Genomic DNA, 107157 nt, shown 5'->3' with positions numbered 1-107157 from the left:
TTCATAATGTAACAAAGACCACATCAAATCCCAGGTTAAATAAAATGTTTTTATCTTTAAGCATATGCAACTGATGTTCTCACATAATTTCTTCATTCATTCCACAATAGTAGCCTATTAATGCATCTCTGTAGCAGCAATCTTCTCTCTGTTGACCCACATTAGCACTTCTGTGGTAGAGAATAACGTTACGCAGCTTCCCTCTTTGTATAGTTTTTCATTAAGTCAGTTTGGGCATGCATGTGTCACATAGGTGAGCTATTCCACTCTTTTAAATCCAAAAGGGAACCACGGATGCATTCGGCTGAAAGTCGCAAGTTAAAAGGGTCACCTGTTAATCTGTAACACTAGTCTGCAACATTTGCCACTCAGGACTCGTGAAAACCTCCCCAGGGACATTACAGGGGTCGGTAATATTGAATAAATTTTGCAATATAGTGTTCAATGTCCTTTTTTTTTACTTACACTTTTCCTTTCAACCCAGAGCTTTATCGCCAGTAAGCTTGACACTATATGAATCTTCAGAGGCAGTAACTCAATTCAAAAAGTTCACTTAGATCAACTTTAAAAACAAAAGGAAGTCTTGCTGATTAACCTTAACTGGAGCTATTGGTGTTGACATAATCAGAACTACAGTGAAAGCCTTTGAACATTTTTGCTTCTAGGTTACTAAGAACATTTTATCCATTCTTTTTCTCTTTGCTGTTTCTACTAATTGCACACAATTTCTGTTCCCCAGATCATATTACATATAGAACAACATGGTGAAGTAAAGCAAAGTTGAGAAATATGTTAGTGTACAATCAGGGTTTAGTATTACTCGAATGTTTTCATTTTCAACATAAATGTTTAAAACTTAATACTGACTCTTAAATGATCTGGTGATGCAATAAACACATCAAAAAGGCTGGAAACTACGATCACTTGCTTTACACCTATTTTCATCAAATGGCAGAGAGTTCAAGAAGTGTTATAATCTTGTCTTTTCTTGAGAATTGTGTTTGTCAGAGTTCTTATGAACTTTTTCCACGTTAGGATTAATGCATGTCAACAATGTTACTAAATAGTGTTATTTTGTAGGTCTCCAACCCCACATGTCATGGGAACGTATTGCATCACTCTCATATTGCCTGAGGCTGGACAACACTCCCGCTGCCTGATGAAACAGAGCTGAAACTGGACCAGCGCTTTGTCGGCTCCAAGCCCTGCCTCCGACTGGTTATGGAACTGAAACCTAAACCCTGTGGTATTCTGAGCAATTACACACACATGCACACAGAGGTGAATTCATGTGCCTATTTTTTGTCTCTGGACTGGAAATATGGGCGGAGCTGGCTGAATTGGACAGCCCGTTGATGATACACTTAGCTTGAGTGTCATAGCAGACTCAGGTTATGAGATGAATGCTGTGACCCAAACCAAGCACCTTGGATCGGAGGCCAGTATATACACAACAGAACTCAGATGATATGAGTAAGAGGGCAAAAGCCAAGTCATTACTCAAAGCTTAAATTAAAGGCTCTGTGTAAACCAAATGAAATCTATCATTTTCCCGTCAACACAAAGTGGATACACAGGAGGCTGCTCTGTTAACATGCAATCTTAAGTGCCAGGGTGCCCTTTCCCTTCACTGACATACTGCTTCAAACTCTGTGTCTATATGGAGTTGTCAGTGCTGTCATGCTTATATGATAACAACTGGAAATCCTTGTAGATTTTTAACCCGTTATTTAGTTAGGGTACTTATTACTTACATTTGTGTATTGTTAGCCTGGATATCATTCTCATATAATTGTCTATTCATGACAACTTTGTGGGTTAAAAAGTGGTGTACTGGTTAGCACTTCGCCTCATAGCAAGAGGGTCGTGGGTTTAAATCTTGTGTGTGGAGTTTGCCTGTTCTCCCCATGTCAGTGTGGCTTCTCTCTGGGTCCTCCACAGTCCAAAGACATGCAGCTTAGGTTTAATTTGTGACTCTAAATTGCCTGTAGGTGTGAATGAGAGCTTGAATGTCTCTATGTATCAACCCTACAATAATAATAATAATGATAATAATAATGATAATGAATGATAACTTTGTACTCATCATGTCCATTATAGATGTTGGAAAACGTGGAAGCTTACTTTTGTTTGAGCCCATCGAAAAACATAACTAAATCCATTCTATTGAATGTTGAAAGTTGATGACAACTAATGGTGTGGAATACAATAAATCTGCTTTTCAATTTGAAAAATAGCCATTTCTTGCATTTTTTTAATACACTGCATTCACACAAGCTAAATCAAAAGTAAACCACAGTCTCACGCTCATGTAAATTAATCAGCATGTGTCCATGAATAAGATATTAGTCTGCTGGCAAGTCGACCAGGAAGTAGATCCGCTATGCTAAGTAGTTTCCTACAAAAGCTACTGTACATGGATTTTCTTGGAAGTACTCTCTGTGTTTACTTTCCGTTGGACTCACATTTCTGCTACATTTAAATTTTCATAAAGCTGTAAAGGGCTACTACCCATTGACCAAATTACATTGTCCTTGCTGTTCATATTTCCCAAAATCCACTGGTGGTTGTTATCAACAACAAGAATAGGAAAAACACACATGCTGACAAACTCTATAATTTCCCTTTGAAACTAATTTGTATTCTATTTCAGTGTGGTCATTAAGCTACCTGTGTTCATGCTGTTCATGCTTAAAGCTGCTTATTCACAGAGGAAGCATCCAGCCTTTGAAATCCTTTAAAGCTGCTGGAGAACAAAAGTGTTGTCAGTTTCACACTTTGATCAAATAATACACTAATCATCTAATTTCATGCATTGTTGAATATTTTCCCTTTGTTAGCAGTATACCCCCCTATCAATAGATGCGATATTCTCTTTTTCTAGCAGCTCAATAAGAAAATTAATTATTACTGCTCAGGTAGAATCTTGCTCTGTCCTGACAGCCATATCTGTGAAGAATTTCTTGTTGCTTCAATATTCAGGTGCTGCTTGTTTCACTTGAATTATGCATAAGCAATCTGAATAAGTTTAGGTAAGATTATTTTTTCTGAGGTAGCATATTGGTAAACTTCTTATAGTCTCATATTGTTTTAGTTTCTTCTAAGTTAGGGTAGGTCCTTTGACCAGACATTATCAGGTGACTAAAACAGTAATTGGTTACCAAGAGTGCAACAGGTCAGACCTTTAAATCAGCCTGAAAGATGGCAGTCTTTTCATCAACACTATATGTTCAAGGTCTCTTTCCATAAATTTCTTGTCTGAAAAAGATCCACAGTCACATTTGTTTGAGTTGGAACTGCCAGCAAATGAACAAGCTCTAATGAATGGGATGTAATGTAGTGCTGTTTGTAGTTTGTAGTGCTAAGCTTTTGGGCTTTTTGCTCTTGCAGCATCATCCTCTGTTCTTGCATAGTTCATAATATAGAGAGAAAGAAATCCTAGAAATGGTGGGAAAATCATTGGCACATATTGTTTGTATGTTCATGGCGTCGGCAACTCAATGCACAAATAGAGAAGCTAAGCAAAACATTTTTATTAAGCCTAATATACCAATAGACTGAAAATGTATGTATCACAACCATTTTGTGCTTTTGTGTTGTAAAAAGTTATTACACTTAAGGTCAAACCAAAGTCTGTAATTGTCTGAATGACTGACTTTAACAATAGTGATCTTTTACACTGAGACCTACATGTGCGCACTGTTGAGACAAATTCTTCAGAAATCCTTTTGTGGAGTTGCTAATTTAAATAGGCACTGGGGCACATGATGAGGACTACAATGTAAAATGTTGTCAGAGGAGTGAGAGTTTTTGCAGCATGCCTACCTGACATTAAAAGTAGCCTAAAAATTAACCCTTACTCAGATGTTCCAGAGAACTTTCATGGTCTTAAGCAGTAGAGGGCTTATGTAGCCCTGAAGGCATAATGACTTTAACGACTGGTGGATATAATGGTTTTAACATGGCTTCTGCAGAAGAGCTTGTGCCATGGGTCCTTCTCACTGTCTTATGTTCAAAAGCACTTTTTATAATGAAGCTACTAAAATAGGCAGACTTTCAAAGGTAGTTAACCAGGGCAAGATAATGTCTCTCTTTTTTTTATAAACTAGGCAGTGATCTCATCTTAATGACATAGTATATGATGTGACAGATAAAAAGATGAATACCAGCTGCAGAGATCAGTCAGTTGTGAAGTGAATCACAGTGAAGGATATGGGCTTATGGACATAAGGAATGGGAATCTTTGCATTCGGGTGTGAGCTGCTTTGTCTGCAGGCCCTTTGGTAAGGATCAGACTCTTCTCTGGAGAAGCCCAGGCTACTGGCCAGTTAAAATGAGGCCAGACCAGAGAGAGGTTTCTCTGCTCATGCTTGGATTACCCATAAACCCCTCATACCTGCAGCTTGCACGGAAGTCTCTGCTGCTTGTTCCCTCAGCAGAGGGCCAGGCTCCAGGGATGCTCCAACCTCAGCTTACCACAATCCTTTCTCCAAACACTCCAGAGAGATTTTTTTCCCCCTCCGATCCTCTTGTCTCTTACGAGTTCTGTTTTTTCCCCTGCTCTCTCTTCAAGGTCTTGCCAGGCTACTTTGCGTGACTAGAGGGAGTGGAAAAAAAGGTTTCAAAACCCATTGGCACGCGAGCCCCAAATCTATTTTTGGAGAGCGTTCTTTTTTTCTTTGAAAACAAAAAAGCCACAGGGAGAAATAGGCAATACTGGGGTGAAGGGGGTCTGTTTCTCATTTGGCCAGGCCTGCCTCCTGTCCTGCCCCGCCAGCGTCAGAACCACAGCACTATGGGGAAAGAGGGCGGCTTAGACTAGGGAGGAGAAGTGTTTTTCCTGCAAAACCGCGGCCAAAACTATGGACCCTCATCTTAGCCCTTGTCACTTAGCAACCAGCCCAACCTGCTTCCCATTACTAGGCCATCTGCTTGTGTTTCAGGCCTTACTTTGTTTTGATTTGTTTCGCCCCTTTTTAACTTTTGTCTTAAATTCGCCATGATTAACTTACTGCATTTAAATTCGTGCTTCATTGTTAATTCATTTTCATCAGGCATTGTTTGTGAGGCCTGCTGCAGAAGCATTCACTGTGATGCAGCCCATGGCTTAATTCCATTCTGCCTCGGTGATTTGTTGCAGTTATTTTGTACAGCGGTTTGTGGAAAGACAGACGATGGGATAGGAATTCAATAAATTATGTATGAGGCGTTTATTGTTTGACAAATGTGAATATATTCTTCAGTGTTTTTACAATATAGGGTTACAACAACGCTGAATTTTGTGCATTTAAATAGAGTCTGTGCTTTGATGTAACATTGAAATTACTGACCCTTTTCTTTGAAGCAATTGTTACAACTGCAAAACAAAGATGATGTTGGAAAGCAAAAAAATGATCCGCTACATTGTGAATGCCCTGTAAAATAAAATGCAACCCCTAATTTATTTGACAGCAACGCAATTAACATAATTTTAGCATAATTTTACAACTGCCATTCTCTTTGATTGTTGATGAGGAGGTTTGTTTATGCCAAGTTAAGATTTCCTTTGTTCTGTTAAAAGGAGGCTACAAAATGACATGGGATCTTGTCTGAAAAATACTGTAATAAATAAAAATGATGATGATGTAACTGTTTTTAAGATTTTTATGCAGGCCCATCAAGGCTGACAACTAATCTGAGTTTATAATGACAACAGTTGTAATTACGCCAATTTGGGCAAAAGATGCAGCAGTCTGTCAGTCTGATGGGCCAAAACATTATGGCATGAATGAAAATGGAGAGCTTTGCGGTTGTACAGTGTAATGACTCACAGCAGTGTGCTGCTGCGCTGATGACGAAGTGTTTCCCATCAATGATTCTGTGTTGGGAAATTTCTTGTAGAGACTTAGGAAAACCACTGAGCCCTCAACTGATTCTGTCAAAATGAAAGCCTCTTTTCCTATTTCAATATACTGCACATCAGCAGTGTACATGGCTAAATATATTGACATATTGTTTTAGACTATCCAAGCCTAGTATCGTGACTTGAAAACTCCCAAATACAAAATTGTAATTTGTGGTACATGTAGACATCTAAGATAAAAGCTGCATTCCATGAACACAATCTCCAAACCAAAGAAACCTAAGGATTATACCCCACTATTATTCCACACACACACACACACTATCAGGCCAATGTTACATTTTCAAAAGACTGTATCTACAGACCCTTAACTCCTAAAAACATACCACTTTTTATGCATGGTCATGCTTCAAACAGGAAAAAAGAAACGTATGTAAGCTAGCATTGATGCTCCGTAACATTTTCTCTGGCACCCCTTTCAGCTAAACAGGTACTCAAGGCCTGCAGTCTAATGAATGCTGCTTCTGCAGCCTTATTTGACAAACAGTCTCATCTCAACTGAATACATTCTCTGTACTTGGAGAAATCTAATTTAATTAAAAAATGAAGAATAGCTAAACCTCTGTTGAAGGTCACAATGACAGTCATGTTTTGGTAAGATTTTGAAAATAATATTTTTTAGGTTTGTGGACAGATGAAGCAGTAGCATCACTGCCTTCTCTCTATGTTCTTATCTATCTTATCTAGCCCAAACAAGTCAGACCAAAACCAAATATTCAGATTTAAAAATAAATAAAATCTTTAACCTCACCACAATGCATAAGGTTTGAAAAGAAAAAGTTATATTATCCCTTTTTTTTCTTTTAGCTTGAAAACATACCATGTTGATCTAACCTTGTTAGTGTGAGGATTATTTTCTTTAGTTCATTATCTCTATGGGAATCTGGCTCAGTGTTGGGCAAAGTCATTGGAGAGTCAGATTGATTGACTGAATGCAAATAGATTCCAGCTCCCCTGTTTCTTAGTAAATCATAGAAACATGGAGAAAAACACTGGTGAGTACACATCTAGTTTAAAAATAGCCGCAGGCTGTTTCAGAGAAAAACACTGAATATACTGAAAACTTAGAGGTTTCCGCATATAATGGTCAGCCAACCTGCATCTCTTGTAGGGTATACAGGTGCTGAGGGAGACAGATCAGAAAGCATTCAGGGGAAAGTGGCCTCACAATGGCACATAAACATACTTTCTAGACAGATTTGGTCTGATAAACCAGCACTGGAGTCCAACTGTTGTAACTGAGGAACCCAGCACTCAACACCTGCTTTAACAGACATATCTACCTTCCAGCACCATCCATCTCAAGGACATAAATCTGGGTTTATGAAAACATGCGCTGACAGCAAAAGTAAGAAGACCAAAAGAAGGCATGAGTCATGTTCATCTCTCTTCCTATTAAACTATCATATATTTAACTGCACTGTGTGTTTAACTTTGGAAAATATTAGAATGTCCTAATACCTTAAATTCAGCTTTATGTAGTGCTTACTAAAAACAGAACAAATATATCAAATTATGTTAAGGGTTTAGGGCACTTCATATTAAAACACCTTGAACTCATATAGATAGTTAATGCTCACTCAAAGACATTCAAGATCCTTACTAGCTTTAATTTGCATCAGACTTTTTTCATTAAAGTTTTAGACGAACACTCTGCACTCAGACATCCATTTTTAACCAGCTAAAACCAATATCATGTTCAGATTTTCTAGTTTCCAGTTGTAAATATCTGAAATGTTTGATGTGATCGTGACAGCTTGGACTGCTATTTCACAGACCAGTGCAATCTTTCCACAATCTTGAAAATCACTCAGGGTTGAAGCGAGCCTTTATACCCCCTTGTAGTATTTTGTGTTCTGAGATTAATAAATGATGAACTTCGGTTGTTGACAGATTCATCCATTTGTGACTGATGACCCTTTCAACAGACTGGAAAGTACTGATAATAAAAACTAATGTAATGGACTGGTGCCAGAAAATAGGCTTAGTAACTTTTTATAAGTTTATAAAAAGTTTTCATGCCTGGCTCTACTGGCAAACGTTATTTAAGGCTACATTTTCCGCCCGACCACCTGATTAAGAACATGAAGAAATATCTAATCCCTGATGCTAATTAACCTCCTGACATCACAATACCGTAAGGCCTGAAAGGGACTTCCAGGCAATTTGGATTTAAACCTGACGAGCAGACTGATAAACAGATTTCTGGTACTTTGTTTAAACCTATTGCCTTCTAGGGCATGACTTTTAATAATTGTGTTTCTGCTCCGTGTTGATGGCATGGAGCACAGTAAAGCACGGCTGTGTTTGTGTTTTCTTTGAGCCGGAGGGATACCAGCACGGTCCCATCAGACATGAGTATAGCTGCCAGCCTTGAGGATTGAACAGTGGACTGACATGCTTACCCTCATCAGTCACTGCACACTTTGTCTCATTTGCATATGATACTTGGCTGTGGGAAAAAGGTAGGGTATAATAATAAAGTTGCAGCCAAAAGGGCAACAATAATTTATGATGATCCCCGATGATGTTTATATCAAATACACACACTCTCTACCGCTTTGAGGATTTATTATGGTGCGCACGATGAATCGAGAACATATGGCAGTGCTTAGCTGCCAAGTGTTTTTTTTTCTACGGCTCTCTATCCTCACAGCTCAATGAGGAGTGGTGAGATTGCTAACATTGAATGGGGATGTTAGCACAAAGGTTCACAGTCATAGAGGAGTTAGTGATTAGTGTCCTTTCCTTAGCTAAAGCTCTTAAATTTCCCTTATTGTTATTATCATTTTTATTCAGTACGTACCAAAAATGTAGCTCAAATATTTTAGCTGAAAAAAATCCATTAACTTTTCACATTTAAAACTCTCTCATAAAAATGCACAATGACTCCTGGAACCTTTCTCAGCTGAGAAACAGACACAATTATTTAGCAGTGGTTACTTTATCCTCCTGGTCCTGGGAAACAGGAGCTTTGTTGGTTTTAATTCTAATCAAGAACTGAGCTAAAGCTGCGATGCCAGGTGAATGCAAGTAACTGCAATTAACAACCTTTTGTTATACAAAACAAACAGTAATGTAGACCCTGAGGACCTGCACTGAAAACCACTGCTCTATGAGCTCCCTCACCCAACTTCATTCCACTGAAACCTTCGTGTTTACAATAATACAAATAAAGGATCTACTGTACGCTATAGCCTGCTACCCGTGTTGCTGTATGCTCAATCACACATCATTGTTGCTCTTTTAGAATCTCTCCTGGCAATGTATAAACAAAGTGCTTATGAATTCAGCCCATTTTGCATTAGCTTTGAATGCTCCAGAGTGCTTGCTGAGAATTTAACACAGCTTTTATATGGCCTTTTCAGTTGCACGATTCACATTTTGTCCTTGATTCTGTTATGATTAACAAACCTTAACAGAACATTTCCAGAGCAGACATTTTGTTATGTCATAGCAAGAAAGACAGGTTTGATAACAAGAAAAATTACTGCTCATTTAGATGTGCCAGTTCCAGGCTCATATTGTGCATGCTGACTCACTGACTTTAGGACATTCGATGGAACTGATCCCTCGGTAACAAAAAATGTGTAACCTGTAGTGGAAAAGGTCTAATGCATCAAAAATGTCAAGAACTTAGTTTTAGTCGCGTGATCGGTGTCTGTATCAAATTAAAGGAGGCAATATGACCACTTGGTAAAAGTCCTTATGATACTGGAGAATGAAGATGTGTCTTTCATATTTTAAATGGAAACTGCTCCGAGTCTCCTCAACATTTTGCCACCGTATTGGGACATGTAAAGTTTTTATGACCACTACGCTGGTGATTTGTCAGTGGTTTCACAACGAGCTTTGAAAGCCGCAAGTCTTTTAAAATAAGTAGCTGAATAATTAAACAACAGACAGTGAAGGCGGGCGATTGGTTATGGTACAGTTTCTTTTGTACAATAAACAGAAAAAAAACCCTTTTGTTTAATTATAAAAATATTTTAAATTAAGTCATCAGCTTACAGTGCATTGATAAGAGTCAAGTCTCAAAGCATTTTAGGGCTTCGTCTGTCCATATGATCTTTTATTTCCTGCTACAACATTTTTTTTGTCTCATCCTACGCAAGCTGCACTTCCCTGTTCACACTGGTTGGGTCTGTTTACATGTGGATGTCACAGGCAGGCGTGAAAGAGCCTCTCCAGTTTCCATTATACAACCACGTACCACATGCTTTTTGTGCACCTCATTTGTCTGTGAGCCATTTGCCGAGTTTACAGGTCAAAGTATCATATGCTGAAGTGTTGTGCACTTAATAGAGACTCTGAAAACATAACCTATTGCTTTTATATGAAGAGTGAAATTCAAATGACAGCAACTGTGAGTGTGTGTGTATGTAAATGAATGAATGTTGACAAAAAATGCACTGCTGAAACAGCTGTAGTATGAACATAACACCTGTTTTCTGATAATAGTGGAGTGTTGTATTAAACACTTCAGGGCCTGCAGATGCAAAACTCAATTCAGCCTCAGCAGAGGTCTCATTAGCCAAATTATGTTCTCATGATGGGGACATCAGGACTCAGATGAAAAAAATAATAATAATAATTAAGCGATCATCAATATTTGCAATATTAGGGAATGTAATGGGAGCGGGGGGAGGGGGCAGTATGTGGTCAGAGTAGATAATGACTGCTGATCGGGAATGCACCTTTGTTTCTTATAGATTTTCTTTGCATTGCCTGTTTTTGTTATTGTGCCAAATTAAACCCTCTTTAAAAGCATTCTTATTCGTTACTTAATATTTCTTGGTTTAAGCTATTTTGATGGCAGATGCTATTGAATATTTTTGAAAAAATATTTGCACAAAGTCAGATATGAGAATCTTACATATACTGCAACAACATACAGCACAGAGCAGGTCATTTGTGTCAGTTTAAACTCCTTTACTTTATACTTTTAAACTCTCATAGATCTTCTTGGTAAGCACTTGTCTTTCCTATTCTGTAGTAGGAGCTATATACGTGTACAACATGGCAACAATACTACCCACAAAATATACACTGTTGTGTCTGGATTCTTGGGTGCCATTCTTCATCTCTGCCCTGGGTTCGTCCAGTCCAGTAGGAGGACTTCTGTCGTAAATCAGCACTCTACCCAACGACAGTGTGGTGAGAGTGGTGGGAGCCAAGTAGTTTGAACTTCACTTCTCCAGCCGGGCGTCTGGAACAAACCCAGCTACTGAGAGAGCTCTGAACAAGAGCGGCCTACTTCAAGTGGAAAGTATTTTAGCCTACAGTCCCATCTGCTTTCACTTTGATTCCCCATCTAAATAGATAGTGTCTACAGTGTGTGGACGATTATGTGTTTTACACTGCAATTCACTTCAAAAATATTGATGTTATGGAGATTTTCTCTCGTCATCATAAGCTGTTCACTATGCAGGGTCTGCTTGGATCTTTAAGTAACACACTCAGCATCTCATAAAAGTTATGGCTCATAATTACAAAACTTTTTACTGCTCATAGGAAACTGTTAAGTTTGAAACTTTAAACTCAGACAAGAATGTCATTGATATCCTCAGAAATTGCCTGCTTGTTCCTTTGAGTCCTCTACAGAAAAATAGACTCTAATGTTGCCAGAGAAATAACCCACATGAGGACTAAAGTTTTATCTCACACAAAAAGGGATATGAATAATATTAAACATTTTAATTTGTGTGTGTCTATGTGGTATTGCAGCTGGTATCATTAAAGCTCAGGGCATACACCTCTTCATCAGCTAATGTGCATTCAACAGGTTTTGCTATCATAGTTTCCTAAGAGCAGGGCACTAAATCTTTCTGCCTGTCTACTGCTACTTACTAAAAAACAACAACAAAGTAGTAGAAATAAAACAGATGCAAACCTAGCCCTGTGCAGCAAATATTTATTAGAAAATATTAAGCTTAAACACAAAACAGTCTGCTTGGAGAGTTACTCAGGTGTGAAAAATGGGTCCTCTGGTGCTCTTCAGTTTGGGGCTGTTGGCTGAAGCTAATTGCAAAGAAAGAATGGTAAGGCTTATATGTAACAGATGGGCATGGGTTAGTCCACTCCTTCTTGGCCCTGCTTAACAGAGCCCTGTCAAAATACAAGCAACAAAGGAGAAGAGCGCAGAATCAAAACATCAGTGCATCAGTACAACAAAACTGAAAAAACAAAAACAGGATGTTTCAGCCTTCAGCTGTGCAGCAACATGCAGTTATGTAATGGTGACCGTACACTGTTAAATTAGAATCAATGTCAACAGAACTTTTCTTATTCCCTTAAGATTATGAACAAAACTAGCCATAACAACTGCAGAATCTGCAAACATTATGGGCTACCAAGCTTCTTTCTGGTGCGACCAGGCACTTTACCATCTGAATTATCTCTACACCTTAGGCTGGCCCTGAACCTGTAACTGCAGGAATCATTTTATCACTAACCTTATAACTCACCTTTTCATTCTATTGTACTACCTGATACATCTGACTTTCAGTGGAAATATGTAATAAAGCAAATATTAAAAAGCTTCTGAACTTAAGGGAAACATGGACTGGCACACATTTTTCACCCTTCTAAAACTTTTACAGGTGACTGATAGGAACATATGGGATGGCTGCTACCTACGTATTTAGGTATGGGTCAGGTTTGATTATCATGTTGTCTATTTGGCAAGACTAGAAACAAGTCCAGTGTATTGGTACTGTTCCACCAAAGACACAGATGTTGCACGATACAGATCAAAGGCATATCTAGGCAAAATAATGTAATAAAATTATAAATAATGCAACAACACATTCTGTTAATTAAACATAAACCAAGAATTAAGATTTGATGATGGCAGACTTGAAAAGATCTCTTCTAAGCTAAGATCTTGACTGAGCTGTTAATTACTGTACAGGCTGGTGTGGAGGGGTCTTCCTGAACTTTGACCATGTAAGATACTGTAATCTGCATAGTCAGCTATTTCTTGCCATCAAAACATTAATGTTGAGATTTGTGATGATGCTGTAGCTTAAAAGAGAATTTGTATTGGGGGTCTTATTTAATACTCTATTATTTTAATTCTTATTCATAACTATGTTCTGCATGTGCTGGTTGGCTTTCTTTGCAGAACAAGCTTTGCTTATCAGCTGACAGGAGAGCTATGGCTGTATTATAGGACACTGCGTTGCAGTGTTCCCTCTCTTCTGCCACTACTTCTACTTTTTGTCTGTCCTATTATGTTTAGCTCTCAATTAGTCCATTCATATTTAGTGTGGAAGGCGATCTTGTATGTAATCCCTGTTGCTTTGAAAGAAGGCCCAGGTTGAAAACCAACATAATGTGAAAAGGTGAATCAATCTAGAGGCAACGTGAGTATATTATTCACCGATCAGGGATTTGTGGAGAGTTATAGCTGAACTTCCTCAAGTTGTTAAGGGCTTCATGATCCTCTCTTGGATTGGGTTGATGAGAAAGTGGTGTTCTGATTTGCAAGTCTGGTTTAAAACTTCAAAGAGTACCCTTTAGTATTCACAGAGTGGGAGGTGAATCCTGAGTCTTCCCTTAAAGCCCATGGAAAAAAAACTTAACAGGCCCTTCCCTTACCGAGGTTTTGACCGTTTCCAAGGGTTAGTAACGTCTTTCTGACACCAATTCCACCTACTGCCTTGTCAGAAACTTTTAATTGAAACTGAACAAACCACATACTTCCTAATGTTTCCAGAGAGCATCAAAACACACCCTAGAGACATTTTTTATTTAAAACTGACCAGAGTTATCCAACCCACATTGTCAGTCACAGTTATAAACAGTTGTTTGGAAAAACATTTCCAGAAATTTGGACATACTGCTGAATAGTGCTTCACTCAAGCTACCACAAGAAGAGAAGAGCTGACAGTGTTCTGCCCAAGTTAAACTCGTATCATATACTTTTAGAGTCACAATTCATCATTTTTTCATTGGAATGTTTTTAATCTATTACAGCATCACTACATACATGATGACACGGCAGCAGCACATGAACTCAATGCCTCTTCATCAATACTTACGTACATAATGAATTTATTTCATTTGTGCCATATTTTTTTCTCATTTCCAAAAGTGCTGTGTGGGTAGAATAAACAAACAACAAGCAAGCAAACTGGCCTGGCTGTCCTGCACACATGCAGTTCAGAATTTACAAAACAGAGCTCACATATTTCTTTTGCTAGTCATCTTGCTGCTTTTAGGAAACATGAATGTGCAGACAAAAAGGGTGTATTCATGGGTACCATAATGAACACAACAGACTTTTCTATCCATTATTTGTTAATGCACCAAGTTATTAGGCTACTGAATAAAATGTTCAAAATAGTAGCTCACTGCACTTATAGTACTAGTGCCCGTGACATTTTGAAATGCCTCCTCTGCAGTAGATCCTTTTTAAATGTATCAGGCTTCAGAATCCTAATTTCAAACAGATTTACATATCACTTTGAACACTGCAAGACCCCATTCAGTATGTACAGTACCTCATAAAGAGTGTAGAAGCCTGGCCAAAGATGGACTTTAGCTGTTCGTGCAGTGAGGATAGGTTCTGTATTTGAGCCATTAACCAACACAGGCACATCTGTGAAGCAGCTTGTACCTTAATGAGTGACAGAGGTAGAATTTGTTGTGTAGGGCTTTGGAAAGGGTACCAGGTTGAAGGGACTCAGGGGTCCGAGCTGATGGTGACAGGGGGTGAAAACGGATCATAATCAACATACGTTGCTCAGATCCACATCTGGTTTATCATATCTCTCCTGATGTGTTTTAGAAGGCAAGATGCCTACAGGTGCTGTTCAACTTATTGCATGCTAGAGGAATCGCCCCGTGTGATTAAGAAAAGAAAATAATGACACAGACCAGATATACTACTGTGCAGTGTTGTGTTCTCTGTGTGATATTTGCTGTATTTTTTCTTTTTCTTCTTTACTTCACCTTAGTTGATTTAAAACTCAGTCTGCAAAAATATGAGCATGGCAGTCAGTCATGAAAGACAAAAACCATATATATTTTTTTTAATCTTTTAACCTTCTGTGGAAATAAATATATTATAAACATTTGCTATAGCATATTATGCAGTCTCTATTTTTGAAGTGAGAAAGCCTTCAAATCCACATAAAATAGATTTGGTGGTGACATTTCAGATGATAAAACAAGCTTATCATAATGCTCTATAGGCACGTGCAGTAGGCATGCTTTCTGCTCAGGAAGCAGAGCAAGAAGATTCAGGAGGGTCTGAACACGTATCCTTGGCAGATGTCTCTGATGTAGTTGAAAAGCTCTAAACTAGATGAGAGCTGACCTGAAATACTAATGCTCTGGAATTTGTTGGATGGTGTAAATCTCTCGTCAGTTTGACACAGCTTTTAAAAACACACTTGAATTAGCAAACATGAATGGTGGTGCCCATGCTTTTAATACAAGTGGCTTGGTAAAATGTGATGAAGCTTTTACCAGGAGTCACACCTTCCTCAGAAAGCCTCTGCCAAGGTGTTGGAAGTGAGACTGCAGCCAATTGTCAAACCTATTCAAAAGAACAATTTCGATTTCTTCTTGGTTGCAGAATGGTGCGCATTTTATCCTCTGAGCTAACTGAGGTATCATGAAAGTCTAGTAATCCTGTCTACATGTGTTTTGTGAATTTGGAAAAAGCTTGCAACCAAGTTCCCCAAAGTATCCTATCTTGTGTGAAGAACTGCAGGAGTTTGAGGTATAAGGTTCTTGTACATTTAGAATCAGAGCTGTGATAGTCCCCTTTGCACTTTTACGACTTGCGCAATGTGAGTATCTGTTTTTAGATAGAAATGGGCTTTTTTTTTTTTAAATACTAGAAGTCACGTTAAATTTGGCAAATTTATTTTTTAACCTTATCCTTAACAGCTTATCCGAACTCATGTCGTGGGGGGCAGGAGCCGATTCCAGCTGACATTGGGCGAGAGGGCGTAATTGCCATTAATTCATTATTCAATTTTTGTGCCTTCAAAGCATCAACTTGATTTATTATTGGCATATAATTCATTTTTAAAAGGTATTGGCTGACGCACAGACATTTGTTACCAAGAATAATAACAACTTCAGATAGAAGAGCTGAAAAAGTTTGTCCCATTCAGGTGAGGGTTGTGCAACTGCTCTTGGTGGAGGGAGGTTGTTTTGAGTGAGTTATATATAGTGTATTTTGTTTTATTTAACATAAAGTCCAAATCCCCTCATATAGAGCTATCCTAATTCATTGTTTGAGAAAATGCCTATAAATGAATGACACTGCAAAACTGGAGCCCTGCTAAACAGAAAATTATATGTCAAAGAAAGTAAACAGGAGAAAGAAACTAAACAACTGCCCTTTCGTGCATATCCTGACCACAGCCACTGTGTGCCAACCAAAGGTAGCGTTCATAAAAAACAAAATTAACAACTGCTTTAACACTTCAGTGAAAATGCCAACAAGCCCTTGTGGGATTTACGATTCTTAAATTGGCCCCTCATTTTATTTGCGGCCTCTGACTGGTTGTCCCTCTGATTATGCAGGTGAAATTAAGTGGAAACATCAGAGCGATAGCAAAGCCTGTATTTTCTGGGGGGCATTGCTCTCACGCCATAGACCAAAAGTCGTGCTCACTGCCACAGAGGTAGTTTTTATAAAAAAGAAAATGTGTCTTGAAAATAAAAACAACCTATACTTATAAAATGTTTCAAATGTTTTTTAAATGTTTATGAATGTCACACTTACTAAATAATACCCTGAAGTCAGTTTTTGTTTTCATGTGTGGGGATATTACTTTCCTCTGTTGTCTGGGACTTAATTTAAATAAGAGAAATACTCTTGACAGCTCTGTGTTTGTTCCATTCCCCCCCTGCTATCCTCTTCATTTTAAGGCTTTAGGAATAAAGAGTCATATTGTCAGCAGTAAAAACACATTTGAAAACACATCTGCCAATCAAAATTTTGTTTTCTTGTCATTATAACTTTAGGCCTAATTTACCTCTTTAAACCATGCATTAGTTTACACAGCTCCATATCCAAAGTGTACATACTTTAATCAAATAAAGGGAAAGCACATAAATATGTATTGTTCTTTATTACATGTTGTCTTTTCAGACATTGTGCAATTGACATTCACAGCATCCAAAGATACATTATGATGATGAATTGCTGTTTCTCTGAAAAAACATTGATTGAACCACCAACTGGGAAAAGTGTTGACGGACTGTTTGAAAAAGCACATTAAAGACACTATAAAAATTACTTCCATATGCTCTATAATGTAAAAATTGAGAGTTGCTTGTAATTCCCATGGAGTAAGGATGCAAGCAGCACTGCTTTAACATGTTTTTCTGGATTCCTCTGCCTCACTCAAGTACTCTTGTTTGCTGCTGCAGAGCACAGGGGACTGTGTGAGGATGAATTTACCTCCCAACATCTGGAAGCGTGCTTAATGATCATTAAAAACAAGATGAACTATTCTCTAAAATGACAGGGGGAGGGGTGCACTGTGGTTTAGGTCTCACGCTCCCCTCACATGCATATGCTGGCTTTGTGACATGCAGTGCAGTCTCAGAGGAGACCCCGTCTGAGACCTTTAAAATTTAATTTGGTCTTGTTCTAAATTTATAGGCGACACTAAATTTACATTCTCCTGTGTGAGAATTTGGTGTCTTAAAATTTCTATCCAAGGGTGAGAGTAGAGAAAGCTTGACAACTGGTATAAACCCCAACTGCTGCTCTAGTTAAAACATAAAACTGTTGACTGTCATGAAGCTAACTTAATGTGATGTTATATTAACATGCTGAAACATGAGAATTTGTGATTAAAGTCTGCTTTAATAAGCCATAAGTACCTAACTTCAGCTTGCAATCGTATGCAATGCTGGTGACTAACTGCTGCACATCATTTCCTTTACCTCCACTCCAAAAAACAAAACAACTGGTTTTAAAATTCAAGCCTCTGCCACAGTAGACTGTTTGTGGCCCATGAATAATGTGGAGGTCAAAGGTACCGGAGCTAAAGGATGTTGAGTCAGAGACTCTCTTCAAATCTTAAGTCAAAACATACCCATTCAATTATTCACTCACCAAACTGGAACTAAAGTATCGGTCCAATCACTGAAATATTTAGCTTTGAGATTATGGTAACAGAAACAGCCTCATTACCTTTACATTTCTGCGACACATCCTGCCCTCTGTAAAACATGTCAATACGCTATAGGCTATATATTGACAGGCAAGAACTGAATATGTATTATGACCCAAAACACATTAATGTAGCCTTGTTTGTTTGCTTGGTAAGTGAAGGAACAGACCATTTTATTCTGCCAGACAAATTTAGAATCCCTGTTTTTTTGCCAGGTCACTAGGGATTTACTAGGTGGACTGGTCTCCTCAACAAAAGGTATTAAGACATACTTGTGAGAAGGAAATACAGAGATAAAAGGCATTGTTACATGTACTGTACCCAGTATAAAAAAATTAACAAATAAAAAAATGTATTGAGTCTATGATACACACAAGACTGTCAACAAAATGAATACATCAACAGGTCAGGGATTTAAACTTCAACATCAACAACCGACATGTGACAGTAACACAACTCTTTCAGGTGGCTGTACACGGAATTCAGAGCATATCGATTACCGGCACACAACTCTCAACATCGCAATGGGTGAGGCGGCAGCTAGTAGCTAACGCGCTAATGCCACTGTGACCAGTTCTAATAATGTATCTTGTAGGGGAACTTCTGTGACAGTGCTGTTGTTCAAGATACTGTTATCAGTGATAACTGCCATCCGAGAGCAATGCAGTCAATATCTATCCATTACTTGCATCACTTGGAGAGATAGATAGATAGATAGATAGATAGATAGATAGATAGATAGATAGATAGATAGTCCATAAGTTGCTGGAAGAGCCGGGTTAGAACCCTACTTAGCTGACTGCAGCAATCTTTGAGCACCCTGCCTCTGAGCCTGTCGGGGGCCAGAGGCCTTGTGTGGGTTGACTCTATGCAGGATGGAGGTCGACAGCTGCTCATCAATAGTGAGGGCTCCGTGAAGGCAGCCGGGGGTGAGGCAGGTCTCAGTGGTTGGTGTGATGCAGCTGTTGAACTGGGAGAAAAAGCTGTTTAGCTGTTCGGTGGTGGAGGTGGGGTCCAAGCAGTCAACCACTGCAGGTGTGGGCGATCTACCCATCATGATGTGCTAAGGAAAGCTTATGTGCCAGAGTATGTTTAAACGTGTCATCAAGTCAAAAATGCCTAACTAGTCTAAATGGCCTGACATGAAGGTGTGGCAAAAAAACTGCTGTCATGAAGTGTGGCGAGACATAATAGTGTAACTGAGTATAACAGCACATACTTTTGGACAGTGTCTCCTCTGTGATATTACGTTTTGTTATACCTGTTTGCCCATACAAAAAAGAATGAAAGTAGAGCTCAAGAAAAGTTTGGAGGTGATTGTTGGATGTCAGTTTCGAAAGTTGAAAGATTTTATAGACACTGTTTGACAATCTGAAAATCACTTTCCTATAACTTCTAGATTCCACTTTAGTGTGTCTACATAACTCTGAATATATTGTGAATTGGATGACTGATGTAAACATAGGCTTATATACTTAACAGTAAGTTATGTTTGTATATGATGAAGCACATAGCTCGTCCATGGTAATGCTCTATGGATTTTGGCAGGAGGATCAAAAGTAGAACACATATCATGCCAGTAAAATAACCTGTGACATGTTGATTAAGGGGAAATTATGAGTAACCCAGCTTCATCATCTCGTCTTTGATCTTGGGGCTGCAGTAGTGAAATTTAGTCAGAAGCCTGAAAATGAAGGAGGAGGAAGATGATGAAGAAGAAGCAAGATGGGGGAAATGTTTTCTCACCATGAGATTTGAGCTGTTTAGAAAATATGTCACTTACAGGAAATCAGCACATAAAGGAAAATTAACCATTGTACTGTAGGATGCAATTGTGGGTGAGTGTGAGGGCTGGATCTCTGTTCAGACCTGGAATAATTACAGAAAGACTTCTACATTTGGAGACCATGTGCACTTCCCTCGCATCCCTGATTGAAACAAATGAGGCAAATAATTGGAAGTGTGGTCAGTTTACTAGGGTGAGGTCTGTCTCGAGGCCTCTCACATCTCAAAACAAACGACTGTATTTATACAGTTTGATTTCAAGAGATATTGCAATCAATGTAACCGGCAGGACGCAACAGCCTCTAATGATTAATACTCACAACATTTGAGGGGCCAGCGTCTTACTTAATGGAGTTACTGATGGAGAGTTAGAGTTCGTCACACTGTTAAAATAATCGCCTAAGTCATTTTTTGTCAAAATTGTTTTTTTTTACCTAAATCATCTCCTCATGACGCTGGCCACCTTTGGTAAAATCGCCTACATCCTCAGTTGATCAGATTATGTGATTTTACCCCTTTAAGATAATCACTTTGACAATTTGCCACATTCATAGGCATCAGATAAGAACCAAGCAAAGAAGCGCTACAGGGAGATTGTTTTGTTATCAGTTTAGTTTATCAGTGTTTTATGTTGACACTAATATTGGTAGCACTTCACTGTAAGGTGTTACATAAGAGTGACATGAGCGTGTCATAAACATGACATGGGATGTGTCATGAACATTAATGACACTTTGAAGTAACATTAATGCTCATGATACTTGTCATGTCATGTTTCTGACAGGCTTGTGTGACTCTTATGTAGACACCTTCAAAATAAAGTGTTACCATATCTTGCATAAGTCACAAAGGCATGTTCAAAGATTTCTCTTAAGTTACATAATTTACACACAGTGTTATTACTATGCCGATAGCCATCCTTTGTTACATCCTTTTTGAGTGAAATGATCAATAAATGTTATATGTTACACTTTTGGTGAAGTTTTTTGTGTTTCCTGCAAATATTGAAAAAAATGACTTAGGAGATGATTTTAACAGGGTGACGAGTTTGTTTGACAAGTCAGGTTGTCTTTTTACTGGTCAGTGAGCTGTTAGTGACATCTTCAGGAGCAGAATAGTATTGCATTTTAGGGATAAAGCTACGTCAGCACCTATGTGTACGACGTGGAAGACGGAGCGGGGGGAGGAGGCTTGACCGATGATGCTACGTTAAAGGTATTATCCTTCAAAATAAGAGCATCCATTTACAGTATACGCTTCCAGCCTCTCGTATTTGAAACAGCGCACACTAAACAGTACATATTATACCATTCATTCGAAGTGGTTTGCTTTTAAAACCCAGCCACGTAAATTACCACTGAATATAAAACACACAAACATTTATTTTGAAGTGATACTACCAAAGCTGTTAGCTGGCTGGATGCAGGGATTTTCTGGCTGAATTACGTTGCAGGAAAAATAACCATGGATTTCGCATTTAATTATCATTAAAAACAACGGTACTTTCCCGTTGAAATTATTTTGCATTTCAAGTCTGCTGTCTATGCAAACAACGACTTGTTTCTGACTCGGACGACTGGACTTCAGGTTGCTACAGTGGTGAGGAAGCTCGCTGTCAAGTAGTAGCCCACTAGCCGGCCACATCAGCACCGCTGAGATTAGCCAGCCACGTTAGCATCAATGTAAGCAAGCTGTTTTTTTGTGCGTCGATGCGAACTAGAGCGCTGTTTGATTATCATTTTGTCAAACTGCAAACATGATGCCATCTTTATGTGTCAGTGTTGGTGCTGTCTTGCAGATATTCAATTATGGCAGACAGTATCATGAGCAAGGCTGCTACCATGGAGATCCCTATTAACAGCAATGGAGATACAGGGACTCTGCCAGAGGATGACAGCCTGGAGCAGGTCAGTTAGTCACATTATCACTTCACTAACAGTGGCTTTTTGTTAAATGTGTTTTGGCGTTTTGTGCTCAGTTTGTGGTTCTCTATCCTTTATCACATGATAGCACAGTCTAGGACTAAGGCTGGTAAGGCCAGCTGTTACCTAACCATGCATAGGCCTGCAGCTATGTACAGTAGCTGTAACGTTATACCACTATCACTAGCAATACCTGCAACTGGGACTGATGAGTTGAGGGCATGGAGAGGGTTTGAGTCTGCCATTAATTGAGATATAATGCTTAAGTCATATAAGCTGGTATGACAATCAGACAAAAAAACACAACTGTAGTGCAACTTTTTATGTCTCATTCTGTTACAGCCTAACAGGGTTGAGAAAGCTGCTGTATCAGTGGTCCTACACAAATAACATGACTGACTTTTTGTGCATGCTGACTTGGATCACTCAATTTCATTTAAAAAAATAGCATTGATTTGTACACATTTGAACAAAAATCCATGTTTCATATTTACATTTTGGAATGTATCAAATTGTACAGCTATATTTATTATAATAATAAATACAATAAACTAAGAACAGTTTTGGATTAAAGGGAATTTAAGTTGATAATGTAAAAATATAAGCACCAGATTTGACTTAAAATGTGATATGTACTGCCTTCTTAACCATATTCATCACCAATATTTTGTGACAAATCCATCAGGATTTGCAGCAGGTGATGGTGTCTGGACCTAACCTGAATGAAACCAGCATTGTCTCAGGAGGTTATGGAGGACCTGCAGGGGGCATCATTCCTACCAGTTCCATCAAAGGTACTGTTAAAAAACCTGATTGCCATCCTTTACATGTTTTGCTTTTTTGTTTGTTGTGCCGCAACGATATTATGAATTTATACCACTTGGCCCCCAACAGATGCTGCAAACGTCCAAGCCCCATGCCAAAGATCTGTCAGTGTTGTTGCAATCCTTAATCAACTGAAAGAGATCAATACTTAATACCCCTTTAAGAAACAATACAGAGAGCTTTTCCTCCTTGTATTTTGATGTGTCACTAGAGAGTTGCTGAACTCTAGGCTCCTGGTTCACGTTGCAAACATCCATATCCCATAGGGCCTGCAGTTCGTTTCAACCCTGAGTATCTGGACAGAAGACGAGCCCCTGCACCAGGACCAGGTGGCTGTGTATTCTGACAACCCTTTTTGTTTTCTAAGTTAACCTTTATATGTTGGTCTGTTTGGCCCTGAATAAGAGGTTGTGATATTGCTTGACTGAGGGAGTTGTATGCAACCTTGCTTGTACCTCTTCAACTCACAGCTTCAGCAACAAGAAGCCTTTGAAAGCCTTCAAAATTAGGGGTGCACTAACCAGATATTACAGGGCTAACACTTTAAATGTTGTATCGCTGTCTAATAAGAATGTCCTCTTTTTTATTTATTTATTTTTTTACTGTAAAATGCACTCTGGATGACTGCTTTGTCTCTGCTTGTTAGTTACCTCTCATCCCATCAAGTCCATTTTCATCTTTTTATCAATCCTTTTCTTCTGCATGAGAAACCAGCATGGTGGATTATTTCAAAACTCTTTAACCTCCACCACAGAGTCTAACACTTTTCTTTCAGTCTCCATATTTCACTCCATGCCTTCTTCTCATCCTCATTCTTTGTCATTACCATAATCATTTCAGACATTCGCATGAAATCCAGGGGTGCTGGCTTGCCTCACAGCCAATCCGCAGCCAGTCGACTTGCACAACATAGAGACGAGCAACCAGGTATTACCAGGATCATCACCATGTCCACACTCACCTCACTCATTGTCATGACCCATGCAATTTCTGTAAACCTGTGCCTTGGAAACTTTTGAAGGATGACATGCATTAGAGTATACATTGTTCTTTTTTTCCTTGTTAGGGTCGTCAAACAATAACTCTGGTAATTCCACTGAAGAAGTTTCTCGTGGTGTGGCAGTGGAGAAGTTGGACAGTGTAAAGAAATGGGGCATAAATACATACAAGGTATTGTGCAGTATATGTAGATACTTTGTTTCCAAAAATTAAGAATGGAAATGTTTGACCTATTCATCACTTTTTGTATTACCCTCATAAATACATATGTGGAAATTTTGGGTATTATTCGGTACCAAGCTTATGCATATTGTACCTTTTATCAGGTTTTTCAGTCACTATATTACTTGTATTACCCTATATTATTGCTGCCACATTTATAATTTACTTCACTGAAATGACAATTTTCAGCAGTTGTTCTTGTTTTCTGTCAAAAAAATCAACTGTGATCACTTGAACATGCATCCATCAGTCCAGCTGACTACATGTTTTTGTACTACAAAAACATTATTTTCTTCATACTGGGTTTAATGTAATTTCTTTCCATATCCACTATGCAGTGTACAAAACAGATGTTCTCTGAGAGGTTTGGCCGAGGTTCAAGAACAGTAGACCTGGAGCTGGAAGCTCAGATTGACGTGTTGAGAGACACCAAGAGCAAGTATGAAAACATCCTAAGACTTGCCACTGCACTCACAAGCCATTTTAAAAGCATGGTGGAGACACAACAGGCTCTAGGAGACACCTTCACTGACCTCAGCCAGAAGTCCCCAGAGCTGCAGGTACTGTACTTCAGCATTGCAAAAGCTCCCATGTGATGTGACATGGAACTGAAATTAGCTGCTGAAAATTCTCTGATTCTCTGCAGGATGAGTTTGGGTATAATGCAGAAACACAAAAGCTGTTGTGCAGGAATGGCGAGGCTCTTCTCAGTGCCATCAACTTCTTTGTCTCTAGTGTTGACACCCTGGTTAACAAAACAATGGAGGATACTCTCATGACCATAAAGCTGTATGAAAATGCAAGGTAACAAATCCTGACATTTGGTTGAGTAGTTGAGGAATATCATCTTAATACTTGTAGGGTGAACACCTGGAAAATGAGTCTCTTACAGCCTGAATTGTTTTTTGTGCAGACTTGAGTTTGATGCCTATCGTTCTGATCTGGAGGAGTTGAGTTTGGGCCCAAGGGATGCAGCTGCCATGGTCCGCATTGAGATGGCTCAGCATGATTACCAGATCCACAGAGACAAATATGAAAGGCTGCGTAGTGATGTCACCATCAAGCTCAAATTCCTGGAGGAAAACAAGGTTTGTGTGTTACAGTTTTAATTTTTTTTTAATCAAATGTCCACATATTTAATGTCTCCTGAAGTCTTTTTCTTGCTGATTTCCAGTGGTTTAAATTTTCACCTTGCTGCAGTGAAGTATACAGTAGGTGTACTCCAAGACCCTGTGACATCACTGTGGTTACAGGTGCAACAGTACACACTTTTGACAACACCCAAGTCTAGGCACAAGTGGTGCTGGGTGTGGTTAGAGGTGAAACAGGATTCTTTATACTCCTTAAAACCTTAACAATTGGCTAAAATCAGTCAATCGGTTGAATAGATGGAGCATGTTGTGATTCATTGTAATTTGTCACTGCTTTTACATTACATTGATTTGTTAAATGACAACTAGTTTACAGTGTTAGGTAAATCCAATGTTATATTTAATAATGTACTGCAGCAGTGGTTTAGGGATGATTCGCCACATTAAGGCAGAAAATGCACCTCCTCCTATGTATCCACTAAGTTTAACCAAGTTAAACTGAAGAAAACACGGAAACTTACGGTTGCAGAGACACAAACATATTGATGTTGTAGTTAATTACAGCAAAAAGATCAAGACTGCCTCAATTTTGTCAAATTAAACACAGACCTGCAATCCACGCTGTTTTATTTGGCAGCTTTGTCAGATTAATTACACATAAGAGAGATAAAAATCAGAATTTGTCACTTTTCATGCCTAAAATAGAATAAAGTCTGCTTTGGGAAACATCTTAGAGGAATGGAATGTGCAAGATGCTTTTAGGTTGACTCCCCAGATACTCATTTGAGCAGCTAGTTAATGGGCTGTACTTTGCTGTAAACACTTGAAACTGTTTGTAATGACAGATTTTCTCTTTTTTTCTTCTAGGTGAAGGTTATGCACAAGCAGCTGCTTCTCTTCCATAATGCTATCTCAGCTTACTTTGCTGGCAACCAGGAGCAGTTGGAACAAACTCTAATACAGTTCAATGTAAAGTTAAAGCCCCCAGGATCTGACAAGCCATCCTGGCTGGAGGAGCAGTAAAGAGCGCTCAGGGTTCGGCCCTTTGAGATGTACAGAGACACGCTGGTCAGTGAAGAACTTGACATTGTGATTAGATGGACAAGAATGAAATGCATTAAGGAGTATGTTGTAGGATCGATTGTGGCCAGTGATAAAGAAAAACAGGAGGTATCTCTTTTGTAATGTTTTTCAGTATCACGTATTACATAGATGGTACAACAGTTTTAGTTGTATTTACATTTTTTTGTTAAGTCACAAAATTTCCTTTTGTTACTTTCTTATTCTTTAGGTAGCACAATCATTTACATGAATATCACTTCTTATTTATGTACAGTATAGTCTACTATTGTGGAGATACCCTTTGGCAGTTTTGCACATACATTATTTTGTTGTTTTTTAATGTTGTCTAAAGCGTCATCTTGCATTTCAGAGTTTAACACATTGGAGGAATTTCACAAACCAGATTAGGATGTTAGCGGGATCATGTCAAAAATTTAATCTTCTGAGGTATTTATTTTTCTCGGGTATGCATGACTGAACCATGTTCCCCAAATTTAGTTTTATGGACTTAAATCAAAGACATCAGGATATAGCATACTTTTCAAAACTTTATGCTTCTAATATCACCTTGTGGTATGCCTACCTGAACAGTCAATTTAAAGTTTACATGCATAGAAGGGAAGATATAAATAGTGAATAAAGTGATTTTCTTTCACTTAATATACAATCCAGTATTAGTTTAATCTCCGAAATTTTTGTCCTTGTGATTCCAGCACAGTTACAAGTATCTGTCTTGTTTACTCCAGAGTTTACACATGGAAACAAGCCACAAAACAGATGTTATATTTAGTAACCCAGCATCAATATTGTATGCTTCGATGATCAATACAAACATCTGAACTATCATAAAGAAATCAAAATCAAAATGTACACAACTAGTTTTTGAGTGTTTGATTGACTGTGTTTTAATAGGAGGTACCAGTGTGCAACTAAAAGGCAGCCTTTGAGACTCATTCTTGAAGTCTCAAACTTTAAAACAAGAACAGTGAATGAAAAACATGCAATCTAGGTAACAATGCATAAGTCAGTATCTCTTTGAGGACAGAATGTATGTGTACATTTTTATTATTCTGCTATTTATTTACAGATCTGTTTTATGACATAACATTATATGTTATGTACATTTCTTTTAAATGTTAGTCAGCTTATTGTCTTTGTCATATTCTACATTTCCAGTAAAATCTGCTGGATGTTTTGTTTCACATAACTGTGCCATCGACACAGGTCTGTTAGTTCCGTATGGGAATATCTCACAGATTATGTACAGAAAGCTCACTATATATGTTATGTGTATGGCACCACTGATTATGTACATGATAATACAATCTGATATATCTAACCTGCTATCCATGACTTATTATTTAAATCCATAATCATCAAATGATCATTGGATTATTTGAAGATGCTGTATTGTAGTAAGGCACAAAATCAATACTGACTATTTTTTGTGTGTGACTTTTGCAACAATTTATTGTTTTTGCTGCTGTTGGAAACACTAACTTATTTTTTTCTTGAATTAGATGATACTGTAAGTCCTCTTGGTGATAGGAATAATCAGCAAAGCTCACCCATGATACTAAGGGTTAGTTAGAATTGCAACCTGGACTATGTAAGACCATGTAAATTACAGCTCTATTCACATTTAACAACCTTAAGTGATTTAAAAACCTCACATGTAATGGGTTTGAGAAATACACATTACACACTAGCCTACTATATCTATATATATCTATATATATATATCTATATATATATATATATATATATATATATATATATAAAACCATTTTTTTATTGTGTTTATCTTGATTCACCTAATTTATTTAGCTTCAGGCGTCAAATGTACATAATTAATATCCAATAATTAATATTAAATATGTAAATGACAATACAGTGAATGGGAATGCTGGATACATGTGAAACCACATGTATCCATATTCTCAGAATGAATGTTTGAGTAAATTTGTATTATTTTGTGTTACTACTTATATGTCTATTGATGTTGAGTTAGCCTACTTGGGTTTGAGGGATGTTGAATAAGGCTAGACTAGTTTGGCATGATGTCATTTTAACAACAGTGGTTTAAACAAGCCGGATGTGTTCTTTGTGTACAGTAGGTGTGTGCAGCTAGCAACATGGCAGGACAACATTAAAATTACAAACATGTTATTATGATCATTCCTTTTTCCAGCCTCCCAAACCCACTTCAGTCTGAAGCATAAGTGAGTTTTAAGCTTGTCTTGATATAGCACAAGGCTCAGAGTTGGCATACATTTGGTCTTACTATCTTAAGTCATGAATTTAATAATTATTTTCACTCCCCTTTTCTCTCAATAGATGTATGCAGCAAAAATGATTCTGAAAATTGTACTCACGCACTTCATGAATTCACTTGGCATTCATTTGCTGGGAAAAGGCAAACAAAGGTGTAAAAGTCTAAGTAGCCTTAATTATATTTATATTGTAATTTGTATGTGGAATGGTTAAATCTAGAAAATCTGTTTAGTGAAGAACAGCTCATTCATTTTAGTGGAGAACAGCTAGTTACAATATTTTTTTTACAGAAGAAATCTCTATTAGTGTACTGCAGATGGAGGGTCTACTTGAAACAGTTTATGGAGTTTCCCCTTTAGAATTTGAAAGACTTGTAGAGAATGAAATTATTTGCATACAAATGCATTTAGGGTATAGTAGGCTAGATATCATTCTGGGCTTATCATTTCTGGGACAGAGTTGAAGTGCTTGCTGCTAATTGAGTTCACTGCAAACAGTTAAAGGGCAGTCTGTCCACCAGCCCACCTTCAAACAAATGACATTGTGTAAGCTGGTCAAATGGCTTAATGTTTAATCACAGTATGTTGTTGTTTAATTTTTTACTAATGTATATACTTGCAAATGTATTTATTTTTGCTGACAAAAAATACAATCTAGCACACCATCTCTAAAGCTGGCTAGTAATGTGTTCTTACTTATTTACATAGAGTGCTAAAAGTCTGCCTACTACAACGTCTTAAAGAAATCCATTTCTGCCCCTATCAGTCGGGACGTTTATCACGCTGCAGGCGTCTATATATCCAGTGGACTACTCATATAGGTTCATGACAGCTGGACAGAAAACAGCGTGGCCACAAATTCCAGCCAACAAGCCAAAATGACTTCAGCATAAATCCCAGAGCTCCTCCTGCTCGGAAGGTGTGGGCTGCTATGGACATAAGTGAGTTCCCAGGGCGTGTCGCTCACACGCAGGTAGTTTCGACACTCTTCCCTCGCGCTATCCAGGTTGTTGTCACTCTTTTCCTCGTGACGTTTCAGCGATACAACGGAGGAATAAGACAAAAAGGGACCCGAATTAGGATAAAGTGGCAGCAGCTGAATAAGAAATAAAGGTAAGTTGTCTGTTGGCTTCCTGACCCTTAACTGCTAATGGGGTCATATAACTGTAACACCAGACCTTTACACGCGGTAATTAAGCTATTCTTTTTAAATAGATAGGAACTTTATTAATCCCCCAGGGAATTGCACAATTTGTAATAACATAGAGTAACATAATCGATTTTTTAAAGCTATAGTACCTCCCAAAGTGTGATTTATAATCTGCTAACACTTTGTGGGTATTGTGATAGTTTTGGAGTTACTTCTTCATCATGATTTTTAAGTGTATCATATTATGTTGTTTCTCTTTGCATTCCTTTAAAGCGCTACATTTATTAAAGGTAGGCCTACTGTAGAGAAAGTGAATGTTTTATCCATTGCTAAACATTATTGACAACAGTCATAGTGTAGTTGAGATTTTGTGTTAATCCGTCCCCACACCCTGTTTTGTTCCTTTTAGTCTGAATGCATCATCCTAACTGGCAACATTTTGGACAGTCCCTCCACCACAGCGGCTACATCCTATCAAAACATTCAGAACAACTGATATTTCACTGCAAATTCTTTACAGGGTTTAAACCATGACTGCATCCCAAACCTGCTGAGAACTCCTTGACTAAAGATGCAACCAGGAGGTCCTCCCGCTCCACCACCACCACCACCACCTCCTCCACCTCCACCTCCACCTCCTCCACCACCACCACCACCACCACCTCCACCACCACCAGCCCCTGGCCTCCCTCCACCACTTCATGGCTCTGGCTTTATTGCCAAAGGGGAGCGCCGGCGCTCTAGGATGCGCAATTTTAACTGGGAAACCCTTCCCAAACACAGTGTGATAGGAAAACACAACATCTGGACAGAAGATAAGACTGATGGGGAATATGAACTGGACACTGATCACATGGAGGAGCTGTTTAGCCACAAGCAGGGCCAACAACAACTCAAGGCCCTGAACCGCCAGAGTCTGAGGGGCCTGCCAACTGCTGCCTCAGGAGGGGTAATGGTGAGTTTTCCAGCCACGAGATATTGGTGTCACACTTTGCTGAATCAGAGTAACACTTTAACCCCAAGGGTCTGTTGGGATTTTTGTTGTGTAATGCTGAGATATGGAGACAACTTCTTTAGACCTGGACTGCTATTTCTTTTTCTAGGCATGCAGTTGAGATAAACAGGAAACAATGATTCAGCTACAACCTAAAACCAGTATTGCAGCAAACTCTACTGGATGTAGATCTCTTCTGTTGATCTCATTCCAGAAATGAAATTAATACAGTGATTGTTAGTGAGTAGGACTAGTATATTTTTCAAAACATCTCTTTTTCTTCTCTTCCCTTGTAAAAGTAGAAAAATAATCAGTTGTTTTATACCTTGCATTACTTGAATAGTAAGAATGTGATGTTTGTCTTGGGAACATTGTGTTTTTATTTAGAATCACTCAATACAAGGGTGGAGACTCACTATTCTTCATGTCTGTTTGTTAAAGGACGGTATAATTGTGTCCTCACACAGCACTATTCTGTATACTAGCCTACTTGTGCTCTGTATACGAGCTACTGTAATAAACTACTTATATTACCATTAGTTTTAAGGCAGGTCTTAAGCCAAAACGTAGCTATTTATAATCTTCACTGCCATTTCTTTTGTAGATCATCCGAGGTCGTTAGTCAAACAAGAGTGGGTTAAAATCTGTAACCAAACTTTACTGACCTATGTCCCATTTTCCAAGAGAGACACTGAAAAAATGTACTGAATGTCACTGAATCGAAATGGTATCTTTACCCTGATTGGTCAATACAATCTATTCATAGACTCCTTAACCTTTGGAGTATACTCTCTGTTTGGAAAGCTAAGGTATCTGTGATTAAAAGAGACACTACTCAAGCCAGTACCAAAACTATCTCAGCGTCTGACAAGCTGATTATATCCAGGTCCTTGTCTTTTTCCATTCCCAGGTTTCCATCCTCAACTCCAAGAGGAGCATGAACATTGGAATTTTCCTAAAGCAATTTAAGCGGTGAGTCAGTGGTAGTATAAGGTGTGATTGGTTTTGCTCAATAATCTTGGTATATCCCACTGTAAAACAACGCAGGATGAGTTAGACTGATTAGTCTGCGAGACAACTGCATCATACTCACAAACTCACAAAGCCAACATGTCCTGGCAGGTCTGATCTGCACTGTTCTACAGCTCCAACAGGTTACCTCCCTGCCAACCCTTAGACCAATTTTTCATAGGTATTGTAAATGTATTGCCTAAGGCTATTTAGTATACACAACAGATCCAACAGGAAATGGAAAAACAATTGTAAAACTCTTAATGGTGGCCTCAAACATTTGCAAGCTGACAACAATTTCAGCAATAAAATAAGCATCCACATATTTATCTAATAATTAAGTGCTTCTGCTCAATTTGATTTCCTCCAAACATTTTCATGTTTTTTCATACAGTTGCAAATATGTTATACATCATTCTAATGCCCTGTACAGCATGTGTTTTTCTCAGAATTGACATCAGGAGTGTTGCTATTTTGCAAAGCTATTTAAGCAGGTAGAGGCTTGTTGCTGTCAGCAGCACAACTTTTCCAGCGGTGCAGAATTGTGGTGTTATTGTAGAGGCACACCTCTCATGAGAAAAAGCAACACAAACAAAAACGAACAATATATTTGGTGACTAAAAATCTTAACCCTATCCGTTTCTCCATCTTACTCCACAGGCCTGTTAAAGACATGATTGAAGGAATTATATCAGGAAATAATGTCAGTTTTGGTCCTGGAAAACTGAGGGAGCTGTGCAAGCTGCTGCCAGATGAAGGGGAGGTACTTGTGACAGCTGCTTTTTTTTTTATGTCTAATGTGTTCTGTAAATCTTACACTCTTGTTGCTAGTTCAAAAAGCAGTCTGGTTTTAAGATTTGTGGGCTTTTCTTTGGCTATTTCAATAAATGCAGGAGAAGCAGCTAATCGGTTTTAAGGGCGACCAATCAGCTCTCCCAGAAGCAGATCTGTTCATGCTAATGCTGGTCAGGATTCCCAGGTGAGCTACCTGAATATTTCAATGTATTGAAATTGTTTTATAGCAGTAGTAGTTTACTAATGATGGAAACCTTGTGTCTGTTAGCTATAAAGAGCGTCTCAGCAGCTTGGTGCTTAAAGAGGAATTTTTCCCCCTCATGGATGAAATGAAAGAATTCATTGCCACGTTGACTGCAGCTGGAAGAGGTAACATTTATTTTTCCAGGATTTTAGATACATACAAAATAGATACAAAATAGAGTTTTGAACCAATTTAGAATGAGAATTCATCATGTGTGTCTATTTTTCTTAGAGCTGTTGGAGTCTGATAATCTCCATTCCGTCATTCGCCTGGTACTGAAGACCGGAAATTATATGAATGCTGTGAGTATATAATAATGATTACTGGAGTTTTGAATAATGTTCATTTGTGTTTGTACATCTCTGAGTCTCTATATTTTTTTGATAATAGGGTGGCTATGCAGGCAGTGCAATTGGCTTCCGAATGGCGTCTCTGTTGAAGTTAGCAGACACCAAAGCAAACAAACCCGGAATGAATCTCATGCATTATGTCGTGATTGCAAGTAGCCTTTATTACTTTGATCTGATTGCAATGTTAAGTCATTTTTTCTCTATATTATGATATCTTTATGGAATGGGATTTTTATACAAACTTTCATATTCATCACAGCAAGCTGAGAGGGCAGATGTGGACCTGCTCCATTTCACAGACCAACTGAAAAACATTGAAGCTGCAGCAAGGTGAACAATCTGGTGCACAGACACTGTATATTTACCTCTCTTTTTATTTGCTTAACAGCTCAATTTATTCTCTTCATTTGTTTGTTTTTATTCTTAGACTGAATAAAGGCGAAATTGAAGCAGAGTTCAATAAACAGAAAAAGAAAGTTCAAGATGCCAAGGCTGACACCTTAAAGCAAGAAGACCTAAAGGCACAGATGGAGGATTTTCTAGAGGTGAGGAAGCCTTTTCTTGAGGAATTCAGCCCATTTGTGTGAATTTTAATGGTGATTACATGTTCTAATGATTTAATTTTGGCTACATTTAGGAGGCTGAAGTCTGCTTGGGAGAAATAGAAACTGATCTTAAGGAATTGCAGTCAGTGAGTGACGCTGTGGCAGAGTACTTCTGTGAAAACCCAAACAAGTTCAAACTGGAGGAATGCTGCTCAATTTTCAACTCTTTTTGTGAGAAATTTAGGAGGGCCATGCAGGTAAGCCTGTGTACTTCTATGTTTCCTTTAGCCTAGCAAAATGAGAAAAATAAACTCCTGCTTGATCCAATAACTGTGTGATTGTCTGCAGGAAAACAAGGCTCGAGAGATTGCGGAGGTGCAGCGGAGACACAGAGACAGGTTGCAGAGTGCTGCCAAGCGCAGGTCCACAGCTACCTGCTCCAGCAGAGACAAGGAAATGGATGGAATTGAATTGCAGTCCATACTAAATAACTTCCTTACCAATCGTGTCTCTCGGAGGAGACAAGGAAGGCCCTTATCCACTCATGGGAACCCTACGAGTGGCAGCCCCAACAACGGGAGCCTGTCAGAAATTACTTCTCAGGCAAACCTCCCCAATGGAAATCAAAAAAGAAAAGGGTCTTTTAAAGCTAAGGACATGGTCAAAAAAGAGTGGAATTCAGCAGTTGAACTCACAGAAAACACTTCGCAAAAGAAAGACCAGTCTAATAGAGAGGACAACAAGGTAAAAAGTGTCTCTCCTCATGAAGAAGAGGTGAAAACTTCCATAAAAGAGGACTCCAAAGGTTTTGCACACCCAGCCAATAGGACCACCAGCATTTCCTCCTCAAGCAGATCCTTCTCAGCCACCACCGATGAAAGTGAGGAGGATCTACAGGATAATAACGAGGAGGAAGCCCAAAAGTTGCGTGAAGCATCTAAAAAAGTTATGCAGTTTCAGAGAAGCCGTGGCAGTGTCTCATCTGGGGACTATTCTCTGGACAGTCAAAAATCTCCTGGGCGACTCACCAAATTGCCTCGTCAACGCACCTTTGATGAGGACACAGAGAGGTATCCTGATGATCCAACCAACGAGGATTTAGTGAAATTTTTACTCAGTCCTCAGCCCTCCGCAAAACGTAACCTTGGCCGCCGCCATACTCTACCCACCAAAGTCCATAAAACTGAGGAAGAGGAAGCTAATCTGTACACTAAAGCTCCAATCAGAACTCCCAATTCTGCAGCAAGAGTGAAAGAGACACTGCCAGTAGAGGGTGCTGAACAAAATTCTTCAAAACTAGTTTTTGACTTTACTAATATCTCTCACTACTTTAAAAAATCTGATGCTCCAGACCATATTGCCCCATCAGCAGAAAAGAAAAGCAAGCCAAATGTTTCTGTGACACATGTTCCAGATGAAGGTCTTGGAGACCAAAATGAAGTGGGCAAATCAATGGAGACCGCAGGCGCCCACTCGAAAAATAATAGTGAAAATGTTGCCCCCAGGAGTAACTGGGTTAAGACTGAAAGCTCTGGACTATTTTTTAGCTTTTTAAAACGGCTTGGAGACATGAGCAAATCGCAGAACAGCAAGGAAACTGTTCATAAGGACATGGGCTCTGGTGTATAGACTTTGAAAGATAGACCATTTGAAGGTCAGAGACTTTACCATTAACTTTATTGTTGCATTTAATTAGTTCAGCAATTTGCCTTTGTAAATTGATAATGAGGTTGTTAAGCAATGGATAGATGGTTCTAGGAAAGTTGTTGGAGAAGATAAGGTTTGAGGAAAAACAGCCATTGTGTATGTTGTACCACCAGATGGCAGAATATAACAGTGATATGGTGAGCTGTTGCTCAGAAAATAAGGGTGTTGTTGATTTCAGGCTGTTCATTGCCTAGTAAACAAAAGAACGATAGGCACACACACTGTAAAATATTTTTTCTCTGTTGATAACATTCCCTTGTCAGTGTAGTATTATACTCATCAGTTGGAGCGATTGGGTATTACTTGCAGTGTGTGTGTTCTTTGTCTAGATCGAAGTGTGCAATCTTGCAGAATGTATTGAGAAAGTACAATAATGGTGAGTGTGAGGATAAGAGAGTGGAGTGAAATTAGACTGTATGTAAAATCTTGGTTTGATTGTTATTTTTGATACTTTGATAAATGACTACTTCTACTCCATATTTGAATACAACAGTTATTTTTCAATTTTACAAGAAATCATTTCTATTTTTGCATATTTGTTTTCCTCTTCTGTTGTTGTAACAGAATCACATAAAAAATGCAGAATGTTGAGGATGCTTTCAGGGTCTTACTCAATTCAGCCATTGTATTGAGTTTAAATGGGTCAGTGTTACAAAGGCAGCCTGTATCTAAGGCAGAACTGAACTATGGACTGTTGCTGGCAAAGTGAAGAGTGCTGATCTCAAATAAACTTGAGAAGAGATTACTGTGTTGAAGGGCCAACACCTGGTGGCTTATTATGATTGAAGGGAGCCAGTCTCCATGCGTTTATCCCTGTACACTGCTCGGGCAAAGCCAGCCAGTGACCCCAGCGCTCAACCAACTAAGAGCAGATACCAGGGGTCAGTGAGGCCACAGTTTGAGCCAGTACATCTAGGATTTCAAAATGTAACTCAACTACTGGTATCCCTAAGCAGCTGACCCCACAGTTACAATAATTAACTTTATAGGATATATGACTGAAGCTTAACAATGAGGTAATCATAATGTCCTAGTTAGTTTTGTTCTTATTTAAATACCAACTGGAGTAATCTGAATAATTTCTGTGGTTCTTTGCAGTTAAATGTTTATTAGACTAAGATGGATAGACATCACAATTACAGAGAACCAAACAGTGCTGTCGCTCAATCCTGAGTTCTTTGTAATTGTACCTCTCATCAATGAGAGTGGTAAATAAATATAAATGAATATCAATTTTAGTATATACTAGAATATCTTAAGGGGAGAAAAGTCAAGGTAACTGTATTCTACAAGTAGGATAATTTATAGCTTTAAATTACACATTTTTATTCACAAATGCAAAATAAACAACATATTTATAAATATCTACAACCTGTGTAATGTTTGATTACACAGAATGCTGAAACTTGAATGCTCCCAAGCAATTATCATTGGATTATGTGTATTTTTGCATCATTTGTTAGAAATGAAAAAGACTTGCTGTAACATGTGCTAATTATGATTCGATTATAATATTTTATCTGGTTATTTATTCCCAGGTAATTGCAGGAACTTGCAGTAATCAGTTGGTACACACAATACGGGATAGCCTATTACATTAAAAAATTACTTGTTAAATTTAAAATATTGTATTGATTTATTTATTTGCCATACTGTACAAATGCTCATTAAATAGTTATATATTTATACTCTCCATCTTTAATATGTTACAAACCATGTTATATGCTATTTTGACTGTCTCAGTCTTGGCACTGAGAGGTACCTGCAGTATATATTGTGTGACCTGCTCGCTGCTGCTGCTGCTGCTGCTGCTGCCAGACTGCAACAGCCATCTTGACTAAACTACGATGGAAGCAGTCTCCATGGCAACTCCACGTTGCAGAATAAAACCCAGAGATGACCGTGTTTGCCTCTCACCTCAAGCCCCATCCCCAACAAAACTCCCACCGCCTGCACCACCACAGCAGCCCTACACAGTACATCCAAATTATAATATATTGCCACCTTTTTTTTCATTCATCCCTTTTCTCTGTCATCCTGCTTTTTATTAGGTTTTACCTAGAGCATCTTTTTACCCATCCCCCACTCCCCTACAAATAAACCTTCAGATTGAAAGATTCATTGAGCTAAGCTCAAGCTAATTGCTTTGTTCTTCAAATACCTCTTTCTTGCTTCTACTTAAATAGAAAAATACAATTTCTCCCCTCTATACACAGCCTATATTATTACATATTCGAACAGACTCATCAAGTTCCCTGAATCAACCCCTATACCACCATCCCCTGACTCCACCCAAATAACTGTATCATCCAGAACAAACAGGACTCCCCGTCTCCACCTTCCCCCGCACCATCTCATTTCCCTGCTGTCATAGATTCTACATGGTACTTAGCAATTTCTCTTTTTACAGTTACAAATGGAAGAAACTGGTGCCTGATGCAAGATCTAGGAGAATCTAACATGAAACATGGTGTGAAACTGTTATATCACACTTTCATTATTGCCTGAATATGTTCATCAGAGTTATATTCATTCTGTCTTCTTACTCCAATAATTCTTTGCATTTTATCAATTCAAAGCTTAAGGTAATACACTGCATCCTTTGTCCTTTTAAGGGAACTGGGCGGAATCTACGGAAGCCAAACCCCTTTGCACCAGACAGACTGTATCCCTCAGTCAGTTCCTGAGATTTCAGCTCTTTTGCATATTCCCTACCCCCTCCATATGCTATTGGGTTCTTTAACTCCTCCCAGCAGCCATCTGACCAATGCTGCATGTAAGCCACCCCCCTAATCTCCTCCTTTCCCTTCTCCTCTTCCTTACTGTCCCCTTCTTCTCCCAGACAGACCCTGCCCTTTCCTTTCTGTCGCCCGGTCTGTGGATTTTGTTGTAGAGGATTGGGACACTGACAATGGGAAGCTTTCTCTACGGCCTGCAATGCTGACACTCCACTCCCTCCTGCTGGGTATTCATGTGAGTACAATCTGGCTATTCACTTCTTTTTATGATATCGTATTTCTGCTTTCTCATGTGCCATCATCTGGAGTCCTGAATAATACAATGACTGGGATGAGAGCGGATGAATAATTGATTGCTCCATCCCATCCAGCATCTGTGCATTGGCATATTACTGATATTGGCCTCTCTGTTGTGATATATTCTATGTTTTTATTCATCTGTCATTAAACACAAAGTTAAAGCATTTTATTCCAGCCTCGTTTTAGAGCAACTGTTGCTCTAAAACACTCTACTGCTCTGATTCTTTATTGCTTCCTCAACCAGCCCACACACTTCTCCATTTTAGCTCCTAGGCAGCCCTGGCTGCCGGCTGTAGCAGGTGGGCATCTCTGCTGCAGTCTGAGGGCTGGGCTCTGTAATCAGGCATACATGCCCTTTTGTTTAGAGGATTAGTGATGGCTTCTGATTTGAATATTTATGGGTTATATTGCTGGGAAGCTGTGTGAGCCACATGTGAATCAGCGTATTGGTATTGTTTGATTATGTCATTCTGTGAGTCCTTGTGAGGCATTGTACTGCAGCAACAACCAATGCATCATTTCACACCTCTGGCCTACACTGAGGGCAGATGGTTCAGTGGTTCCTTATTGATTGGTCTTTTGTTCTGGAATCTGGTTCATCTTGGTGTAAAGCTATACCTCCAAAGTCCTGTTCTTGTTTAGAGCAGCTGATGGAAATGTTTGGCTGGCTTTACTCTGTTGGCTGCCTGCACTGGGTCACAGGGAGGTTGCAGACGGTCCTGCATGCTGTGCCTGAGGGCAGATACTTAGAGGGTTTACATGTCTGTCTCAGGACTTCAGGTTCCATTCAGTTTATAAACATGGGCTTGAAGTCTCAGATTATGTCCAGTATTGTCAGCATCTTTTTTAAATCCGGAACAATGATGAAGTGCAAACTGAACATAATTCAGATTGTATTTTAGAAATGACCATATACAGCCTTATACAGTAGTAATGTACTTGTAACGGACCCTACATGTTGTCAAAATAAGTTAATCTGCAGGTTCCATCACACTCATGTAAATGAGGTCTATGATAGTAACTTTTATTTGTTTATGTTCTTAACCTGTGCACTGAAATCAAGTGGTGCAAAATATGATTAAATTCAATATTAACAATTTCAAAAATGTTGTCTGTTGGCAGTATATATGTTTAGGTCCTTATATCATCTCTGAACCTAAAGCATATTTCTCATAGAGAAGACTGAACTTTCCTTTAGGTATAAACATGCTTTACACATAAAAGTAAATTTGGTCATTTCCTAACTAATTCCGTTTTAAGTCACATCCTCAAGATTGACCATTACTTATTTTCTGCCAAGGAACTGCAACAGCATGCATATTGACTTCAGTGGATTGTATTTTGCTCATTATACTATATGTGCTGTAGGTCTACACTGAGGATTGATCAAAGCCAATCATTAGACTGTGTAATTTCCCCTGTTAAAATGGATTAAGATGGATTTTCCTGAATCCATTGTTTAGGCTTTGTTCTTAAAAGTCAGCACTTTTACTGGTGGTGTGGTGGTGGGGGTAATTTTATTGTTCATTTTAGGAAAAACAATTTCACCGTCATTGTACAAATATGTACAGTTATGAAAGTTTTTCATCTTTAAAACTTTAGCAAGGGAACGTTAACACCATCCTTATTTTTAGTAAACTAGTAGGTTGTTAAACATCATTGTGTATTTGGCAGTATATATATAATACAAAACACGAACTGAAAATTACTCACAATTTTAAAGGTTAACTTTTACCTGGTCAAACATGTTTAAGTAAACCCAACGCAACACAAATACCTGTTATTAAGATGTTCCAATTTCAACATGCATTTTTGTATATTCTTTGTCATTGGGATAAAGCTGCTAAGTGGAGACCATTCAGCACTTTCATCAAACTAAATATTTATGTTGCCCAACAAACTGTAATGCCAGAATCACATCCAGTTCATTATACAATCTGAAAATTCATAAGTCATGTTGTAAAGTTATTTTATCATGTTTACAAGTTGCAACACCACTAATTCTTCAAAATGACCACTGGTAAAAGAATCATGAAGCAAAATATTGCCTGTGTATTTGCACAGGACAACATGTCATCAGGACATCATGCGTCCATCTGAGTCACCTTATGAGACACCACAGTCACTGTGGTTCTTACTGCAGGTGGAAAGGGGTCGCAGGCAGGGGGCCGTGCCTGTGCACCGATCGACCTTTAATAAAATCTGCAGTGCATGTTGTGCCTGCATCCACACAGCCTACATGCCGCATTGTCTTCTGCCAGCCTTTGTGATAGTGGGCTCACTGGGAGAGACAAAAATGTCTCCTGACTCTTTCTGTGCCAGTGTTGATTAAAAATTCTGCTGACTACGGCGCTTGACATGATGTGGTCACTTTCTCTTGTCTTCTTTCATTAGTTGTCAGATCTTATGTCAGCAGACAAAGGCATATGAAAGACAACTACAGTGTTAGTCTTTTGATGTACAGTGCCTAATTGGGTCCATTTCTATATACTTAATGTTACAGATGTGCAGACTTGGTCAGCAAATTTTGGTCAGGGAATTAATTCTTTATCCAAATGTATTTTGATGCACTCAGACAGGCATGAAATATAAATACTGCACAAAGACTGAGCCCAACTGTGGATAATATCAACTCCATGAAAACAGTGTAACAGAAAAACAGCCATGGTTGAAATGGCTGTGTTTTATGTTGAGTCTGTTGTTCTCGAAGGCCTGATACATTCTGTCCACAGAAATTATTTTTTTCTTTCATTATGTGAAACCCAACGTCCACTGCTATGACCGGTCTGACAGAGACTGATGCATTGAGACAGATTCCTTCATCTGATGCAGTGAAGTGTAAGGGGAGCTTGTTAGTTTGAGGAGCAGAGGTTTCTGTGTAGTGTGAATAATGATTGATGAGTCATCATAGAGCTAGGCACCCTCACTGGCCCCACAACAGCCCCTTAACACTCCCCAAAAGACAGAAATGTGCTTTCAGAAATCTGATTCTCTGGATGTCTCTCTTTCTCAGATTAACATCAGCCTTGCTGTTCTAAACAGTACAAGGGTTCTTCGTATTGTTATTGCTTGTAGCCTACAAATGGGACAGCGCAATCGGTCAAACTTGACCTATGTCTGAATTCTTCTTTCTTTCTCTCTCAGACAAACACAGGTACAATCCACACACATCCTTATATTTAAAAGAAATCAGTACTGGTGAGTGTTTTCAAAATTAGATTCAGGATGGTTCTGGTAGGGCTGTGTAGGCAGGAACAATTACTGCATGATGACACATGCACAAGGACACAACAGATGTGGATGGAAACATAAACTACAGTCTATATTTAAACACAATCTTGACAGCAGATCATCGAGGGCCAACACTTCCTACTTCAGGTCACTGAGACTTTCGCCCATGTTTACCGGTCCAGCACACAGCTGAGTGCTGAAATAAACGCTCGGAAAACTCTTTAGTCTGAGTCTCTTAGCCTTAAGTCCTCCCAGCTGTGACACATACAGAAGATATCACTGCAGAGTGACATAATTACAGAGCAACTCTTCCAAATAATGGAATATGTAATCAAACACAGGTATAGAAAATAGTAAACTGATCATACTGAAACACAGCCTTAAAATGCTGGATGAAGTTTGAAGAAAAGGGCTCGTCTCTTACTCAAACAATGGAATAGGAAACTACTTTTTATGGCCCTTGAAGTGCAAACATCCTGGAATCCTGAGTAGTTTCATTTCTTAACATTCAGTGGAATCATAGTACAACTATTGCAGTAGACATGTAATGGACTAATGGACGTACTGTTGTACTTAGACACATTTACTGCTTTGCACATCAGTTTGATTTTGCAGATATTTGCAGTATCATGTTATGCACAGAGAGCAGAACATATCCTTTTATTGTATTAAGCTCAAATATAGAACCAAGTACATCATTTTATCTTATCAGATCTTTGTCACTGAGACTTCTGTCACCACATCAGTTCAATGGAATACATTTAATTCAATTTGGTGTGTTGAAACCATAGAAAAATTACTAAATATAGGTATTTTTTCCTACCCTTTTGGAGTGGCCTGACTTACCAGAGTGGGTACAGAATCTTATGTAATAGGTGTAATAAATAATTAAAAAACAGTGGGTTAGAGAAGTAGATCGTCTATTCAGTCTGACTTTTTGGGTGATTCTAAGTGGGATGTTTTCGCATCCACAAAAGATAACATCACTCATTCAACCCATTATTCACAAGGCAAAAACATGTCTTTCTTTTATTCATTACACTGAAAGTAGTTAAATGCACTGCACTAGTGGCCATGAGTCATTACTTTTTATATTATAGAGGACAGGAAAGCCTTAGAGTGATAACTTGCAGAAAGCATGATAGCTCTCTAATCCAAGTACACAACTCACAACTACATAAAACAAACAGCTCTTTATGGGAGGAGTAAGGAGCAGGGCATGGTCACCCGCTCTCATGTAGCAGACGAAATCCAAGCTGATTAAGCAGAGAGCAATGTTTTCTCTGAATGTCTGCCCATTGTTAAAATCCAATTAAACAACTGATATTAGATGTCCCTGTCTGCAGAAGTGTTTACAAAACAAACAACTCATCTAAAGTTTGGGAATACCTCCTTATAGTCTGGTCTACAAGCAAAGCCTACCACAGCTTCACTGGTGGTAATAGCATGTTGTGAGTCAGGCCAGGTTTTTTGTGAATGTATGTGAAGAGTTTGCTTTAATTCAGATTTGAATTGACTGGGTGTGATGGTGTCATCAGAGTCTGGGAGACACAGTAATCCAGATGGCAGACAGGACCTAACCCTGCACGAGGACATTAAGCCACTTAACTGTAATGCACGGTGAGAGTGGCAAGAGTTGCTTTGCAGTGAAACAGCTGAATTAAAAAACAACATTCATATTTCTGCAGACGTCATGATCCAGTGTGACAGATACAGTACAGAGAAACCACAGTTGGATACTGACCTGAGAAACTGACCTCATCTGTATGAAGTGCTGATCATGGAGTTCTCGTGACAGACCTTTGAAGAGGATCTAGTCACATGCTGCCTCAAACATTACAGTATACTACCGATTTAGGTCTCTTGCCTGTACTCTACTGTCACTATTACTGAATGTCTAATGTTTCAAAGCTATTTTGTTATATCTCACCTGATAGATTTCATTGTTATTTTTAGGTTTATCAGTCTTAGGAATATAACATATATGATGTAGCCTATATTTAGGCTCTTGTAAAGTTCTATATTTAAACAATCCTTTGAAAGCAAATATTTATTTGATGTTATTCTGTCTTTTCTTTTAAATATTGGGTGCATTATTTTGCTCATATTATTCAGCTTTTCTCTAAGCACAAGCAAAACTACCAAGACCTGCTGTCAGGGAGAGACTGTTTTTAAAGAAAGATCCTCTTTCTGTGGTGAGGCAAGTGGGAGGAACTGAGCTGAGGAGGGCTGCTGAGAGAACGGACAGGCAGGGAGGAGGGGAAGGGAAGGGAAAGCGGGGGGAGACTGTTGCAACCCTAAAGGCAGCGACTAGCCAGCCGAGAGGGGAGGAGCCTGAGGGCTTTGGCTCCTCAAGCTTCCTCCTGATGTCACCGTTCAGCTGCTGCAATTCAGAGTCTGTGTGAAGGGAAGACAGTCCAGGGAGAGGAGGGTTTTTGAGGGGAGACAAGAGGAGGGGGAAGCAGAGCGGGTCGGGGAAGGGCTGGCTCTGTGGACAGTGAAAGCGCTCGGCAGAGCTCCTAAGTCAGTAGGCCTTGTAGTCACTTGGCAAGGAGCAACAATGGGGCCTGCGTGCCTGTGAAAATCCCCATCTGCAAGACGTCTGTGGCTGAGATCAGGCCTGCTGATGCTATGAGTGCATTTATGTGGTTTTGAAAAAGAGAAGAGAAAAAAGAGAGGACAATAGAAAGAAGAAAAATAGATGAAGGGAGGGGAAGAGATGTGGGGCGGTGAGCTGTGAGCAGATCTGGAATGCCATTGTTAGAGCTCGCTGCTCTGTGTTGCAGAGTGGGACAGCTGCCTCTGAGGCCTGCTTGCTCATGTGAGACAGGCAACCCAGTTCCCTGTGAATTTTCCCCCCATCTCCCTACAGGCAGACAGACAGGTGGTGCCTGAACTCAGCAAGCTGGGAGTCAAGGGAAGGAACTAGGAGGAATTTGGGGAGTGGCGTTTTAAAGCTTCCTCTTTCCTCTCCTTACTCTCAAAGAAAAGGGGCCTAGCTATATTTGTCAAGGCTGAGCCAACAGGCCTAGTTGGGAGCTTTAGCTTTTGGTGCTAGGTGATGATAGTAGCCAGCCTGATAGTAAGTATCCCTTGTCAGACTGAGAGATCAGTTGTGTCGATGCAACCTCAAAAGAGAAATTACAAACCCTGCATTTGGAACAGTGGATGAAAGGTGAGGCGAGGCCGAAGAACTGTACAGTCATAGGGCTGTGACGCATGAAGGGATGATGGGTGAGTTGACTTTGCCTACTAAGGAAAGGTTTGTGTGTATTTACTTAGCATTAATTAGCTCCAGATCATGACTTTTATTTCTACTTATAACTGGTCATTTAGATATCCTTTGTCATTGTGGTGTGTATATATGAAATAAATAAGGAGTTCTTAACATATGATCAGTTCTAAGAATTAGTAACTGCTAACATTCTGATCCACAAGACTGTTTTAGGGACAACGAGAGGATCTGTTCTCATGTTTGAATTTGGGTTTGTTTCTTTTCAGTTAAGTCATGTTGTTTCAAGTTGTTATGTTCTCTGGCCCACATTGGTTATATTAGCACCTCAACTTCCTGCATATCATGTATCTGTTGTCCGTCTTGACCTCTCAACATATATGAACGTAAACTAAGCAGAGTTCACCTTTTCAAATAAGCATGTGGCAGTGTTTCTATGACACAGTGTGCTGCAAAAGAAGTTAGCTTTCAGTAGCATTTGTGTTACCTATCAGCCGTATCTCACTCAGCCAAGTGGAAGTTTTCTTGTTTTTTTTTGGAATTATTATCACAATACATTTATAAGTCTTGGCCACATCATAAGAACATAATCAGTCAGGATGCTGTTTACTGGTTTACAAAGAATAAAAAGAGAAAACCCATGTCTAGGCCTGGTAGTTTCTCAAACAGCCATCATAACAACAACCACAGTCTACAGATATATACATTCCAGTTTTCAGGGACTGACATTTACTATTGAATATATTTGTTTTTTTGCTTCAATTAATAAATTGCCTTTGCAATTTCATTGAATCTGTGATTCAACTTTTTAGAGCTCTTCGTGCCACAGACAACACAAAGGCTTTGTAAGACATCAGTCCTTAAATTTTCCTATAAGTGGCTCCTGCTTCCATCTATCTGTTATGAAATCTGCGTGAAGGATGGAGAGCGTTCATTCAACATACATAATGCAGACTCAAGGTTATCAGAGGATGTTGCATTACAGACGTGGTTAGTGACAACAAGAACGGCATCTGAAATGAAGTGAGAACTACAAAGAGCTTGGGGCTAATGGCATGTTCGCTACAGTGTTCTTCACAGTGTTCTTCACAGTGTTCTTCACAATGTTACCAGTGCCAGAAATCTTCCTAACATTACATGAAATACAGATCAATGCTGTTTGCAAGCAGTGTGCCTGTTTTTTTGGTGTTCATGTAATCCTTTATGTGCTTATGTACAATATGACAGATGTACAACATGTCATTGGCACACTGAGATAATCTGTGCTTGACCCAGTGATACAATTTCATGTTACAGCAACAACTATCTGAACAGAGAGGCAGCAGGCATCCACTTATCATCTGAAATTCAACAAAAGTTAAACAACAAAACAGAGGACATTGTGTATGGTAAATATTACCAGGAATTACACAATATGCATTTAAGCCTTTTTGTTACCAGCATATTTATATATACACATATACTACACTTCTAACATCACTGTAAACACAGACATATTGGCTCCTAGACTGCATAGTTGTCTCGACTGAGAGTTCTGCCTTGCGGCGTTAATAATCACATGTATTCATTTTTCTTCCACTGCATTAGCTTATTAGGGTTTTCATTTATAAAGTTAAACAACCTCTGGTTATGCAGGTGTTTGTGAAAAAAGAAGCTCATCCTACTGACAGTTTAATAAGGGAGAGGGTGCACAAAATCCCAGCAGATATGGACTTTGGATGAGGTTTTGTTACGTTTGCAGCATTATGACTCATCCCTTCCTTTGCTCATGCTGAGGGTGAGCGAATACACCCTCTTCACCCAGTGTGAACATTTCCTCAAGACTTTCTTGACCTTTCTCCTGTTTTTTTCCCCACTGTGTATACAGGTTAAGTGGTCCCTGTGCCCCCTTTGAATGTCCGTCACTATGGCTAAGCGTGAGACCGGGAGCACCAGCCCTGTGGTCAGGCAGATAGACAAGCAGTTCCTGGTCTGCAGCATTTGTTTGGACCATTATCACAACCCCAAGGTCCTTCCCTGCCTGCACACCTTCTGTGAGAAGTAAGCTCTGAACTGATCAATCAAACTTTATTTGTTTAGCAGCTTTCATACAATCCAGTTCTCAGTAGGTGCTTTACAGGTGCCTGACTAATATGATAAGAATAATATGTCAGTAGGAAGATAAACAGCAAAACAATGGAATCTAATAAGAGCCATAAAATATTTTTAAGCAATATTCAAAGGGATGTTGAAAGTGCTTTCAAAACTATGTGCAATGGCCCAAAATCACACCACTTATGACAGCCATTCTTCCGCATGATGTAAGGCACCAACCACTCTGAGGTTGGCTACAATAAAAAGACAGCAGCATTTTTTATGGCATAGCATTATTGGCAACAAGCACAGTGATTTCCACAGCTCTGTTTCTCCCACATGGGACCTATAGTGCAGTTATTTAAATAATTTGATGCTCTCTGTTGTGCCCAGCCAAAAACTGTAATGACAAGAATGTTATTGTCTTTTGAGCAAGTCTGAAAGAAAAGTATTACACCATGCTGACCATGGAATTGGTGCTTCATTGCAGCTTAAGTCCTCTAATTAACTTCTTAAACATCTTGTCCCTCTGTAGATGTCTACAGAACTACATCCCTCCCCAGTCTTTGACGCTGTCCTGTCCAGTATGCAGACAGACCTCTATCTTACCAGAGAAGGGTGTGGCAGCCCTGCAGAACAACTTCTTTATCACAAACCTAATGGAAGTGTTACAGCGAGACCCAGAGTGCAGCCGACCTGAGGCCGGTAATGTTCTTGAGTCAGCCAGTGCAGCTACAGCCTGTCAACCCCTCTCTTGCCCCAACCATGAGGGCAAGGTAAGCTTTACAATATTACCAAGGTTTTTTATGTTTTATAGTAGGTCAGACCTGTCAGAGATCAACCACCACGTTCATGACAATGCTGTGCTCTGTCAAAAGATGTCATTACTTATTCTTTACATATGTTAAAATTTGTCAGCACATTTACACACAGAAATATAGTGTTCAATTGTCTTTTGCTCCACTGCACCACCTGCAGGTGATGGAGTTTTACTGCGAGTCATGTGAAACAGCCATGTGTCTGGAGTGTACAGAAGGAGAACACAGGGAACATGTGACAGTTCCTCTGAGGGATGTGCTGGAACAGCATAAGTCCGCGCTAAAAAATCAGCTGGACGCTGTGCGCAACAGGTATGATTTTCTGGGCTTTTATCAAAAATGAAGTATGTGATTGCACTTGAAGATGATGAAAGTATTAGAAATATGGATAAGTCTAATTTCAGAGTTTTAATCTGTGTTCATCTTCTTAACTTTCTTCTGGCAGACTACCTCAGCTGACGGCTGCCATTGAGCTTGTCAATGAGATCTCCAAGCAGCTTACAGAGAGGAAAAATGGGGCGGTGACTGAAATCAGTAATACCTTTGACGAGCTAGAGAAGGCCTTACACCAGCGCAAGACTGCTCTCATTACTGAGGTGGAAAACATCTGTAGCTCTAAGCAGAAGGTCTGAGGTCGTTTTGATTATTTTTCTTTGTAATGTTCCACATTTTAGTACAAGCACCACTGACTGTCTGCCTCTGTCTCTTTGGATATTCTTAGGTGCTTCAAGCCCAGCTAACCTCATTGCTTCAGGGCAAAGAGAACATTCAAAGCAGCTGTAACTTCACAGAGCAGGCCCTGAGCCATGGCAGCGCCACTGAGGTCCTGTTGGTCCAGAAGCAGATGGGTGAGAGGGTCAGTGCCCTGGCACGACACACATTTCCTGAGCATCCCCATGAAAATGGACACCTGGAATGCCAGGTGGAGACGGATGGACTGAGGCGCTCCATTCAGAATCTGGGAGTCCTGATCACAACAGGGACTGTAGGCCATACTAGTGTTGCTACCGGTGAAGGCCTGAGACATGCACTGGTTGGCCAGCACACTACTGTTACAGTCACTACTAAAGACAAGGATGGAGAACTAGTGAAGACGGGTAATGCTGTTCTGAGGGCAGAGATTATCTCTGCAGATGGAGGGTGCACTGAAGCTGAGGTGGTGGACAATAAGAACGGCACCTATGAGGTTGGATATACCATCCGCTCCGAGGGAGAATTCTCCTTCTCTTTGCTGTTATATGAACAGCCTGTGAGGGGGAGTCCGTACCGTTTGCGTGCTGTTAAGCCGTCAGATGTCCTGCAGTCACCAGACGACGTGAAGAGAAGAGTAAAGTCTCCGAGTGGAGGAGGAGGTCATGTTCGGCAGAAGGCTGTGCGCAGACCCTCCAGCATGTACAGCACCACTAAGAAAAAGGAAAACCCAATAGAAGATGAGCTGATCTACAGAGTGGGTGGGTGAAGATCTGCTGTTAATTATGGTTACTGCTGACTGAGCTTTAAGATGTTTTTCTCTAGAGCACACACTGAGTCATAACTCTGGATAATGTGAGGAGCTGATGTGCCTGTTCAAACTGTTAAAAAACCAAGTACATTTTTTTTTACACATGCACTGTGCTGAAGAAGTCTGATGTGTTGTTACGACAGGAACAAGAGGGCGGGACAAAGGAGAATTCACTAACCTACAAGGCATCTCCACCTCCAGTAATGGACGGATTGTGGTGGCAGACAGCAACAACCAATGTATACAGGTCAGTGTCATCTTGAGTTGAAATTAAATGTAACTAATTATTTACTTGTGTAGGTTTTTAAGGTTTTTTTTCTTGTTTTAGGTATTCTCAAATGATGGCCAGTTCAAGATGAGGTTTGGGGTCAGAGGTCGTTCACCAGGGCAGCTGCAGCGGCCCACAGGGGTCACAGTGGACGTGAATGGTGACATAATTGTAGCTGATTACGACAACAGATGGATTAGCATCTTCTCCTCGGATGGCAAGTTCAAGGTGAATGGTGTCCACCTGGAAAATCAAATGTTTTCATGTCAGAAATTCAAACTGTTACAGTAAATGACTAAAGTGTCCTTCTGCCTGTCACAGAACAAAATTGGTGCTGGAAGATTGATGGGACCCAAAGGTGTGGCTGTGGATAAAAATGGACATATCATCACGGTTGACAATAAAGCCTGCTGTGTCTTCATCTTCCAATCAAATGGGAAGCTGGTGACAAAGTTTGGAGCTAGAGGAACATCAGACAGACACTTTGCAGGTACTGTTAAATACTTGAAGTAGAAATTGCCTATGATCATTTCATTAATCTTCATCTTTTACAGGAGGACAAGATGCGCACCAAATGATGCTTCATGTCTCAGTGCATGTGGTTGGGCCAGATTTACGGATTTTATTTATGATTTTATTCCTTACAGGATGCTCATTTGTACAATTCTCAATAATGAAGTGATCAGCATGTGTCTATGCATGCTTTATTTTAGAGTCAAGCATGTATGCTGCTTGTTTAACTATAGGCATCCAGGCACAGGTAGTGATTCTTTATTATTGCATTGATAATCTAATCAAGCACACTGATGCATGAAGAAGATGTGAGAATTGTTTTCCTGTCTTTGCTTCCCAGTCAGACGATGGGAGAACAAAAACGCCTGTTAATAGAATTTTCTCGCATTACTACACTAGTCATTGATATGGCTTCAGTTGTTGCACAGACTGCAATGTTTCAGTTGAAAAATCACCCGTACTTTCAATTTAATTTCTCACTTGGACCTTTTCTTTTCTTTTAGAAAAAGGCAGTGCAAACATTGCACTGGAACAAAAGCTTAGTAAATCTGGCCCTGTTTTCAGTAAGTAATTAATCCACCGTGAATGTGAACTACAAAAATAAAATGTATCTTCTTTTTACATGTTAATGCATCAGCTCTGTCATGTATCACGTCTTGTCCAACGTCAACTCAGTGTCTTTGTGTTCTGACCGTGTCTTGTAGTCCAAAAATAGTTGTGGAACTTCCTCTCATATGTTGTAAGGCAGTGGATGACTCATCTTTCCTCTCTTTCCCCCTCTCTTTCCCCTGCTGCTTCCAGGTCCTCACTTTGTGGCTGTAAATAACAAAAATGAAATTGTGGTGACAGACTTTCATAACCATTCAGTCAAGGTATGGTGTGTAGCAAGTATGTGTTTGCTTTTCTTTATTGTAGCAAACCTGCAATAAAAGTGGTGGCTGTATTTGAATCATTTTAACTTCTCAAGTACCTCTTCCCCCTGTTTTTTTGCTCTGCAGTACCTACCTTCAGTAATCTAAATTAAATGTTGGTGATACTTATATATGTTCATGGTTACCATTCTTCTTCCCATTCTTAGTCTTGTACAATGACGTGGCTAGTCTAGTCCGGGGTGGGGGTGGGGGGCAGCAAGCAATATAAAATCACTCAGTTTCATGAAAACAAATAGAATTGTAAGAAAATAAGTAATTTTAATAGATATAAGGTAACCAGCTTTTGCTTTTGAATGACCTGAATGATTTGTTCTTATTTTCCTTATATTTGTATTATGTGTGACAGCAGAGTGTCATTTTCCATTCTCTTTCCTGTTTAATCTCCCTTGCAGGTGTACAACGCAGATGGTGAGTTTCTCTTTAAATTTGGCTCCCATGGAGAGGGAAATGGCCAGTTCAATGCTCCAACAGGCGTAGCTGTCGATGCCAATGGAAATATCATTGTTGCTGATTGGGGTAACAGTCGGATCCAGGTTAGCGGTTAGCTTAAGAAAACTACATCTCATGGAATGCAGAGAGCAATTTTGTAAGTATATTACTTACCTTTTCCCTTGTTGTGTTACCAACCAGGTCTTTGACAGCTCAGGGTCCTTCCTGTCCTACATCAATACATCAGCAGACCCCCTTTATGGCCCTCAGGGCTTGGCCCTCACATCTGATGGTCATGTGGCAGTGGCGGACTCTGGGAACCACTGCTTCAAGGTCTACCGCTACCTGCAGTAGAGACCTGAGACAGCCATCTTCACCACTGCAAGCACTGACAACGACACAGCCAATGTATTCCACAGGGTGCAATGACCTTTCCAATACAGCCTTTTGATGTGCACATCAGCTGATCTCCTGGATATAATTAAGTGTCTGTTCCTGAGTTTATCCTCCTTAAGATGTGTATTGAAGGTTGCTTTTAAAGTTGGATAATGTAGCATCCTTGGGACAAGTAATGGACATGATGATATTGACTGGTTTTAGAGAATGTGCAAAAAACATTTTTGTGTGTTGTACACTGTTGACGATGGTATTATTAAACCACACTTTCTGTGAGACCGGACAGGGTAGGATATAGATTGAAGTATTTAATGAGCCATAACTTGTCCAAATGCATGAAGTTTATTTTATCTTAATGCCTAGGCAACCACACAGTGTACCCATCCGTTGCTTTCTCATGAACTAGTTAATGCTTACAGTGAAATGAACAGCACTACGCTTCTCCAGCAATGAAATGTAAAACTTCTCATTTACTTACATCTCACATAAAAATGTCACCACCATCTGTGCATTGATTTGCTGTATGTAATGTATATACATAAATGTATATTGTGTATATTAGATCACTCCGTATGTGCTATGATTTTGAAACACACAGCCTTTTGGCTATTCAAAGAGCAGCAGTCAATGATTCCAGGATTTTAAACGTGTGTATGGCAGCTGTTAAAGGTGTTCTTTTTAAATTTACTCAGCACATGCTTAAAAGAAGAGTGTCATATTTATTGCTAATGTAAGCAGCACAATTATCATTTTTGTTAATATCGGTTGTTTTAAAGGGAAAAAAACAAAAACAAAAAAAAGCTAATTTATTTTATTTTATACACTAGCTCGGCATTTACAGATTATTTTTCTAAATTGATGTGCTTTTTTTCCTTTAGAGCTTCACATTTTACCATCAAGGGAAATTTCACTTTAAAGCAGAATTCAGAATCCCCCCACAAATGGAAAATTTGAATTAATGTATGTGCACATGAGCAGCTCTTTTTCAAAGCTACAAATATATATTTGTCTTCATTTGGGATGTCATCAAAAATAGGATGTTTATTTGTTTCTCTGTTAAGAATTAATGGGTAAAGATATGAACTGATTGAGCTGTCATTTTGCCTTTAACAATTTAAAAAGCTTTATTCATTGAAGTGCTATCAGTTACAAAACAGAACATAACTCAGGAAATCCATCCAAATTAGATCACCATGTCAATTGAACAACATTTTAAATATATATGGGCCTATTTCATTCTTTTTGATAGTCAGCTTTCATGGGAGATGTTGGGAGCTTTGTGAAAAAACTGTTAATTTGTACAAATGTAGTCTGGATCCAGGACCACAAAAAATGATCGGAAAGGAATATGAATTCTGTTTTACAGTGTTTTTGGTTTGACTTTCACATAGGAAACATTTTTTTAATTATTAGACATTTGCCAGCAAACTCACGCTTTAGAATACACTCGCCTATGATACTGTTGTAACCTATCTAACAAAACACTGTTAGATCTGAGTTTCTGCCTGTACTACATCAAGCCATGACTCCAAAGGAAAAACCTTTACCAGTAGAGTTGTTGCTGCTGTTGCTCCCCCTAGTGTTCATTCTGTGTAATGTCATGAAACCCTGGTGCCACAGCAGAAGAGACAGTCGCAGGAATAAGGCAACTTCCTGGTCTGACTTAATTACACACAGCACTGTGCTAAACACCCATCACCAACATCCCACCCTCCCCAGTGTATTGATTTTCCAAGCTACAGGATATGACCTGATTTCACCAGTTAAGTCAACCAGGAAGCTGCTGTTTTCATGCACCTGATCTGTTGTTTGACTTGGTGCCAAACGGGGGCCCAGACATCATTAAAGAGTCAAAGGCTGATCTTTTTCAGATGTGTCTGAAGCATTTTAACCTTATACGCTGTATCACACCAATACAAACAATTTGTTTTCTCTATCAATATGCACTGGTAATAAAAGCACATGGTTTAATGAGTTGTTTATCTGACTACTCATTATGCTTGACTTGCACAAAGGGGCTCATGAAACGATGACTTAAGTAAATACAGTGGATCCACAAATTAGAGATATCATAATACTGACATAAATAATGTGAGATAATGGTTTTGGTTAATGGCAATGGTTTTGTGGCAGCTTATTGTCAAACAGAAGTCCTTTGTGTGTTGTATGTGTAAAATATAACTGATTGACTGATGCTCAAATGGATCAATATATATGTTTATAGATTTATGAATTTAAATGGTTGCATGAGATTTTGAGCATTTTCAGTCACAGTACAAAGAACAGGTATATTTCTTCATAGACATTCCCTGTGACTCTACCCAACAATAGCTTTAAGCTGAGACATATGTTAAATAAAAAAAAACCCACAATATTTATTGAAAAATTATTTATTTGCAGACCACGCTGTGCTTCTGGTCTATGTTACAAATACTTACAGCACATACAGTATGCATTTTTAACAGTAACCATTCCCAAAACATCCAAATGGTATATTTATAGGTAATACATATGTATATACATACATACATGTGCATAAAAAAGCTCATAATGCACTCAAAGCATTAAAGTTGAATGAAAGAACCACAGTACATTGATACAGTGTCAAACCTAGATAAGCAAGCAAATTGTGCACTGAAAAAAAAATCATACTTGGAGTAAACATTTCATGAAGGTATGATATCACAGGTTGCATAGAATTGTTCTCAATTTCAAAATAAAATGCAAATAAACTTGACATTTATACAGTAGTGACTATGAAGTTAGTGTCTGTCATACGTTATACAGTAGTATGAGGTAATCAGATTTTATGGCAATCCGGTGCCTGGATCTGGAAAACAACAACAACAACAACAACAACAACAACATCAACAACAACAACAACAAAAAAAACACTAATACATGGAAAGCTAGTATGATGTTCATCTTATGTGCACAATGTTCTAATGCAAACATGCCACATAATCTGTTTATGTGTCTTGTATATTGAATTTCCAATTACAAAAAAGTTACACAGTTTGAGAAAGATAAGTTCAAAGCAAATTAAAAGGGAGATATTATGATTTGTGTTGGCACTAAATAACAAGCATTGGAAAATAAATAAATAAATTTCAAACCAATGAATGAGGGAGCAGACAGCAGTTTTGACAGTGATGATGATTGATTTTTTTTAGGGTTAAACATTGCATTCCCTTTAAGTGAAATCTGGTAGGTAATTAGACAATATTTCAAGGTTAGAAAGGTTTAACAGCACAGTCAACACAGACCCTTCTTGTGAGAGGGATCTGGAGTCCTTGCTATCTCTACTAAGCTACAGTAGTGAACACTTCAAAATTTAGCATACCTGTTGTTCCAGGATTGAAAATAGTTCCTGTTTGAAATAGTAGACCTGGAAAAGCTACTATAGTACACTGTACATTGCAGACCAGCTGTCTTGGAAATTAATTCAATACTACAGACTAACAGTTTCACTTCTCTTATTTGATTGAGTGCCATGTGTCAATTATATTGTCTTAAAACCATACAGTGTTTTGACAACTAAATATTAGGGGGGGCGGGGGCAACAATTGGCTATTGATAAAATATTGTTTTTCATGGGATATACTGTAAAACATTAACTGGTGGAAATACAGTAGATTAGATGCATTTGTCCCAGTTCCATTCAAATCAGCATTTAGACTTTTTACAATTTCAAACAGTCTTAAAATACAAAAATAAATGCATGCAAAAACATGAGCACAAGAACACAATGTGATTTTCTTTTTTCACTTGAGTGGATGTCTTACTGATCACGCAGGACAAAATGTAATATATATCATAAAACGTCAAAATTCTGAATTCTTAGGCACTCAATGAATCTAAGGACAAATCATTCTCTATAAGACAGACATGTTTACCCAGTGTACGCAAACTATGGACAGTGTCTTGATGCAGCAAATCAACGATATAAAGCCTGTTGTTAACAACTACTACAGTATGCAAAATAACCAGCTTCTCTTGACCTACTCAGTAAAACACCAAATGCCAAAGATAAGAGGCATGTTCTGTAGCACCTTTGGAAACGTAACAACATCTTTTTTTTTGGATCAAGTGGCATCAAAAGCAAATCAATAAGTGAGTGCTGACAACTTGACTAGTGCCTTAAAACAGCTGCTAACAAAGTCCAAGTTAGTGTCCGGTCCACTCCCTGGCCGCGGAAGTGATTCAGTATTTCAAGTAGATTTCTGAATAGAATCAAAGCTCTTGTAGTTTGTGTTGCTCCGCACACAATCTTCATTTTTATCTAAATGTGAGGCACTTGCAAAACAAAAGTATTAACTAAAACTCTCAATCATCAGTCTGTTAGACCTCCGAGCTGTCACTGAGGGCTTGTGTCATCATGGGCTCTGCGCTGCTGGAGCTCTTGGGTACATCTTTCTTCTCTTGCTTGGACCGGACCAGTAACATCACCACGATGATGATGAGCACCGTGAGGAGCAAGCCAACTAAGATACCAATGATCAACACTAGTCTGTCATCACTGTTGTCTTTCTGGTTGAGCTCACGGGGGATGATCCCTTTGGTGAAGATCTCCCTCTCTGGGCTCGTCCTTTGCTGGCTGCTACGATCCAGCGCAATGTGGAGTATGTTGGTACCGCGGTTGTTACTCTGACCGATCTCCTCTATTATGTCTGGCACGTCATTGGCTGATCTTCTGGTGCGATGTTGACCATTTGGAAGCAGATTTGTGTGCTGGCTCATCACATGGTACTCCAAACTTCTCTTCCCGATGCCACGGTTAGCATTGACTCGAGAACGGACAGTGTAGATGGTGTGAATGTACCACTCTCTCCCTGCAGATACCTGGAGTGAGAAACAGTTATTGTTTTAAGAATTTATTTATGGCACATCTTTCAGCAGAACATCAGTTCCTTTTGTTGATCTGTAAGCGTTCGGTAATAAAAGAAAATCTACCATAAAATACTTTGAAACACTGTTTGAAATGCAGCAACTGTCACTGTAACTGCCCCTCGTGGACCCATGTTTGTTGTGGTGTTTATATCTAGTCAAACATATAATGCATGCACCTCAAACTTACAGTTCAGTTACTGTGTAATGGAGTTGAAGAAGAAAAGTTTTCAGCAATTGGAAAATACTCATCGGGCTTGTGGACATACCGATACTGACCTTTTCTCTTTAACAAGCCAAGAAACTCACCAACCAGAAAAAGCAATCTTGGCTGGATAATAGGGGAAGGGTCTGAGTCATAGATATGATCCTGTAATCAGAGGCCATATAAAGGCCTGCCCACATGGTGACAGAATTGTTCACTTGTAATAAGGTTTCCACACAGAATGTGTCAGGTCAGTGAGTCTTTTTTCCCTCAGCTTGTTAAGAAGAAAAAGAAAAATATCAGTGGTGAAAAAATATATATTTTAAGGTTACTTTCGGTGCCCTTTTATGCAGTACACATTATTTTTAGCTTGCTCTTTCCACTGGCTTTATACACAGTGGGATGGTGAAAATTCACAGCAGATCAAGTGGCCACACAAAAACTTAAATTCCAGCTCAAAATAACCTCTAGGGTACATTACAGATGGTTAATTATGAGAGGCTGTGTGCTGAATGTGTTTCTTGTACTTGACATTTCTACTGACCTGAAAGAGAGCTGAGGAATCAATTCTGAAACCATCTGACCCAGGTTGTCTCACTAGAGTTAAAGCATCGGGGTCATCTACCGCCAGTAGGGCATTGAAAGCTACATTGCCAAACGACCGGGCCTGGGTCTCAGGCTGGGCTTTGTCCTGGAGTGAGAAGATGATACAGTAAGGAATATTTCAATTTGAACGGACACAAAGCACATGTGACATGATGAGATAAACTTGTATTACTTACAATTATCTTGAATCTGTATAGTAACGATGGAGCATCAGCCAGACAGCCAAACTCAAAGTTGCTGGGGTTGTATTTAGGGACATATCCATCAGCTCCAGTACACAGGAAAACTTTCTCTATGTTACAAATAAAGGAGTCGCCCAAGTTCTGCACTGGATCCACCATCACTCGGCCATATATTGTATCCCCTGAAGGAAGAGAAAAACAGTTTAAATCACTGCAATCACTAATGGTTTAAATAAAAGCTTTGCTAAAAAAAAGATTTTTATAATGTTCACTGATGCAGTTTTCTCAAATGATTTTATTCCAACAACATTAAAATCCTAGCTAAAACTACTCTCTTATTCCTGTCAGCTTTCTACATTCACTTAGACAGCAGCTTCAAGGACTTTTCAAAGACTTTCAAGATCTTGTTGAGAAAAATAAAACTCTGGCTCCCGTAATTAGCTTGTTTTGGAAAAAAGACATGAAAGTGGTCAAAATGACACTTCATGCGGGCCGAATTTTCATTTAAATTTCATGCTCTTGGGTCAGGAAATAATGAAAAACATTTCTGCCAAATCGACACAAATATTCATCACACAAGGATTTCTTTTTGGTCTACAGACATCCATTGAGCCAAGCAATCAAACACATTCACAGTCATCCATGCAATTCAACAAACACTCAAGCCTTGTTTTTTTGTTTTGTTTTTGTTATCTTGTCTTTTTAATCCATAAACTTTTAAGTGCAGCTGACAATTTATCACTGCATGTTTCACTTGCATTACCCTGTGAGAAGGCGGTGTCACTCTCCTGTCCAAAGCCCATGGAGCCGTCTGAGAGCCAGAGCATCCGTTTAGAGAGTAAGATCATCTGAGTGTTCAGACTGAACTCAGCAGCCACAGGGTCACTAACCTAGAAACACAAAGGCGACAGACAAGCGCAGACAAACCATATTTAGAGATAAAGTCAAGAAATGTTTTCAATATTGAGAAATATTTTTTAAATTCCCAATCTTGCTTGCATTTGCAAATGGTTCCAATACTCTCAACATTCATATGAATTGGCAGTTTTTTTAAGCTGTAAAAAGTGCGGCTAAAAAAGAATTTGGTTTATTTTCTACATTTCATATAATTATTATAAAATAAGAAGTTTTAGGGTATCTCTTTGTCTTTGTTTCTGTCATTTATGGGCAAATCATTAAAAGAACTTGGGAAGCTTTGCTATTATCACTGTATATGGTGTTTTGATGCTGGAGTGGTTAGATGTTGGAGTCTGCATCAGGAGCTGGACACACAGCACTGCAGGTTCGTCTAAATCACAATCACAACCACAATTACTTCATTACTAAAGTAATTAAATTACTTCTTTCCCCCAGAGGGAAAATGGATTAACAAGGGGAAGCTGATTAAATATTTGTTCCTGTCAGCTTCAGTAAAAAGAGTTGCTGTTTTATGAGCACTTGATTAGATTGAGTGAACCAGGAGGGAGGTTCCTCTTAGATTTTTTAAGTGATGCCATAAAATAGAGAGGCATGGAAATAAATTACTGAATATGAGCAAAAAGATCAGGATAAATCAAGATGACAGATCTGTCACTAATTCAACATTTCTTCATTCATTACTTCCTGTAAGCCACACCTCCTGGCTTTATAGTCACATTTTTTAAACATACAGTAGTAGCCAGTCAGACAGTTGTGAGTGCAAGTAAAATATATATGACTTGATCAATACGTCGGTAAATTCAAAGTTTTCATTAGTGTATTTAAAAAACGAAATATTAATATTAATACAAATGCTAAAAAAGTAATACTATGAACCCTTGCAAGATAAACCGCTGGTGCACTATATCAATGTCACCCATGCTTTAACTTGTATGCTATGTCTCATATCGATCACACTGGTCAGGTGAGCTGTTTCTCCAGAGTGACAGGTGTAAGGGGGTGTTGCCTGGGAAAAGGGGAGAGAATTGTTTGGGGGTGTTAAGAGGAAATGGAGGAAATGATTTTTTGGAGAGAGGCAGAAAAGTAATGGGATTTTTGGGCAGCCTTCAGTCAAGCATGTGTAAAGCATTTACCCCTTTTATATGGCTGTAACTCACCCATATGAAGTGAACAAGGGAATCAGTATGATTTAAGGACCATGACTTTTAAGCAGAGGACTAGAAACCAAGCCAAGGCCATATCCGCCTTTTGCCAATACTACACCTGGTGAGTTCAATCCTTTGGGGGGTTAGAATATTTTGCTTTCCTTGATTTGTACTTTTGCATTTTGAATGGAGGATATTATGTTTTTTGGACGTTTTGGTTAGATTATGTGGTCTTGTTAAGGAGGACTTTTGGACTGGACAAACCTTGTGGACATAACACAATCTATTTGGTTCATAAATTATGCTGAAGCATACATTTAAGTGTCCTTTTAGTGAATTCAATTGTTGCTCTCAGGAGAGTTTTTAAAGGCAATTTCCTCCTTTAAATTGGTCTTGGTTTCATAGTAGCTCTCAAATTGTAGTTAGGATGAGGCTTAAAACTTAAGCTGGTGGTTATAAGATGGCAGTGCCTGACAATGGGCATAATCATACAACATTTTTGTATTCTTGTCTTCACTTTCTCTCACTTTATAATTTATAACTTAAATAGGATTTTCAAACTCAAAAGTGCTTCCAAGTAATGAGATATTCAATACATTAGCAAAAAAACTGCACATAGCACATATAACAGGTCACCACTTGTAAATTGTGTTTGTGCCGAAGAGAAAATTTGAATTATGAGAAAATTGGTGAATCTGCACATCTCCCTTATCCCTTGTACAAGCCACTTAGGAACAAATCTGTCGTATGAGTGGTTCTTGCATGAGGCTATGTATTTTTATGGTAATGCTATTTATGGAGATTATGATCCTGCATTTCTTCCTGAATCCTGGTTTTGCTGACAAATTTCCTCACAATGATCACATCCCCCCCCCCATCTAATTCTAGAGAACTTGTGGCCACCTGCTGAAAGCGGATGTCCATGTCGAAGGTAAGAGGCTCTCTGGGATTGCAGACAGGAGGGATGGTGTACTCCAAACTGGGAGGGGATGTGCAGGGGATCAGCTTGACTGTGTATGTGCCAGAGTAGTCACGTACCTGAAAGGGAAAATTATGTTTAGTAAGAATTAGGTGTAAAAACAATTAAACTGGAAAACAAAATGTCTACTCACAGCAAAATCAGAGACAAAAGTCCACTGCTGGATGGGCTGGTTGTAGGTTGGCTCATTCCTGACAAGACTGAGGTTAAAGGTCAAACCAGGGTGGTCCGGACACATGACCATGGAGGTGATTGGTGAAGCTGATTGGAAAAATACATCAATTAAAGTGTAGCATGATCAATTTAAATACTTTTTAAGAACAATTTAAGAAGACAGAACATAATAAAAAAATATTGTGCCATCACATATGCAAAATATTATGAAACGCTTTAACTCAGCATCAAACACAACACATCCAATTTAGATTGATAAACACTACTGTACATCCCTTCTATACGACATACTGTACCTGGATGTCCAAACACAAACAGGCCTCTGAATCGCGCCTCAGTGCGGAAGTTGACCACTAGTCTTCCCTGGCCATTTATACGCATACTGGTTGGGTACAGAGCACCTGCAAAGAAAATCACAGATTGCTTTACTGTCATTACTTAACTTTTTTATAATCCCACAATTAGAGAACATGACCCATTTCAAGTAATCCTCAAATTCATATTGCAAAATACTAGTCTTACCTTGTAGTTCAGCCTCTGGTGGGCTACTGATACCGTCCCTCCATAAGATGGCAGTGTCGTACACAAATGTAAGCCTCAGCTCAGATTGTAAGTCAAAGTGCTGCCAACCTCCTGCTCCCACAGGGGAGTGGAAGACATAGGACACATGGAGCGGTACTCTGAGGGTCACATAGGACTGGACCAGATTCAACACCTACAGTGAAAACCAACATGCAGAAAAAATTGAATCATTCTGGCTTAGTGATGGCTTATTTTTGCAAGCTTTATTCTGAATAGTGCTTCAGTCCACAGACTGGTCGGTTTTGGAAACATTTGTATTAGGGAACTTAAAGCACACTTTCCTGGGGAATCATGTCTGTAATGTTAACTTAAAGTAGGCGTCAGTGAGGTCACTTGATGTTCTGTGGCTGTAAGATTGAGTCTATTCTCTTAAGTGGACACTTATTCCAACCATTACAGATAAAGTATTGCAATTTTATCTTTTCAACTAAATAACAATATTTCAATTGCAAATCAATTGTGCCAAAATCATAATGCACTTCTGTAATCACTTAACATAAAACACACAAAAGCATTACATTTACATTTGTTGGATGCTTTAAATTGATCCAAACTTTTCCTCTCTAAAAGAGCTGTCCTAAAATGGTCAAAGGATTCCAAGTGGTGAAAGTCCTCAGAGGGAGAGCTCTCTGGTATCTGCACTTTCCTCTGACCTGTGAGAGGTACCTGCCTGCACTGGCTCTGTGTTCATGTGGAGACGTGCCTACGCCTCTGGGTGCTGAGTGCTCAGGCAAATGATTTGCAGAATAGCCTTCTGACATATCCTGCTGGGCCTTAATAGATTCCTATGGTCCTGTTAAGCTGGGCACTAAGCCCTACACTGTGACATGACACTGGCCCCCGGCCTGCACAGAGCTGTCTTCGCTCAGCCTGCCTACCCACTTAGAGGAGTACTCAGGGTCACAGGGCACCCACAAACAAAGGCACTTTCTTTTTCCATTGATCCCAACTTGCATATCCTGAAATTGAACCTGTGACGCCTCAGTCTATGCATCTACATACCTTCTTTTGCTCTGTTCAGTAACCATAGCAACAAAATCTAGCTACAGCTCTGTACAAGACCTAAATGTATATCTTCCCCTTGATGGAAAGACAACAGAGACAAGAACAGTTTTTTTTACTGTAAGATGTGTGTTCTTTAAGATTTTGAGACTGTCTAAGTTGTCTGGGGGTCAAAAACATTCAAATTTAGCTGTTTTCTTGTATACATTTTTATTTTATTTTCTCTGATCAATGTGGTCACTTATCGATAAAGCTAGAGGTGAAGTGCTCGCCGTTAAATGCACAGTATGTGCATTATTGATTTAACCTCAAGGCAAAGTTTATATTACCAGCAGCATCCTGCCTACTTGCCAAGACTTGTTCATTACTGCCACATCCTCATTTACAGCATGTGGCTACAGGCAACATGAACAACAAGTCTGACTTGTTGAAAAAAGGCTTTTATCACCCTGGTGATGTCTTTGTTATTAAATAAACCCGAAGCCATGTAAAATAAGAAACTCCCATTATAATAACAAACCAATATACCCTGTTATATATGTTCAGAGCCAAATATATTTGCGATTGCTGCAAGGCTGTAATTAATAATCCTCAGTGGGAGTGTAGTGGAGGTTTTCACCACGATGTGCCCCGTGCACTCCTACAGCCCTTCTTTATCAACACCTTAATTAACTGCAAGTCCACTAACGGTACGTTTCCAAGGTGAATGCAAATGTTGGAGGCTGTGAGGTATAGGCGCCAGGAGTACACAGAGGGCTTTAAGATTTCCTCCTTCCAGCTCCACATATCACAGCTGCTGCTACAAAAAGCACATTCTATACATAGAGAGAGACAGATACAGATTTTTATGAGGCTGCTGGTTATTGACTTGCCACTTTCAGAAGACAAATAACGGGTCAAACCAGGAGTTGAAGGGAGCAGAGTGTTGGGTTAGTCATTACTACAGAGGTTAACACAGGTCTCTAGACAATAATGGATGACTTCTCTACACGCTAGTGTTTACTTTGGGATTTAAAGCAAAACCAAGTCGACAAGCTGGGTTTTAATATGCCTGTAAATGATTAATTAGGATTACAAAATGAAAATGGACAAGACTTGTTATAGAACAGAACAGGCTAGTAACTGCTGAATCCACATTCCTATCCTCAAGGGGGTCCGCTGCTTTATTGAACTGACTCCTTGCTCCTCATGTCTAGAAATGACAAAAGGGGTCAAAGGTGAGCTGAAGCTCAAAGGTGGGGCTGCTTACCTGTCCATCAGTCCCAATGGTGCCTCCACAGTCACTGAGTAGCTCGGACATGTCGTAGTAGCTGTTGAATTCCCACAAGCAGGCCTCCAAGTTAAGGTTTCTGTAAAACCGTAGTGTACTGGATCCCCTTAGGGAAGTGCTATATTGGTAAGAGGCTGTCTCGCCAATCACTTCTGGATTTTTGGTGGCATCAGTAAGGAAGCCATAGCGAGTGTTGACTTCAGTGTAGTCCAACAAATTGGAGCAGCGATGGTTGCCAACACGGGTACCATCGGGGCTCAGCGTGAGCTCAAAGTTAGACAGGGCTCGGGTGGACACTACGGGCAACATACCTGAGAGAGAATACACAAATTGCAGTCAGAAAGTGTAAGCATAGGAATGGTAGATTTACAATTTAGGAAAAGACTAACTGGAGTAGCCACTCATTAAAAGACTGTAGTTGATGAGTGACATATGGAACCAAAACTTTGCCAGTTTGAGAGCTGTTTCAAACCAACAAGTGATATTTTCACTGAAGAAAATTATTCATATATGTGCTGTTATTACCATCAATGTGGGGCATGGTGACAGTCAGTTTGATGAGGTTGGGGTGGTCTGTGTCTTCTGTTCCAGTGTACCGCAGCTTGGCAGAGAAGGGCTCGGCCCCCACTGTGCCTGCAACACGAGGCTGGCACATTCCTGCAACCACGCCATAAACAAACAAACATCAAACGTTTTGTTTCCCTAACAATCCTCCACAGAAAATTCTTTTATGTTTCGTTTTTCTGTTCGGAGCAAGGACAGCAAGTACTGCGTTGGGAGAGAAAAATGTAGCCAGCAGCTGCTTATCACATTGAGCAGTTTCCATGAGAGAGACTAAACATATACAGCTAGAGAAAGAGCTGCACTCACCCTCATCAATACTGATGGACACTATGGGGCTACTGAGCTCCAGACCTTCATCCCCGTTAGAGTTCACGCCCCTTGCGGCACACTGGACCCTGGAACCAGCCTGAAAGTAGACTGAATCCAGAGTTATAAGCTTGGAGGAGGTGAAAAACGTATCAAAGTCAACTTCCCTCATAGGGCTGGTGACACCATCTGGGCCAGTGGGGGCACTAACGAGCCATCGATAACGAGTTAGCGTGTTGTTGATGTTCTCGCTTACGCAGATGGAGCCTGTTTTATCATAGTCTGGGTACTTGGGATTACAGGCCTGGAAAAGGGAAAGAAGAAATTAGTCTTGTGAGTATATTATATCCAGGAAACCCTGCAGCAGCCAAAGTCATTTCTGTATACTCTTGATGAGCCCTCAAGGTAGCTGATAATTGAGCAGTGTGCACATCTGCTAAATACTGCCTCATTAACAGTATTTACCTGTAAAACTGCACTGACAGAAAGTCTTTCTAAATGAATCATTAGCAGACTTAATGACTGAAAAGTATACCACTAAGTATTCATTGGACTATCACTTGGGACTTACAGTGACACAAATGACAGGGTATCCGGCTGCAGGGAGAGAGTCCCTACTCCTGTCGATGTCATCGTAGTGCAACAGAGAAACCACAATGGGCACTGAGGGGAAGGTGACATCTGCCATGCTGTTGGTCTCCTCGATATAGATTATGGCTTTGCTCATCTGTTGATTGACAAGAAAGGGTAATTACCAGGATGGTAATGTAGAAGCTAATTACACACTAGACAGTTAAATTATATGTTAATTTGGCTTAAGTTTCACCTTTGTCTCAGCCACCATGTTTTCATCAGGCTTCAGGTGCACAGTGAACGCCTCTCTCATTTCTCTCACACTGTCATATAAGATCTCCACCTCCACATAGTGCTCTGTGTCACCCTTTTTGAACACAATTTCTGCAGAGAAAAGTGATTTTTAATTACTATTTTCTAGCAAATTCCAAATCATGCTGTTCTGATAAAAGTGCCTGGCTGTGTTATTTACCCTCAGATATAGGATGGTAGTCCTCCCCAGAGGTAGCAGATCCGTCCTTGGTGTGAACTCGGACAACAGATACTTTGGAGGTGTCTCCAATACGTATCACTGGGATCTTGACCACAGACACTTGGCCACTTCCCGTCGGCTCATTTACGCTGAATTTGGTCTCTCCAAACCTAATAATCGCCTCTGTGAAGGCATGACATATAGTTTCAATCAAGCTCATATTAAAGTCTCTGTGTGAACAACTTTCTGAATTTGCTGCCCAAGTAGTAATATCATAAAATACACTATGTTAGAGCTGAAGAAACAACAACACAAAGACTAAATCAATTGTTAAATCTTTTTCACAATCTAAATTTATGCCATTAACTTAAAATGCAACAATTATATAAATATTGTGGTGGCATTAAAACAGAACTATTATAAGGAACAATATAATAACCAAACAAAGCAGTCTTACTGTCTGCGTCATCTTTTATCTTGATGAGTGTTTCATTCAGCCCTCCAATAGATGCCCCAAATGGAGATTCACTCTTGGGGCTTCCCAACACAAGACGGAGCTCTTCCTCTTCCTCATGTTCTGTGTCATCAACTAATATCAGTACACAAGGCTTTTCAATCTCTCCTGGAAAAAAAATTGAAAACGAAAAAGATATTGAGTGACTACATATGTCCTTATAATTTATTTAAAGAAGTAAAGAAGCACAAACCATGCAAAGGGACGGGTGCTAGGTTTTACTACACCACCTGGTAAGAAGGTGATGATGGAAGCATCTGTGTTGGGCCTCTCATCGAAGTCCATCATGACCTGCGCTGTCCCCTGCCTGCTGTAGCAGCGTACTGTGGACTTGTAGCTGATATCTCCACTGCGGTATACAGTAACGGAGATCTGTCCAGAGTTCTCATTGCCAACATACACAGCATCACGGAACTGCACCTTTGGCACTAAAACAACATAGTTACGTAAATCCATATATCAACATAATAAATACAGTATAAACATAAATCACTAACATAAAATGAATATGTATAATGTAGCTGTAATTTTGATTACAACCACTTACGGTCTGAAACTGAGTCATTGATGAGGATGGTGGCCTTGCTCGGCTCCCCGAGGATCCCATTCATGGGCATCCTGAGTACCAGTTCAAACTTCTCTAGCCCCTCGAGCACCGGTTGGCCCAGGTCATCCAGGATGGTCACACGAAACGTCTGCATGGTGACCCCCGGTGCAAAGTCCAGATTCCGGCTGATCCCGACGTAATCCTCACCAGCTGCTCCATAACACAATATAGGTCAGGAATGTTTTAAAGAACATAGTGCTTATGGGATATAGTGGATACAACACAAATGGACTATAGCACTTGATCTTATTTCGACAGTAGTTCTCATGTTACTTCATAATTCATTTGTGAATGTCAGACAGCGAGCAAGATGAAAGGATATACCATGTGTTCTGACAAAATGACGCTTTCCATCTCATGGTTGATAGCCATGAACAGATGGAATTTGTTGCCTGATTAAAGGAGAGCTGCAGAAATTGGATATCTCCCCGAGCGCATACAGGTTATTCATTTGCCATTCTTTGAAGAGTCTGAGCATTGAGAGCTCACCCCTTGCCCACAGGCTTTTTTCATGTACTTATGACCCAGTTATGTGTGAAGTGTGAAGTGTGGGCTTGCATTTCTGCCATGCTGCATATGATTAGATTATTTTATTTATTTTATTTTAACAGCTATAACACAGGCAAGAGTGGAGATGTTAAGAATCTTTGCAAGGGGGGAAGACTGCCTGAGGGCAGGAGTTAATAGAGGCTGTAGGGAAGGCTTGAAGAGATAGCGACCAGTCTTGGAGTCTAAAGCGTATCAAATGCCTACAAGGAAAGGGCCCAACAGAAAAAGCCCTGACTTCTTTCCTCTAACCTAAAACAATGTTTACATTCCCAAGTTCATCCACCCAACACATCCAGCTTTAACATCAACACGGACTCTTGAGCTCAGAAAAACAAAGAGAGACAGGGTGATGACTTAAGTCTATTGTTTTCAGAGGTTTACATTTCTCTAAGCACTAACTAGCTAAAGCTGTCAGAGAAAGGCGCCTTGCAGGGACACATACCCTCAGCTGAGACAGGATCTGTCTTTCTGGAGCGCACTGTGACAGTTCCTCCTTTGGAAAGATCAGTCCCCGTCCTCCATACCTGCACCTCCACGAAGCCATCACTCTCATCCACATGGTAGTCTGTGTTGCCAAAGTAGAAGATAGGAGCTGGCAAGAGAGAAAGGAGTGAAGGAGATGAGGGAAAGCACACAGGAGGATGTAATCCGCAATCATTTTTTAGTTGTTTCACAACAGGATACTTGAATGGCTGTTGTAATTGCTGAGTTGAATCTGTAATAGCTAGCGTATTCTATAACATTACCTATGATTACAGGAGAAATTGAGAAAATGTTTCCATCAATCAGACACCAGCAGGTAGTCAGCTCTGTAATTGTGGCCTTTAAACAACACTTTCTAACTTCCTGGAATTATGTTTTGGGGGGATTTCTACATCTGTATTCCATTCATCAAGTCTTTAAAGACAAAAAGCAACCTGAAGGCGGTGAAGTTCCTGGTTTTGTTCTGGATGAGTGTAGTGGTGACTTTGATAGCAAAGGGTCTGAGAGGCAGACAGGAGGCCTGACAGGAGGTCTGGGGGATGTAGAGCTCCATGTGCCAGCCCAGGCCTGCTCCACCGCAATTAGTGTTTCTACGAGCTGAGATTCCACTGCAGCCAAACTCACCCACTATTATTCTATTTAACCCTTTCACAGTCTGTTTTCTCTCATGTCATGCTGCTTCGAAAAGGTTCCTTAAGGGCCTGGACCTCTTTATACATGGTGCAGTCAGCTACTGTAAAACTGTAAGAAATGACATCACAAAGAGAGACTATTTATGGACTTAAACTACAGGGAGTCAGTCATAGTCTGTTAGAACAACATAGAAATAACTTGAGTAGTCACAAGCTGAAACCGATCTGAAGAAGCAATTTTCCTTATAAAATGCATACATTCTCATAGTGGATCAAATACATAATTGTTATGATGACTAATAGGAACAAGCCACTACTGAGCAGGAAAATGCTTGTGCTTTTGAAAGCAACTGTGACCAAATAATGAATAAATTAAGTGAATGGCGATGGCCATGGGCAGTGTTGTGGTTTCCATGACAATGAAACTCTGCACCTACCAAACGATACTTAGCTGTTTCTCATCACACGGTATGAGGCAGAAAGGAGGGTGGGGATGTGGAACTGAAAGATAAATTCTTTGAACAAAAAAAAATCCATACTGTGTGATGATTATGTTATCTAATGAAACCAAAATACAAGAGCGCGGAAAAAAGAGATTCCCTGTCAACATTGCTGCCAGGCATAATTACTGATCAAGAAAATGTGTTTATTATGTTTCACTATATCATTATTCTTTCAAGTAATCTGAGTCTCAGATCATAATGCATATTTTGTTGCAGTCTGCTTTGGCAGTAACATTTCTAAATGAACAAGATAAGACACGTTCTAAAGGGAAATAGTCTTTTTAGGCAAAGCCTTGGGATTTGTGGTTCTCAGAGGAGCCATCTCTGTGGTTGAAATAATAATATTTCCCCTCAGAGCAAGCAGAGGACAGAAAACTTTTATGTTTTAATCTGTCCTGTGAGCGCAGCCAGGACAATGAGTGCTGCATCAAGAGGCTTGCAGCTGCCAGAATTTCTCCCCACAGAGAAACCAAACAAAGATGGTTTTGGCTGCCTGCACTGGGTCCCCAACAGGAGGAGTAATCAGATCTACTAGCCTGAGGTTGGCAGCCAGGAACTCGGGCCCTGTTGTACTAGTCCAGTAATCAGATAAGGTTTGTGAAGCAGACAAACAGTGAGCTTCAAAGAGCTACGGCCCATTAACTGAAAGGTAAACCACTGGCTCCTGGGCTCCGTCAGCCCAGCCAGCAACAGCTTTTTACGCCACTCAATACATCTAAGGTTACCTGGATTTAAGTCGAGATCCAGATTTAGCGCTACCTATTATGTAAGGTGTATTAACTTTCTATTATTCAAAAAAACAAATTTAACTGTTATACGATTTGATTTTTTTTTCCATATAGTTATTATATGGCATTCATTATTGTCATTAATAGTTACTTATCAACTGTTTCCTTCTTGCTAGAAAAAAATATGCGAAACATAAGTCAGAAATAAGAGCACCTTGCGTATAGTCATTATGCCAGTTAATTTATTGTGCGATATGCCAGAATAACGATGCCAAACAAAGGGAATATCTTTACTGTTGAATATGTGTGAACATAAAATAAAATAAGCGGCACAAGGAGAGGCACATGCATCCCTAAGGGGACTGTTACACTCCCACTGACTGCTTGATTCCACTTGAACTTTGCATGACATTCCCACAGCGCTAAGTGGCTTCTCTAATGGTGAGATTCAATTGAGCCCTGGCAAATGCTCCTCTGCCCACTGTGTGCTCTACAAATCTCTCTCAAACAGCCAAAGCATGCAAAAGCAACTCCATACTTAATACAGAATCATCTAAAACTTTGACGCTAATGCTGAATCTGAGAAACATTTGAATTTTCAAAGAAGGCTTTGAATGGAATGTCTTAAGGCTGTTGATTGAAGTTAGCACCTCTCTGCTTAAGTACTTTGGACATCTGTTTATATCAGAATGAATGGAAATCCAGGTGAGACATAATGACAGGGTGTGTGGGCTCCCCCTTGATTCATCCCCATCCAGGATATACTGCAAAAGCACATGACCCGCCCATCTTTAAAATAGCTCATAATCATACCTTCAGAACCAGAGCAAAATTTACAGGCAACTGACACAAGACTATAAATACATGAGTAGAGTCCTGCTGTACAAGCATTCTCATGTCTTACAGCCCCAACCACCAAAACATTTTCCCGGATGCAGAGTCAATATCAAACAGCAATTATCTCTGCAAGAAAAGACAAGTTTCTCCAAACCCATGGTAGCCAAAAGCCTGAGTGGAAACAGTAAGGGTGTGGACATTTATGTGCAGATGGTCGCCGCTGGGAAAATAGCAGGTATTCTGAGGATAGCAGCTGTCCATGCATCTACTGTAGAATGCTTGGACAGCTTGTAAACTTTACAATCTTACATGCCAAGTTGCCAGAAGATTTACCTTTTTATACAGAAAAAAAGACAACATAATTTATAACCCTGTTGTAAAAAATGTGCAATAACCTTTGCAAAAAAATATTTTTAAGCAGCAGCTCCATAGCAGCGTATGCATTAGATGCACCAGTGTGTGCGTAACGTATTGAGAAAACAGTAACGAGAGTGTGAAAGGCTATTAGGCTGTGTGTTTAGATCTCTATTAGCAATTTAAAACAACCAGCTATAACCTTTTGCCCACAGTTTCCTACTAATTACAACACTCCGTTTCATGTTTTTATTGATGATGTCAATTTGTACCTCCTTTTGTTTACTGTTGGCTTCAAAATATTTTTTCTACTGTCATTTATATTGTGATTGCCCTTACTTTTTATTTGGAAAGCTTGGCTTCTGTTCTTTCCTCTTTAATTGGCTGCACCACTCATTAGGTAGATTTCCTTCTCCACTTTAGTTGTCTCTGGCATTAGTGACTTCTACATTGAAGTGTCTACACTTTCATGTGCCTCCTCTGATAGCATGACTGGATTCACCTGTTTGTGGGCCCAAAGCTAAATTACCCGTCTCAATCTCTGTGCATTGTGTATGGTCAGTTCATACTGGTGTAGTGTTGCATATTTTCAAACTCATTTTTGATTAATTCAATTGATTGAAAAAATGGTAACAAATAGGACGTGATGATTTCAGATCCATTGAGGTTCGAGGCATTTCCCCATTAGTAGTTTAGCTTTGCCCACCCCCTCACCCCGAACACAGAGCAGCACCAGCATGAGTCCATGGATCGAAAGTGCAGCAAGCATACAATGATTCCTCATGACCTTTGCAGACTGACAATTGTGTTAGTTGTGTGTCTGAACAGGCTAGAAGCACAGCTGTAGGGAACCAAACCAGCATGGATCTCTGTGACTGTGAGCAAATATTATAACTTTACACTACCTTGATGCCCACAAGTAACATGCTGTTAACAGTCATAAGAATCAATGAGAAAAACTTATTTGGCAGTGTATGATTTACAGGCATCTTCATCAATGTGATAAAGTAATTATTTTTCAGTATCTGTATTAGCCATGTTTGATATTTCTGAACCACTATTTTAATTTGAAATGGTTTTCTTCATTATTTTCACAAAATACTGGCAATGCAGGCAGAAGTGATTGAACATGCTCCTAATTTTATGACTGCACTTCTAAGGATTAACATATGGTATGTAATTAAAGTCACAATAAATGGCTGTTGGATAAATGGAGATCAGGTATTCAACTATTTTTTACAAAGGGGGAAAGTAAGTAAATGTAGTACATTTATCCAATCTACTAAATTATTTGTTATGGATGAATTGCCTGTAGACCCAAATTGGAAAAAGTGTGGAGACCACCCAGGAGCATTTTCTTGAGTTTTGGTTATACTTTCTGTCTGAGATAAGTTACTGCCAAAGTTCTTTCAGAGGCTGAAATATCAATTCCTGTGCCACGTTAGAGCCTAGTGGTTTCCATTTCAAACAAAGCAAATTTTAATTGCTCTCTCTCTCTCTCTGCGGGTGAAGGTGTGCTAATTAGTGAAATTAATGTTTTGGTTGGAAAGAAAACCTCCCTGCTCTTCCATGGCACAGTTTCTCCAAAACTAGTTATTATTTTGGTAAACTTCGACTCATTTAATTGTAGAGGCTATAAACATTAGATTCCCGTAAATTGTCAGATTAACATCAGACACTTGGCAGACATTATGAGCTCCACCTCCTACTGCACTGTGTGGTTTCTTGCACGTGCTTGTACCTATGTAGGTGGCCAAGACTGTGTTTGCACGGAGCAGGGAGTGCATGGCTTCTAATTTCATCATATTGTGCTTCTCTGGTTTCCTGGGTTTAAAAGAAGACATATTGCTGACATGCATATTTGCTGATATCAGTAGTGTGTGCTTCTAAGAGCCCACAGCCTGGTGTAGCAGCCGAAGCCCTCCTGGGGAGCCCAGACATAGACCTCTCACTGGCAGGGACAGGTGCTCGACCAGGCACTGACTCCTTCCTCCTATGTACACCCACTGGACAGCTACTGCTGCAAGAGGGATGACAAAGAAGGATGTGCTGCCCCCATTTGCCTCCACCCCATTCTTTACTGGAGTGCAGGTAGGGAACAAACCTGGAGCGTGTACTTAAATTTAAAACCAAGCCAGGATGGCTTAATTTAATGAGTCTTCTGCTGTCTTTCTATTCTTCCAAACAGGAGATTGGTCTTGTTCTGCTTGCCTCAGAGCTATTTACCATTTAGCTCACCATCAGTACTCCAGCCATTTCATTATCACCTCCTTCAGGGAGATATGAAGGAACCACCTTATTTCTCCCACTCTGCACGTTCCAATTATTCAGTGGTAGCAGGAACGTAAACACCTCCAGCACCTAATTCACATTATAGTTTGGAGGTGTTGCTGTGCAAACTTTTACACATATTGTGTGTATGTGTCTTCCTGTGTATGTGTTCAGGCAGTCAAACTAATGCCAGGTACTCGTCGTTATAATAAGGAGCCAAGTTGTCGGACAAAGGCTCCAGGCACTGTTTTTCTCAACGTCACACTGAAATTCTTGACAACAGTAAGAATCACAATTTGAGAATACAAACAAAACACACACAAAGGATGTTTCCACAAAAGGAGGCTATAGTCTGGCTCATATAATCATGCTGTATGGGGCACCCTTGTGAGTTTGGTGTTTCGACAACTGATATGCATAAGGAGATTTTGATTGTCACTCAGCCACCCTGACAAAGCCAGAGGCAAAGAAAACATGATTACAGATAAAGCAGAAATAAACCTGAGTACAGTCTGTTTATGCTGGTTGTCAGTCAGAGTCAAGTTAATCCTATAATGCACCGAGCCTCCTTTTCTCCTGTTTCTGTATGATAATACACTGAGGACCTTTAATGTAGGCAAAGTCATGCCAGGAAGTCTCAAATGTGTAGAACAAGAACATTTCTTAGTATATTTTATAACAAATTTACTTTTCAAGGTACAAAAATCGGATTACCCCTGCAAGTCATTGTTCATAACAGTTGCACACTGGCTGACTCTCTATAAACCAGGGACAATCATAAAATATTTTGCCTTCCAACACTATGAAAAAGCAGTAATACATGACTATGAAGATGCTATTTGTCAGTAACAGGAAACTGTGCCCCACTACAGGGATAAGTTGTTAAACCATTAACCCTTTGTTTTTGTTCTTATAAGACCACTTGCTAAGAAATCAGCAGATTGGCTTATCTTATCTAGAACTTCCTAATATGCATGTGCTTTATTTGTCACCATACCTGTTTCTCAAACAACCTTGACCTTCATCCTAAATGTAAATGGCAGGCAACCCTATGAAGTCAGACAATCATAGTAAGACATTAATCAATAATGTCTTCGATCAATGAGCTGCCTAGCAAATTTAAAGACATGCATGACTTGCACTGTGAGTCACAGCCATCCATAAAGAGTGTGACACTGTGGAATAGCTGCAGTGATAAAACACTGCTTTGAGAAGCAGGCTGAAAGCCGTAAGGACTGACTGTTGTACATCCTATTAAAAACTTGTGTGTCTCAGCAGCTGCTTTGGCAGTCTGGAGTCAATACCCAGAAACAGCGGAGGTCGAAAGGCCCTGTACTCACTCTCAGGTTACAGCAAACGGTGCTACAGTACGAACAAATTCCAACCACGTAACCTCCTCCTTCCTCAAGCAGGTCAAATCCACTTGAAGTCTGTCTGCCTTAAGTCCCACAGGAATTGAAAAGGAGAATAACCTGTTACACAGTCTGAAAACTGCTGCTACAGAAGCCTCGAAGACAAGACCTCCTTAGTATAAGTTCATGGACGAATGATTCACATCCGTAGCTCTGATTTTGGCTATGATATAAAAAGAAACTATCAGATGTGTGAGCACATTTCTTAGGAGGGGAAATGATATGTCTGTTTTGCTAAAGCACTGGAGGTTTTCATTATATAATCTGATTATTTCAGCAGTTATGTTGAGGGGAAAGGTGCGATCATCACCATCACAACAATGTTTCGGTTCAGGTTAGACCATCAGCTGCATCGGTGCTGTGCTCAAATCATGACATTTTTACAATACCCATTCAATTCTATGACGCTTCAGCAGCATGTACAGTATTATGAAAGGGGAGGGTCTCCTGCAGGAAGAGTCTAATTTCGAGTAATTTCAGCAGTTGGAAAAGATAAATCTCAATGAAGCTAACTTACTTTAATTATATGCAAAATATTACTCATTTCCCAATGGTCATGATTTTCTGACTGCTTAAACCAAGCAATTAGATAACGGAATGCTGAATTGAATATTGCATCATCACCCCAATTTTGTAGCTTCAAATGGGTTTTTATTCAAGGCAATAAAAGATGGTTTTGCAATCATGCCGGCTTTTTCAGCCCTAGTGTTGCCTGCCTGCGATCACAGAGTCTTGACTTCACAGCAGTGAAGTTTTCTTCCGGAGATCGTCAGAGCGATAGGGAACTGAGGAATGGCCGTCAGGTGTTGGGGAACAAAGAGGCGTCAGGAAGATATGGGAGACTATCAGCCCTCCAGTCTGAGCCTGCAGATATGAGATAAAGGCTTTGCCTCCAGGAAGGAGCCTCGCACACTCAAACGCTTTCTCTCCGAGACGTTGTCAGACAAGCACAAACACACAGAAAAATTCAAACACATGTTTCACATGCACACCACAGATTCGCAGTGTGTCTGCCGACCTGCCTAACTGTTTGAATTTCTCTCTTTGGATCAATTCAGCAAAAAATATTGCACTTTCGAAACTTTTTCAAGACAATTTTTCAGCTTTTGTCAAATTATTTATCCATTGCATATAAACTATACGTGTAAAATAAGAGATTGCACAAATACAGTAACATCTCAAACTACATCACAAACCAGATAAAAGCCCTTCGAGCCAAGAAACTGATTCATAATGTCCTTTCTTGAGGCTTCATTCAGAACTGACAAATGTTTAAAAGTGAAAAAGCACAAAAATATATGATATTATATATAATAATATATAATCAAGGCCATTTATGTTCTTGTACCTGCTCAGACTTACTGACACTGTATTTCATTCCATTTCACACTTATGATCAGTGAAATGTCATCTTACCGTCTTCCATATCGGGTACGATTATGATTCTAGCTGCAGGGAACTCTGTGCCCAGACGGCCCCCCATGGGCATGCTGAGGGTGACATTGAAGCTCTCCTCATCTTCATACAGGGAGTCATCAATAATCACAACCCGGCAGGATTTCTCCATCTCTCCCTTGTCGAAGCGCAGGATGCTGTGATGGTCCTCGGGCCTGGAGATGTAATCAGAGTAGGACAGCACTGTGGTGGGGATGGTGCCTGTGGCCGAAACTGAATGGACAGAAAACAGAGTTAATGATCCAAACTGCCCCAATACAGTTTGTGCTTTTAAATATAAATCAATACATAATTCTGATTTGTTTGTTTTTTTTATCGCTGAAATAGCTTTTTCATGAACAATGTACACATGCATCACTGAAATTCTACTTCAGAGTGATAAAATTCAATCTTAACCCAGTTATTCACTTACTTTTGTTTAATGTACAGTACCAGTCAAAAGTTTGGACACACCTTCTCATTCAATGATTTTCTTCATTTTTATTAAATCTTCGCCATTATAGATTTACATTAAAGACATCAAAACTATGATGGAACACATAAGAACTGTACTGTATGTTAAAATCGTAACTTGTTCAGAGCAACCTTAGTTTAAGAGCAACATTTTTTACTAAAGAAAAATTGCTCGTCACCTAAATCAACAAATCTATTCCTGAAAAAAGGTTAACCACTTAAATTTCAACACATAGTTCCTGTGTTACCTTGCTGAGTGTAGCAGATGACCATGAGCTCCTGACTGACATCTCCACTTCTGTGCACTGGAATAAGCAGCTCACCAATGTCCTCCTCTATGTTGTATGTAGCTGAGGGTATGAACACCGTTGACTCTAAATATGAGAAAAATCAACACATATCAGATTATTACTTTGAAATAGTGTTTTAATATTATTGGAGTGGAAAACCTTTATGTTAGATCTTATCTCCCATTTGGTATGTGGAATTCACTTGTGTATGATGGGTTTTCTGGTAAATTGAATGTGATAAATTGAATGTCAAGTGAATTGAACTGAATGATCGGAGGCGAAGAAAAGGAAGACGCTTCAAACCATCAAATCATATATGACATTATGTGCATCAATAACTTTTAATATGCAGGCTTACAGCTTACACACTGGGGCCAATGACAGCTCCCATTACAGCTCTGCTGATGGTGTTTCTGTCATGTTTAATCAAAACCCACAATCTACAATTTGTTTATCTGCTGCAAATATTCCAACTCAAAGTCGGCTAACAGTGATAAATAGAATAACACAGAGAGACGTGGATGTGTTATCTGCAAGATAATGCTGTTTAGGAGAAGAGTGAGCAATCCTTTAGAGAATTAAAACTATTTGTACAAATCTGCATCTCTTTTGTTTAAGAAGTCTATTGTTACTTGTCCACATAAATTGGCTAGAATAAATAGATGTGTTAATTGTGTTAGCAGGCAGAGACATGTAAAACAATTTGTTTTGTTTTTTTGTGCTCAACAGTTTTACTGGCAGCTCTCCATCTCTTTGTCTCACTTCTTCTCTGAGCTGCATATGACAATCAGGAAGGCAATGAGTTTGCAACATTTCAGCCATGAAATCCACAGAGCTCAGACAGAGGCTTTGTCTCCCTCTCAGCGAGCATTGCGGTCATGCACATTAACAAGGTGCTGGAAGTCAACAGATCTTGACCTGTCCTTTCCCATCGAGGACCATGCAAACAATTGCAGGGGATGATGTGGCCACTTTTCCCTTCTTGTTTCAAACACTAAGCTGTATTCAGTCTGAGCCACTTTAGTCTGTCTGTTGTGAAATAATTTATTTTTCACAGTTTCATGGTGACAGCCCCTGGGCTATTCCATTTTTCTGCTCTCAGTGAAAAGAAACACAAAATACATTTTTATGAGCCGTCAGAGTTTATTTGACCTTGAGAGGCCAAAATACAAACCTAAAACCATAAACAGTATAATGATATGATAATGGCTATATGACTGTAGAAAGACAATTTCCGTTAAAGAAATAAGAAAAGGCATTAAAAAAAATCAGAGAGATTGCAGAGAGATTGCTGCCAGTTTTCTTGATTGCCCTCCAGAGACTGATGTTTTGTGAAACAAAGTTCCAACTAAACATGGTAATTAGCATACATTGTTGACAGCAAATTCCTCCCTTTCACCCAGCAAAGCCCTATGGGATGAGGAGGAGCATTATCCATATTTATACGATGCAGTTCTCTATCTCAGCTCTATCACAGTCAAGCTGTTTTCAGAAGCACTGTTCATCTTTTCTCATAGAGCTCATTTCAGATGCAAGGCAGCCCAGCGTGGTTATCTCCATATATCCTTTTGACCTTGTTTATTTACACTTGTGGAAAGAAAATGCTGCCCATAAATGTGGTTTGCTTTTTACTCATTAGCCATTTCCATAATCAAGTTGGGTTCAGGATGTTGTTAGTTCCTCTCAGCATCCAGTTTTCAAGTGAATTAATTTTGTAGGCAGATGGACAGAAGCATTTCCCCAACACAAGAATACAGCTGAGATGAGGGCAAAAAAATCTTAGAAAAACTAAAAGCTCTGCTGCTTGAAATGTCCACCTTAGATACTCTTACACAGACTTGTAGCCTATTTTGATGACTAGTCTTCTCTTTCTTTATTGATTTTCATGTTTTTCAAACAGCTGGAAAAGATTCTGTTGTCAAACTCACACATTGTGTTGTATTGTTAGGCAACAAAATCCAATAAGGCTAAGGCTTGCTTTGGGTTCTAGATCTTAAAAAAGAAACTTGTTTAATCTCACTAAAACTCATAACAATCAACATTTTAAGCAAGATAATTAAATGTAAACATGTATCATTACTGACCATCATCAGGGTCCAGGATCTCCACAGTAGCAATCTCTGGAAATTCAAGGGCTGCCATCACAGGCTCAGACAGGACGATCTGGAAGGTCTCTGACACTTCATACTCGCTATCTGACAGGATCCGGACCTTCCAGGTGGCTGTGGTCTGGCCCGGGTTGAACTGCACCTGTTTCTGAGATTTCCCCCGGAAATCTTTGTCCTTCACTGCAGTGCCATCCTTTGTGCCTATACCTTGGGAAGGACATGGAAATATTGGTTATCTTCATAAATAGGTAACAGCTGCTAAACCTGTGAAAATATACATCAGAGATGATTTGGTACCAGCAACTATTAAAGGAATACTTCACCCTTAGTATGATCATTTGTATCATTTTTTTAAATTCAAGGTGACATTGTCAGTAACTGATAAACAAATGATAATTTCAAGGGTGAAGAATTATTCTAAATGTCTGTGAATCCGGATATATGTGTGACTGTGGATGGTCATAGCTATACAGATATTTTCCATTAAATAAAAGATAAAATGTAACTGCTTTTTTTCCATCTCATCTAAAATCAGGAAAATGTCACGTCCCTGTCGATCTAACCTGACAATATCTGCCTATCTTTCTGGATGCAGTTTCCCACCCCCAGTGCTTTACATTGCCATGGTGGGAGTAAAGCCAATTACCCCTCATGTCAGCCTGGTCTCAGCAGCAGTGGTTTGAGGCTGACTTGTGTTGTCTGACCTTCAGCATGTGAGCTGTTTGATGGGGCCTATAGTCACTATAGTTGTGACACTGGCAGGATTCCTGTTGAGCAGGAGCACTGAAGCCGGTAAAATGTCACACAGTCTCTCCATTGTCTTTGCTAACTGGCCACACAACAAGCAGCAGGGGTCTGGCAGTAAATAGAAAAAGCATGCCTGCTCACCCCAAGGCAATTCTGTAGGCTTCCATAAATGTAAAAAACAAGAAATTACTGGATAACTGAAGCACTCGTGTGAGTATGAGTAACGGCAACCTTTAAAGAAAATCCTGTTTGTGCACAACTTAGAAAGGAAGAAAGAAAAGAGGGAAAACTGAAATAACACATTAGGACTCCACACTAGATCTTCAAAAGACCACAGATTGAGAAATGCATGAGTTTGGGCTTTTAAGAAAATTACCATTCTGTTCTTTGATGAAAATAAAAAGTGGGCTTTGATATGCAAGTACAGACAGAAAGAAAAGGCCCCTGCACATATGTGCTGAGATAAAATGGTCAAGCTCAATGGAGCTTGAAAAATCAGCAGTCTTCAAAGAGTAGCTAAGAGAGGGGAGTATGATATGCTCCTAAGTCTATCTCCTACACAATGCCTGGATTGGCTGGCCCTGATCGCAGCAGTCACTCTGAGGCTTCGCAGAAGGTGGGCACGCTGTAGCCTCCAAACAGTGACACCTGCACTGTGCACATTGACCAGTGAAGCAGTCGCCCATCAGTGGGCTCCTCTGATCAGTGTTCATTCAGGCAGGCCTGGAAAATAAGAGATATTCCCTCTCTTCATGAGAAGGTACTGGCCTGGGATCAGTCACTTTCTCATCCCTACACTGAGGCAGATGGGTGGCTTGAATTGTCAGGCTGCTCTGTTGCCCTGTTTATGCTGCTTCATCAAAATAGTTTGCTGCTTTTGCTCTCCTGTCCTCAAAGCAGCAGAAGAAGATGAGAACTCCAAATGACTGCTGTGAAGAAGTAATGAATGCTCTTGTTTTATTTCTTTTTCTTTTTATCTTTACCTTGAGACAAGATTTTGGTTGTTAGTTGTATACCTGCAGGGGATTTTCTGCAGAAATCTTTTTGAAGAATGTATGATAAAATAAGCTGTCTTAAATAATTATTTTTGGGTATTGGTTTCTCGCTACATAAAATAGTTAATTATTTAAGTGTTGCTTTTTGAAGATTTAAATATACTAATGTTAAATTCAAAACATGGCAGAAAAAGACTTTGAAAAAGCTTTGACAGACAACTAGACATCTAATGTAATGTAATAGCACACCAAAAACACTTTCAATCTTTAAGTTAGGTTTGCAAATGTTTTTCTTGGCTAGAAGCTGAAAAATATATATTTCCAAGGCCATTTAATAAGTCTGAAAGATAAAAACAGAGTTGTGTATGATAAAAAAAAAATCAATGCCAGAGGATGTAAACATGTACTCACTTATAGTAATGAGAAATGGACAACATAAAAGCTTTCACCACTTATGCATTTAGAAAAGTTGACTTAAAAAATTAAATTGCAGCTTCCTTTGTGTGCTTTCCATCACCGGCATGGAGAGGTACATAATCCCCTCTCATCCATTATCATTCCCCTTCATGCTGCCTCAATCATAAGAAAACTGCAATATGAAAGCTATAGTTTGGACTTGAAAGCACACGGCAGTAATTTTGGACATTATAAAAATGCTGGCCATGTTTTCTCTGGGCACTGAACACTGAGTGCATCCAAAGTTCAAAGTAGCGCTTCTTTAATTTATAATGCAACCATTAATAAACCAGTAGCATTGCTCCAGAAAATCCAAACAAAGGACAATTATATGATTGTTTGCCCAAGATACAAGATATAATATTTTGTTGTTTAATATTAATTTGCAAATACATCACTGTGGAGTCATCACACAGACATTTCAGTTGCTTTTGTTGTTGTACATTATAAATATGTTGAACATCATATAAGTGTATTCTTGTTATCACAGTTATTTACTTCTCACTGCGTATTATTATCATCTGTATCTGCTTGTATTTCTGTAAAGCGCGATGATCTGGCTTTAGATGTAATTCACTGAGTGGCAGAGATGGTACAGATATACTGTGTGCAGTGTGAGGCACTATAAAGGTCAGCAAAATTTGCACATTACCTCAGAGATGGTTTATTACTCTGATGCCCTGAGGCATACAAAGATACAGACGACAGTAGAGCGAAGGATCCTGTGGGATTTGACCTTTAACATCAGGCCATTTTAATCACACCTTTTTATGGACAGAATAAATGGCAGCACTAAAGAAGGCCAATGGTGCCTTAGTAGTAAGAATTCCTGCCACTCATAAATGCTTACAGCAGCTTGTTTTTTTAACAATGTTAACAGTTATTGTCTGTTTAGTTCCAGCCAGTAAATTTCTTCAACTAACATTTAGAATGGCACCTATCCATGGCCGCCAACTTTGGGTGACCTTTCTCATGTGCACATGTAGTCCCTGAGGGATTGTCCTGTGCTATTGTGTGATTGGAACGTAAATATAAAGGTCATGACCTGTCTGACCCTAAATAGTGTCAGGTCCAGCTTAAGAGATGTCCTAAAATATATCAATGTGTGTGATTGTAGTTGTGTCTGTATGCTGTGGGGGCTTGTCTTTCAATATGTAGTCTAACCCTAACCCTCTGGCACGTTATTTCAACCAAATAGATAGTCAGTAAACATTACCTGACTAGTATCTCATGGAACTTCCACTTCTTCCTCTTATTTTGTATTATCTATTTAATTAATTTCATATATATTTTCTTTATATATATATATATATATATTGCATTTTTACTTTATTAATACTGATCAATCAATCAATCAATCATAATTTTTTTTACATTATTGCCTTGAATAGTATTATTATAACAAGTGATTTAAAGACAGATCAAAGGCAGTGTCTGCTTACTAACGAATGAAGTCTCCCCCAGGTAGCCCCGACGTTTCAGCACCACTTCCAGGAACTTGACATCTTCATCAACCACGTAGTGTTCCTTCTCTAAAGAGATCCAAGCCCAGTTCAAACGGAACTGCTGGTTCTTCAGTTGATTCCCTCCTGCAAATAAATACAATTGATTAAGTTAAATAAAGTTAAAAAAAGGCTCAGATCTCATCACAAGGCAAGGGAAAATGTAGTAGAAAAGTCAGAATTTAGCTTGACTGGGATGTAAAAATCCAAAGTGTGGAGCTAGGTACTGTATGTGTTTCTGGGGTGGCACATGAATTTTCAAAACCCCTTATTAGAATGAGTTCTTGGTTACCTTTAGGACTTGACTTTGAGACTCCTCGCCCACCTTCAGTGGGAGGTATGAGGGATGCACAGCACTTATGTAAAAGGAATAAGTTTGTGCCGTCTAATTGCTTCATTTCTAATTTAGATAAAGGGTGTCTGTTTCCTGTCTGAACTGGGTTATTTTATCCTTGCCGTTTGAAGTTGGATTCAAAGGCAGAGGCTACAGTCCTGGAGGGTATCACTGCTACCATTTGACCATAAAGACTCAAAGTAGAGCCACATACACAGGCATCAAACACACACACACAGGTACACAAGCACACACAAACACACACTGACTCATACAACCACACCAAAATTTTAATTTCTGGAGCACCGTCTAAATAAACATCCACTGAGTCCTGAAAATCAGCATGCATCCACCACACCGCATAGTCAGAGCTGATGCCTGCTGCTGTACTCGATCAGAATGGTGAGATGCAGATGACTGAGCCTCTAAATATCTGGCAGTGGTGAAAGTGGTGGAAAAAAAGTGAAACTGCCAGGAGGGTGCAGGGACATTGTTCGGAGCTTTTAGAGTGTTGCTGTTGTTTGTGTTAGGCACGACTGAGAGTCTCTACCCCGCCCCATCCCCTGTCGTTATAGTCAGTAAATCTGTTACGTCCAGCTGACCGCTCCGCTGTGTCCATTTCCTTTCTCAATAGGCACGGTGAGACCTATACACATTCACCCTGGGTGTTTTATTATGTGTGAGGGTGAATGCATTTACGAGTTTATGTGTGAGTGTGTGTGCACAAGCGGAATGTTCTCTGCACTGTTCGAAGCTTTTTCCTTTGGCCTAATAGTGGACATACTTCCTCACACAGAGTTAAAATTGGGTCTTAATGCCAAGACACTGATGCCTTTTGACAATATTGTGCCATAACTAGGGACAAAAGGACAAAGTCAGTGTGACGCACAAGGACGGCGGGAGCCCAAAGTGCTTTCCCCTTCTCATAAAACCTACAAGTCATGCAAATCACTTAGTTGAATGAAGTTAATGAACATAATGAACACATGGAGGTATTTTGATGTTTTCTACCAGATAGAGGACTTAAAGTTGTGACAACTAAGAATGTAGTAAGATACTAAGGAAACATCCCTTTCCATAATTTGTCTTTGCGGTTGGTTAACTGCAATAATGGGCTTTATAAAAAATAAAAAAAATACATAAGACAGATGATGATGTTCCTTGAACTTATAGTTCCAGATCAGAGAAAACTTCAGACGGACTTGGAGATGCCAATGCCAAGCTGAAATTGGGACAAAAGGCTGCAGGAACTGTGAAGCTTGAGCCAAAGAGATGGGATGAGACATTTCATGAAATTCTCATGAACACAGAATTTGTTTACCCTGTTGAAAATTGGACCTGTTTTTTTTTCTTCAGGCGACTACTAAACTTTGAGCATTTCCCTGATTTATCACATATACTACAACATATATATAGATCAATTTCTTTAAAGCTGAAACACACACTACATTTTTCAACTTATGAAACTTTTATTCATATGTATATTTTAAAAAAAATCAATGCATACAGTTGGTGTTGCTGTTTGCCTGCTCAGCCTTTAAGTCACTGTTCATGTGCACAACCCATCCGTCAATTAATCCCAAATAAGTTTTTTTTTTTTTTAAATCTCCCCTTATTTTGAATGTCACAGGCATCATTGCCGATTATGATTCCCATAAGACTGGGTGAGAAGGGGCCAGTTAAATGACTGATCATTGAAAAAGATCGGTTACGTTTCGTTGAAGGTCTGCTGTTTCTTTCGGGTTATGCTACAAAACTACTTCTTTATGGTTAGGGAAAAAGGTTCCTGGATTGGCGTTCCAAAACATTTCACATTTTCAGGTACAACACTGCATAGAAATACTGCAAATATAAGGGTTGACTTACTAATATATCCGCAGAGACTTGCAAACATGTTGTTTTTTTTAATGAAAGGGTTCAAGTGATACATTTTACAACTCATACATTCTTGAGGTCTACCACAGTGTAGGATTTGTGCTTCCTGTGTGTTCCAAATCATTCTTCTGGAGACAGGCGACCTGTGTATGACAGGACCTCCCTACTCCATTTGGATTAAAGCCAGCCACATCGCACGCATGCAACCGGTAAACACTGCATGTGTGATCTCTGAGTTGTGAAGGACACCATCCTCCGCTGAGGTAATGGAAATGGAGAAGGTCTTGACTATTTATCTGACTTTATACATTGGCATAGACTTTGTAATAGCTGTAATATGGCAGCAGCATGGAGGGTATAAAAGATATGCAACATCATCTCTCTGCAATCAAACACTCAAGCAGGGACATTTTAGAACCATTTATCGGTTGGAATTATCCAAAGTACCTCATACATTATAATGAAAGAATTAAATAGTTACGTTTTGCCTGGTTATTTACACTGCATTGAAGAAACAGCCTACATGTCAAGCTAATCCTCAAAGAAGCAGCTCTCCCTTTCAAGATAAATCAAGTTAAACACCTGTTTGCCTTCAACAGTATTCACAAACATAAAATGGCTTGATTAATTATTCATTTTACATATCCGGCAAGATCTGAAGAGGATACATCCAGCAGCACTTTCAAATCTCAGAAAAAATAACTCATGTTCACAGTTTATACTACATACAATCCAACCATGACATGAGCAAATATTGAGTATAAGAGGCCTTAAAGTCCCAGCAAAGCCGCAGTGTGGCCTTCAGGGAGCTGGGGAGTGGAGGTGCTCATTTCCAGAGGACCACTTCACTCCTCCAGATTTCTTTCTAATTAAGATAAGCAGGGGTTGGAGTAAGTCCACTTCAAAGAGGCCCCAAGGAAAACACCAGAGTTAATCTTTAACCAGCACTCACAGCAGTGAGACAGAATTTAGTGAACAATATCAGTTTTTCTTATGTTCGGGTCTGTGCTGTGTTCTGCTCGGGACTGCTGTGCAGTGTAGTGCAGAAACATACATCATGTTCAGTGAATACATCACATAAGCTAAAGTCCATTTATGTTTAAATGTATTTCTATATAAAATTCCTATTCTCATTAAAATCATATGGTAATAGCAGGAGTCCTACAAATGCCAGTGGCTAGTCATCTTAATTAATTCACTGAATTAATGGACTGCCTGTCTGCACTCCATCTTGTTGGTTTCTCAAAAACTTTTAGCACTCGTAGGGTAAGTCTCTCTACATATTAGTGTCAATAACTGTCAACTTCTACTATTTTAACCAACTGACCAAAACCAGCCTTCAACAGGAACCCTTTCACAAAAACCCTTGTTCAGTTCATGTAGCTGCACAAGTTCTGTCCACTCACATAGTAGATGTGTGATGAGGGACAGAAGCCTTTTGAAAGAGGCCAAAGAATGTGAGAGACTGGACTGTGCCAGCTTAGTGCCCCTGTCTCCTCCCAGCATACATGTTGCAGACAGCCCTTATTTGGTCACCATGAAGCATCATGAGGCCACGATGCCCCATGGACCCTCATCTGTTCTTTCAACCAGGCAGACAGACAGGCGGCCCTTTGCCCACAGAGCTAGCACCACTCTGATTAGGCAGGATAAATTGGGACAAGCCTGTGAATCCTGTTCAATAGACACAATACATCTAAAAATACTTAATGATCATACACGTCAAATGGACTGTATGAGCTAACAGTTTCCATGATCTCCAATAACTATTATATGCACAATAAAGACTATGCTATAGAAGTAAATGAACAATTGGGTACAGTATCAGTAAAGTGCTCACAGACTAGATATTTCAGTTTAGTTTTAGGCGTGTGATTCACAAGGAATTGAAAATGCAATTAAAACAGACCACACAGGAAGACCAAGCCACAGGAGCTTCTTATAATAATAATAAAGGCATTAAATTTGAATACTGGTGAAGTATAACCCCTTTTCTACCGTTAGCAAAACTCTTGAAGGCTGCAGTTAAAGGAGACTGGAAGCAGAGCAGTTTTAGGGCCCATAATGTACTTCATATGTGGAACGGCAGTTTGAGCTCATCGAGCCAGTCAGCTCAAGCTTTCATTAAACTTTCAATTTTACTGTTCTTTTAAATGAGGGGAACTTTAATGATAGGGAAATGAAATGTTTTTAAAGTTAACTCAGTGAAATATCTAAATATTAAATCATACTACAAACAGTATACCCTGCATCAGGGGTAAATGAGCAGATCATCTCCCCATGCTTTATTTATATACACACATACAAATACTTAAGGTGCATAACAAAATGGTTGATATGGAGACTTCACACCTGTACCAGAAGCCACAAAATTTTGTGAAGCACATTTAAGCACCACGATTAAGCCAGTTCACTCATAATAATTACACAAGTTATTGAAGCCCCTGAATAGACACAGTCGCCCAAAAAGTTGGAATAATTTTGTTTCAAGACACAATCCTCTGTTAACTGTGGTTTCATTTTCATTGTGATATGTTTGGAAAAGATTGATTAATAAAGTTTTGACAAGATATACACTTTATTTTGCCAGAATAAATCACATTGTCACAATAATTTCATGGAAAGAGGTAAAAAAAATATTTTATTCCAACTTTATGGTCAATTTGATGACTTTGTCATTTTGATGACATCAGACTACCAGCAAGATTTAGATTAATCTGGGTTCATTTAAGAATAGTCATAGTCATTTGGGTGATCCTGTCCCTTGACTTAAACTTTGGCCACTTACAAGGTACTGTATTTTAACAAAAAAAATATTAGCTTTGGCTATTAATGATAACCAGAGGAAGAACCATTTCCATTTGTATCACTCAATGAGGTTCTCTTGTACAACTACAGCAAAAACTTTACACTTAAAGCCCCACAAACAGTGAGGCTCTAAAATTAGAAAATTGTCACTTTTAATCCATCTAAGACTGAACACTCTAGTCTCTAGAGGCCGTTAGCGGGTCTCTGAACTTTTAATCTTGTTCATTTGAAATTCTGCAGTAGTATCACGGTTGCATTTGACAAAGAAAATATATTCTATCATCACAACTTATATTAACTCTGTAAAATGAGTTGTTTCTGGGTTACACAATGTACCAGACAATACCAGCATACTTTTCACCTCTCCAATTAAGGGAAAGGGGATATGATAATCCTGTTGAAGGAAAGAAAGCACATGGCAGAGCAGAGAGAGAGAGAGAGCGATATGGTCTAATCACCCTAAGCCTTGTATCAGCAGTAACGAGTTGGCCACGGCTTGAAAGATTTAGAACTGTTATGATTTCACAGGCCCTAAACCCTTTTCTACAGCCTTTCAGGGAACTGGTCTGCCATAAATTTGGCTGCTCTGCAGGGTCTATTCTGGCTGGTGTCGCCTCTGTGTCCGCTCTGACATAGTGGTCACTCTGAGACGACATTTCAGGGGCCTGAAAGAAAGGCCACAGACACTTGTGAACAAAAGTGCTGGGTCAGAGAGCCATGCAAGGCTTAAAGCAAGCAAGGCTTTGCTCTCAGCAGGGAACGTTCTTTGAGATTAACATATGAACCACAACTATAGAGGTGATTTAATTCTCAGTGCTCTCTCCAAATTTGGAATAGGCCATGCAACGGCTGGAATTGCTTTCTTTTCTTAATCTTTCAATGACCATATTGTGAATAAACATTTGCCTAAGCTGTTTTGAAGGTGTTTAAAAATGCAATAACCAAGAAGTGTTTATGCATTACACCTCTGCTTAGAAATATGAATTCCTGTTCATTTCTATGGGAACACAGTAATCTTGTTATGCTCGCTGTGAGGAAATTACAATGCAATTTTGCAGGCTTTTTGGATCATATTTTAACCATTTTATGAGTGTAGAAATAAATCACATCAATCACATATCCTTTCCCTTGTTCTGCCTTATGCAGGGAAAACCTGACATTAAGATTGACAAACTATTACTTGAGCTGCTCAGAGTCAGTACATAACGGTGATGGTTGGATGAGTATAGAAACTAAACCGCTCATGGGAACAAGAGCATATTTTTGAGAATGCAGCACCATTACATTCACAGAAAGTCATTCAAGGTAAAGCACTTAACTTATTACTTCAAGATTTAAGTGTGCCTTCTGTGAGTCAGAAAAGGTGCTGAAATGTTCTTAAAAATGTTGCCCTTCATATGATTGACAGTAAGAGATGTTTTAACCTAAGCAACAACCTTCGCTCTGTTCCCACACTTTCTGGTTTTGATTCCAAATTGCAGCATGAGGTTGTTGTGGAAACTGCACTGTGACTTTCTTGCTGGGTCATGATGTAGGAGTCCTCCCCCCTGTGTGGAAAGGCAGTGAGGAATTCCCCAAAGCTTTTATTTCAGATGGGGCTCCTTTATTTGTGACCCAGGAGAGAATTGTGTCAAAGGAAATACTGTACAGAGTGATTGTAGGGAAAGGTCACTCCTGTCCTGGAAGTCTGCTTCACGCTCTAGTGTCCTCACACAGTGCCACAAATGACGTAATTTGTTATCCGCTACTGAAAACACCGAACACATAACCCACACATTGGCTGGAGGGATAGATTCTTCAAAAAGTTATTGTGGAACTCAAAATGAATTTGTTCCAAAATATTAATCGATGGTTTTACATTTGAAAAAAAGCCAAACAGTAAATGGAAAAACAACTCAATACGGTGCCCTTTGGATATTTGCTAAGGTCATTATTTCTCAGTGCCTAGAAATTAATGGCATCCCATACAAGCAAACATCCTGGGTTTTTAAGTTTAATCCTATTAGCCTCGCCTGGAAATATTAGTTGAAACAGAATCTTTCCAAACACCTGAAGGATTAGTAAGCAGCCAACTCTGGATGCACAACTGCGCAGAAGATCTGCTCGGTCGCGGTTTGCTGATTCTCAATCGAGGGCACAGGGTGTACTGCCAAGCACCCAAGGTCAGGACTTATCCCTGATCATGGCTTCATCATTAGGGCTTTAAAATTAACTGCTCAGACTTGGGTGGGCACAAGTTATTCCATTCTAGTGTTCAAGTTTTTCCTTCTTTTAACTCCATCTTGAAAGATTTACATCGAATCTCCATTCAATACAAATAGTGCAACTGAAAAATGTTACAATGCTATTGACATTCAGACGCCTTGTGTTGTCTGGCCTTGTTCAGCAGAATGATAATTATTGCACCTGAAAATGGAAAAAAAATTATCTGTATTTTTCCTGTATCCCACTAGAAGTGATACATGAATCAATTAGCCAACCTTGAGTTTTGGAGCTTATCCAAAAGAAGTATAAAATGTATTGCTGAGGGCTTTGCCTGCTTCGATTGCATAGGTGAGGTCAGACAAAGTATTCCTTGATTGCCCTTGAATGGCATTCCTGTCTGTCAAAGAGGATGCAGCCTCAAGTGTCTTAATTAACAGTCAGCCACACGGTTTAGAGAGCAAAAGGCTGAACTCTCAATAGCGGGGGAAATAACAACAAAAGGCTGAATTAGCAGCTGCAGGGCTTTTTTCAACGTTCACTTGAAAAGGTCATTGTGGATTTAAAATCAAGAGTTTCTCGCTCATTACCAGTCAATTACGTACAGTATGAACACCCTGAAAACTATTAGACCAAAGAAGCTGAAGTAGCTTTGGCAAATCTGTGACCCACTGGAAAAGGCACATATGGGGAAGTCGAGCATTATATACAAAATCTACTGCATTACAACAACTTAGTGAATAAGTTTTGAGTTGTAAATGATGCTACACTTCTTTTGGGCTAAGCTTGAAAAAACAAACAATATTTTTAAAGTCATGTCACACATTTCCTGACGGAAGAGATGAGCTCATGGAGACAAAATATTTGTCTCCATCCCAGGAGCTGAAAGGCTTGCATTGTTACAAGTGCATGTGTTAAATGCATGTTAGTTCTCCAACGCTGCTGGTGACTGAATAGAAATTAAAGTAGGTAGTGAAATAACAAGGGGATACAAGAGGAAGTGTGAAAATGAGAGAGAAAACAAAGCAACATAACGATGCAGGATGAAGGGACTTGACAAAGAGAGGGGGACGTGCTTTTTCTTGACCCTTGAATGCACAGTGTTTGCTCTCTTGTCAGATCGAATAATGGTGGACTGTTTGCTGAAAGCAGCAGTGTGAGGCCATAGAATATAAAACCCCATCCCAGTCCCACAGACTCATGAGCTCCATACTAATAGAGCAGGGTGTTTGTCGAGGCTGTTCTAACGGGCCTCCATTGGTTTCATTTATAACAACATGTTTCAGCTGCATTTCACAGTTGTTACTTACAAATCCTCACATGTAGAAAGGCTTTTGCCTGAGAGGAAAATGCTCCCTGAAAAGCTGAAATGGTAATTCCTAAAGAAGTGTTAAATGACTCTTGGTTCTTTGTTTATGACTGGTGAAAAGGAGCCTTCAAGTAGAACTGTGCAAACCTGCATGTGAAAGATAAGCATACTAGTCTGCATTCATGAAAAGAGGGGGGAAAATGACTGAGGATTTAGTGTTGTTATTGTTTCCTTCTTGTAATATTGAACCGAAGATTAGTCCGTGTAGCAAAACAAACCCAGGGTTCAAAAATATGTTCAGGTATGTTAAAAAATATATTGCTTCTAAGGATGTTTGCAAAATTCCATTTAGACACACAAACTGCCAGTATTTTCCCCTGTATTTGAGTCATTGTAAAAGTAACTTCTGGATGTCTTTGTATGAGAATGTGAATTTAAAAAAGTCAGAGACACTCTGGTAGTTGCAGGGATAGTTTCTTCGACTTTTGTGAGTATAATAATGGCCACGCAATTAACATTTAGAAAGTTGTATCCCCTCGAGTCATTTTCGTATATTCAATTGTCCAATCATATCTCATGAAAAAGTAATAATGTGAGGGCATCTATTGCATTATGCTGTGTGAGGTTTGCCATTAAGATGTACTGCCCTTGAGTTAGGTAAGCAATTACCTTTCCAAGGCATAGCAAAGTCCATCCATTAATAACATTTTCATTTGGGCAAAGTATAGGAATATGTTTTGATTATGAATATAAGATAGACTGGTGCAGTAACTGAAGAGAAAACCCTATTCTGTTTGTCATAATATGATTGTCAAAGTTTATATTGTTCAGTTCTCAACATTGTCTTTTTTAGGCAATTGGTCAAATGGTCTACTCGGTATTGAACTGAATGCAAAGTTTTAAACCACATAATCTAAACCGATCACAATCTTTCAATCTTTACATTCATTATGTTTGTTGTCCTCAGAGGGAAATTTGATTTGCAGCCAGTTAACTAATGTAGTCACACATAAAATTAAAATTAAAAACCCATCAGCTGAAAAAGCAACATTAGCACTAAGCCTATTCTAGCTTACTAATAAAACAACAAAACTTCGAATTGGGTTACCATTGTCCCTGCATGTCTATGTTGACAGGAAGTTTATGTAACATATAATGCTTTATTGATCTCCACGTGGTAAATTAGATGTTACACATGCAACTTGACAAATGGTGCATTATACAGATAAGTTGTTTACACCATCAACTGGGTATTCAATTGGCAGTTGTGATAAGCTATAATGATGTTATATAAACAGCAATTATTCAAAAAATAAAAAGGTAGCAGCAACGTTTTATCTTAAGACACCTGACAACAAGTGGGTTTTATCTCCTGGGCAAATAAATGGCAAATAAGTCTCCAAAGACACCCAATAAACAATGTTGGTGCTTGATAATCGATTGTCACTCATAAAGTTAGCAAATTAATTTAAAATGGCATTGAACAATATTGAATATGATGGTAGTATCAAAGAGCAGAATCACTCACAAGTTGATGCTCACTGATGGAGACAGGTAGAGATAACAACTATGATAGCTCAGAAACAATCTTAACACTTTGAAAAATAACCACAGCACTGGATCAAATGTGTCAAAACATCAACAAAAACAAAGCTTCAAATAGTTGCTTTCTGTATCGGGCTTCCATACACAGACCTTGGGTTTTCAAAGCAAACAAAACATTCAAAACCTGGTGTAAGGAGCACATCCCCTGAGAAATGGAATAGATTAATAAGATGTGATGAGTTCTATCTCACAGACACAGAAAACTATTGGATCTGAAGGACAAAAACGTTTTAACTCACAATGAATGCCCTTAAATGATGGTCAACTGATGATTAAATGATCAACCCTATTTAGAAGGTAAATTAGGGGGAATTAAATATGTAAACTGACTATCCCAAGGGTTTCACAAGGTCCAAAAAACACTATATGTTCTGTCCTTGTAATGAAACACAATGTGCTGGAAACACTATTCTTGCATGACTTATTGACCAGTGATAACCTAGAACAATTGTGTGGTAATTGTAATAGCTTCTGCTAATTACTTGGGGATTTAAGGAGCTAAATGTAACCGCTGTATCAGATTGCTGGTCTAGACCTGCACTCTGTGGCCTATCTTTGTTTCCCTCTTCCCCTTTACTTGCTAATATGTAACTCTTCACTTAAAGCCCATGTCCTGGAAAACCAAGATAAGCCCAGGCATGGTCTAGTTAATTTCAGGCAGCAAGACATTCCTCACTATTCCTTATGGGGGAAGGGTTGATCTGAGCTCTGGACATTTCTCTGGTTGTTCCAGACATGTTTTTAAGTTGTTCTTTTATGTTCCTCAAGCCACATGGATTAGTCCAAAAAAATCACTTTCCATTTGCCAAAAACTAATCAAGTCAAGAGCAAATATCAAAATAATTTTTATTCATACGTAGATGAGGCTGCATACCCGCAGGGCTCACCTATTACATTTGAGCCCTCACAACATGTCAACACAGGCGGTGTTTAGAGAGGGAACTGCACATCAGCACATTCATGCCATCGCTACAGGCGACAGGAAGCAGCTTGACGCCTTGCCCCCACCAATACTGGGACCAACAGAGCACTTCTATCTTTCATCTCTTCTGACTGCTTTTCCCTCCCATTTCTCAATGAGATGGCTTCTCATATCCTGCCTATCAGGCTCCACTTATGGAGGAAAGCAGGTGGTGGAGGTGGTGGTGAGAGAGAGCTTGATCCACACACAGAATCCCCGAAGGATTTCATCAGCACCTTTTATCAGATGAGAGCCCTGTTACTCTCAAGACACACTCCAACCATGTTCATAGGGAGAATATAAAATGCAAACCTTCTCAAGAGAGTGTGCTTCAAACTGTGTAACATCTTCAATTCCCCTCTACTGTATATATTTTCTTGGCATACTGAAATGCTGATGATATCAAAATGAAAGGAGCAGGGTTTTTGCCTGGCCTACATCATAGCAGTCTAATCAAAAGAGACAACAGCTTGAAATCAAAGACAAAGCAGTTATCAATTAAACTGTAGTTGATGCCCAGCATCTTGATGCAACGCTTTAGCAGTGCCAGCTTCATCTCTGATTATGGGATCAGGCAGCTGGCCTCAAGATGGATAGATGGTGGGGGATTTTTGTGTGCAACTGTGTATGTGTGTAACTGTTGTGCATTAAAAAAAATCTACAAAGATGATGTACCCTGCATTGGGTTTCAATCTTGTAACCCAGGCTAAACTGGAGAGAGCTGTGACACTACAGCCTAACCCAGCTGTCAGCGGCTTATCATGCAGCAGGGCTGAGAGGAGCAGCTCAGGCCCACTGCTGGGATTCGGGGGCCAAAAACACATTATCCAGAGTGATTCTGCAAAATTGAACAAAAGCTCTGCTACAGTGAAAAGAGAGATGTCACAGCAGCTACTGTGTCATCACTGACTCTTAGAGTTCCTGCTGTTTTTGGAAATATCATATTTGTCAAAACATAGTCTCAGTAAATTGTTTGGTATGTTATGGCCACAAGACCCAAATTAAATGCTCCCAAAACAATTTTGCTTTCATTGTATATGCGAAAATATAATTTAATCTGGCTGAACATTTCAGTTTCCCATGCCATTTTACACATTTTATAAATTCTCCTGTTGCCAGTGCTAGAAAGCTATGTGTATCTTTTATAATGTATTCATCTGGTTTTCTAGATTTGATGGGACTATTGACTGTCAAAACTGAACACAAACTTCACCCCGCAAGCTTTTTCCACAAAAGAGGGATTTTCTACAAACTCATTGCTTGAACAACCCCAGTTCTGCTAGACTGATATCCTAAGGCAGGTATGACGACACGTATCATCATCCAAGGAACAAGCCTGGGCCTGGGGTTTCTATACTTTTGAGAATTTGCCTTTGCTTTGTTAACCTTGGCTCCACAAATTGTCTTTGGCAGCATAAAAAGACAGAGGAAGGGAATCATCAAGCAGGGTTTCCCCTTCTGTTTCCCAAAGGGAAAATGAGGGCGCATCATGGAGAGAGGGTCTTAGAAGCTTTAGCCATATTTTACCCAAATCTCACATGAGCTGTCCCCTTTAAGCATTGTCTATCATAAAACATTTAGGGCTCTCTTTTCCCAGTATATGTCTCAAACAAAATAGGATGCTTTTATGACTAAACACAGACTATTTAGCAGTAATCAGCACTCAGGAGATAAAGTAACTACAATGGAGAAAAAGAGGCATAAAACTAACTGACAGTAATCAAACAGACTTAAGCCAAGAAACACCCCCAAAGAAGACAGAAAACCTTCATTGACTTATTCATAATATGAGAATGAGGCCTCTCATTGACATGATTTGGCTTACTTGCCTTGTAGAACGAGCCAATCATTAATAATAGCTTTTTAATCTTTTTCTAAGAAGAATTACATTGGCTAAGGTCTGTTAGCTCACAATGAACGTTTTATCCCCTCACAGATGAGCACAGGTTCCTCACTTGTTTGGTTAGTCACTGCAGCATTCTCCATATGCTCTCCATATGCTTTTACTTTACTTCTCCTTGTACACACACACACACACACACACACACACACACACACACATTCACAGAAAATACATTTACAGATGCACCTTGTAGTGTTGAATATAGAGAATGGAAAGAGTGGTGCTGGGTAATAAACACTGCAAATATAACAGCAGTGCAGTCTGTGAGAAAATTATAACTCAAAGTTAGCGACTAAGGACATAAGGGACCAGTGAGACACACAAATCACTCTCCATCTAAAATGATTTGCCTAAATCCTTTCTGTAATTTAGTTTTTCACCCCCAAAGTGAAGCAGCTGTTACCCAGGAATAGCTCCTCTAATCAACTTCCAGGTGTTTTATCACAAAACATTTTTCCAAAACAATAAAATGACTACCTAATATTTTATTAGCTGCAGCACAGATGGACTGTGAAGAAAACCTAACGCCCCAAAATTCCCTTTATTACAACAACCTGGAAAAGCTATGTAATTTGCTGGAGCTTACAGGATACTTTATGCATATAATTCACACTATAGGTCCAAGGACGGAGGAATGTTATACCCCCCAAGAAAAGTGTAGTGGAGACATTTTCATTAATAACAGGATAGAAACACACAGAGAAACTGCAGAGTCATCACCTGGGCTGTGATGGGGATATTATAGGATACAGCAAGTATATATTCACCTCACAATTGCATGTGAGTGCATGTCCCCCCTTACTTTTGTTATGCTTTAGCACGCTATGGGGAGAAAGATAATCCCTCCTAACCTGGGATTAGACAGGAGGGGAGAAAAGAGAGATGGATTCAAGTATGCATTCAGTGTCACAGGCGATTACACACCGATAACATAGAAGATGTAGAAGATCTACACCGCAGATGTTAAGGCCGAAATGGTTGAGAGGATTTATCAGGCCGAGGTACTCAGGCTGACCTGAACTTATCTTGTTACACAAAGCAGAAATAACAAACACAACACATTTTCTGAGAAGGGCACTGCAGACTTGCACTGAAAACTATAAAGGAGAAACATTCCTCTCTGTTTCAGGGGAAAATGTTCCAGTCAGGAATTTTACCCGTCTATAAATCTGAATTATTGATTTTCATAATCTATGTACATACTAAACACATCTCACAACCCAGATGAAAACACAAGGAAACTTTGGACATATATTTGGGGTTTGACCTTGAGAAGTAGCATATTTTTATGAAGTGAACAATCAATGATCTTTTGCAGTCCCTTTGTAGCTCAGTGAAAAAAAAGAGATGGTAGTGAGTGTCAGGAATGAAAAACAAAGGCCACAGCAGTGTGTCTGTCAGTAGGAACATCCCTGATGCTGACTGACTGACTGGCTGGAGGCAGGAGGGGATTCTGCTCCACAAACAATTGCCTGGGAATGCCAGGGCTTGTGTGTGCTCAGGTAAGCTCACCTGAATGCACCTGAATCCCCAGGAGACAAGGGGAGGGCTGGAGTCCACCAAAACACAGCAATTAACTGACTTAGAATGACAAGAGCCCCCCTCGCCAGCACACAGAGATACACAAACATCCAGATACCAATCATATTCTAAACAAGACACTTTCTAAGTAATTAAGATGTTTCTGGCCCACGCCTCTGTTCGTGATTTTGACATCCAGGTGTGATGTTTCTCCAAAATGGTAAACAGAAACCCACAAATTAATATGTGTAATTTCAGGCCTCTGTGATTATTCAGTCAAAGCTTTGACAAGCTTGACAAATAGTCAGACACACAAGCAGTTCTGAGAAAATAAGCCCTGTTATCTCTGTTTTGGCAAAAGCACATAAATAAAGCCATAAAAATACAGTGGTGCAATATTTCTGAAATGAAAAAGAAACCGGAGACAGGAAAAAATAACACAAAGTCCATAAGTCCACAAGTTACCCATAATTATAAAGTTTTAGAATATTACAAAGAATGTGCAGTATAATTCTGATGTTATTTCAGCACTGTTATTAAGTTTGTTTCCCCACCGTGGGGTTAAAGGTAATGTTTGAGATAAAGAGAAAAATGTTTTGTTTTTTATTGTGACACATACTAATTAAAAATGATAAGCATTTTGGGATGTGGCCTAATTGCCATGTTGTTATTTGTGGCATAAAGCCCATCTGGTGTCTTTATGCAGCCAATTTAATTCAGTGAAAAAGCTACTTCTCTTAATATATAAATTACAAAAGCACAATTTATCCACATAAACAAAACAGTCTACTAAGAGTTTATTATCCGTGTTAGCAGTTCTTATAAAATCATTAACATTTGGCCACTTAAAGCAAAGGTCATTATTGCAACCAATATTCAAATAGGACTGTTCCAAACAATGGATAAGAGTAGGTGAGGTCCAACATAGATCAAATAAGACTCTGAACACTCCAAGTTTAAATGACACATCGCTGCCAAGAAGAACTCACCCCCTGGCAGCTTAATTTAAGAGAGCTAAGACTGCGCCCTGCACCGAGACAATCCATCAGAGAAACTATGCTTTCCGCTTCAACAACTTCAACAGCCTCAACAGCTAAAAAAGCCTTGTGGTCCAACTGCCATAAGTATTTGGATTAAGCGTAATGAATGGCTTGCCACTTTCCATTCATTCTCCAGTTGCAAAAAAACATGCCAGGATTAAATTAGTGCCCTGCCCTGTACTAAGTGCACATTGTAAGTCACTTTATTTTTGCATTGGCAATGGAGCCAGCACAAATCCTATAACAATCAGTTGTGTTTGGCATTGATCTCAGTACAGTAGACTCATCTTTGACCAGAAGCAAAGACAACAGGTAATGTCAGGGCCAATATCTAGTGCTGAGATGGTTGGTGTATTTATTGATTAGTCAACCAAGAGGAAAAATATTTACAGTTAGAGTTGACATTGATAAATAGTTTTACAAATGTATTGGAAAAATCATTGTAAAGTTTGCTGCTACCAGCTTATCAAATGCACCATTGGAAACTAACCAAACATCTTTGGGTTTGGTTGGATGAAATTGAAAGCCTCAGGATTTTTCACTATTAATAGCCATTTTATAGATAAAATAACTATTCAGTTGTTTTAAAAGAAGAAAAGCATTATAATCAAAAGCTACTGCTCAGATTTCAATCTTATCTATTGGTATTGTTTACATGTTCTGTAAGTATTCAGTCACAAATAATGATCAGCAATCATACAAATGTACTCAAAACTGTGCAAACATTCACGGTTCATCACAGCTGTTCGCAAAAACTCCTGGAATCCCACTGAGCAGCTGCAACATGAAAAGTAACTTTTCACCCTAAAAATGCAAAGTGCAGTTGGTAAATTTCCCAATGAACTTGAAGTGAGGAAGAGAATGTTTTCCACTGCTGAACATGACATAGTGCAGCTGTGTGCCAGTGTACACCATTCAGCTCTTTTCCAACACGACTGTTCAAAGAGCTGGAGGCTCTGTCTGGGGATTTAGGGCAGCCACCAGCACAGCTTAAATCTTATTAAAAAAATGTTCACTGACTGCCTCACAAGCTGCAGTGCAGTATGTGTCGAATCCTTATGGCTGGGTCATCCAACAAGACTCTTTATCAATTTGTCAAGCCATTTATGTGCCACTATAAAACACCATTCACATTGCATAGAATGACATTTTAAAGATACACAATGTGTCTGACCAGTGCAATTTCATGTTTTATTTGTTTGAACATGTAACTATGATTGAGGACTAAACAAGATTTTTTTCTGTCTTTAATCCTTGTATCAAGTCTAAAGATAAATGATTGTAAGGAGTACTGGAAAAAGTGAAACTTATTGGCATCTTTGGGAGATAAACATCAAGTAATCTAGAAGAGGAAGAACGTGACAGAGGGATAAAAATCTAAAGGGATCCATGACAAATAACCCAATTGAGACAATAATAAAGGGACCATACTGAACCTCACTCAACAAGAGAAGAGCTCTGTATGGGCTTGGCATTTGCCATCAGCTCAGATAAAGCACTCTCATTCAGTATCACCCCCTGATAAAGAGTTGTCCCCTGCATTTTAGTCATCACTCATTAGCACCCCATCCACCTGTTGGCAGTGTTAACCTGTCTATTATCCAACTGAAGCCACAGATTAGTCCCGAGTCGAGAGATGAGAAAATGTACACTGGGCCCCACAGAGGTGCTTGTGGGAAAAGAGGGCCCCTATTAGAGAGGTCCTTTGTGCTCACTCATCACGGCTGAAGGGTAGCAGAAAGGACACACTGTCAGACACACTGCTTCTGCTAATCGGCAACACCGGCATGATTGCCTCCAACCATTCACTGGGCCTGTTCCTGATTACATATCTACAGTGGAAGGAAAGGCTTCACTAATTGTTCTACTAATTACTTACTTGCTTAATCAATCATTACTTCCTAAATAAGGTGGCCTTTGCGTTGAAAAAATAATTGGAGATCATGGGTGTGGTGCTACAAGACTGATAGCTAAGGTTATAAAGGGTTAATACGAGTGGAAGCTCTGACATTCAGATTTTCTGGCAGAACTATTTGCATGGAAATCAACAGAGCCTGACAAAAACAAACTTATCTATAAATAGTATATTTGTATGTCCTTCTTGTTCACATGCATGCCTTTTTTATAATTTAGTCATGCTGAAATTTTGAACACCTGCACACACAGCATTTGCTTGAGTAGTAATTTTGCTAAATAAGGCACATTATGAAGTAATTGCTTTCTCTTCTTAATTAAATAATTTTCTTATGGTTAAATTTAAGGCAGCATATCAAAATGTAATATGCCACCATCAAAAGTCAGAATCTTAATGTTGTGCTTACCACATAATTTCAAGAGATCATGTTCAAGTAAATTTACTTACCACTGTCCTCAATGGAGAAATAGAAGATGTCATTTGTAGCATTGTCACCATCCTTCAGAACATAGCATATGTTCATGTCGTCAATTTCAGCTAAAAAAGAGAAACATTTGCATAAATATACATGATATCTTACTGATAAAAGTTTACATAAGTTGTTTGGCTGAAATGACAAGTGGGTAAATGAGTCCAATTTTTTCCTGACAGACTATTTGTCAATAAATGCTCCTGAGACCTGCTATAAGAAGCAGGCTGAGGCTGCGTGATGAAATGCGCCCACTACATAGTGCCAAGGGAATCTGACAGGAGAAAGTGCCCAGTTACAAGGGCTGTATATCTATTAGACTTCTGAATGGCACAGAACATAAAGAATAGCTTGATTGTGGAGCTCCATCACAGCAGTCTGTTTGCCATCCTGATAGTGTGGTGCTAGACAGGATTCTTTATAGCCTTGGATCTGAAGGATAGTGAAGTTTACACCCCTTGCTGTCTTCAATTTTTGATGTCAAAACATTTCCCTTCAAAGGGGCGGATTCATAACAATGCATAGCCATGATTTTCAAATGCCCAGGAGAAAGTGTCTTTATTTGTCTAGTGTCTGTTTACTCTTGTGAGAACTCCTGAAATATTGAACAGGCCTCTTGGGGAAAGCATCTCACAGTGACTCTGTAAATAAAAGCAGGGAGTACATGGATATTGACTGTACACTGATGCTTCTACAGTACCCTTATATTAAGCATTTACCAAGATTTACAGAGACACTTGTCTGGTCTGCTTAATGTTTGCGAAGCCAGTGGTCTTCTGTGATGAATGCCACCTATCTATCACCATGCCTGTAATCCCCTTTCCTTCTGTTAAAAAATATGACTCTGATAATGTACAAATCACCATCACTTCTCTCCTAAAGTGAAATATATTAGGCACTGTTTGAAAAATGCACTCCTCTAGTGAGATCTGGTCAGCCTGAGGCACTGGCATACTTCATCTCTGTAAATAGGCTGTCTCTTGAGTGAAAACAAAAACCTTATGTTTGAACTCAGCATTTTTCAGGCATCACAGGGGAGTGCATTTAGCAGAGTGAGTAAATGTAAAATGAGTTTGAGAGTGGGCTCAAGAGAATTAAAACTGTCTTCAATGTGAGTCCTTGCAGTACATTATAAATCTGACAGAATGTCACAGGATTGCAAAGCTGTTTGAAATGTAGCTCTCTTACCTTGGGTGAAGGTGGTGATAGTGGCGTTTCCTTTGCCGAGGTTGATCAGGTAGCCGTGTTCTGGGGTCACAATAATCCGAAAGGTCACATAATCATGAATACTGTCTCTGTCCTCTGCTTTAAGAGTCTTACTGGTGATCACAAACCCTAGATGACCATTGTCCAGAACCCGTAATGTTGGGGCGCCCTTGTTTACCACAATCTGTGGTACCCCGTTATCCACTGCAAGGATAGCAATCTTCATCATTTGAGGTTTTCGAGTCTCAAATACTGTGTCGGGGAAGACGTAGAAGTCTGTGTGAGTACCATCTGTGACGGTGAAGGAGAAACTATCCTCTGCACTCTCTGTGCCATCATGCCTGTAGCTGATCAAGTTCTCATTCAGGTCCTGCTTTGTGAAGGAGGTGACAGGTCGGGTGTTGTTAAAGAGCAGGCGACCATGAACTGGGATTTGAGTGACTGTGAACTTCAAGAGGCGGTCAACGGTGTCCCTGTCCTCCACCGTTAGTTCAAAAGGTGTGATGAGTTTGTTCTCTCCCTCGGTTACCACCAGGCCGTGTATTGTCATGACAGGCTTTTTATTGTCCACATCAGAGATGGAGATGCGGAAAGTGCGGAAAACAGGGTTGTAGCCATCAGTCACTTCAAATTCAAAGCTATCCATTTTCACCTCATCATCAGATGTGTGGATGTAGTAGACTTTGTTGCCAGCCAGCTGGAGCTGAGTGAAGGATGAGATGGGCATCCCGGGTGTGTCTGTGCACTCCAGGTGTCCTCTCATGGGAGCTCTGGTGATTGTGAAAACCAAGTGTTCATCAGGGCTGTTGAGGTCACTGGTGCTGAGCAGGTCTGTCGTCAGAGTAACTCTGCCACCCTCTTTAAGGGATACACCTTTACTGATCACATCTGGGAAAACCATGTCAATGCCACCCACTGTGACATAGAAGTATCTGTCAATCAAAGGGTTGATACCATCTGTCACATCAAATTTGATGAGATCTCGCACCCCTTCTTGCCCGTTATGGATGTACACAATTAAACCTTGATCCACCTCATTCTGTGTAAAGTTCGTTCCAACTGTAATATTTTGCAATGTCCCAGAAGGTGTCGCCCTCTGTAAATACCCTTGACCAGGCCCATAGCGAATAATATAAGTTAGCGTGTCATCCTCAGAGTCCAGATCAGTAGCTTTTAAAATATTGCTGTTTATGACTTTCACGTCACCAATCTCAATTTCAAGGCCGTCATTGATTGCCATCCTCGGGGTCTCATCGTCCACAGGGATAATCATAACTATTACTGTTTTCTCTACACTGAACTTTCCGTCAGTGAGAACAATATCAAAGCTGTCCTCTGTGGTCTCTGAGTCATCATGCTCATACACAATGCTGGAGGCCTCCCTGATCTGATCCAAGGTGAAGTTGGATACAGGGATAGTGCCAGTAGTGAGCTGATTGAGAATAAATCCGTGCTTGGGAGGTTTGGTAATAATGAATGTGAGCTGATCAGAGGGGAGATCTGCATCAGCACCATTCAGAATGGGCGTGTCGATGACTATGTTCATGCCCTCCATAACTACAAACTCTCTCATGTAAATCTCTGGCTTTTCATCATTAGAGGGGATTATGGAGATAGGGAAAAAGTGCCTTTCAGAGAAATTGATGCCATCAGAGCATCTAAACGTAAACCTGTCCTCTACTGGCTCAACTCCTTTGTGAATGCTTTGAACATAGTAAATGTGATTCTGTCTGATGTCCTTGATGGTGAAAGCACTAATAGCAGTCCCAGACCTGGATTTCTCTGAGCCTGGAGCAGGGGAGATATTTTCCACATACCCTGAAGTCGGCTGTACAATGATTGTACAAAGGAGGTCATCGTTAGAGGTGTCTGCATCATGAGCGCTAATATGAAGAATTTGAATGACATTCTTCTCTCCCTCAACAACAGTGAACTGTGGCCCCACGAAGACCTCTGGTGCCTGGCTGTCCAGGGGAAGAATAGTTACATGCACTCTCACACCTGTGATCTTATTTCCTCCTACAGTCCACTCATCAGACATGTCTGTCAGAGTGAGATTGAAAAAGTCCTCCTTTGTGGTCAAGCCTATTTCCCCACTGGTATGAGCATAGACCACAAAGCCGTTAATTATATCAGCTTGGGTGAATGTGCCAGAGGGGACACCTTTCACCAGAATTTGTCCTAAGGATGGTGGGTCCTCCACAATGAAGGTCAAACGAAGGTCATCTGTGTCCTCATCTCTTCCCTGAATTACATTACTTGTTATTTCTGTTGCTCCATTTTCCAGTACATCTATGTAGGAGCCAATAGTGCCAGCTGGGAGACTAATAGTTGGAGTCTCATCATCAATTGGCTTCACATTAATTTTTATAGTAATTGGAACAATGTGGATGCCATCACTGACATCTATTTGTATCAAATCAGTTGTAGATTCATCTCCATTATGGATATAAGAAATTCTGTCATTTCGAATATCATCAAGGCTGAAAGTGTCTCCTCTTGTCAGGTCAGTGAATGTAAACTGAAACTGGCCATGCAGTGGAGGCTGAGTAATAGTAAAGGAAATCTGTTTGCTGTCAGTATCTGCATCAGAGGTGTCCAGCTCACTACTTGTAATGATATGTCTCCCGCGTTCAAGCACAGTAAATCCAGAGTTGGTTATCTGAGGCGGCTTATTGTCCACAGGTTTTAAAAATATAGTGAAAGTGCCTTCTACAATATTTCCAGAAACATCCTCAACAGTATACTGAAACTGCAAAACATGACTGGTAATTCCAAGCTCAAGATCAGGTGGCTTGTAAGCAATTTTATGGTGGTTAATTTGCGCCTGAGTGAAAACTGTGACTATCGTGTTTGGCCTCTCAGTTAATACTAGAGCTCCCAACACAACTGGGTTATTCTCATCAGTATTCGTCGGGGGCTGGATGATTGTGTATTTGAGATCCCGATCCTCTGAGTCCAGGTCGGTGTAACGGAGGAATTTCTTTCGGAAGTAAGTAAGCTGATACTCATGCACAGTCATCTGCAGAGTCGTGCCAGGGAACAGTTCAGGTGGGACATCGTCAACAGGGAGGATTTTGATAATGAATGCGCTCTCACCAGATTGGTTTGGGGGGTCATTGTCATCTTGAACTCGAAACACAAACTGATCCATGACTGTGCTGGTGCTGTGAGGCCCAGTGTGCTTGTAAAACAGTTTACCATCAGTAATATCCTGCTGCAGCCATTCAGTCACTACTTTCTCATACAATTCATCCTCTGTATTAAACTTCCAGGTTGATGGATCCTCTGGGGCCTCAGACTGACGCAGCAACACCTGCCCAATCGTGGAAAAGGGAGGCTCTATTGTAAATTTTATTGAGGAATCCTCTGAGTCGATGTCTGCTGCACTGAGCATGAGTGAGGAGACTGGCATCATTTGGTTTTTGAATAAAACCAAACCAGTGTTGGCATTGATTATGGGAGGCTCATCATCAGTTGGCACAACAGTGATAGGAAACAGAAACTCCACCTCATTTGTGCCATCTGTCATTCTGAAAATAATATTATCACTGTATGTGTCACTGCCATCATGTTGATAAATGACCACTCCAGCGTCGAGGTCAGTTGGTGTGAAAAATTTCTTTGACGTGCCCAGAACAGTTAATTCTCCATGTCTCAGCCCATCAATAACAGTGATTTTGACTTTGTCTAAATTGTCCTCATCACTGATTTCCAAATTTTGTGAACTGGACAGAGGTCTGGACTGACCCTCATACAGCAACTGGCCAGTATTCCTCGTCACCACAGGGGCCAATGTGTTCATAGGCTTAACAACAATCATGAAAGCAAAAGGGTCTGACACAGCCCCCTCTGTGTCCACAACCTCAAACTCAATCTGGAAAATCCGCTCAGTGTTTGAATCCACAGCAGGGGGTTTATAGGCGATTTTCAAGTCTTTGAGGTCTCCTTGGTAAAATGAGGTTATTGGTAAATTCCTATCATCTGTGCTCACAATGTAGCCCTCCTCAAAGGACAGGGTGGATGTGATGTTGAAAATTAATTCGTCAGGATTAGACTCAACATCCTCTGCGGCCAGCATATCCATGGTTATCGCTGTCATTACAAACTGGTCTACTTCCATCATCATCATTGCCACAAAACTGGGTTTGGGAGCTGTGTTGTCCTCTCCATCTTTAATCCTTACCAAAATTTGGAAAAATTCCTGCTTGAGCAAATTGCCTTCCTTATCATGTAACTCCACAAGCATTGGAATGTAATCTCTGTTGGGTGACTTCAAAGCAAAAGTGTGCTGATAACGGATGTTCATTTTAATAAATTCATCACAGTCCACCATTGTTCCGAGGCTGTCCTCATACACAAGTTTCCCATACCTTGGCAGCACGCTGCCCCTGGAGAGAGTGGCTATTTTGCATTGTTGTGCACTTTTATCATAAGTGAATTCTAATATTCTTCTATCGATGGGGTTACTTGTACCGAGCAGTTTTTCGACAGTGAGTGGCATATTTTTGGTGAGCACTTCCAGCTGTGTGAAAATTACTTCCACCTCCATCATAAAAGGTATTATAATGGTATCCGTTTGGGTGTCATACCTGAGTTGTAATCTCACTCTGTCCCTCGGAGGACTCCTGGAGCCAAAGTGAGAATACTTCACGTCGTTGGGGCCAAATTCACATGGAAACTTTTTCGGAGACAGGTGTCCAGGCTTTTGAGACAAGGGGTCATTGTCCAGGACCGTTATAGTGCATCTATCACCGGGCTGAACTTGGATAACCAGATCGTTGATGGGATCAATGAAGACTGATCTCCCGAAAGGCACACGGATCCCATTATTGGCAACCAATATCGTGTCCTCTGACAGCTCAGACCTCAAGGCGTATGATAATCCATAGCTGTCAAAAACCTGTGCGACTGCATCACCTGTCAGAATCACTGCAAGCAGAACAAAAGCAGCGCCAGTCCCGTGCAGATGCGGGGGAATAATCCAAGCCATTTGTAGTGTGAAACCGCAACGGAGACACGGTTAACTTTGCGCATACACCCTTATAAACTAAGTACGGAGGTTAAAGTTGCAAGAATAAAAAACCAGAGTTGGATAATAACACGCACCTATGGGCACTAAGGTGCACCATTCTCTCACAGCAGCTGTACACTGATAACATAAACTTCATAGTCCTGCTTTGCTGGAGTAAGGAGAGTTACGCCCTCCTCTGAGCCGATTGGTTAATATCTCCACTGGAATGCGTTTGTCAGGTTTTCAATGGTCATGTCTTCTGTCATTCTGTGCAGACAAAACGATGCCGCGTGGGCTGGACCTCATCAGGCTGAACGAGAGAATCAAAATAAATTAAAAAAGGCGATGTTTGGGCATAAGGCAAGATTTATAGCCTGTAGAACAGGCAGGAATTACATGACAAATACTTACTTTCACCCTATTAGAAGTTGTTTAAAATAATTAACATTTTTTTCTCTAATCAAAGCTATTCACTCATTCCAGAGTATTCCACTCAACAAGGCAAAGCAATCCGAAGCACAGTTCTATAAAAGGGTCCTCACTGATAATCTAGCAGGAGAAAAGCTTTGTCTCCCTCTTGTGGTTTGTGCTGCTGAGGAGGGAGGATGCTCCACACATCCTTACCAGCAGCACACACTACTCTCGGTGTTGTGAAAATATTCCACCTTCTTCTTACTGATGAAAGCCTGGTCTGTCATGAAATTCTTTGGTCATACAAATTTTGTATTGTATGTACAGTGTCACTACAGTATACTGTACAGTATAGTGGTGTGT

General features: G+C 39.6%; 4 protein-coding genes across 6 annotated transcripts; 3 read left to right on the top strand and 1 right to left on the bottom strand.

The window, feature by feature from the left end:
- Nucleotides 1–21219: 21219 nt before the first annotated feature.
- Nucleotides 21220–27299, top strand: LOC131970554 (arfaptin-2-like). 2 transcript variants are annotated; one of them, XM_059331975.1, is made up of 10 exons: nt 21220–21521; nt 21619–21746; nt 22447–22555; nt 22853–22915; nt 23427–23513; nt 23653–23756; nt 24146–24367; nt 24454–24611; nt 24721–24895; nt 25766–27299. In XM_059331975.1, the coding sequence occupies exons 2-10, from the start codon at nt 21648–21650 to the stop codon at nt 25919–25921; spliced, it is 1173 nt and encodes a 390-aa protein (XP_059187958.1). In that variant the 5' UTR covers nt 21220–21521; nt 21619–21647; the 3' UTR covers nt 25922–27299. The 2 variants fall into 2 exon arrangements, with proteins under 2 accessions (XP_059187958.1, XP_059187959.1); XM_059331976.1 differs by lacking the exons at nt 22853–22915; nt 23427–23513 and having other exon boundaries at nt 21222–21521; nt 21638–21746.
- Nucleotides 27300–30065: 2766 nt separating this feature from the next.
- LOC131970196 (inverted formin-2-like) lies at nt 30066–36660 on the top strand. The gene is made up of 11 exons (XM_059331526.1): nt 30066–30338; nt 31288–31349; nt 32049–32151; nt 32282–32367; nt 32452–32552; nt 32659–32729; nt 32818–32925; nt 33037–33107; nt 33205–33322; nt 33415–33579; nt 33671–36660. The coding sequence occupies exons 1-11, from the start codon at nt 30129–30131 to the stop codon at nt 34949–34951; spliced, it is 2376 nt and encodes a 791-aa protein (XP_059187509.1). The 5' UTR covers nt 30066–30128; the 3' UTR covers nt 34952–36660.
- Nucleotides 36661–37867: 1207 nt separating this feature from the next.
- LOC131969558 (tripartite motif-containing protein 3-like) lies at nt 37868–53016 on the top strand. 2 transcript variants are annotated; one of them, XM_059330609.1, is made up of 13 exons: nt 37868–38002; nt 46398–46570; nt 47139–47379; nt 47582–47733; nt 47867–48047; nt 48143–48872; nt 49066–49169; nt 49251–49418; nt 49512–49680; nt 50207–50266; nt 50505–50575; nt 51028–51168; nt 51266–53016. In XM_059330609.1, the coding sequence occupies exons 2-13, from the start codon at nt 46425–46427 to the stop codon at nt 51416–51418; spliced, it is 2316 nt and encodes a 771-aa protein (XP_059186592.1). In that variant the 5' UTR covers nt 37868–38002; nt 46398–46424; the 3' UTR covers nt 51419–53016. The 2 variants fall into 2 exon arrangements, with proteins under 2 accessions (XP_059186592.1, XP_059186593.1); XM_059330610.1 differs by lacking the exon at nt 37868–38002 and adding an exon at nt 43780–44532.
- Nucleotides 53017–53269: 253 nt separating this feature from the next.
- On the bottom strand, nt 53270–106514 carry frem2b (FRAS1 related extracellular matrix 2b). The gene is made up of 24 exons (XM_059330611.1): nt 101352–106514; nt 100142–100231; nt 82162–82308; nt 78498–78728; nt 76372–76497; nt 75632–75883; nt 67438–67587; nt 66387–66596; nt 66070–66267; nt 65783–65947; nt 65326–65508; nt 65107–65237; nt 64852–65007; nt 64281–64584; nt 63936–64067; nt 63390–63721; nt 61079–61271; nt 60853–60957; nt 60516–60643; nt 60307–60441; nt 58104–58230; nt 57335–57522; nt 57097–57243; nt 53270–56302 (listed from the first exon to the last, which is right to left on the bottom strand). The coding sequence occupies exons 1-24, from the start codon at nt 106360–106362 to the stop codon at nt 55802–55804; spliced, it is 9342 nt and encodes a 3113-aa protein (XP_059186594.1). The 5' UTR covers nt 106363–106514; the 3' UTR covers nt 53270–55801.
- Nucleotides 106515–107157: the final 643 nt, after the last annotated feature.

The sequence above is a fragment of the Centropristis striata genome, chromosome 4, assembly GCF_030273125.1.
Source record: "Centropristis striata isolate RG_2023a ecotype Rhode Island chromosome 4, C.striata_1.0, whole genome shotgun sequence".
Taxonomy (NCBI): Eukaryota; Metazoa; Chordata; class Actinopteri; order Perciformes; family Serranidae; genus Centropristis; species Centropristis striata.
The sequence above is the reverse complement of the archived record's forward strand: the minus strand, read 5'-3'. Positions and strand labels throughout refer to the sequence as shown.

Bases quoted from the DNA above. Each gene is read 5' to 3' on its own strand.
- LOC131970554 (XM_059331975.1), top strand. From the start codon at position 21,648: ATGGCAGACAGTATCATGAGCAAGGCTGCTACCATGGAGATCCCTATT. The intron at 21,747-22,446 runs GTCAGTTAGTCA...CAAATCCATCAG, and splicing joins AGGATGACAGCCTGGAGCAG to GATTTGCAGCAGGTGATGGT. The intron at 24,368-24,453 runs GTACTGTACTTC...GATTCTCTGCAG, and splicing joins AGAAGTCCCCAGAGCTGCAG to GATGAGTTTGGGTATAATGC.
- LOC131970196 (XM_059331526.1), top strand. From the start codon at position 30,129: ATGCGCAATTTTAACTGGGAAACCCTTCCCAAACACAGTGTGATAGGA. The intron at 32,553-32,658 runs GTAACATTTATT...TATTTTTCTTAG, and splicing joins GTTGACTGCAGCTGGAAGAG to AGCTGTTGGAGTCTGATAAT. The intron at 33,323-33,414 runs GTGAGGAAGCCT...GGCTACATTTAG, and splicing joins AGATGGAGGATTTTCTAGAG to GAGGCTGAAGTCTGCTTGGG.
- LOC131969558 (XM_059330609.1), top strand. From the start codon at position 46,425: ATGTCCGTCACTATGGCTAAGCGTGAGACCGGGAGCACCAGCCCTGTG. The intron at 48,048-48,142 runs GTCTGAGGTCGT...GGATATTCTTAG, and splicing joins TCTGTAGCTCTAAGCAGAAG to GTGCTTCAAGCCCAGCTAAC. The intron at 49,419-49,511 runs GTGAATGGTGTC...TGCCTGTCACAG, and splicing joins CCTCGGATGGCAAGTTCAAG to AACAAAATTGGTGCTGGAAG.
- frem2b (XM_059330611.1), bottom strand. From the start codon at position 106,362: ATGGCTTGGATTATTCCCCCGCATCTGCACGGGACTGGCGCTGCTTTT. The intron at 65,948-66,069 runs GTGGTGTAGTAA...TTTTTTTTCCAG, and splicing joins CATCATCACCTTCTTACCAG to GAGAGATTGAAAAGCCTTGT. The intron at 65,509-65,782 runs GTAAGACTGCTT...ATGCCTTCACAG, and splicing joins GATAAAAGATGACGCAGACA to AGGCGATTATTAGGTTTGGA.